General features: G+C 39.9%; 3 protein-coding genes across 3 annotated transcripts; 1 reads left to right on the plus strand and 2 right to left on the minus strand.

Moving 5' to 3' along the window:
• Window positions 1–12,888: 12,888 nt before the first annotated feature.
• On the minus strand, window positions 12,889–72,225 carry LOC119746057 (NADH dehydrogenase [ubiquinone] flavoprotein 2, mitochondrial-like). Its single transcript, XM_038222829.1, has 7 exons — window positions 72,056–72,225; window positions 68,512–68,574; window positions 66,937–66,999; window positions 65,712–65,899; window positions 64,013–64,110; window positions 42,738–42,924; window positions 12,889–13,318 (listed from the first exon to the last, which is right to left on the minus strand). The coding sequence occupies exons 1-7, from the start codon at window positions 72,092–72,094 to the stop codon at window positions 13,225–13,227; spliced, it is 732 nt and encodes a 243-aa protein (XP_038078757.1). The 5' UTR covers window positions 72,095–72,225; the 3' UTR covers window positions 12,889–13,224.
• A 195-nt stretch (window positions 72,226–72,420) lies between these two features.
• On the plus strand, window positions 72,421–84,980 carry LOC119746064. The gene is made up of 7 exons (XM_038222841.1): window positions 72,421–72,562; window positions 76,331–76,495; window positions 78,150–78,228; window positions 79,477–79,601; window positions 81,761–81,926; window positions 82,264–82,810; window positions 83,662–84,980. Exons 2-7 carry the CDS (start codon window positions 76,379–76,381, stop codon window positions 84,029–84,031), a joined length of 1,404 nt encoding a protein of 467 aa, XP_038078769.1. The 5' UTR covers window positions 72,421–72,562; window positions 76,331–76,378; the 3' UTR covers window positions 84,032–84,980.
• A 7,782-nt stretch (window positions 84,981–92,762) lies between these two features.
• On the minus strand, window positions 92,763–112,301 carry LOC119746070 (partitioning defective 6 homolog alpha-like). Its single transcript, XM_038222854.1, has 3 exons — window positions 112,042–112,301; window positions 97,369–97,591; window positions 92,763–95,731 (listed from the first exon to the last, which is right to left on the minus strand). The coding sequence occupies exons 1-3, from the start codon at window positions 112,114–112,116 to the stop codon at window positions 94,899–94,901; spliced, it is 1,131 nt and encodes a 376-aa protein (XP_038078782.1). The 5' UTR covers window positions 112,117–112,301; the 3' UTR covers window positions 92,763–94,898.
• Between the last annotated feature and the right edge of the window lie 31,878 nt (window positions 112,302–144,179).

The raw sequence follows: 144,179 nt of genomic DNA on the forward strand, positions 1-144,179 counted from the left end.
GAGTGGGGGACGGCTGTAATTATATATTCCACGTATGATAACGTCAGATCGTGTTACTCGCCCAGGGTGAATGAAACATGTATAACTTCCTCCGCTCGGCCAAGAAAATGGCATGTTAATTTGCGAGCGAAGGCTGTTTGGCGTAATAGCCCCGAATATTCGCGAAGAGGTAAAAACTCTTGATTTAATATGACAAACTAGCAGCATGATTTCTGCGCCTGGTATACTATTCCCGATTGGTTTTATCAAAACGCGGAGGTGCGTAATTCAGTCCAAGACAATCTTGATGGAAGAGGTATTAACGCAGTGAAAATGTCAAGACGGTTTAACCCCGAGTTAAAAACAAGCCTTCACCTTCAATGGGCCGCTTTTCACGTGGGATTTGGGAGATAAAAAACTACTTCCACGTTTTTTGTTTGTTAATCCATATTCTGTAGTCCATCTTTCATTCATATACCGGGCTGGGATACCTTTATTTCATAGGGATACTAACGCTCCGTTTCTTCTTATCTGAGCTTTACCGTGCGGCGTGGCTTTCCTACCCTAACTTCTGCAAAACCCGTCTGGAATTCTAGCATTCGATTTTTCCAGCGAGAGGCACCGGGGATACAACTTGTGTTCTGTAATTCTATTTCTTGCAGCCAAGTGACATTATTTACCTCGACAGCCGGAAAATCGAGTTCCTTGCCCCATTCGGGATTGCAGGCTTGGGGAAGATCGTGCCGGCTTCCCCGCCGGCGAGGCAGGTGCTAATCCATTGCTCGTCTGTTCCAGGCGCTATCTAGTCACAAGGTCACCTCCTGAATATCCAAACTCCACAAAAACATGGCTCTTTCTTTAAGATCCACAGTGGCATAAATGCAGCATCGATTTCTACGGCTTTGGCAGCTTAGTCTCCCCCTCTATACCACGAGCATTTTGGCGGAAATGCAGACGCCTCGATGCGGATGTGGCCCGAGGCACGGTGTCAAGACGTCTTGAGCACCGTGTAACTCAATCCAAAGGGCTTGAGAACTCGTCAATAATGAAGTCGGTAATAATGCTTAATAAAAATGTGGAACTTTTTTGCAGTCGAAATCGAAATGCATTCCTCTCATTGTGCGTGTCTCGCGCTTAGGCATTTTACAGTTTTAACGAGCACACCGAACTGAAGTCCACGTATGTTGGGGATAAACCACAAATTCCACCGCAGGCTGCAGACACTTGTCAATAGTCGCCGGATGATCAAAACAGTTTCTGGAGTTGAGTTGCAATGGTTGTTGGGCCCATATTTTCAAAGAGCTGCTAATTTGAACCAGGAAAAGAACTGGGAACCGTTTAAAAGCAGTCTTCATCGAGGTATCTATTCTTGTCGCATTTTTTACATACTGGCGAACAGGCAGCACCGCGCCTTTTCCATAACGGCAAACAGATATACAATACATGTTCGCCAGTATGGAAAAAAACGCGACAATAACGGGTTTGTTGCACGACTATTCTGTTCACAGGGGGAAAAACACGACTGTTCTGGCCCTTGAAACACGACTCGAGTTTCCGTGACATTAATTGAGGAGAATACATAGCTCCACTTGAAATAGTATGAGCATTCCCTTTCTATTAAGAAAACGTCGGTATCGGATTGCATGCATTATCTTACCTTCGTGCATCATGACGTAGAATATATAAGATATGCTGGACAGGCAACTATGGTGCTCGTTCGTTTGCTTTGGGCGGAGAGGAACGATACCCTGTGCGAACGGAGATTGTAAACATGAGAAGCCAAGGGTTCTTTGGCTTACTTTCTGTAGTAAGTTCTGGTCTTCACCGACATATTATTTTGTAATCACTGTATTTAGCGGTCCCTGATTGCAAGGCGCATTGAAGTCGTAAAAGCCGGAAGGGAGAGTTCATGCTAAACAATTTGAGGGGCATGTCAAACTGTCAAGCATTATTTCTTAGATTTTTCTTCTCCAAAGGGGTCATTTATCCACCTTGCATCGTCTACTGCACGTTGCATAGACAATATCTCGGCGAAACAAATTAAAATCTAACACCCCAACAAACCACCCAAAAGGACAGAAAACCGAAATATAACCGAACCGAGCCGAGATAAACCGAACATTCACTTTGCAAGTTCACGTGATTTGTTTCATTCATGTATGAAATTTATGATATTGAATTTAATAATCTTTAATATCAAATACCCAAAAGACTTGAGAAAAGGTATACAGTCCCAGCTAACAAAATTACATTAAAATACCTGTGTTGGCATTTCACACACACCAAAACCCAATCGAATGTCTCTCCGATTGTATTGATTACTGTAGTCTTCATCGCCACAACACCTATCGATCGAGCAGGCAGACCTTGAACTAAATAACGACAGTCAGGAGCGTTCTTTTTCTCTTCAATCATTTTCGCTCGTGTGATCGCCGCGCAACGAACAGCTGTACCCGGCAAAGCGGCGACAAGAAAGCAAACTGATGCCTTTATTCGTCATGGTGACATTTTCAACATCAACGGGTGCATATATGCCTTTCATTTATGAGATGAATTGTTCATTTCATTCCGTCGCACTGGGTAACATAATTAGTACCGGGGAAATCAGTTTCTTACGGGAGGGTTCTCGAAGGTTTTTTGTGATTTGACAAGTGAACATAAAATCTGTTGTCGAACCTACAATGGTCCGCCATCAATAGACAAACATTCTTCGTATTGATCAAGAGGAGTGATAGGTTGACAGCCAGCCCTGGTTTCATGGACTTGCTAATATTGGCCGGAAAATGTATGTGCAAAGCAATAGTCGGCCACACTATAAATCGCATAAAACGTGCGTTGTTATAAAGCTTTGGTTTCACATGTATTAATAGAATGCGTATTTCTGACTTTGCTGAATAAACTGAATAAATCGACATTTTAGAAAAATAAGGAGAAAAGCCTGCACTTGTTTTGATTACAAAAATATAATTTTCTTCAACACCATTGATAACTTTCTCATATTTTCCGTTATTATCTGCAAGGATCGTCTTTGAAAGCTATATTAGGAGTTAATTTCGCCATTGGCGTGCCAGCGAAGAAATACACTCGACCAAAAAAGAAAGTCCCCCCCCTTCCAATACTTGTTTGTCGGACTCAAAAACTACAGTGCACATCTTGCTCAAATTACGACTGATCAGTACAGAAATTCCTTAGCAATCCAGCCATACTTTTCATTAGGCCCAAAACGGTAATAATGTATACGAATTTATCCAATTTATGACAAATGATACCAACAAAAGTTGCACTTTTGTATACGTGCATGTTGCGGTTCACACTCACCTTGCATGTGTACAAAAGTGCAACTTTTTTTTCAGTACCACTTGTCATAAATTGCATCATTTTGTACACATTATCACTGTTTTCGGCCAAACAAAAAAGGATTTCTGGGATGGTAAGGAATTTCTGCACTGATCAGTCATTATTTGAACAAGATGTGTCCAGTAATTTTTGAGTTAGACAAACAAGTATTAAGGGGGACTTTCTTTTTTGGTTGAGTGTGTAGGGCCTAATACTTGCTATTTATCAAAATCCGTGACAGATTAGTCCCTATAAAGTTTCTTAACTCGTGGATAATTAAAAAAAACCGCCCTTAATAGCCATGTTGACAATGTCTCCACCGGGTATTCCTGTAGGGGAACGATCCTACATTCGCACTTAAAAACACTTTCCCGAGCAGGCATATCTGAAATAGTGTGGCATTTTCTGACTCATGGGGGCGCTATAGGTCATTCAGACATTTTGTGCTCATTGGATAGTTCAGCAAGAAAGACGAAACAACAAACGAAAATCGATTTCTGCAAAACAGACCGAACTAAATAACAAAACTTTGTTTTGGCGACTTCTCGCACCCATTTTTCAACTTCTTAAAGCGTTCAATTAACGTAAAACCACAGGGATTTCTAAACTTGAGTTTGTTATCTAATAAATTCAAATTTATGCGCGCATGCGCAGAAACACGCATGAAAGGTACGTAAAGAGAGAACAAACGTTTTGATCGTACGTTTCTCAATTTTTTTGTCGGTGTTTGTGCGCATAAATTTGAAATTATTTGCCAACTGGTCGACAGCGAAAGCTTGAAGTAAAACACCTTCAATCTGTGTAGCAGCTTGTACGATCTCGGTTTTCAAATCAACCCAATTTCTAACTTTCAGGCTTAATCAGTCATGCATAGGCTATGCTTGTGCTATTTTGAGTTTACACTATCAATATTATTTTACCGTCACTCGAAATGAAAGCCAAATACCACCCACCCAACACAATAATATTAGCAGGAAACTGACAAAGGAAATTCACCGCATATTTATCTCAAATATGGACCGGAACAAATATTAGGGTAATGTTATTTTTGCCCAAAATAGCATTTTTTTAAAATCCAATCTAATCTGGAAACCACTCAAACGAAGGCAGCGTTGCTCTTCCCTGACCCAGATCATATTTCTGTAATATACAAGTCATTCAACCCCAGGAAGTTCAGCCTTCCCTAGCTGCGCCGTTCGATATAACAAGAGAAAATGAATATGATTTTTTTTTCCTCTTCAATTTGGTAACTAAATTAACGAACGGGCCCTTTTTCTGCTCACGTTCGAGCTGGCAAACAGCCGAGTACTCTGATCCAGGCTGAAGATGGGATTCCTTAGTAACCGGGATATATATTCCCCTGGTAATGGAAGTAAAACTCGGGAGGTTCGCCTTAATGGCACCTTTTTCGAGTCTTACAGGAATGTTGTTGACATGAAGAAGCCGACTTGACTAAAAATGAAACAAAAATTTAAAAAAAAAACTGTAACCAGATTTGAAAAGAAACTACATTAGGATTTTTCACGACTCGGCCATATTAAATTGAAAAGCGAGGTACATCTTCATTTTTGGAACTTGCAAATAGAAATGAAAGTAATAAAATATACTTAATTTAAAACCAACCAGGTTGCATCGTCTTATTAGTTTGGAGAGCAGCACAGCGAAGACCTTCAGTGTGTTTTCAACCGCGCAACAATTAGCAATACGCCCTTGGCTAGTCATCGGGGGAAAACAAAAATAGGTCTCCACACCACTTTTACTCAGATTTGATTTGAAAGTCAAAGTTTACGGGTATTTATATGGTCAGCATTGAGAGCAACTGACAGTCAATATAATATGATCTGTAGTCATGATTATTGATGAGTGGAAATCTCTAGTCGAAAGCTGAAAAATCCTCGTGAGTCTTCCATGGCGACTACACTTATTTTCCAGTCAATTCCATCAAGACTTTAAAACCGATCCGTTTTTGGAGTATATTTTTTCAAGACAAACCAAACACAAGTATCTAACAACAAAGCACTTGACGGTCAGAATAGACTAGGCCAAGCAAACAAAAATCCGTACTGACTAAAATGTCAAGACTTCTTTATCGATCCACAACCGTCGCCGATGACAAGACGACTCGAACGTCTGCTCCAGACCCTATATTTACACGGAAGACTAAACTTGCCTTGCTTTTTTTATCGACAAAATACGATTGCATGGGCGTTTTTGTCTTGTTGACGAGAGATGACGTTGTACTGTGGGTGTGTACTGATCCGAGGAAATTAGTTCCAAGATCACTCTCCACACTTGTTTCATATCCACTAGAAATAACATACTCTGCTCTTCTTTTGAAACATCACTTTTTTATAAAGAAATATTATGTCGAAGCATTGACTGCTCCTGTTGATTACCATAGGCGGTAACAGTGCAATATTGGTAAAAAATAAAATCCTATTGCTCAACCTCGTCCCCAGCCTCGACTCCGTGGGCGCGTACGTGCGCATTCCTTCACTAACGTTGAGATCGCGCAAGGCATGATGGAAAACAACATGGCGCAGCAAGATCTCGTACCCATTGGAACGAGGTTGCCTCGTCCCATCCCAAGGTCTACTGTCAACCTCGTACAAGCAGCTAGTGAAAGTGTACTGCTCCACCCCATGCCCGTGGGGGTGAGGTTACCTATAACTCAAAAGAATCCATCTTGTGGCTTGTGACTTATTTTGTTGTTTGGGTCAGTGCTAAGATTGTTTGGGGAAGCAGAGTTTGTCCCAAAACAACAAAACAAAAATATGAAGGGTTGTTTTCAATTTTTTGAAAGAAAAATACGAAAATCTCAAGGGATATTGTGTTTGCCTGGGAGTTTCTTTAGGAATTTGGAGCTGATCCCTCTTCGTCCCTTCGAAAATCGTATCATTTCCTCAAAATTCATGAATATCAAACAAGCATAATAACTCTCAAAGCTAATTTTATCCATTAAAATAGAAAACTAGACTCCATACTTAGATATAAATCGGTTCCTTATCACCGTTTCTCTTCGCTCAACCCCTCTAGGACTGACAAACCATTCCGGGCACTGTGCAGTCACAACACGGTTCACGCTCAACAGACAAAACTGGATCCGTAAACATGGCGAATCTAGCCGACAAGGTACTGGCAAAATTCCCCAGACTGTGATTAAATTAAATCGTTCCCAAAACGTGCAATTGTAGGACTGAAGGAGACAGTAAAGCTCTTGGATTGACGATAAAGACAAACGGATTTAAACGGAGAGCGAGCAGCCAGATTTGACCTAGGATGATAGGCCTAGGCGACTCATCAAAGAGACGAGTATTATTGAACGTCCACAGCTGTCAGATGGGAGGCAAGGATTTTCTAAAACCTCGGAGACGTTCCGGCTTCGGCTACGTCTTCGGATCCAGAATAATCATTGATCCAAATCATCACAGTCTATCGTTTTGTCTCATATCGCTTTGGTAAGATGCTCAGTAATGGACTGAATATTGGGTCTGTGCCGGGTTCAAGATCATGAAACTGAAATCTACAACCGAGCCGCGGAGGTGAGCCGAGGATGGGAAACCCAAATGACACATTTTTACACACCCTGATGTGAAATAAAATGACAGAAGCCGTCATCAACGTCAACCGAGAATGTCTCCTTAACCCTCCTCTTGCTTAACAGGTCACCAATGGTCAAAATTGTCTTCCCTCACCTCCTGGCCTACTGTGTACAAACCAATGGGGGTCTTGACCAATATTGACCCGAGTAATAACCAGGCTGACAATGCATGTTTCCAGGGGTTTGTAATCATCAACACTAAATAATCTTGGTGTATACTGATTCTATAATGACCTACAAACATCAACTTGACCATTTGGCACAAATTGCGACCGATAAAATGATTTATAAAGACCCACGTTCCAGTTCGATGTGAAGTGGACCATCAACTTAATTGTAAAAACCAAATTCTGTCGTGTTGCCAAATGTCCACTCGTATTTTGTTACATCGTACAAAATGTACAGGTTTCCCGTTTGGTAAGAGGGTTTCAATAATCGACAGAAAAAAACTAAATCCTGTACCCGGACTAACCTTGGAAGCCAAATATGAAGGGAAAAAAACCCGAATAATAATATTTATGAAATGTAATATCACGCAGAATCATGTAATAACAATAACAGAGATCATATGACTAGCCTAGCGCTACACATTGGCTTAAACGTACGGGGGGGGGGGGTGTGTGTAAAAAATCGTATTAAAATTGGAAGATTAAATTTCAGAACTGTTAGGGTTAATATAGTCTTCATCGGTCCGTGTCTTCCTTTATACAGCGCAGAGGCAGTCAGCAGTTGATATACGAGCAGTGCATGATAGGGATAATAAACCACGCGCACCAATCCAGAAATGTCAACAAATAAAGAAAAGCCATCAATTTTTACAGGGCCCTTTACGACTGGTTCAGGGTTAGGATTTTTCCTGGAGGACGAGACAGGAATAAAATTCATATTTCAACTGTTCCACTTTGTCTCAGTAAATGAGACTCAAGTCTCTCGGATTTTCTTCTCTACTTTGTCTAAGGAGTTCGGTGCAAAACATCAGGTAATACGATCTACTTATTCCTCCATGAAAAAAAAACTGGCTTCCCAAAACTCAAGTTTAAAAATGTTGACTACTGCCATTTGATTATCAAATGTGATGTGCAGGCGGAATCACGAGTAAATTGCTATTATCTTTTTGGCTTAAAAAGTACCGCGCGAAAGTATGGGCATTGATAGCTCCATGGGCATAGTAAGCAAACAAGGCCGACGACATGTGATTATTGGCAAGCTGAAGGGTATTGCAAATCAAATTGGCCTTTTTTCTAACTATATGACGTTTCTAATTTCGAATCTAGACAGGCAAATCATAGAGATGTGTAGAACACACAAAACTGTTTCCAAATTTGACTTCAGAATTTCAAGAGAGCATCCGCATTTCTTGTCCATCGGGCTACTTATTGCGATCCAATTGGAATCGCATGTTTACTCGCAGCTTGTGTCTACAGAAAGGTAATTATTCCTGCACGGTCCGACTTAATTGCAGTGAAGAGGTCGCCTCGCTCGACCCGGAGACCATCTGGCCAAGGTGGCAAGTGGAGTTTGGATGGACGGTGCTTGAAGATGCAATACACACCCAGAGCCTTCCTGTATGGTCACTTGTCCATTTCGGCACTTCTCATTCATTCTGTACAGCCATGATATGGTGTCAGTTATGAATTGAGATGGCTGTACAGCATTAATGATTCGACGCGTACCTTGAATGATGCTGTTCATTTAGTGAAACCCATGCACGTATACAAGTGGGTCTCCTTACCCACAAAGCGAGCACACAACGGCAGCAATCATGCATTTACATGTACATGTGTACAGTTCTAATAACATTAGAATCGTAGTGTATATACTTCAACACTCATCCAACCAAACCTATAGCCCATCCCAATCAAATTAAGCCCAGCCATACCGAATACGACTCAACACGTTCCTACCCTGCCCAATCTGATCAAACTCAATTAAAGCCAAGCAAAACCAAGCACAGACAAACCTAACCAAATCAAGCTCAACCAAATTCAATTAATCCCAATCCAAACCCACACCTACCCACCAAACCAAGCCGAGTGCAATCCAATTCAGCAGCACCCAATGCAGTGAAGTCGAACCAAACCCATCCCCAACCCAGCCTTACCCCTTACCCTACCTAATTGAACCCACCTCAACTCAGCCCATTTAGCCCAAGCCAAACCATCTCAACCCAACCCAACCCATTATAACCCAGGTCAACCCAATCCAAACCATCTCAACCCAACCCAACCCATTATAACCCAGGTCAACCCAATCCAAACCATCTCAACCCAACCCAACCCATTATAACCCAGGTCAACCCAATCCAAACCATCTCAACCCAACCCAACATAACCCAACCCAACCCAACCGGCCCACAAAACCCATCACCTTGTGACTACATTAACATCGTCTAGCATTATTCCATCAAGACTTAGACATTCTGGTGTTCATTTCAGTTTAAACCATCATCTTATAATAAACCACAGAGCAAACCGACCAGGTTGAATGAAGAAACTGGGTGAAGTGGGACTTGAACCTGCGACCTCCGGATCAATGGACACGCACAGGCACTCTACCAACTTGCTACCGAGTTAAAAACAATATGCATTTTCATGTAGGCATTGACTTCCAGAGAGCAACTTACTGGTTCCACATCTTTTGAATCACATCTTCCTATGACTCATGTCTGATGTCATCATCATGAGCAGATAGACCAGGTGGTGTTCGATTCAGGATCCACACGATCACTTGCCAAGCCTGTGATTATGTACCTCAACCAAACACCTCTTTAATTTATTGATTAGTAAGGGTGTCTGAAGATGGTCATATCATCCTGTTATCGCTTCCTAGAAAGCCGTGATAATGGGTACCTGTATGTAATTAACATGTAGACAATTAGAGGAAAGACCATTGTCAGGCGGGGTAGTAGCAGACCATAGGACAATTTGTTACTGTGAATAACACGTGGAGTGGAAATTGTATCAAGAAGTACAGGGTAACTAAAAAAAAACACGAAACCCAAATGTCGGGACTATTGTTTTAGTGAAGTTCTGCACAAAAAAGGCGTGCGTTCTTACAGCAAAACGAAAACAATTCACACACATCCCTATGTGATTTGTTTTCGATTTGCTGAAAGAACACTTACCTTTTTGTGATCCGTGGACAGAACTTTAAAACGGTGGTTGTGTTTAAAATTCCATAACTTGAAAATTACACGAGTGATTTCAATGATTCTTGTACTAAAAGAAAGCTTACGAATTGGGCTTTCATATCATAGATTTTGAAAAAGCTAAATGCAGAAATTCACTAAAACAATGGTCCCGACATTAGATTTCTTTCTTTTTTTCACTCACTTTGTATATCAAATTATTGAACACTAAAAATTAGACTGACAAAATTAGACCAACAACATGATGCATCCAAAACATCATTAAGCATTGGTTTATGTTTTTAAAAAATTAATTAGAATTTCACTTAATCACTCAAGAGAAACTGATATTATAATTATCCAAGGATAGTCTTTGTTGAGCAAATACGATTTTCATGCAAGTGTTGCATTAACGATCACAGAAACGGAGGCGTAGAAAAATCATTTCACAGCTCTATAAAGAGCAGGTGTTCATAGCAGATTAAGTGAAGAATATTCCCACAGTGCATTCATTGTTCTATCAACATCTGTTTGATGTGTCATTATACTAGTGTGGATTCATGGTGTTGTACCTTCGAAAAGGGTCAAGGGCTTTCAAAATGTGTTACCGATTCTATATCACGCTAACAGCTAACTGTCCTCATGTGGTTTTTATACAATAAATAACATATGAGAAGAATATAACTATTAAGTCTTGAGTGGACTGGATAACAGAGTTTTAATAAGAAGCAGGCTTAATAAGAAGCACACATTTATTGGTTCGTTCACTTGTTGAAAATTGATTAATATTTGTAGAAACACCATAAAAAATGATTAACTCTTATAAAAGGAGGGGTGGTTCTGAAAAGTTCCAGAGGTGTTTTCTGGATGTTTCTGGTCAGTATACTCCGACCAAGTAAGCTCAAAAACTTCTGAAGAAAGTCAGAGAGCGCTGACCAAAACATCTTCTTTTAAAGACAGCCACTTCACAAGGTGCTTCTACACAGTTCATCTTATCTTTCTCTCCACCAGCTAAGCCTCCAATTATATTCCAAAAAATGTCTAGCAACTCAAACAATAAAGACAAATATTCAAACAAGGGAAACATGCGATTTGGCGGTGAAAAGACCACCGTGACCTAAAATCTTCGTGGAAATTAAGTTAACATCATTTATCTACATTAAGTTCCCTGCAATTTCTTTAAAATTAATGGCATGTCTTCTTCTCTCCAATCGGACATTTAGATCTTGAACGCCACAGCCCTTAATGTACTGACAAGATGAAACTCTCTAAAGAAATGTTTTCCTCCAATAAAAGCAATTAGTGAATGCATTCTGTTGGTTAGATTCGTAAGTATTTATCACAGAGCAACTAGGATGCGGTTAAACATTGTAAGTTGGTTACAAATTGTAAGGCGTTTACCACCGGCAAGAGACTGATGGATCCATTAAAAGTGCTGCTCTGAGCTCTGTTTGCTCTGGTGTCTGAGAAAGAGTCGGTACTCGTTGTAAAAATAAAATCAACTTGCACTGTTTGCCTACGCTAGAAGGGTCTGTGTAGTTTCTCAATTAGGCTTCTCTCTAAAACATTTTGGGTTTCATTTATCATTGAGTGCCGGGATGTATTACGAAAGGGGGCTATTTTAAAAGAATGGGACGGTATGAGTGCAGACAGTGTAACAGAGCGAGGTGGGGGGGGGGGGACTTAAATCAAATTTAGCAGTACAGTGTACATAGTAGGTAACCAAAACCAACACAGACACCTGATTTAAAGGAACCTTACAGGCTTGTTGGACTTATTGAGAAAAGGTATAGTAAATTTATACATTACGAATAAATTTAATGAGGAAACTGCACTTCTATAACAGCAAAAAAAGAAGAAGGTGGTTGGCGATTTAGAGGGAATTATCTTGATATCCGGTTCGTTTGTGACTTTGTCATACAGGCACACGCACCACTGATTACAAGCGACCATTGGCTGAACACTCAAATTGCGTTAACGTCCAGTTCCATTCGTGCTATGCTACACCGTTTGAAGTACGCATGGTTAAGTTGAGTTGACGTCACAGTAACGAACCGGATTGGCCCCGTCATGCCCCTACAGACACTGATAGAACCTACTAATCCAGCTGCTTGTATTTTTTTTCAGATATCTCTTGCTCAGATGAGGTGTTCCCAATCGACTGTAGAGTCAATGCCATATTTCTGTAACTTAATGCGAACCAGCAGTCACGTCTTCATGAATACTGGCTGTACATCTGGGAACAGGTGCTTGGGTGAATTACGGGCAGCCGAGAAAATGGGATGGAGACTGAGCAAATTGACTTCTGATCAAAACAGATTTCCTTAGTGAATAGACACTGGCATTAAAGGAGCACTAGTATCTAACCTGTGTGTTGTTTCCCCACTTCTTTTAAAACTTATTTACAAACCACAAAGGATTCACCCATATAAAAGCTTTAAAGGGACACTGGGTCCTGGAACAGCCCAATTGGGCTACAAAAATGCGCTTTGAACGAGATGATGTTAATCGGAAAGAACATTTAAAAGTAGGATATAAACATCCACACAACTATCCTTTCAAAACTGGGCGTTTTTGTGTTATTCCTGTATTATGCATGCAAGAACGAATTTCGGAGTCCACTTTTGCGACCCCATAAATTCGGGCTGTTTGGGTGCTAGTTGTGATTTCATTCGTAAAGTGTTCGCCCTTTGCGGTCGTTGAAGAAACCACTTTTTTTTGCATTGGTGATTGGTCACTGCTGTTCCCGAGACACACAACGTGTATATCGTACACTAAGAAGACACAAAAAACGTATTCGTACTCCATCGTGTCCGATGTAAACAAGCGGGTATTTTTCGTCTTTTCTCGGAAACGGTAAGACATTAGGTTGGTTTCCTTTCAACCAGATGTTTGAAATAGGCTAAGTAAACAATCCAAAACTTGAAATTTTCAGGGATTTCAGGACCCAGTGACCCTTTAAAGCTGCAGTTTTGGTCTCTCGACAGACATCCTGTAAAAGCACTCAGCATCTTAGAAGCAACTGATGCAGCCCTAGACTCCAATGAGAAGTTGTTGACAGCATCAGGGCATCTTACACTTCACCGCAGAGCCAAAACACCGGCGGGAGGTTAGGGGTTGGGATATGATACAGGTAACCTTGGCAACCACTGGATGGCAAACCTAGTGTTGATTTTGGCAGTTATAGGTCGTCACGAACTCCAAAGCCCGGGCCCGTAGGGGGCTCGGTCAGGCTCGTCAGCCCGGTGAATGGCTCACATGTCTGCCGACCACTCCTGTCAATACAAGGATGCAATAAAATAATATTAGCTGACGTTATCGTAACCATGCCTTAAGCCGGCAAGATTAGACCTTATGCATTGCAGCTATTTACCCTAACTCCCTAGGCCTTTTTGCTAGGATGTAGCCTCAATCCTGCAAAATCCTCCACTTGGCCTCATGGAAAAATAGCATATAGCCTCAATCCTGCAAATTCCTCCGCTATTTCTTGAATATGGTCCATGGAGGGATGACCACTGCCTGAATCCTGCAAAATCCTCCGGCTATGTCTGTCAATAGGCTGAGGCAGAGGCAGTGACATCCTGGAGCAGTGCGGAGGATGTCAAGTATAATCAAGGACTAAATTTATGCACGGCTGAGCATAAACAACACAAGGTCCGGCCCAAGACCTTGAGACAGTGCGTACTCCGAAATCAGCAACGCACTTTTGCCATGTAACCTCAATCCTGCAAATTCCTCCAATTTGCAAAAAGGATTTTGGAGGATTCAGGGCGGTTAGGGTTAACATGTACTTGTTACTGAATCAACAGGCATACCAGATTGTCTGCGGTGTTTTTTTTTTAATTTTTAGTGGCATACAACGGAAGTTAAAAATAGAGGAAATCCGAGGAAAAGTTACGTGCCTGAATCAAATAACAACAACAGTAGCCAAAAAACATGCCCTCAAAGATGGCTACAAAATGCAAATGGTCTATACAATTAATTTGTTCAATTTGTCAATTGTTCCATCATATCGTCAAGCTGACATGGACAACAGATACATTTATGTATTTCAATTGCAATTCATTAACTCAACTTCATAGAACATTGGTTTTGACATCATTTCTACTTGTGTTTTCCTTGCGTTTGTCCCATTCACTTTTAAAAAAGAGTTTTGTGTATATAATTTGTGGGTTTTGTATTGGGTTTTTTTGGCTTGAGAATTTTTTTGGAGCATGCTCTCGCACCTTCCAAAAGGAAGCTTTCATTTTCTCGAAGACTCTTTTCGACTGATCAAATTGAAAGATGAAACCCAATTACCAACAGTTTGACCAATCAACAATGACTAAACATTGCGGCTTACCATGCATACACATTTATGTTTATAATCAAAATGTATTATCCATGTGTGACATCTAAAAACTCTGACAATGCACTCCATTCATTCAAAATACTAAACAGTTTTGACAAACTTGACTAATTCATTTGTTTTTCTTGGCTGAAAATTCTAGAAAGAGGGGAATCAAAATAAACAAAATTTATGAGGAAAAACACTATCTTCGTAAGGAACGTATTTGAATTCACTCCCGACTCAGTTATTAGCTAAACAAATAAAAAGATTGATCGATTAAAAATCCAATCGCCAAAAAATCTGGCTTGACTAGTACCCACTGCAAATGTATCATATAGGCTAAGTACAGTAACAGGGAAGACCACTTTCTGCAGAGACTAGGACTTTATATTTCTTGATAAAAAGATCCTGAGATTAGTCAAATTATTTCTTTGTTACACAAAAACAAACAAAACATGTTTTCGAAATACAAAAAAAAATTCACAATTAAGAAACTACCCAACCTTACAGGTACAGTATACTTCTAGCAGCACTTTTTTGGTCACGGGCAATTCCACACCAAAGTGGACATGACACCAAAAAATTCAAATACATGTGACTTAAACAAATTTGGCATCAAATGAAAGCTAAAAGTCTATATTTTCAAGATTTGAAGTCGGAATTTTATTTTTTATACATTTCGGTACCAAAAAATAGGATTATGTAATAATCCTGTTTTAATCCTACAAATGTGATTAATAGTGATATGAAAGTATTCTACCAATAGACACACAAAAATATGTACTAATGCCATCAGTTTCTGTCATGAGAAAGTATTGGTCTTGAAAAAAATGATTAAAACTTGTTTTTAACATTTTGCGTAATTTGTTTCGCTTCAGTGACTTCTAATATTTCAGCCTTCGAAAATGTCCTTCCGTTACCGAAAAAATACATATTTTTAATTTATTTTTAAAACTTGCAGTATGAATGCAATGAAAGTTATTGTGCAAAGCAAGTTTAGGTAGGCCTTCAATATGACATTATAACTGACACTGTTGTACTTCTCGTTTTTTAATTACAATTAATTAAATCACGTCCTTCCGTTACCAAATTGGTAACGGAAGGACGGTAACGGAAGGACAAATCGTATTTTTATCAAATGTTACGACATTTGCACTCATGTTTGAAAAATGAAAATCACTGCAAATACATGCATGTTTAATGAACATTGAAAGGACATTCATGTGACCCACCTTCACAAAAGCGGGATAAGCAGGGCAAGGTGTTTATTACAAAGGAAGGCACAGGCATGTACAACATGTACAATGTACATGTACATATATGCCGATGTACCAGTACTTGTACATGTATGGAGTTGTTGCAGAAAATCAAATCATTAAGTTGCTGCCATCGGCATTCATGGACAATAGAGTAGGATACAAATTCTGTGAAGCCATTCCAGAAGCAAATTAAGTCAAAAATGAGATGGCAGAAAGTACCGGTACTTTGGGGCACTTTCATTCAATTTACATGTGTAAGGCATGTGAGGTGCAATCTTTGACAAATTATGCCCAAGTTAAAAATTTCAGTTTGGATGTTTATAAATTAATTGTTACTACTCTAAATCATTGTAATTTGATTTCAAACATTGATTTTAGAGTTCAATTAAAAGCAACACCTAACTTAAGCCATCAGTTCTACCGGTAGATGTTTTTACCTTAAATGTACATGTAGGCTGGTCGCCCCCCCCCCCCCCACCCTAAACCTTTGAACCTACCGGTATTATTATTAAAAGTTGTTGGTGAACATGTAACCACTATAATCAAGAGTTCAAATACTGTGTATTTAAACTTTTAAGGATTGAGGTGATGGGTTTGAAGTCTATTTCTGTAGTAGTCCTGTGTTCGTGAATTATGTGTTTTGGGTTGTTTTCGTTTTTCTTTTGTTATCATTAATTAGCAGCTTCTATCTTTATCTCAATAGTTTCTTGGGTATAATTATTTATGCCAGGTCTGCATATTGATGATTTCACATTCAGTTACACATTTCAGCAATTTGTTTCACTTGTATAATTAGTGTAAATTCACATTTTGTTCATGCTATAATTGAGTAAACCTTTTGTCCTTCCGTTACCGTCCTTCCGTTACCAAATTATAATCTGCTTAAAACGTTGTAATTATATTACCGAAACACTTAAAGTCAAATGAAAGGTGGTATAGTATAGATAAAGCTTCAGGGTTTCCATTTCCTACCTTTAAAATAAAATTGCCCCATAAAATTCACAGAGTTTACGCAAAACGCGAGTAAGTTGGAAAACCCTTGTACGTATTAACGTCCTTCCGTTACCGACCTCATTAATATTCATAACTCATAACCGGGAGGCATTCATGCCCCCCAAAAGTGTGGAAATTGAAGGTAGCATTATAGCAATACAATTGTGACATTTGTTTGCTGTAACTATGAACAGTGTCTGTGATACACACATTTGAAATTTTGTTTAATGAGTGAAAACGTCCTTCCGTTACCGTGGAATTGCCCTCACATTAAACTAAAGCCAGCTTTTATTCAAAATATATTTCACCCTTTTTTGAATACATGCATGGTCCTTTTAGAACAGAGGCTATAAAAACAGATGTCATTTCTTACATGTAGTCCAGGTTGTGTACATATGTGAGTCAGAACGCATTGATTTCAATCCTGTTTACATTGGTTTAGTCATTACTTGGTTCACTCTCCATTTCGTGGCTGGGCTACTTTATATAGCTCCATGGCTGGACTTTCCTCCCGCCGATCAATTAAATGGAGGCTAATTAATGCAATGTTTGCAGTTTCCTTGAATTTCCCAAAAGGAAAAACAAAACCTATAGCTTCATGTTTGGATGAGGATTGCTTACAAACGGCTGTGAGCCCATGGCCATCACATAAATGAGAATCCACGAGATCTGCAATGCAAGACCGACAATTGCAGTCTAGATTCACGACATTTACATATGGGTCATTCCACCAGGTTGGGGAACAAAGTGTGACATATGACCATATTAAGAAAAGCATGAATGCCTTGCTAGCAGTTGCTCTACATAATATTTGTTGTTGGGTGTTTCACTACTGCAGAAAGTTTGAAATCATTTCAATGTATTTAGAAAAAAAATATGAGCAAAAAATGTCATTTTGGACGTAACATTGACACCGTGTCAATGTTACGTCCAAATATGACATTTGTACCTTTTAAAAAAAAAATTTCTGCGAAACATTACCCAAATTCACTTTGCGTACTTCTTACTATACATGCAACACAATAAGAAAAGCTTTTGTTACGGTAGTCAGGTATCAAATGGAGCAGAAATGATAGCTTGGTTGTGTGGACGTAACATTTACACGGTGTAAACCCAAATGTCACACTTCCATTGAGTGATTTTTACACCGTTACATCCACACTTGAGGTATTGTTTCTGCTATATTTGAACCCTGACCATACCAAAACAAAAGCTTTTCTTGGTGCTTAGGTGTCCAGTTGTAAATATGCAATGTCAGTTTGAGTAATATTTTACATACGTGTAAAAAATGGCCAAAAAAGAATATTTGGATGTAATTACGTCCGAATTAATACATTTTTGCTCATATTTTTGTCAAAGTACTTTCAAATGATTTCAAACTTTCTCAAATATTGAAACACCCTAAGACAAATATTATGTTAAGCAATTGTTTAGAATGCGTTGATACTTTTAATAATATAACCAAATACATTTGTATATAAACATCATTACATGCACTGCTTCCCAACCCGGTGAAATGAACCATGTACAGTACATAATGACGTAGCATCCAGTGCCATGCACTCCTTTACGACTCCTTCTTATCATCACTACTCATTCTAAATCTCACTAACACTGTGGAACTTTTGTGTGAAAGAATTTTTTTTAAATGCTGTAGGTTTTTTTTTGCTCGGATTTTTCCCAAAATTAATCAATAACTGCAGAACGTGTACAAATAACAAACTGTAAACATTGACAAGGAAATTCAGATTGAGTCTACACTCTACAGGACTCTGTGTACCATAGCTGTATCGGTCCCATATTTACCTGCAACTCAGATTTCAGTGTTTTCATAGTATGCATAGTTCTTCATAAAGTAGTTTCGTTTATGGTCTGTTTAGATGCAAACTTATTGAATGTAATGTATTTTGTATATATATTTTTTGTCGTTATTATTTAGTTTGTTTCCCTGAGTTTTTGTTGTATTTTCCATGGTTGTAACTTGTGTATTGTTGTTGACTTAATGTTCACGGGGGCCCCCACTCGACAAGCAGTGCTTCTTGGGGGCCCCTTCCATCACCTTATATCATATGTATACCATCCTTACCAATGTATTGACATTGACATGGAAAATAAAGTGAGTGAAGTGAAGTGAAAGTGAAGGTCACACACGCCAATTCATGTACATGTACACCATGGTCAGTAATGCCTTGTCAAATTCTCAATAAAACAGCACTATCACTTAATGACTGCATCAGTAGCGCTAACCTAAAAGCTGAAAACGGAAGCCTCAATTTTCCCTCATAAATATAAGTCCACTTTATATTCATACTGAATCCATCTTCACATTAAAGTTGCTTTCCCTGTGCTTTTCAACAAATTAGATTTGTTTCTATAAATAAATTTCAACTTGTATGTTTTATTCCAACCAAGAAAAACTCTTGTTTTTTTTCTTTTTTGGACATCTGCAACCCTCTGAAAATGTTTTGCAAGCAGACTGGCCCCCAGTTCATACATTATTGATACTGATTGTGGGGCGGGAACCAGCCTACACTGTACCCTGCGAGAATGGAAATATTGTCTGGCAGCAAATAATTTTAAAGTGTAAAGTAATAATTCAATATCTAAACATGGGCCAATTTTTTCAGTCAATGTCTCATGCAAAATTGAATAACTTTTGTAGTGCTGCAATTAAGAAAAGAAATTTATATTTCGGAGTGAAACTCGCAAGTCGTGCGGGGAGGGCAACTTTAACCCTAACCACCCCAACTCCATCAAAATCCATCCCCCCATTTTGGTGGATTTGGGGGACTTTGTCCAGGAGGCCTGGCATGACTAAATATTGATGGAGTACGATGGACTTGGGCCTAATGGCCTGAAGCAGTGCTAGGGGTATCCGATTGATTTTGCCTAGCTTCCTGCACTGCTATTGTGATAAAAGCCATGTGTAGCAAGTCCATGAATGTCAACCAGTGCGTCAGTGGTGGATTCCATTATGTCATGTACAGTTTTGTATTGGATGCACAGTGATTGATGGATTTTGATGGACTTGGTCCAGTTTTTAGTAAAAGATGCTAGGGAGTTAGGGTTAATAAATAAAAAAAGTTGAAACTACACTGCCGAACATTCTATGGTCAAAGTTGAAAAAGTCTAGAAGAGTCATACATGTACATGTACATGTACAGTATTATTTTCACCTCCGTTCAAAGAATTGCACATACCCAATTCCTAATAAGGGCCCGTGACCATTCAGCCCCGGTATGAAAAGGGCCCCCCCGTAAGCTCGTCCCCTCCCAAGAAGTCCTCTCGTACCGTCCCAGCTACCGGCCCAGGAGCTGGTCCGGTTGCTAATCAGGAACTCCTCTATCCTAGGGTCTATTGTTTGCAAGTATTGACACATGTAATATATCCCAGAAGAAACCCGCCTGTGGTTTTCATCTCTCAGCGCGAAACAATAGAACACTTTCGTCGGCACAGATCAAAACCCCTGCCATGGGGTTTGGCGCACAATGGGACCGTTAATTACCAAGGCGTTATGGAAGGATTTTATCTTTAATCCGGTAAGTCTGCTATTGTTCTGCTCTGGACGTTCTCTGAAGGGCAATAAATTGATGCGCCTGACGAGACTGGGCTGAAGACCGGACTGGCTTTGGACCGGACGAGGTACCGGGGGCCCTTTTCATACCAGGGCTGAATGGTCACGGTCCCTAATGTTGTTCAAATGCAGCAAGCCATACCCCTGCCATAAAAAGTCATAAGAAGGAGGGTAGAAAAATATTGTCTAAAAATAAGTTATTTGAGGTTCCTTCTGTAGTGCCTGCAGGTGATGCTGTGCAATGCATAAACATTCTTTTATTCCACTTGTCAGTTTTCCACTTGACATTTAGGCCTATACTTTTTCAGTTCAAGTATCGCATACCGGGTCCCCCCCCCCCCCTTTTAATTCCTCCCCCGTTCTTTCCCTTGTTCTCCCCAGTTTCTCCCTATCATACGCCCCCTTTTTTTTTTATAGGATCTGGTTTTCCTGTGGTAGGATGGCTCTGTAGAGGTGCTAGTCACCTGTTCCATCTTGCCACTCACTGGCTTAATCCGTAATCTGGCATAAACCCTTCTTTTTACAATTTATTTCTTAAAGTGTATATTCTCTGTATTTTTTTAATGCTTCTGTAAATCCTGTAATGTTTTATTTATTTGGTCAGTCAGTGTAATGAAATTTAAACAAAATAATGAAAAATTATCTGCGCTTTAAAGGGAATATACATCATTTGCTTTTGCTGTAATTTTCAGAAATGGATGGAATTGGGGGGTTGGAAATATATAGCAAATATAGTTACACTGACTTTTTTGAGGTTTTGGGTTCGAAAAGGCTATACAAACCAAGAAAAACAATCATTTTCCTGTAGTCTGGTTCCCTGACTCCATATAAGAAGAAACAGAGCAGTTTACATACATTGGAGAATTGTAAGGTCAGGGAACCAGTCTCGCTGGCTTGTACCCGTTCATAGGTGTGTAATCTATTGCAAACAAGTGCGATGGTCAATTGGGGCCAGTATTTGAAAAAAAAGCCAGTTTTTTTTCCAACGCTGGTCGGCCGACCAGCGTTGGAAATTGACACAAAAATACCACTTTTCTTGAAAATGACAGTATACCAAGTACCATGATTATACAGGATGCTTTACACTGTCATTCACTAACAGTCCAGCAAGGTATTTCAAAATGATTTGGTAGTTTTATTTTTTGATGTTTGCAAATGTTGTATTTTCCCTTTAACAAAGCATCGGCATCATGTACAGCGAAAACTAAAAATGTACCACTGGGACAAAACTCTCCCGCTGACATATGAAGATGTTGAAAAACACGAATAATTGGTTTTTTTTAAGTCAGAAAATGTAACTCCAGATATCTCCAGGGACTTCTGAATGCAACAGAAAATGCAACAACTGAAGAGCCACAAAGTCGGTCAGCTGGCAACACTGCACTCACTTGACACACTGTGCCATGCCACCAGAGACGAAACCACTTTAAAAAAAAAAATATGGAAACTGCTTCGCCCTGTTACTGTGATGACTGAAATGGGACAAAGAGCCCTCCTTTAAGCTCTTGAAAATCCTAAATGCTCTCAGAGAAAAACCCAAGTAAAACTACTTGACATTTATCCTGTGGTGGCATAGTGGCTCTGGGATTTTTTTAGAGAGGTATACATATCTACTTCGGGATTTTGTCATCAATATCAGATCCAGATTTTGTGGTAGAATCAGATTTCTTGCTATGCCAGATAATTTAAAAGTATTTTTTCATTACATAAATTTTGAGATGGTTTGACAGTCATGTTTGTTAGACTCTTTAAGTGATCTTGGACAGTTTTCTCTAGCAAAACATGACTCATTCATGTTTAGGTACATGTTCCTCTCATGCAAATTAAAAAATACCCAGAAGAAAAAAAAATACAAAGATTCCTTTTTGTTCTCGACCAAAAGAAACATTTTGAAAAAAAAGAAAAAAGTAAGAGTTCCTTTTCCCCCAGCTTGTAATAACCAGTTTCCCACAGATGTTGAGGACTTAAGTGTCAGGGAATAAAAATGTACACATGTGTTTGCTTCAAGCCATTGGTTTTGCCAAAAAGATTACCACATTTCCACAAGCTTTCATATATATTCAAGCTAAGCCTCAGTGTTGGAGGTCTCGAGGCCGGCCTCGGCCTCGAGGCCGGCCTCGAGGCCGATTTTCATGGCCTCGGCCTCGGCCTTGGCCTCGGAGGTGCAAGGCCTTGGCCTCGGCCTCGGCCTCGGAGCCTTCCGGCCTCGGCGAATCGGTCGAGGCCGGCTCGAGGCCGCCCATTTTGATGTGTTTTCTATTCTAATTAATTTTAATTTTTTACCGTAAATCCTCGAGATTCTGCTGCAGTGGGTTCCGTGAAACGAACGCATATACAATGTACGCACGAATGAACTGGAAATGGTTGCATTGAACGTACTCACGTACGTATAGCATCTTCGCCTAGCCTGCGCTTCAGCTTTCCACGTGCGTGCAAGCGTTATAACTGTTACCGCCGGCCGCGTGTCAGACTACATAAGTCTTGCACCAATCCCATTTGCGTACAATAACATGTGGTAGTAGACTAGTCTGGTTGCAGTGTTGTACAAAATTTTCTCGTTTCGCCTCTGTACCCCGACCTTTAAAAATGATTTGCGGCAAGGTGCGGCAAGCTTAATCATTTCTTTTTATAGGCCACTGTTTCAGTAAAAGTCAGAACTTTCTGGGTACGATCGAGTGTACTAGTCCGTACCATTTTTTTCCCTAAAGATATGATAAACACAATTACGATTTATCAAGTAGATTTTATTTTTACACGGTGATTTAAATGAAAGTTCCGGCTCACACGGTAATGTTTGGCGCAAATGGTCGATATGGAAAGCGCAATTTCAGAATTCGTTTTCCCATCCAAATGAATGCAAAGTTCTGAATGAATGTTTTAATAATAGGAGTCAGTATTCCTGGTGGTACCAGGATATTTTTATTTTATTTTTAGAGCCATGTTGATACTTATTACATGTATAAGCACAGTATGAAATTGACTAATTTTGCGTAGTTACAGATATACGGCCAAAACCTCTGGACTCCCTGCCTCTTGCCATGATCTTAAAATACTTCGAAGCCAAGTTGGATTCAAATCGGATGATCCGAGAATTCATGGTCATTTTGATGAACTGAGTGATATCATGCACGCATGTTCCGTGTTGCCGTGTTGTTTGGAGCGGGATTGGCCATTGCCAGACTTTGTCTGGTGCCGCGGTATTAACAGTGATAATGCGTGGATACTTCTTCCGTTGTGTGGAGCTGGATTGGAACTATGCTTTGCCCGTGCGTAACGGCGGGCAGTCTGGCATTGTCTGGTCGCATCGCGGTGTTTGCTCGGCGCGCGCCTGGACAGTGCAAAGGTCGGGGGGGAGTCGTAACTTTTTGGTTATGAGTGGTAAAAACCTGATTCAAAAATCAAGTTGTTGTTTATTTAATGGGGATTCATATGATATTGAGCATTTTGATAGGTTTTGAAAATAAGATTTATAAAACTTTTTGGATTCTAGATGCTCTGTGGTGCGATCTGAGGAAATTTCTGACCACTTTAACCAATTTTTTTTGAGGAAAAGATGGTGGTGTACTCATTGCCTGCCTTTATTGCGATGTCACATAAAAAAAAAAAAAATTGTTTCGTTTTGGGGGGGGGCCATGGCCCCGTTTGGCCCCCCCTGGATCCGCCCTTGTATGAGCCTGATTCAAACGCCATTGATTTTGTTGTGTAATTTGCTTTCAGTGATACAGAACTTGAGATTTCTTTCTTTAAAAAATTAAATTCGCCGGACTCCCTACAAGAGGAAACCCATTGCAAGCTGTAAATTTGTAAGCCAGGCACTCCAAAACTCAGTGAATTCAACTAAAAAGATGTTAAAACTCCAACATAATCTTATCCTTGTTTTAGTGATTTATATTTTATTACGTGTTTTGATAGCTGGCCTCGGCCTCGGCCTTGGCCTCGGAGGTGGTGGCCTCGGCCTTGGCCTTGGCCTCGCGGTTGTGGCCTCGGCCTCGGCCTTGGCCTCGGAGGTTGTGGCCTCGGCCTTGGCCTCGGCCTCGGAGAATGTGGCCTCGACTACAACACTGGGCCCTCTTCTGTTTGTCCATTTCATTCCCAATTTGAAATGGTAGGTAAAATCTGGCTATCATAAATGTTCTTCTGAAGTTTACTTTGGATTTAATGCATGTACATGTACTCTCTTATTTGCACTTGTCACTTGCACTGCAGAGAATGACAAATGTTACTGCCATTACATCTAAAAGCTTTTTTTTTCAGAATTGCAATAAAACATGCTTTCAAAAGTGTGATTTGTCAAAGGCTGGTTCTCCTTACAGGGCTCCAGGCTGCAATATACAGTGTGAGTACAGGTCATGTATCATTATCTACCTGCCTGTTTCGAACAGGTTGCTTGCAGCGATATGCAGGATAATATAAGCTTACTCGGTGCTTTGAAGCCTAATAACTTTTCCCACAAGGCACGTAAAAGTGAAAGGATGTGCCTGGGACACTGAAGCTGTCTTCATCAACGTCTGCAAGGACAAATGCTGCTGAATTATTCTCCCGTCTAGCTAACATTTGCTCAGCTTTGGCTGTGGAATATTTTTTTCCATCGGGATTTCGTGGGAACCAAGAAATTTAAATCCAGCCGTGGGCAGGAAGCCTTGTAATGGCAAGAAATTTATTAGAAGCGTGGGCTTATACAAAGTTACATGTAGATGCGGGAAAAAGCAAGCCACTCAAAATGCCATCAGCTGCATATTTAAGTCATGCAGGGATAGATGTCATCTTTGACAAACAAACAAGCAGGAGAATGATACACAGAGCAATGACAGGGAGGACTGAAGCTCAGGAGCCCATCAAAGTACGACCAAACTCATCCATTAACCCTAACCCACCTCACTCCTCCAAAATCCTCCTGGCGGTTTTGGAGGATTCTAGAGGATTGAGGATGAATGGTGATTGAATCAAATGAGGATTCTGGAGGATTGAGGATGAATGGTGATTGAAGCACATGAGGATCTGGGAGGATTGAGGATGAATGGTGAATGAAGCACAAGAGGATTTTGGAGGATTGAGGATGAATGCATTTTGAGGCAGGACTGTCTGATGATTTTGAAGGATTTGGCGTTGGTTATCCTTCATTTAAACACGAGTGCAAAGTTTTGGGATGAGGAGGATTTTGGAGGATTGAGGATGACTGCATTTTGAGGCAGGACTGTCTGACAATTTTGAAAAATTTAGGCGGAGTTGAAAAATTTTGGAGGCTTTTGGAGGATTGAGGATGGTTGTAAGCAACAAGGGCCTAGGGGGTTAGGGTTAAGACTAGATTTCATCAATTAAAATACAACAGTCCAAATTCATACATCATAATATATTTTTGGTATGCAAATCTGAAAAACAATCTTGGAAGTATTCTAAAAAGCACAGGGCACCTGTTTAGGACATCGATGAGCTTTATAAACAGGGCTTAAGGTATACCCATAATATCAATTTAAATGCAAATATTTGTGGGTTTTGTGTGTTCTTATCTCGCAAGTTTGAGAGGGGCATTTGCGATGTAATCGTCAAGGAACAAAAGAAATCCTTGGAGAACTTGCAGAAATGAAATTACTGATACAAATCTCGGGTTAAAAGTACTGTTAACAAAACGAAATACTGCAAAACAAAAGCAAAACCATACATTTTCATGACTAAGTGTACGAGGTCAATTGATTCATTAATACCAAAGATGAAGTGATTTGTAACCTGTTATTTCTACAATTCATTGGGGGAAGTTGAGTGGTCATTAGTAGGCTAATTCAAGTCACAGGAGAAATCCGCTAAACCCGGCAGGAAAAAGTTGACATTTAAACTTTAATATACACGTACAAGCCGTGCGTAGGCGGGGACAAAGACTCGCCATTAGGCTTCTAGAGGGAATTGGAATATCATGGTTGCACAAATACTCTCTAACAGCTTCATTTACAGCCAGAATTTTCACTTCATCGTTTGAAAATAACATCAAGTCTATGTACAGCATGATTCTAATATAACTTAGTCAAACAAAGTGAAAGAGTGTGTTCTCCTTACAGACTTCCTCAAATGAAGTAAAACTTTCAAAATGTCAGGTATCCAATGGCATGCCATGCATGGAGAAATAACAGTAAAGTAAAGAATAACTGACCAAATCAATTTACCACAAACTGAATGCATCAGTATATCACTTTTAAGTCAGCTCAATTCCAAGATTGATTGTGATAGAAGGGTTACACACCTACAATGTATGTCCCGACACACCTACAATCATGTTCCAACATACCTATGTTCCGACACACCTACATTTGTATGTTCTGACACACTCCTTAACAGGAACATAGGGGTGTCGGAACATACCGAGTAGAGCAGTCACTGATAGAAGCAGGACTGCAGATGTAGCCAGCATCTCTTTAAATGCAGAGTCTAAGTCACGTTTTACGGAAATTAAGAATGCACCAAGTGTGTCACTTCGAACATGGATCTTGTTACAAATGCATTTTGTGCAGACTGTAGACTTTTGTGACACTTGAGATTATTCAGTGCATCTGGTCTGTTGGAGCAGCAAGTTCTTTTGAGCTACATGTAGCGCCATGAGCGCTTTCAAGAGGATATCGGCGCTCTGTAAGACTCTGTTATTATTATTTTCTTAATGATTCAGGAGGGATCCTATCCAAATTACTGACGAACTCAGAAATTTATGTTCTTTGTAGGAAACTTGAAAAAGTGAACCAAAATCAGAAAAGGTTAAATAAACTATTTCCAGTACGGTACATGTATGACTGCCGTACGGTAGATGCATCTTACAAAAAATCTAACACCAACACACAGGAAAACGATCTGAAAATATTTCCTGAAGTATCAGTCCTTACTGTGAAAGACTACGGAAGTACGGATGGTATTTCCATTCAGGGAGTCAAGGTAGAAAGTTTATCCTTAGCAGAGAAAAAAATGCATAACCAACTACTAAGGTACCTCAAGTGTGTACATATACATGTAGTTACTAGGTTTGGCAAGTGTCTATTAGGAACTGAAAATGTATCCTGTTTGACAAGATGAAATTGCCGGCAGCTTATATGTCCCCCGACAGGCTGCCTTCTGTAAAAGAAATGTGCCCGACAGGCTGCTTTCTGTAAAAGAAATGTGCCGCAACTGAGGTGGCGTGATGTGCTTGTGTGTGTGTGTGTGGGTGGGAGGGTGGGTTTAATGGAACTGTGTCTCTTCGGATCCATTGGCTAAGGAATTGACAGGAAATGGATTGAGTGTCCCACTGCCAACGTCTTTAGCATCTGTCAGAGATAACGAAGTTCCTAAGCAACCTGGATTGCCCCAAATCAAAAATCATCAGAATCCTTGTCAGTAAATAGGGCAACATACTGCTGAAATACTGGTAATGAAACTGATGTACTCTTGCAATAATCACAACTGGCAACTGCATTTCGTTTACTTCTTGATGTTGCAGTAACATGTGGTATACATGTACAAGGCCATGGAGCTCATGTACATGTACACGTAGAGGTAGAGCGGAGATTCAAACGCCATGTGCATACACATGTACATGTATTTTTGATATTGGTCTCAAACTGAGCCAATCGTATGACATCAAAGTACCACTTTACCACTGGGCTTCCCTTTAAAGCTATAGTCCATCATTTGCAGCCATCCGAAAAGTAACTGGCGTAATTATTGTTGAAAAATATACTTGGTTGAAAGATAGTAAGGGGACTAAACTCCCTGTGAAATTATTCTTTCTGGCACGCTGTCATTTTGAAGTAATCAACGAAAGAAGGCCTTTCCAACAGTGCGTCTTAAGATGCACCGTAGGAAAATTTAAATTAGTAGTTCGTTTTGTTATGCGGTTGCTATAATTCGTCGGATCAGTGAGCGACATCGCGTGGCTGCAATCGGCTCAGTGAGAACGTGTATCGGACGCTGAATTCAGGCCCAATTCAAAACATGATTCAGCAACTTTTGACTTGAATCGAGATCCTAAAATGTTGCTTTTCTCAAATTATACAGCTAAAGCTCAGCTGAAACTTCATCAGGTTAGTTGTTCAGCAATCTTCTTTAGATCTTGAGCACTTTTGTTGCTTCAAACGAACAAAATGCACAAATTACAAATGATGGACTATACCTTTAAAGCACTACAAATTTTAGCGCTAAGACTTCAGACACCTTATACATTACCGGTACCTCTATCTTGTCAGGCACTATTATTACAGGTGATAGAGTTGAGGAATATTGTTCTATGTGTTGTGACACTGTGAGATCAGACACAATGTACATCGCGTAGCTGCAATCGGCTCAGTGAGAACGTGTATCGGACGCTGAATTCAGGCCCAATTCAAAACATGATTCAGCAACTATTGACTTGAATCGAGATCCTAAAATGTTGCTTTTCTCAAATTATACAGCTAAAGCTCAGCTGAAACTTCATCAGGTTAGTTGTTCAGCAATCTTCTTTAGATCTTGAGCACTTTTGTTGCTTCAAACGAACAAAATGCACAAATTACAAATGATGGACTATACCTTTAAAGCACTACAAATTTTAGCGCGAAGACTTCAGGGACCTTGTACATTACCGGTACCTCTATCTTGTCAGGCACTATTATTACAGGTGATAGAGTTGAGGAATATTGTTCTACGTGTTGTGACACTGTGAGATCAGACACAAGTACGCAGGTGAATTCGGGATCATGTAGTACGAGTTCAGTTACACTGGCTTCAGGCACATTGCTGGCAATACACGAGTTTGGGCACTATGAGTTCAGGTATACACAAGTAACTATTGCAGCACTATTATCTCATCAAGTACCGGTGCATGTACGTGTATAACCCCAGGCACAGTATCACCTGTCTTAGACACGCAATTCACATTCATACTTAGAATAATTGTACTTGTTCAGCATTTAAAGAAATTTAGGAGCAACTACATGTACATGCAAGAGATCAAAGTATTTCAGTCCTTTTAAATGAATCCAGAGTCAATTCAAAGGAACATTAGCAAATGACATTTGCTTGTACAGGGTGAGTAAAAAAAACACGAAACCCAAATGTCGGGATCATTTTTTTAGTACGGTGAAGTTCTGCATATGTACATGTCGCATTTTCAATATATAGGATATGAAAGCCCATTTCATAAGCTTTCTTTTAGTACAAGAATCTTTCAAATCACTCATGTACTTTTCACGTAACAGAATTTTAAACACAAACACCGTTTTCAAGTTCTGTCCACGGATCACAAAAAAGTAAGTACTCTTTCAGCAAAACAAAAACAATTGCCACACATCCCTATGAAAGAACACTTCCCTTTTTTGTGATCAGTGGACAGAACTTGAAAACAGTGTTTGTGTATAAAATTCCGTAACTTGAAAAGTACATGAGCGATTTGAATGATTATTGTACTAAAAGAAAGCTCATGAATTGGGCTTCATATCCTAGATTTTGAAAAGTGCTACATGCAGAACTTCACTAAAACAAATGGTCCTGACATTTGGATTTCGTTTTTTTTTTTTTTTTTTTTTACTCACCCCGTTTATGAAAGCAAATTGTATTTGGGTCAACCTGAGTTGCTCCTGATACTTTCTGGCTTGTACCAACTCCGAAAGGCAAGTGTGAAAATGATGAATTTTGTAGACTATACATTCTACCACGTACATGCTAGGTGAGGGTTCTTCACTGACTCCATTTGTTTTAGTACCCTGTCCCTTAAAGGGAATGTACATCATTGGTTTTTGCTGTAATTTTCTGAAATGAAGTATTTGAGGGGTTACTATGATACAATGTAGATCAAATATTGTTACACTGACATGTTTGAAGTTTTGTGTTCGAAAATGCTGGAAAAACCAAGAAAAACACAAATGGTGGAGTAGTCTGGTTTCCTGACTCCACTAAAGATAAAATGGATCAATTTATAGATGCTGGAAATTTGTAAGGTAAGGGAACCAGTCTAGCTGACCTGCGCCCGTTCATGAACATGTAACCAATAGCAAACAAACTTTTGGACTGAAAAAAAAATGGTGAATTTAGAGCAGTAGTTGAAAAATAGTTAGGTTTTCCAACGGTGGTCGGCCGATCACTGTTGGAAATTTATACAAAAATACAATTTTCTTGAAAATGACTTCACACCAGGTGCCATAATTTTACAGGATGCTTTAGACTGTCATTTACCAACATCCTAGTAAGGTATTTCTTAGAAACTTGGTAGTTTTATTTTTCGATGTTTGCAAATGTTGTATATTCCCTTTAATGTGCTGTACTTATTCTACGCATCTTTAACAGCACATTAGCACTCACTGTCTTGATTGATAACTCTCCACACTGATCCAATATTTGAGCGGGACCTTTCTAGAAAAGGAGACGCTGGAAACGCATGATCCGTCACTAGGGGCAGGACCATCATGGATGGGACTTGGGCAAACATGGCCAACGCTATGAGAGGCAGGGGCATGTTTACTCTGCAAGTTTAGCATCTCTGGAGAAGGGGACCTGATAGGGTTTGGCATGTAATTAAGACTTTCATGATAATGGAAAGGATGGAGACTTTTACAGATACTTAAAGATATAGTCCATCATTTGTAATTTGTACATTTTGTTCGTCTGAAGCAACAAAAGTGTTCAAAATCTAATGAAGGATACTGAACAACTAACCTGATGAAGTTTCAGCTCAGCTTCAGCTGTATATTCCGAGAAAAACAGCATTCTAGGATCTCAATTTCAAATCAAAAGTTGCTGAATCATGTTTTGAATTGGGCCTGAATTCAGCGTCCGAGACACATTCTCACTGAGCTGGTTGCAGCTATACGTGATGTCACGCACTGATCCGATGAATAATAGCAACCGCACGCGCGTGTGCATTGTGCTAATGTTTGCACGCGCTCCGCCGAATAACCAAACGAACTACTAATTTAAAGTTTCTTACGGTGCGTCTTAAGATGCACCGTTGGAAAGGCCTTCTTTTGTTGATTACTTCAAAATGACAGCCTGCCAGAAAGAATAATTTCACAGGGAGTTTAGTCCACTTACTATCTTTCAACCAAGTATGTTTTTCAACAATAATTACTTTTCGGATGGCTGCAAATGATGGACTATAGCTTTAAACATCACTATATTTTAATTGGTCCAAAAAGCAATGATTTTATTTTAAACCCACACTTATAGATTAATTGTAAAGGGCCCTTAGTTTTGGAAGCGGGAGGGGGGGGGGGGGGGCACTGGAGAGGGGGTTTGGTCAAACAAACCTCTTGTTTCCTGGCACCCCAAAGTCATAAAAGGAGGAGGAACTGTCTGACCCCATTCCCTTCATGTCTGTGACCATGACAACCATTGGTGATGCAGACTGCTATTTACAATGAAGGTGGCAAAATCCACTTAGAGTGCAAGTTACATGCATGTAAGTGCCACTCGGCAATGCCTGAAGCATTCCATTTAAATAGAGCGTTGTGTAATCATCCACAAGAGAGCTCTGCCTATGGCTTCATTAATGGAAGGGTAGCTCATTTGTAATTTGTGAATTTTTTTTTTCATTTGAAGCGACACAAGTGCCCAAAATCTTAAGACTGGTGCTTAACAACTAACCTAATAAAGTTTCTCTCCATGAATGCCGTATATTTCGAGAAAACAATATTCTAGGATCTCTATTTCAATTCAAACCTTGTTGAGTCATATTTTAATAATTGCACCAGAGCATCAGCATCCGGAACACATCATGCAGCCGATTGCAGCTACGCAATTTCACACACTATGCGATTTCACACACTGAACCGACAAATAATAACAACCGCGAGTGCGTCGTGTCAACGCTTGCGCACACCCATCCAAGGATTCGCCCAATAACAAACCAACTGTTATTAACAAACCAACTGGAAATTTCCAAAAATGCATCACTTGACTCATCTTTGGAAATGACCTTCTTTCATTGTATTCTTCGAAATGACAACATGCCACAAGCAATAATTTCACAGGGAGATTAGTGCCATAACTACATGCTGTAGCTTTAAACTAAGTAAGCTTTTTAACAATTATTTGGTGAGCTACTTTTTGGATAGCTGCAAATGATCTAATGTACCTTTAAGAATTTAAAAACAAGGCATGCACCGCCGTAGGCCCTAATCGGCCCTTAGTCCGAGTATCATCCGTTGTCCACGGAGCCCTGTCTCCGGTCCAATGTCTGATATACAATGTATCTAAGCATGCAGATTTATGTGACCTCACACGCCAGCCAATCGGAGTCGACTGTACTAAATCGTGACGTCATTTCATTCCGAAATCTGGACTAAGTCATTGATTGGTCAAATCGAATGCAGTGTTTTTGTAATACAACCACAGCCGGGCATAGAGATAGAAGACACGACATTGGCTCTAAGCTTGGCGCATCGCGTAACTTATCATGACATAGCGCGTGACTGCAGCCTTTGTTTGCTCAAGTTACAACACAAAAGAAGTAGATGTCGTGTCTAGGTTTTATTTATAGATCTATGACGCGACAACAGGTATATAACCAAAGACCCGATATAGAAAGCGCACGCTGAATGGTCAGAATCTTGAGGTCGACACTCAGCCTTTTTTGTAGAAGTAATCGCCTTCGCAAGGGTCTATTACATAGACTACTCTGCCCTAGGCACTGGCACCAATTTCATGTTGATGCTAAGAAAGCAAGCCAGGCCAACTTGGTAGCCTGTTGGCACCGTGCTTCAGAACGACAAACTTTACACGTACATTTTATAAGTACAAGCAGCTAACGTCATTGTCAATTGGTGAAATCAAAAATTGTGAGAGAGACGCTAAAACTTTAAAAAACTTTTCTTGTGTGGTGTCTGTGTGTTGTTGTGTACATTATGTGTTTTATGGCATACTGGGGGATTTTCGTAGGCCCTCAAATTTTTGCTAGACCCCAAAATTGTTTGTGGCACAGTGCCTATACTGTGCCTATGGGCTAATCCGGGCCTGCCTGAATCCCTTATCCCCATTCCATATACCGTACCTTGAATCTTATCCCCATAATGAATCCCAAAAACTTTAATATCCCCACGCATGTTTACGTTACATACCAAGTGTGGACATTCCATTGCTTTCGTGTAGTCAAGAAAAACCAGTGAAAAAAACTCATTTTTCTCAAACTGTGAAAACACTCTCAACCCAATTTCTTTTCCATGATTCCCTTAAGTGTTTCTCTTCATTCTGCCACAGATAAACCTAACCCAAAAATGCCTCTAAACCTGTTTTCTAGAAATGGGGAAACACTGTGAGGACTTGCCCACTTGCCCAAGTCCACACAACGTCGCCTCTATAAGTGGACCTCTTTTGTTCGGAAGTCCACACAGTGAAGTAATGCCTACCCACCACAACATGTAAATTCACCTTCTATAATTGTAGACTGGTCACAAACCCAAATCATTAGTACTCCATTTACCATCCATGATCCTGTTTTGTCTGGTTACTTGGTAACACAAGGCTTGGGCGAATCCAGCATTTTTGGAATCGATTTTGATTTCGTCTTGGAATCACGTTTCCATTGGGAATCGATTCCATAATTTTGCAACAACAACAAAAATCAAAAAATCAAAAAAAAAAAAAAAAAATTAAAATAAATAAAAATCGGAAAAAACAACAAATTGTCGAACGTAGACTGGAATCGACGCTCGGGGAACTGGAATCGGCTACATCAGAGAATCGATTCCTCATAAAAGTGGAATCCCGATTCCAATTCCAAATTAGGAGTCGATTCTGTTCGATTCCTGCATGGATTCACCCAAGCCTGGGTAACACCACTGCAGGTACATGTGTAACATGTAAACTACCGGTACATGAACATGTAGGCCTACTGCTGATTTTTAACAATCCTCTTAAGATGTACATGTACATACAAACATCCAAGCCAAACAGTTTGAATGACTTGACAGTGCAGGATGTTTACACCCCTCCCCTCTCCAGATGTCTGCACCTTACGGGGGAATATGGCAATTAACAGCGTCAGAGTAATGAGAATTGATTTGTTTCTAAGCTATGGAGGAGATCTCGTCAAAAGCAAACATGTCACGAGCTCATCTGTAAATACATTCCAGGAAAAAATATGATGAGTCGTGAGAGAGGGTCCTTTCTTAATTACCGGTAACTCTGTCCCAAACACAGAAGCGCTTGGATTCGCAATAATTATCTATGTGTATGCACACCGTATTCAGGATTGCAAATATGTACATGTACGTACCGGTATCAAGAACACAAATTATGCATGTTCACTGTGTGTGTGTGTAAACAGTTTGAATTTCTTTACAAAACTGAGTTGAGGTTTATAATTCTGTGCAACTGCCCATATTGCACCATTAAGTCCATGGTGGAAATTGATCTCCTTTTTCAGCAGGCTTTGACAATTATTTGTCCCAATAACAATGAGCAACAAAATATGTTCACAAACATGCACATACAGTGTAATGAATTCATGTTGTATACCGACAACTGAAACAAACAAGTACATGTACCTGAGGTTAGCCAGAAATAAAAAGAGGAAACTCCACAGAGGGTACACGTAATTTTATTTTATTTATATAGTTTTTTTTAACAGTATTATTACGTTAGTTTCCAAATGTTCAATTGGCACTGAAAGAAGAAAGAGTTGCTGGTACACTGTATGCCACACTGTCATGACTGTATACATGTCACGGTGTAGACCCACCAACCAAACAAGGCTCATGTTTGTATATTTTACATTTCAATTATAATTTTAATGACGTTTTGAATTATTGACGGAAATTGCTTGTTTGCTTTGGTGCTTCATACTGAAAGAAAATTGATCAATGCAGTCCTTCAGTTTTGAGTGCGATCACACCCCCACGCCATCACACGCCTAAAAGCTTCCTGAGAAGTGCGAATAATCGCCCGCCTGAATCCCTCAGTACCGCACACCTCGGCATACATTTACAACATAATTTTACTTCATAATTTGTGAAAAATAAAGTATGTCAGTGAAGAGAAAAAAAGCAGGTATTGTAAACCAAGATGAATATTATGAAATACATCCCAGCTTGGACCATAGAATCACACACCTAGAAAAATAACTCGCCTAAAAAAAATCCAGGTGTGCTTTTTTCCACACACCTGTGATTTTTAAATCAGGACTGCAATGTGCAATGTACAATGATGTACTTGGTGTACAATGCAGAAATGAAGTTATGGCAGCTGTTTGCAATATACTTTGTGTTGCCTGAGTGCTTTAGTTAACATGGGAAATGGATTATTAGCAAATCATACAAACTATAAGACATATTGTACATTTTTCTGGTTTGGTTTGGGTATAGTCAGTTACATGTATACATGTACATGTACATACCAGGTACATGTACCGGGTAGCTTCTGCATACCCCAGCACTACTGGTATTTTATTCCATGTTCAAATGGACACAGGCAAATCTTTCATTTGACATGCTGTCATATGTAGAAGAGTTTGAAAAAAAAGCCTGTTCCAGTCAGACATACGTGTTGGGGGAGTGTGGCCCACTGGTTAAGGTTTGTGATGCATGATCAGAGGGTCAGGGGTTCGAATCCAGCTGCTGGCCATATGTTGTGTCCTTGGGCAAGCCACTTCTACCCTACTTGTGTCTCTCCACCCAGGAGTATAAATGGGTATCGTCATTAGCTGGGGAGTAACCTGCGATGGACTGGCATCCCATCCAGGGGGAGTAGAAATGTTCTCAGTCATTTCATGCCACAGAAACAGGAGATAAACGCCGGCCTGATCGATGGGCCATATTGGCTCGGGACAGACCTTACTTTACTATAGTATAAATGGGTACTGGCATTAGCTGGGGAGTAACCTGCGATGGACTGGCATCCCATCCAGGGGGAGTAGAAATGTTCTCAGTAATTTCATGCCACAGAAACAGGAGATAAACGCCGGCCTGATGGGCCATATTAGCTCGGGACAGACCTTACTTTACTTATAGTATAAATGGGTACCGGCATTAGCTGGGGAGTAACCTGCGATGGACTGGCATCCCATCCAGGGGGAATAGACATCTTCTCAGTCGTATCATGCCACTGAAACCGGAGAAAAACGTCAGCCTGATGGGCCATATTAGCTCGTGACAGACGTGACTCTTGACTTTACTCTGATACATGTACATGTCAAGTATCATGTATGTGCAGGTACATATTCATGACCATCAAAGCAACTGATTTCTGCATTCAGAAGGTTTAAAGCTGAATCTGGACTTTTTTCATGATATTGGTACATGTACAAAATGTACGTAAGCACACACATTTCTGCAAACAGAGCCTCTGACGATCTCTTGGGTAAACACAGCTACCATAATTTCAGGGGCAAAAGTTGCTTAAAAAGGAAATCTTCGAGTATACGCAAGCACTAACATGTCTATCATGCAACATACTCTAGGCTTATATAGGTTTTCCCGGTTATTATAAAGCATTTTTCAAATTCACCAAACATTCAATTTCAACCAAAACAAAGTTCACATGCTCTTGCCAAACCCAATTTAGTAATTTACCATTTAATCCCAAAGTTGTTCACCTTCTTCGAGTCAAGCATATTCATCAGTACAGATCAAATTCATCTACTGTAGGCTGTTGCCAAATGAAAGCATTCTGAGATCAAATGTGTCTTATAGCAATCAATTTAAAACTGTGTGTGCTTGCGCATAATTTTCCTTGTGTCCCCTAGCACAATTTGGTACAATTTGGCACAATTTGGCACATTCGCATGCATGATTTTATCGGACCCAGTAGAGTACTGAACAGTAGCGTATCCAGCTGTAGGTGCCAAGGGGCACAAAACATGTGAACTGTCTTAAAACCATCTTAAATAAAAATACTCTTTCTTCAATATTTTTTTTATGACATCTAATGCCGCCAGGGGGAGGGGGCAAATTAAAAGTGAGTTGGAGGATTTTATAGGATTGAGACTGTGCTCAATCCTCCCTTGACCCACGAACCATTTATTCAAGAAACAACAGATGATTTTGCCGGATTGAGGCAGTATCCACATTTTACATGGAGGCCGTTGCACGATTTTGGGGGATTGAGGATGCACCCCAAGGAGTCCCTTGGGGCCTCGTAGCAGAGCGGTTAGAGCGTGGAGCTACGGAGTGGAAGGTCGGCGGTTCAAATCCCATTCGGACCAAAAACTGGAAAACTATCTCTGACGACCCAACAGTGAAAAAAAAAGGGGTACCTGATTCGTTCAGGGAAGGTAAGACGGCGAGAGGAGAGGACTGGGCCCTGCCACTCATATGCCACGCCCAAGACACAGTGGACCTCTAACATCCCACTGCCCCTACGGCCAGTAATGGCTATGGGTACCTTTACCTTTTTTACCCAAGGAGTCCATAGTGTTCCCCGATCTGCAATGGATTATCTTTTTAAAACGGTCTACTTTTCAAGTGCTGCTGTTGATTGAGTTGAAAACAATTACGAGATGAAGTGTGATAAATGACACTGGGAAACTGTAAACCTTCTCGGGTCATAAACATAAATCATGGCACCGGTAGTATGATGGAAAGGGCAAAACTGAACTGCTATTGTGGTGTCTCGCTTAATGGCAATGTGTCTAATGAAACAGGTCCAATTTGCTAAAGTGCTCATAATTCATGGACATTTCATCAAGTGCTGGGGATAAATACATGTAGACTAATAATTCAAACCAGTCACGAGCCCGATTTCACAAGATGGGTCACACGTCAACTTGAGATGCATGCGTAACATGCTGCAACTCGTTTTATAGAAGCATTTCACAAAACCCAATCAAATGTACCATGTACCATGTAATAATGAGCATATATCGTCACCGACACCACGAAGTAACACCCATCTACAGTACATACCAGTAAAAACTAGCAATCGGAGAAAACGGCAACTAAAGTTGAACGCCTTCTAAAACAACACTTTGCGTCAAAACGACAGAGTATTTTCAGTTGGGTTTCTCGTTGTGGACACTTGATGAATTGAATTTATTAAATCTGCTATTTTTCACTCGTTTGTGAATTAAATAAACAAGAAATAAGAGAAAAAAGATGAGTGTTAGTTCGTGATACCGAAAAAGCTGCGAAACTGTAAATTTTTGTTTTCACGAAGTAACACTCTTCAATGTATTTAACACGAGGAAAGTGTAACTTCAGGTCAGCGCGCGCGCGCTCATACAACTTGTTACAAGAAGAGTGTTACTTCGTGAAAACGTTTTTGTTCACTTATGAGCAGAGTGCGCACCATGCATTGCAATGGAAAATGGAACTTGAGTGTTACTTCGTGAAAACGAAAATTGTCACTTTTGCGCAAAAGTTGCCATGGATACTTAGCGTAATTATTAAAGAAAAGCTCTTGAAGCTTTGAAACTTCGTGCAATAGTAGGCCTTGATGAATAATGTTTCAAAATCAAAAAAACTGAAAATCGAAAAAAAATATGGTTTAACACGGTAGAGTGTTATTTCGTGGTGTCGGTGACAATATATGGTGCAAGCATCCACCAGTATTGGTGCTCAAGGCGCTATGTCATCATTATTACCTTGCTCATTGGGCCAATGAAACACAATCTCAGCCCCCTTGGGAATATACAGCTGGACACAGCCATTTCAGCGCAAAACCAGCTAAAATCAATCACAATAACCATCTCTGCCCTCACCGGTACCCATTTACTCCTACCGGTAGGTGGGGAGAAGCAATGAGTGACTAAAGTGCCTTGCCCAAGGGCACACGCACCATACCCCAGAATTACCCGCAGGTTACAAATTCAATGCTCTAGACCAAGAGGCAAAGGCACTACAAACGTAACCATCTCCTTGACAAGAGTGTAACTTGTATACCTTTGACCCACAGTAACCCAATGAGGGTAGCTTTTCTGGTATAGCAACACTGTAAAAACATAACCGGAAGCAGGTACCGGTAATGTGACAATGCACACAATGTACACGTACACACCTAGACATTCATGTTTTCAGTGTACATTACATGTATACATGTACATGTACATGTAGCTCAAATAAAGTGCACTCTAAGGGTGCTCAGAAGTTACTCATAAGATGGATTTGTGACGGGTGTGTGTCGAAATTAGGTTTTGCCCATTTGAGCTATTGATGCTCAGAATTTCTTGGGTCTGAAAGCCCAATTTTCTAAGACTGAATCTGATCTGTCTTGTTGATACACATGTACATGTAACGCCGTCTACAATTACCACCACGGCAGCTGGACTGTATACATGTAGTTTGCAAGGGATTGGACGGGCTGCATTAGGGAAACAAGATCCTAATCTAGTCTTGGACCACCATTTCATGTATTAAAGCCACCACTGGGAAAGACGGTCCACGGACCATCTCATTTTTGGGAGGAGTTCAGCTAAATGTCCGCATTTAGTAAAAAAAGGCTGCTTACATGTATATTCAAAACCAACAATCATCTCTGCCTATACATGTAAAAGCCCTCCCCCCTCCCACCTCCCACCGAAAAGAAATTACTTCTGCTTACCGCTTGACCCTAAAATTTTTATCGGCAAGTTAAAGATAAAGTACATAAAATGCATTCATGTCTTATCGAAAATGCTTCTCAATGACCTTTTTACGTCAAAACACTTATTATTATCCCCAACTCGATCAGTTTCCTGAGTGGTGGTGAAGGCACATGCATAGGCCATGCAGTAATGGCAGACCTTGCCGTGCGCTATAAAGATGATAGCCAAAATGCCCCACATATGTATGTTGTGTAAATGGTCAAATTTGACATTGTAAAAATGGCAAGCATACATAGATGGAGAAAGATTTCTGTGAGTTAATTCACAGAACTTGATCTCTCATTTATGTGTATTATGTATTGTTCATTTTCAGAGATAATGCATATAACGTGTTTTCAGAAAATAAATGAAACTGAAAAAAATGTTGGGCCGAAAATAAGCATAGAGTAAGAATACTCCATTTAAAAATATCACCCAAAAAAATAGCAAAATCAGAAAACTTCCCGACCTACTGACCCTATTTTTGAAGAAAAAAAAATTGTAAAATTTGGAAGTACATGTACAAGAATAATTTTAGCCTTACATGTATGTGGGTCATTCCACCGGGTTGGGAAGCAGTGCATGTTACATCCATATATTTGGTTATATTATGAAAAGTATCAATGCATTCTAACCAATTGCGTAACATAATATTTGACTTAGGGTGTTTAAATATATGAGAAAGTTTGAAATCATTTGAAAGTACTTTGACAAAAATATGAGCAAAAATGTATTAATTCGGATGTAACATTGACACCGTGTCAATGTTACATCCAAACTTTTTTTTTGGCCATATTTTACACGTATGTAAAATGTTACCCAAACTGACATTGCATATTTACAACTGGACACCTACATGTGTAAGCACTAAGACAAACTTTTGTTTTGGTATAGTCAGGGTTCAAATATGGCAGAAACAATACCTCAAGTGTGGATGTAACGGTGTAAAAATCACTCAATGGAAGTGTGACATTTAGGGTTTACACCGTGTAAATGTTACATCCACACAAACAAGCTATCATTTCTGCTCCATTTGATGTCGGACTACCATAACAAAAGCTTTTCTTATTGTGTTGCATCTATAGTAAGAAGTATGCAAAGTAAATTTGGGTAATATTTCGCAGACATTTTTTAAAAAGATAACAAATGTCATATTTGGACGTAACACTGACACGGTGTCAATGTTTCATCCAAAATGACATTTTTTGCTCATATTTTTGGCAAAATACATTGAAATGATTTCAAACTTTCTGCAGTAGTGAAACACCCAACAACAAATATTATGTAGAGCAACTGCTAGCAAGGCATTCATGCTTTTCTTAAAATGGTCATACATGTATGTCACACTTTGTTCCCCAACCCGGTGGAATGACCTACATGTATGTACCAAATTACACATGCTGGTATATGTATGTTGCAAATCAATGACGTGCCTATGGACATATGCAGTGCAACCCCACAGGTTCGACTGGATTATGTACATATCTACAAATCTTTATTTCCTTGCTCCAGGCTAGAGCAATATCCACCCAATAAAATTACACCTGAGGGTCTTCTTTCTTAGAGCCGAATGCCCCCTTAGGATACATGTGCCGGTATGTGGCAGAAATAATGTGTTATGTATGGGGCTCAGACCATCAAAATCCTGAAAAATTTATATTGTTCGCTGCTTTGATGTGTGATGGCATGTTCCACCTGAGGGAAATATGTATGGGGTAGACTAGCGGTGAGATAATGCTAATCTTGTTAAAAAAAAAAACACGTCATGCATTACTGCAGTCAACAAATTGTCGTTACATTGTGTACATGTACAAGTTAAGACAAAAACAGAGGAGTACATACTTGTATGTAGTAATCTACCCTGCCAGAAATGAAAAAATAAATCACTGGTTTTATCCTTTGGTAATTAAAAGCCTTCTGAGCTTTCTGGAGGACACAAAATGCTGCATAATACATGTAGGACACACCCTACGGGACCGTGACCATTCAGTCCTGGTATGAAAAGGGCCCCCCGGTACCTCGTCCGGTCCAGAGCCAGTCCGGTCTTCAGCCCAGTCTCGTCCGGTACATGGTCCTGTCTGACCAGAAGTTTTGAAGTCAGTCAGGCGCATCAATTTATTGCCCTTCAGAGAACCTCCAGAGCAGAACAATAGCAGACTTACCGGATTAAAGATAAAATCCTTCCATAACGCCTTGGTAATTTACGGTCCCATTGTGCGCGAAACCGCATGGCAGGGGTTTTGATCTGTGCTGACGAAAGTGTTCTATTGTTTCGCGCTGAGAGATGAAAACCACAGGCGGGTTTCTTCTGGGATATTACATGTGTCAATACTTGCAAACAATAGACCCCAGGATAGAGGAGTTCCTGATTAGCAACAGGACCAGCTCCTGGGCCGGTAGCTGGGACGGTGCGAAAAGACTTCTTGGGAGGGGACGAGCTTACCGGGGGGCCCTTTTCATACCGGGGCTGAATGGTCACGGTCCCTAAGCAGGTGCTGCACCACATGCTACCCCTTTGAGATGCAAATTATATGCAAGGCAGTAATTGAGTGACACCCAATTTCATTAACAAATGTTGACCGCTGTGATGCGGGATATGGCGTTTTGAACACCCTCGGGGCGCATAGCACCTTCGGCGAAATTGTTTTGTTATACAATGTACCTCTGTCTTGGATTCTTTGGATTTTGATGTAAAAATCCCGAAAACAAACAGCTGTAAACACAACAATCAAACGCCAACTCACATGCATGTCGCGTGCTCAAAACAGCTGATCGTCTGCTAGTTCACTGCTCCCACTCATGTGTGAAAACATGGTAAAAATAGCATGGGTACCAACGATAAAAGCGTTTCAAACCGTACGTACGTATGTACAAAGTCATAGCACACTCCCTGAGGGATATCACACAGGGAATGTGCCATGACTTTTTATAAACTTAACACGTGACCGTTCTAGGCCAATGAAAATACAGTATTAAAGACAGAGGTATAACAAATTTTTTTTCAGACTACAGTACCCAGGACTAAATACAACAAAGGTCAAGATGAGATTTTGAGACCTACCTGGGTCCTGGTTTGGGTGACCTCCCTGCCTTCAGGTCATCGAGGATCTCGTTGATATCTTTGACTTCTAAGTCTTCATAGTAATGATCATTGATCTGCACCATGGGGGCATTGACGCAGGCACCCAGGCACTCCACCTCATTCAGTGTGAACAGCTTGTCTGGTGTGGTCTCGCCAACTTTGATACCTGAAAAAGACATAGAAATGTGCGAATTCATTATGGCAAACCCAGTAAAATGCAGTTTAATTAATATTAGGTTTTGCCCTTCACCAACAAACACGTACATACATGTACACACACATGTTTATGTTACATACCAAGTGTGGACATTCCATTGGTTTCGTGTAGTTAAGAAAAGCCTCGAAAAAAAAATCATTTTACTCTCACTGTGAAAACACTTTCAACCCAATTTTTTTTCTATGATCCTCTTTAGTGTTTCTCTTCATTTTGCCACAGATAAACTCCTGTCTGACTCCCTAATCCCCATTCCATATACCGTACCTTGAATCTTATCCCCATAATGAATCCCAAAAACTTTAATATCCCTATGCATGTTTACATTACACACCAAGTGTGGACATTCCATTGCTTTCGTGTAGTCAAGAAAAACCAGTGAAAAAAACTCATTTTTCGCAAACTGTGAAAACTCTTTCAACCCAATTTTTTTTCTATGATTCCCTTTAGTGTTTCTCTTCATTCTGCTACACATAAACCTAACCCAAAAATGCCTCTAAACCTGTTTTCCAGAAATGGGGAAACACTGTGTGGACTTGCCCAAGTCCACACAACGTCGCCTCTACCTGGTTTATATGGAGCTCTCTTGTTCGGAAGTCTACACAGTGAATGTAATGCCTACCCACACACACACAATTTACAATATAAATATTCACAATTAATACCTCGTACAAGATAATCATTGTGGTAACTTTTGGTGCTGTAAATCAGATTTGAAACCGGTAAGCTGACCCAAACGAGTGGTCAAGTGGTCAAGACGTCAGTACTAGCAAGCATATGAATTTTTCTTTGAAGCTCTTGGACAGCATTGAGATGCAAGTGCTTATGAAATGACAGGTACTGTACATGTACGTCGGTATGAGGGGCAAAACCAAATATTCAATTTACATCTCTCCGACCTAAATTGTCATCATACAAGGAACATGCAGTTTTGTGGAACAGGGTCTAGCTGCTTCTTTCAAACCTCTTACTGTTTAAGATGCCCTAGTGATGCATCCTTGAGTTTGTGCAGGGGGTACTATCATGGGATGTTCTCAGGCAGGCTTTCACTTTTTTGTTCCACACCTTGTATATTAACCCACTCAACACTATTTCCAGCCTCAGAGTTTTTCACCTGAAATAGATGCAGAGTTTTTCCCTTGAAATGGATGGCATTTTGAATGATAGTGGTTAGAAAAGAGATGGTTACAAATTGACTGATACTTAGTGACTTCACTCTCCTTTTTTTATGGGAGCAAGTCAAAAGAAGTAAGCTTGAATACTGATAAAACAATTGTTTACCTTAAACAATGCGGAAACCCTTTTCAGTCTGCTTATTCTGTAGACCATAAACTATTTATACACAATTACCTTTGTAATGATGAAAGTGAGCTTAAAGAAAATATACATCATTTGCTTTTGCTGTAATTTTCAGAAATGGATGGATTTGGTGGGTTGGTAACCTATAGCAAATATTGTTACACTGACTTTTTTGAAGTTTTGGGTTCATAGATGCTATAAAAACCCAAGAAAAACAATTCTTTTCCTGTAGTCTGGTTCTCTGACTCCATTTAAGATCAAACGGGGCAATTTATAGACATTGGGTAATTGTAAGGTCAGGGAACCAGTCTAGCTGGCTTGTACCCGTTCGTAGGTGTGTAATCGATTGCAAACATATGCGGACTAACTAAATATGTAAATTTGGGCCAGTATTTGAAAAAAGCCAGTTTTTTTCCGACGCTGGTCGGCCGACCAGCGTTGGAAATTGATAAAAAAATACCACTTTTCTTGAAAATGACAGCACACCAGGTGCCATGATTTTACAGGATGCCTTAGACTGTCATTCACTAACAGTCCAGCAAGTTATTTCATAATAATTTGGTAATTTTATTTTGTTGATGTTTGCAGATGTTGTATTTTCTCTTTAAGGATATTTCACCGAAGGACAAGCTACCGGTACGGAGGTTTTAAAAAGCATAAGCTTCCCATCTATCGACTTCTTTTTGATGTATATAGAGAAATGTGATCCCACCCACTCTCATTCTCGGGTAAATATTTGATGGCCGTGATTAACTTTTTATCCATGAGGTTTCTTATTTCACAGACAAACCCCGGGGCAATGCTAAATAAGTAATAACTGAATAATAAGGATGAGGACATTTGCATGCATGATACGACATGTATGTGTGCGACACTAAGAGAGAAACAGTATTAATCCAGGGGCCGGATTAGGGGGAATTCATCAACTTTAAAAGCTTTTTTCTTCCCAAACAAAAGTGGAAACAAAAACGTGATTCATCCTGCCACTGACATCCGGCTCTAAAGCTGTACTTTCTCAGTTTTTCATTGCTGGAAACTTTTCTGAACCCTCCAAAATTATTCCTTTCTGTGCACAGTAAAAATATGCCGGTCTGATTCTTTATTATACATGTAGGCTCTACATGTACATGTACATGTACATGTAATACAGAAAACAGAATCAATCCCATATGTAAAGTAACTGTAGCCTAGCTGAGCTGTACATGTACACTGTGTACAGTCAAAATAACCAGGGTGTCGGATTTTGAAGATTTACAAATGTAGCATGGTTATTAGGATTGCTGACCATCATGTGTTACAATACAGACAAACAAAATCCACCTTCTCAAACCTCAAGACCCCTTCACACAAACCCCTAGTGGTTGTAAGACTGTGAGCAAAGATGTAACAAATCAGGAGAAGTTTTACTTGGAAGGCCGGATACCGTGACAGTTTATTTTGGAGGCCATCACCTATCTTCTACATGTACTTGTACACAGTGCAGTTTTACAAACTTGCATGAATGTGAACTGCACAGATGCATCCGTGTTAAAAATTCATCACATTAACACACAATACTGGAATTTGTATCCCTGTGGAGACATTCCTCTGTTCTCGTGTACTAAAGTTTTCGAGTTTGAAAGTGTAGTTTAAAAATGCTCTTACTTTAACCAGAATTAATTTCCTTGGCTGAAATTTGGACTTAATATCCCTTTTCTGAAACTCTCCCATTTGCGACAGATCAACATAGCTTGGAAATTCCTAGTTTTTGAGTAAAATCCATATATATCTATTTCGTGAAAACCTTGTGGAGACGTATTCATCTATAGAAATTGCCCTGTGGAGACGTACATGTATACAATCTTTAGTTCCCTATTGTACACACGTCTCCAGAGGGCACGGTGTATCAGATCATGTACATGTACATGTACATGTACAATGTTCACAGTATCCAATCATGCATACTTGGACTAGAAAACAGTATCGCTACACTAATGAGACACAGCAAGGTTAAATAGTCGGGAACAGGGGATTTTCATCAGATGCTGCCATTGTCGATAATGGAATTGGTGCTCAAGTTACACCCTCAATGGTTAGAAAGGGAGAGTTGGGGGAGATCACTGGGAGGGACATTTAAACGCATTGCTGATGACTCCAGACGCTGATGACTCCTGACGCTGATGACTCCTGATGCTCACGCGAAGATGCTATGGGTTTGTGCATATTCAGTCATGCGTACACAGCGTGTTTCTCCATCTGGGCCTCTCGAAAGTGGTCAAAAAGCACCATCTACTCTTCATGCAGAGTCCACTAGTGCCACTCTGCCAAACTATCCGCTCTGTTCACAAGTACCCCCTCACCGGCAAAGAAAGTGCAGTTGCAGGGTGACCGACCGACGCCATCTTGCCTGACTGTAATTTTGACGTGACACGCGGCCGCACCACTGCGTGTACATAGTACAAATCCCCTGGTGTACGTGCGTCACACACAAGGAACGGTGCGCGTCAACCAGCTAAATGTCCCGCCCATGGGACGTCATTGCTAGGTAAAAGGGCGCCCTCTTTTGTTGGCGCACGGAGCCCATACATGTTGTAGATAACGGCTCCTCTCATGCTGGATAGCTAAATACAATGTAAAATACGCGTACATGTACATGTGCACATCAATGGACGATTGCAAAACCTCTTTATATGTACATGTTCCCAGCTTTGCAGGAGACAGAACATTTTGAATTTCAAAGCTCTCATAACTTAATTGTCTCCCTTGAGACATTTTCTTATTCCTACTTCCCACAGGTGGTCAAATTTACAGTTAGGCAATGATGCGTTTCCATGGCAAAACCCAGCCACACATGATGCACATGCACATCCATGGATATATTGTGCTCCTGGATCTAATCTCATAAAAGACGTGCCTGAGCAGTGATTTGGCAGGGATAAGGCCGGTCACTGACTGATCCGGTAATGAGATAGCCGGAGGGTGATATATGAGGCACACACTGAAAACATATGAAAACATCACTGCTATACATGTATGTAATATACAGCAGAAAAAGAGTCACTTATACACTGGTATGTACATGTAAATGTTCACAAAGCAGAAAAGGTGTATACGCGTGTTTACTGTGTAGTACATGTACATGTGATTAAAACCCATCCATGCAAACATACATTCTGAGTCAAGTTGTCCTTTCAGGCAAAATCCATCAAGTGACTGTTTTCAACAGTTAAGAGCCCCCAGCCAACATACATGTAAAGAAGGATTGACTGGCTGGGACTATGTACATTGTAAGTTGATACAGCTACATGTACGCTTTGACTGTTGGTGATTGATAAGCCAGCTGTGCCTACCACTTGCCTGTTTGTTTTGTCTGTTGACTGAATTTGACATGTCACAGTGCTTGAATTATGATAGGACTGTTGGTGACTAGCCTGTGTAAAAGGCATGGCAGGGGAAGAGGATTGCCTTTTTTTTTTATTGTCTGTGACTCAGTGTCAGATAGCCGGAGGATATATAAAACTGCACACATAATACACCCAAAAATATATGAACGGACAATATCAGGACAATTTAGCACTGTCAGTTTATGATACACATGGACGCATAATGTTCCATAGTATTGTCATCTCAGTATCATTTAATATTTATTGTGAAAAGTGTTACCATTACTTCCTGAACATTTAAAGGGAAGATACAACATTTGCAAACATCAAAAAACGAAATGATCGAAATATCTTACTGGATTGTGAGGGAATGACAGTCAAAAGCATCCTGTAAAATCGTGGCTCCTGGTGTTCTGACATTTTCAAGAAAACCTGTATTTTTCCAATGCTGCTCAGCCGACCAGCGTTGGAAAAACTGAATTTTCTTTGCAATTGATTACACACCTGTGAAGAGGTATAAGCCTTCTAGACTAATTCTCCGACCTTGCAATCCTCCAAAGTCTATAAATTGGTCCGTTTCATCTTACGTGGGGTCAGGGAACCAGACTACAAAAACATGATTGGTTTTCTTGGATTTTCCAGCATCTCCAAACAGAAAACGTGAAGCAAGTCAGTTTAACAATATTTGCTATAACATACTAATCCTCCAAATCCATTTATTTCTGAAAATTGCAGCAAAAGCAAATGTTGTACATTCCCTTTAAAGCTATAGTCCATCATTTGTAATTTGTGCATTTTGTTCGTTTGAAGCAACAAAAGTGCTCAAAATCTAAAGAAGGGTACTGAACAACTAACCTGATGAAGTTTCAGCTAAGCTTCAGCTGTACATTCCGAGAAAAACAGCATTCTAAGATCTCAATTTCAAATCAAAAGTTACTGAATCATGTTTTGAATTGTTTTGAATTGCAGCTATACGCGACGTCGCGCACTGATCCGACGAATTATAACAACCGCGCGTGCGTGTGCGTCGTTCCAATACTTGTGCGCGCTGCGCTGAATAACAAAACGAACTACTAATTTAAATTTTCCTACGGTGCTTCTTAAGAAGAACCGTTGGAAATGCCTTCTTTCGTTGATTACTTCAAAATGACAGCTTGCCAGAAGGAATAATTTCACAGGGAGTTTAGTTCCCTTACTATCTTTCAACCAAGTTTGTTTTTCAACAATAATTACGCCAGTTACTTTTCGGATGGCTGCAAATGATGGACTATAGCTTTAATATGAAAAATAAACTTCATTTACATATTTGACAATGTAAGTACCGGTAGCTATTGTGATCACTAGTGGAAGTCAGTAGTCACATGGCTGCTTCTTGCATCATTCCAAGCCAGTTGGTCCTAAGGCATGCATACATTTTGTAATAACAACATCATCTACACAGAGTATAGGCCTACGTAACTCATGCCCTGTCACCATGCACGAGACAGAAAAATTATCGCTGGCATTATTGCATTACCATTTTATCTTTGAATTTGCTCCAGTGGAGCGCATCACCGATGTGCGTTAATCAATGCCAGCAATGTCGTGAATGAGTAGTCCGCCGACACTTTAATTGAAGTTGCATCGTGAGCATTGTTCCCAAATTTCATTAAATCTTTACCTCGCCCAGCAACCACGCTTGCTGCATATTTTTTTTGACTAAGATTGTCAAGCCGACAAAGTGTTTGGGAAGGTATGACGATGTTGAGATAATTTCCAAAGGGAAGGAAAAATGTAAAAAGGATTAAGAAGGGAAACAATAACACCTGCACAGCCCAGCAACAAACTGAAACCAATTAAGGGTCACGTGGAAAGCTGAGTAATCTTATTAGTTCTTGCCAACGTCTTACCAAATATTGCAAGCACTTCTTCACATCAATGGCATTGAAGCCTGTCTTGTAATCTTACTTGTATCATAGGGATGCAACCCTGCAAATAAATTCCCATAGACACTAGTGCTAAATGCCCATACTTCAAAATTCTTTTAAAAATACTCAGAACTCTCACAGGTATTCAAGCTGCACAGAAAAATGATGATCAACATGTCATCTTTCATTTTCTTTTCATTTTTTGGTGGGTTGACCATTGACTTTTCGAGATATTCTCACCCAAAGAAGACGACCCCTATTTTCCTCAAAGCGGAAAAGTAGCCATCTTGAAAAACGATCCCTCCACAACATGGCAAAATAGCGCCACTTTCGAGCCCAGTAGCATCCAAAATGCTCAGAATTGGAAGCCCCAAGTCCGGGCCAGAGGTTCATTACCATATCTCTTGAATTCCCCAATTTTGCGGCGCTCAGAACTCTCTAATATAGAATATTTTGAGGCTATAACTTTTATTCATGAGCTCGGCGGATGTATTTACATGTAGGCCTATTTACCGGCGTGCACCCGTAGCTATCCTTAACAGTCCTGAATCCTCCGATTTCAATACGATTTTGCACATACACGTAGCCCCTTGGGAGTTAGGGTTTAAATATCAACATGCACATATGGTAGTACAATGAAATGTGAAAAGTGAATATACATGTACATTGTGCTAGAATATTTTTCCCCACCAGCATTGTGTGCTGTACATGATTCTCTAGCTCACATGACAGTAACGACTTGTTACCAAACCAAACTTTTTTTCAAATATTACAAAGATCTCTAGAGGAATCATAGTTTAAAGGGAATATACATGTACAACATTTGCAAACATCGAAAAATAAAACTACCAAGTTTTTACGAAAAACCTTACATAGTCAGGTGGCATATGGTCGGAATCGTGACCGACTGGTCCAAAGCACCAAACTTGGCAGATAGATTCTGATAGCCCTAGAGAAGATATTTAGAAGGGGTGACACCTGAAAATCTTTTGGGAAGGGTGCCTAATTTGCATAAATCGTTAATCCCTGCCGTGTAATATATTTATTCCCATATTTGGGTATATTTATATTTTTTTATTTTTTTGAAAAGTGTATTTTGGTGATTCTTCTTGCATAATTCTTACTTCAATAACATTTTGTAAAACATATAAGTGACTGAATAAATAGGAGGACATAGTAAAGAACCAAAATTGCTACTATTTTATCCTAAAGTTACGCGCATTTACCTTTTCCTCAGATATCATCAACTAGTCCAAACGTGGGTATTGTTGATGAGCTTCAAATTCACAAAGTTACTTACTGGCATAGTTACCCTAACAAAAATAAGTGGGAAATCAAGTGAAAATTGATAACATCTTGATGTTTAGCCCAAAAGACCAAAACAGGGGAGAAAATGTGGTGTCCGTAAATTGGGCTAGTACGGGAAGGGTAACGTGGGGACTTGAATAAGTTCAACGAAATCCCCCTAAATAAGAGATTATTGTTGTTTACAATAATTTTGTCTACGCCAAAACGTTTTCTCAACAATAATTTTGGGAATTTCCTTGAACTTGTTCCAGTGTTCCATGTTAGGCAACCCTTCACCTACTTGTTAGCCTAATTTATGGACACCTCGTTTTTTCCCAGTTTTTGTTTTCTGGGCTAAATATCACAATGTTATCATTGTTCACATGATTTTGCATAAGGTTTTAATAGGGTAACTGTTCCAGTAAGCTACTTGGTGAATTTAAAGTTCATCAATGCTTATGTTTGGCAAGACTAATTGATGATATCTGGTGACACGGTAAATGCGCGCAATTTTAGGGCATAATAATAGCCATTTTGGATCGTTACTATGTCCTCATAATTATTCAGTCACTTAAATACTTTGGAAAATGTTATTTAAGTAAAGATATGTAAGTAGAATCCCCAAAATACACTTTAAAAAAAAATATAAAAAATAGAAATATACCCAAATATGGGAATAAATATATTACATGACAGGGATTAACGATTTATGCAAATTAGGCACCCTTCCCAAAAGAATTTCAGGTGTCACCCCTTCTAAATATTTTCTCTAGGTCTATAAGCATCTATCTGCCAAGTTTGGTGCTTTGGACCAGTCGGTCACGATCTTGACGAAAATTAGATCTAAGCCACCTGACTAACAAGGATGTTGGTAAAGGACAGTCTAAAGCATCCTGTAAAATTATGGCACCCGGTGTAAAGTCATTTTCAAGAAAATGGTATTTTTGTATACATTTCCAACGGTGGTCGGCCGACCACCGTTGGAAAAACCTAACTATTTTTCAACTACTGCTCCAACTTTACACTTTTTGCAGTCCAAACTTTGTTTGCTATTGGTAACATGTTCATGAACGGGTGCAGGCCAGCTAGACTGGTTTCCTTACCTTACAATTTTCCGGCATCTATAAATTGATCCATTTCATCTTTAGTGGAGTCAAGGAGCCAGACTACATGAACATTCTTGTTTGTCTTGGTTTTTCCAGCATTTTTTGAACACAAAACTTCAAACATGTCAGTGTAACAATATTTGAGCTATTATACTAACCCCTCAAATAGTTCATTTCTGAAAATGACAGCAAAAGCCAATGATGTACATTCCCTTTAATACAAGAATGGTGATTTTTTTTGGAGTAGAGGGATTTTTTTTTGGAAGGGGGGGGGAATTTGTGGGGATTGATGTCCAAAATGTTAGTTTTTAAAACATGTTCAATGTAGTTATTTTGAGTCCCATCAGCCACACATAGGAATGTATGAATACTGTACGTAACGTTGCAAATGATTTTTTGATCAGTCAACAAACATGAGAAAGCTGGTCAATCTCTTAAATACTAAATAGACGCAATATTTATTTGTCTTTGTTAGGAAAATGGTCTGAGCTTTAATTTTCTCTAACTTAAAAACATGAACAAATCTCCTAAAACAAGGAGAATGCACATACTGAAGAATTACGGTACAGAGATTACGCGCTAGCTATGCTGATTGCCGAAATGAAAAGGCAGCCAAAAATATTCCCCATATTTAGTATAAATGTCCGTGGACCTCAAGCAAGTCATATTCAGTGGCTGCAACTCACCAGTTACAACTCACAAGTACTCTAAATTAAATTAACCCTAACCGCCCTGAATCCTTCAAAATCCTCTTCGCCAAAGTGGAGGAATTTGGAGGATTGAGGTTACATGGCAAAAGTGCGTTACTGATTTCATAGGATGCACTTTGTCAAGGTCTTGGGCCGGACCTTGTGTTGTTTTTGCTCAGCCATGCATAAATAAAGGCCTGGATGATGCTTGAAATCATCCAGGTACTGCTCCAGGATATCACTTGCCAAGCCTCAACATACATGTATTGACAGTCACTGCCACAGGATTTTGCAGGATTCAGGCAGAGGTCACCCCTCCACAAACCATATTCAAGAAATAATAAAGGAATTTGCAGGATTGAGGCTATATGTTATTTTTCAATGAGGCCAATTGGAGGATTTTGCAGGATTGAGGCTACATCCTAGCAAAAAGGCCAAGGGAGTTAGGGAACTTAAAGAAAATAAAAACGATATTGAGTTTCATCTAAAAAATAAATTCCTTTCCTAAACTGCCATTTTTATAGCAATACAAAAGTTATGCACCCTCGATTGAGACAATGATGAAAAGAAAGGCCCATGTTTAGTTATTGAATTATTACTTTACAGTTTCAAATTATTGGCTGCCAGACAACTTTCCGTTCTCGGGGGGTAGGCTGGTTGCCACCCCCAATCAGTATCGATAATGTATGGACCGGGAGCCAGTCTGCTGGCAAAGCAGATCTGTTTGTGTCAGAGGGTTGCAGATGCCCAAAAAAGGAAAAATGGAGGTTCTTTGATTGAAATTTACAACATACCGGTATCAAATTTGTTGAAGAAATCAAATTTGTTGAAGAACACGGCAAACGCTACATTAATGTACCCCCCGGTAGCTGCACGTTTGTATTTCCATCATATATAAATCTCTATTCCCTCTGTCTATTTGGCAATCACGTTCGGCTGCAGACATACACATTGTAGACGCCACAATTCCAAGGGGATGTCTTCCAAGTGGAATGTCATCAAATCAGAGCTGAACATTGAGTATAAAAAGTTACCAGGACATCACTGCACTGTAGCATGTCTATCTGATTGATGACACTGAGATTGCAGATAACCAACGTCATTTGACAAAATTTTTTTTACTTCGAAGCAATTTGAGTGCTTCACAAATACCGGTATGTAACCCCCCCCCCCCCCCCATGAGCAGAGGACCTGCCAAAGGCAATTTATCACACAATATTTCAGCTGGTACATGTAAAGTCCTTAAAACCAATTTTTTTCTTTGCAAATAAAGTGCTGAGTATGAAGGACTCCCGTGTGAATAAGAGAGGGTGTTTTTTGTTCACTTTTGAGAACCCCGTGGACAGCTGGGGCCAATTTCATAGAGCTGCTTAAGCATAAAATTTGCTTAAGCACAAAAAACCCTTGCTTAATATAATCAGGTTACTGGCCAAAACTTCATGCGATGTACCGGTACATTACTTGTGACTGGTATTTGGCTGTTGTTTACTTAATATAATAATCGCATGGAGTTTTGGTGGGTAACCTGATTATATTAAGCAAAGGTTTTTTGTGCTTAAGCAAATTGTATGCTTAAGCAACTCTATGAAATTGGCCCCAGGATACACTGCATGCGCGTACTGGTTTGCACGCATATAGTGCAAAGTAGTGTTCCCCCCCCCCCCCTTGATGGGATGCAAGTCCATTACAGGTTAACTCCCAAGCTAATGCCAGTCTCCTGGGTAGAGAGAGGCAAGTGGGGTGAAGTGGCTTGCCCAAGGACACACATATATGGCCAGCAGCTGGATTCGAACCCCTGACCCTCTGATCACAAGTCACAAACCCTGACCACTAGGCCACACCTCCCTTCACAGAGCAAAAAAATGGACGACTATCATCATATCTTCATTTTTGACGTCCATAGAGCACTGGAATCAACATACCGGTACATGTGTACACAGTGATGCATAGCATGCAATAAGTCAGCTATCTAGCTAGCTACCAGTAAGAATGGTTCAATCCTCCAATGAACGTGTTCATGCCACCATGATTTAGCACTGCAGAGACAATATTTGATAATGCCAATATCCGATGCATCATTCCTAATTATCCCCAACGATAAAAAACACTTTTAGAAAATCGTGGAGCCAAAACGTTTGCCAGTATGAAGCCACAGAAAACACAAAAACCAACCATGTCTCTGACCTCCGGACAATTTCAAAATCAATAACTCATTACCAGATCACTACGTTCCATTATTTTGTAATTTGCCACGCAGAACTACATGTACATGTACATATTATAATGGACAGATGACAAGCGACTTCGTGGCTCCCCCCCCCCCCCCCCCCCCCCCCATTGCTCCCCAGGGCAAGTTGGACTGTTTTTCTTGGCGCAATCTGGGAATCCACTGAGGGTTAATTAGCATCTCCAAGACTTGGAACAGCAGACTATGATGCCGTCAAGGGACCAAATTCAGACAAATAAGCATTCACCAAGCAAATTATAATTTTCTTGCTGCATCGATCATCCAAAACGTGGTGTAGTTCTTTACAATGTGCACATGCACGTGTGTATGCAGTCCCATTCATTCTTAAATTTTGAAGCACGATGCAAGATATAAAACAAAGCACACATAATTTGTATGCTATGTATTGTGTGTGATGTTCCTTCCAGTTTTTTCAAGGCTGTACAATATACAATGGAAAAAATAAATGTCGTTGTAATTTCTTCTTGGTTTAAGTTTGTCGTGATTACTTTTGAATTCAATGGGCACACATTTTGAGATTTTTGCCTCAACTTTTGCATTTAATGGATAAATGCTATTAATTGCTCACGTCTCGTTAAATGTTTGACAATCACGTGTTGTTTGTGTCAAGAATTTGGTTAATAAACCAAAACAGACCTCATAGCTTATTCTTTGACAATATTGCCATATATCCAGTATCAGAAATGGTGTACAGTTTTGACTAAGGTACGGTATTCATAACAAAATCCACACAGCAGCACGATTTTCCCATTTTCTTTTTCCAAATCAGAGAAGCCTACTTTCATTATGCACACAATTTTCATCCATGAAGCTTGCTACTCCAGATAACCTGATTCTGTCAATTCTTGCCCTATCTTAACTTTCAATGCAATCACATCAATATTCCAGATTTTCCATTATTTTATAAGGAAACTAAACTAGGCCTACATCACAGGACGACATTTCGAAGCCAGCCGGGTGGGAATGACACGAGCCTTTCTGACTTCATGCACTGTCCCACGTACTTCTCCCACTCAACTCTCCAAGTTTATTAAAACATGCATCGGGCTTGCCTCTGTCACATTTCCTACTCAATAACTGGGACACATGATTTTCTTCTCGCGAGCAGTCTATTATTAGCGTTGGGGCCTCAGCGTAATAAAGTGACTGAATGGAAAAGAATGATCGGTCATTTGTGGGAAGCGCTTCGCTACATTTATCTCATCAGTGCTTGACGATTGACAAATAGCTAGGAAAAATTCATCTACTGAAGAAAAACCTTAGAGTAGGCTTGGGTGGCTCTGCACCAAGAAGTATTTCAAAACTTGGAATCAGAATCATTATTTTACTTGTGTCCTGAAAATAATGGTGCATGTAAACCCCGCCATTTTCGCCAATTTACAACCAGAATTTACTGCAAATGTTTTACACGATCTTCAAGGTTACAGATTTAGCTTGAGAACACCGTTTGTTTAATTAAGATTGCTTTTGTAAATCCAGAGATATGTTTGAATAACCGCAGAGCCAAAAAATATTTCTGCGCCACTTTTAGGAAGCGAGCGCTTCGAAGTTCAGACAATGCCAGTATGGCTCTTTTGATAAGATTATCCCTATGGGTGCAAGACAAACATTCCATTCACACGACGATATAGGGTTTTGTGCTTATGTTGAAACAATTTAATAGTACAGACAGGTTCACTTCTTTAAAACTTCAATGAAAGAGTTCAATTAAATATAAATAAATATTGCACACTCTGCTTAAAAATGTTAAAATCACTAACAGTAAAGTGATTTGGTTTTAGACTACCGATAGGACTACATGTATACTGATTTTAACTTCTTCACAGAAAGTGGCTAAAAAATGGGGTTCTTGGCTTTGCCGTTATTCAAACATATCTTTGGATTTATGAAAGCAATTTAAAACAAACGGTATTCTCAAGCTAAATCTATTACCCTGAAGATGGTGTAAACATCCACAGAAAATTTTGGTTGTAAATCAGCAAAAATGGAGGGGTTTACATGCACCATTTTTTCAGGACGCCCTGTATACCAGGAATCATTCCAGTACCATAGATCCAACATGAAACTGCTCATGTATGTGTACATGTACATGTATGTACTGTATGACTAGAGGATATTTTTCTTTGAAGGGGGGAAAAAATTACAGAATTTCACTGCCTACTGACTTCAGGTTGTTGACTGTTAATTTCACCATCAATTTGGTGCGATCAATGATGTTGTCACTTCATTAGTGAGAGTGACCCTCCATAGAGTGCACTGTCCTTGGGGTAGAGGGGGTTGGGTGCTGTTAGTATCCATGGAGTGTAATAATTTATACAATCTAATTACATGTGTTCTGGCTTGAAACCTGCCTGTCATCGTGGGTTGCATTAAAAGCCTCAGGACCGAGAGACCCATCAACAATCATAATCAGATGCGTAAATGTGTACATGTAGAAGAGGGCATGTAGTTGAAAAGTATGCATTTCCAAGAAAGAAGAAACTAAATCAAGATTATGTACATGTACATTGCATAGGGACATGTATAGTTGCACATTTTACATACATATTCCTGTGTCTGAATACTACTGACTGAAATCATAATCTTGATGTGAAATTGGGATATTTTCCACAGGTTAATGAGGTTGGTTTTTAGGGTTGTCCACTTTAAAATAAAATAGCATTCGATTATTCAAAACTACGTTTGACCGAATATTTGAATATTCGAAACTCGGCGGTCGTGTTTACATATGGCAGCTGCAGCAGGCCAGCTGCAATTGCATGCCGCACCTGTCAAAGTTGCACGCAAAGCGCAGCGGTTAAATTTGCGCACGGCGATCGATGTTAGGTCCGCAGGAGTGTTTTGCAGGAAGTATTTTATAACTGTCAATTGTCAATTGCTTTATGCTGCTAAAACATGTAAAAGGATGGGAACAATGAACTGCCATACAGCCTGTCTAAAAAAAAATGGTACAATCGAAAACGATTTTTTTTTCAATATTAAATCTCAACATAAGTAAGTCGTTTTGAGCATCACATTAAAGAAAAAAGACCAGGCTTTCCAATACTTTTTGTTTCATCTCATTTGCTTTTGTCAATCCAGAGATAACTCCAGTTTACTACGGAACACAAACATCGAGTTTGTTTCTTTTGCCAAGTTGCAATCTATTGTGAGCTTCAAGACAGCATGGCACAGTACTCGAAACAACTCTGCCCATGCATAAAAGTGGCACAAAATCGATTTTGGTGTATCGCACTAAATTGATTGTATCTCTGAATTGACAAAAGCAAATAAGATCAAACAAACACTATTGGAAAGCCCAGTCTTTGTTCTTTAATATTATGCTAAGTAAGAATGACTTATTTTGAAATTTCATATTTAACCAAAATTGGCATCTGACAGTCGGTGTGTGCATGCATAGTTTTTCTCATCTTTCGAATATTCAAACCAGCAAAAAGCTATTTGAATATTCAGTGATGATCAAATACTTGAATATTTGGTATATATGGGACAGCCCTATGCTGGTTTTTGAAGGAATTGATGGACGGAACTAAGAATTCTTGTCTTTTTTGGGGAGGCTTTTCTGAAGTGATGACCACTGCACCATGAGTCAAACCCGAAATATAGGCAAGATCTCATTCCGACTCTTGGGTTTGTGATGAAATTTCTTCGAACAAGACAAAATAATGCCACTTTGTGCTCTGGTGTTACACAAAACAAAGTCTGTGTTTAACATCCCTTTACAAGTGTACTTTATGGCCGTGTCCCTGCAGCACTAATGATCCTCTTCGGTGAAATCAACGAGGCTTGCCGAGTACCGTCCATTTGCATGCTCGGCTGCTTACACTCAGACATTCTATTCTCCTTGCGCGCTGGCATCTTGTAAGCAACGGAAGGATGTAATTCAGGCATTCGTTGTCCTGTTTATTGTGGGTAGTGGCAGGGGGGCCGAAACTAACACTGTCTGGGATCGATAGACAATTCTCCAACATCAATCGAATAGGCTGCTTGAAAGTACAGTTCACTACCTGAAGGTGCACTTTAGAAAGGGCATCATGTATACATTTCTTTTGTAATGAACTTGTTAAAGATATAGTCCATCACTTGTAATTTGTGCATTTTGTTCGTTTGAAGCAACAAAAGTGTTCAAAATCTAATGAAGGATACTGAACAACTAACCTGATAAAGTTTCAGCTCAGCTTCAGCTGTATATTCCGAGAAAAAAACAGCATTCTAGGATCTCAATTTCAAATCAAAAGTTGCTGAATCATGTTTCGAATTGTTTTGAATTGCAGCTATACGCGATGTCGCGCACTGATCCGACGAATTATAGCAACCGCGCGCGCCTGTGCGTCGTGCCAATGCTTGCGCGCGCTGCGCTGAATAACAAAACGAACTACTAATTTAAATTTTCCTACAGTGCGTCTTAAGACGCACCATTGGAAAGGCCTTCTTTCGTTGATTACTTCAAAATGATAGCTTGCCAGAAAGATTAATTTCACAGGGAGTTTAGTCCACTTACTATCTTTCAACCAAGTATGTTTTTCAACAATAAGGCAAAGTAAAAAAAAAAAAGAAGTTTCTCGTCCCCGCCCGCTTCCTTTTTGGAGGCCGCCTGGATTTTTTTATTATTTTTTATTTTTGAAAAATGTAGTAGAAACACACCGAAAAAGTCTACAAATTCATCGGAAAATAAATACCAATACCAATACAACTCTAAATGACACTGTAAATATGTTCAGTTCTCTTGTCCAACTTGTCTTTCATCTTTAAAAGTGTCTTTGAACAGTGGAACACCAACGGTTGCAGGAATTTTGAAAAGGCGGTCATCTTGAAAAAAATTAAAAAATAAAAAATAAAAAACGCCGCTTCCTCCCTTTTTTCAAAAACCCCGGACGAGAAACTATTTTTTTTTTTTTACTCGGCCTAATACGCCAGTTACTTTTTCGGATGGCTGCAAATGATGGACTATAGCTTTAAGATCCTGCAAGTCAGTCTTCTATGAATAGGTACACATGCATGTTTGATGCCATGCACGGAGGCATAATGCTCTTGACATGAGCGAGTGCGTCTGTCATCACATCTATTATTAAAGTGCATTCACATAGAACATTTGGCATGAGGTGCACATATGTGATGTACACTATTGATAAAACAGCTATGATGAGTCTACATGTACCCCCAGTTAATCCTAATTAGAGAACCAGCACCCGATTTTATCAAACTCTTCGTAACGTACGATGCATCGCAGCGATGCGACGCGTCGTACAGTAAATAGTCGTCTGATATTCAACAAAGAGTTGTCGGATCTCAGCTCGAAATTTGTTAAAACGTAAAACAAAATGGCGGCCGTGTGATGCAATTTTGAAGGAAAACAAGCTCTCATTGGACTGTATAGCTACTTTGAAATTCCAACTCTAATATTCCAGTCTAATTCATAATTATTCAATGAATTTTCTATTTACAACTTTACACACATTGCCTCGGTATTATAATCTCATTTATGTAATGTTTATGGCATAAAATGTGGCTTAGAAAATTACTCTTCTTATTTTGCGATGACCACTAGACAGTTTGTCAAGGAACTTACGAGGCGTTTAACACATCGCAACTTTCGTGAAATGGATGATATGCTGCGTCGCGAGTTGCGATGTGTTACACGTCGTATTAACTCGAGTTGCGACACGTCCCAGCGCTTCGTGAAATCGGGTGCATGAAAACTTATCTGAAAGAAATCCAATTTATCTCCAAATTACAGGGACAGATAACGCTTTTAAGCACCAACAACTGCACATTGCTAACTTGAGTTCATAACTCACATCTAACAACTGCGCAGTTGTAAAAACCTTTCTTGTCGTAAAATATATTTTTCAAAAAAGAGCAGCGACGTGACATGACTTATTATGCAGCATATAGGGAGGTTGTTGGTTACCAACTAAAAAGGCGGCGACGATCATCGTGTTCAAAGGCCGCTGGCATTCACGCTTTGAATGGTCGAGGCTTGCGGTCACAGTGCTGTAGCTATAGACATTCCCGAGGGATTGGTATGTTAATGGTCAAAATGTAAATCGCCCAAGAGTTCTGACTCCTTGGGTCCTTGCTCTATGGTCTGAGCAAACTGCTCATGTAACAGACAGGCTCGCATGATGCTCAAATGCACTGAAGTCACAACATACATGTGGGCATGAGTGTAGTGTGTGACTTCCATTTAATGTCGCAATGGAGACAGGTTTTATCATTACGTTTCCAGATGATGCGTCCTATGCACTAGTTAACAGCTAAGGCAAGGCCAAGACATTTGGGTCAGCATCAGGTACAATAAACAACAATTTAGAAGCAGGACAGACGTTTTCAGTCTCATCATTCAGGAACTTGGCAATGTACATGTAATCCACACGCCGGAGTAGGTGGGAATTGAACCAGGATCACCACTAACTAGGACTCTGCAAATTGTATTTTTTAACATTTGGTCACGATCTGGCTATAGTAGGGTCCGAGGCTCTGAGCGAGAACCTTTTCTTTTGAGAGCCTTAAATCATCATGCAACTATTAAATGTTAATTCATAAATACCTCAGACAGTTTAACTATTCTATTGGTCGAGAGCCCGTCACGTGGCCGGTCTTAAACAGATGATAAAGACATGGCTAGCTGGTGTCACAATAAAAGGTGGACTCCTAAAAATCCAGTGCCTCTTATCGTTTCATTGGTTGAACGTTCACAATCCTCACGTAGGCATGCGCAACACTACAAGCGAGTCAGAATTTTATAGTTCTAAATTCAAAACGCAACGCGCCAGGTGCGTTCTGCGCGACATCGCGCAGAACATGCTACGCGTGCGTCAATCTCCATAAAAGGGTTGTTTACATCTTACTCGCCAGCTGAACACTCCATTATTTTGCTAGAGGGATGTTTCAAAAAGCATGAAGTGAACTTGTTGAACAAAATCGGGATATTTTGAACGAATTATTTGATTTTTTTTTACCGAAAAAGGTATTTATGAATGGGAATAAACATGTGCTCGGTCAGTATTTATCGCTCTGTTTAAGACCGCTTAGAGTCTGGGTGCTGATAATTACCCTCGCCTCCGGCTCGGGTAATTATCAGCACCAGACTCTAAGCGGTCTTAAACAGAGTGATAAAAACCTCCGGAGCACACATTTATTCCCCTAATAAAAAGGTGATTTGTATAGTCCTGGTTACTTGGACTAGGTCACCAAAGTAGGGGAATGCGAGGAAAGAACCACCTGACCTTACTACAGGGTGTGAACGCTCAATACAAAAGTTGCGTATCGGAACAGATACATGTGTACGCATACGTTTAGCTATCTGCAGCCGTTATCAAGTGTTTCGCTATTTTGCATTGTACATGTATACATGTACATGCACAAGTTCGCATACACTTAGTTACAATGTATCAGAATGCAGCATTAATCCAAACTGGCAGCCTCCGATAGAAGCTTCTTGTCTTAAGCTTCTAATCCTTTTTGGAAAAACAAATATTCATCCTCTTTGTTTATCAGCAAAGAGGGATAAAATCAGCACTTTACTAAGTGTGTTTTACATTGATGTACCGGTATAGCGTGCAAAATACCTATGCCATGCATACCCAAACGTGTTCTACATAACACCCGAGGACCGACACACAAAGGGAGAACAACAGATCCTTTCAGTCTTCGGGCGTTGGGTCTTTTGTTGGAAACGGTCCTCTGTAGTAGGTTTGTGTGCTTAGTCTTCGGGTGAGTGTTATATTACAGGGACAAAGGGAAACACAAAGCAATGTCCTCGGGATTAAAGTAAAACAAGAGTGCGTGTAGCAGCTAGCGTTTGTGTGTGACATCAATTGACCACACAAACCGATGATCTATCCAGCATACAATGTACTAACTGTACCCGTTCGCTTGCGAACCTCTTTGTTGTGTCTTGGCCACTGAACAAGCACAGGCTGGCGAACAAGCACGAATTAATTAGTCTGAAAACATCACTGCGTTGCAGTTACATGATCAATGTATGCCCTCCCAGACTGCAGTACTTATCACAAGAATCCATCATCGACACGAGCAGACAACACACCCATGAAATTAAACCCAAGCTCATTAATATAAGATTGCTATGTACACATGTCCAACACTCATTTCCACTGACCCAAGTGCTGTGCAGCCAAATTGCTTTGAGCTGGCTAGAGTTGAACAATCGATGGCGCTATTACACATTAATGGTGAGGGTTATACATCACAGGACTTGGAACGCAGGAGATTTTGTTTGGGCACTTGGCAATTCATTGCACATAGACAATAAATGTAACATTACTCTTATTTGTGTAAACTGGTCATTTTAAATAAATTCATAAAATGCTATCCAATTAGATATGCCATGCAAGTAGAATGCCATGGTCCAGTGTGTACAGTGTTTGACTTATGTACGATGGCCCGCGGGTTCGAATCCAGCCAGGAACATGGTGTTTGTGCCCTTGGACAAGACACTTAAGCTACAATTGCCTCTCTCCACCCAGGAGTATGAATGGGCACCTGTGAGGGTAGAGGACTGAATGTGCGCTGATATCGGCTATCGCATGGTCTCCTGGTAAGATGAACGGGGAATAACTGTTAAGCGCTTTGAGATTGCTGACACGATGGAAAGCGCTATATAAGCAAAGGAAATGTATTTGTGAGCTCACTTAACAAATGATTCATTTCTGTCCTTTGGAAATCATCAGTTTGAAATGGTCCTTGAAGTAAAAAAAATGTGTGCTCAGTCTATGGGCTTTGTGCCATCTTTGTTGCTGAAGTTCTTCATCTACTTCTTCATGCCCAACGAGTGGAGAGTGCAAATCCAGTTCGCCAACATCATTCTCACCATTCTCGAGTGTTGGTTCTCGCCATTCTCGAGAGCTAATGTTAAGCACTATTTCATTGCGTGGATGCGCGTGCGCATGGAGATTTCTATTGTTACGTCACAACGCACGTAAAATAAGCAACTTTTTCCTCTGGGGTTAAGCATGCTGTTGCTGTGTTTACTGCTTGGGGCCTGTGTTTACTGCTTGAAATAGACGGAGGCTCTGTTAGCAGAAAATCATTTGCTTAGCAGCGCCATGAAATTGGCCTCAGAAGCTGAGATTCGGAAACCCCAAAGAATACACTTTTTATAGTAACCTCAGATACCTACCTAATTTGGCTGTGATTGCATTGAGGATGGAGTCAGAATCCCTGAGCATACATGGGGTAGTGGTGCAAATCTGGATGTGGTATTTGCCAACAGGATTCCTGTCAACGATAAGGAACAAATGAAATGAGCTATTGAGTTGAGAAGAAAATGTGCAAACAGCTTCAAAATTGCGAAACAAAAACAAACTGGGCATTAACCCTATCCCTCCACGGTATTTTGGTTGAAACCCTGCTAAACGTAACCAACATGCAACACTTGTCAAGATGACAAGCCTGCCCAGTGCAGCAAGATCCATCAGGTCAAATATACCTAAGGTCAAACTGCCACAGAGTCTGTGGTCACCCGTTGCAGCAGGATACAACCGTAGCATCGTTCAATGGGAACTCTCATTGTTTCAGAGAGCCACGAAGCTCCTATGGGCTCCATGCGCCAACGAAAGAGGGCGCCCTTTTACCTAGCAATGATGTCCCATGGGCAGGACATTTCACTGGTTTGACGCGCACCATTCTTTGTGTGTGACGCACGTACACCAGTGGATTTGTACTATGCACACGCAGTGGCTGCGCTTTGCGGCAAATGAATTGCAGTCAGGCAAGATGGCGTCGGTCGGTCACCCCCAACTATACTTTCCTTGCCGGTGAGGGGGTACTTGTGAATGGAGCGGATAAGAAAGTGCACAAGTAAACAAAGCTTGACATCATTATGTCCCTGGTCTATTGGTGGATAGTACCAAGGAAGTAAGTACCCAGAGATTAGCTCCTAAATTCCCAGCAATGCAATAGTTATGATTGCAAGTACGATCACTGATACTGTGGTACCATTCTTTAGAACATTCACGTCATACGTACAATCCCGTGGGACAAATTTCCCAAAGAATTGTTCTTCTTTTTGGGTCTCTATAAGACCTGCTCCCATGAAACCAGGACAAAGTTGCGGATGTGATTTTGCACAGAGGGCATGTGGAGTCATTCTGGGGTGGAACTGATCATTTTGAGGTTTTGATAGTTTCTGAATCAGCAAATATAAATCTACAACCGCTCAAAGTATGAATAATTCCATTTTTCAGTTGATTTATTTAGTGAGAATACATTTCGTTACGCATGTTTATCTCATAATTTGGTTGTAAGAAATGTATCACTTAATCCTTTCTCCCGGGCGTGATAGGATCTCAGTCAGGAATTTCAAAATGCTAAAACCTAAAAAGCAACATTTGTTAAATCTGTCCAGGTTTTTAGGGAGCAGGTCTTGTATGTGTATATGGGCAATTCCACGGTTACTAACGCTACATTTTTGATGTACCTTTGAGTTTCCTTGGGCTGTAATTACCGCACTGAAAAGGTTTAATAACTGTTATCCCCATGGTAGATAGAGTAGACCTAGACCTACGTAAGCACCAAAGATGACATCCAGAAAAATTTGTTATGTATGATAAACAAGACGCACAAAATCGGTTACTCACGTTACATTTTCGTAACGTGAGTAACCATGGAATTGCGCATAAGATGTAATCAAGCAGATTTTATATAACATTGTTTCTTCCAGGGCAGGGAGTGCAACCTACTTGTCCCTCTGTTCTGGTGGAAGCTGAAGGAGGTAGCCAAAACAACCCCAAACCTTGAGATTTTGCACCTACTTCCCCTCAAACCAAGTTGTATTTGTATACTACCTTAAGACTCAGGGTCTTTTACGTAGGTCCTACCTGTTAAACATTGTGTAGAATGTGGCTACTTCATACACCCTCATACGAGGCATGCCTAAGATGTCGGCTACTTTATTCATGGCTGATAGGGGTACCCATCCATGCTGTCGCTGGGCTAGATCAAGTACTGGGATGACTGCCGCTGCTGTGTGCCCCTTGGGGTAGTTGGCTACAATGTCATCCACTCTCTGTAGGGTCAGACATTTGGAAGATTAATAAAAAAAAAACCAGAATTTAAAATTCTTGTAGTCTGATAGGCCTACTTCTTTTGCTTGCTTTCTTATCAGGAAAAAAACACAGCACCTTATTGTATGGCAATGGATAGTTCAATTTATATGACCCTGTCTCCTATATATCAAAGTTCTATAGGCTATCGACGTTCTGGCTGGAATCAGACTCTAAATCTGCCTTAAGAGATTTTGAGGCTGAAATTCAGAATATATTGGATTAGGCCACACAAAAAAGTCTCCAGTTTCTGGTATGGAGCTTGCCCCAAAAGTGCTGCAGCGACGCGTTTTTTTTTTTCCTTCCTTTTTTTCTTCTTCAAATGTCGGCTGATGTTGCGGATGACGGTTCGATCCCTTTAAAACCCTCAAAAATATCCTTCAGAGTGGAGCTTGAGGTGACCTCAGTAAGGCCATAAGGCTTGAGAATTCTGCACCCACTTACGATCTCATCCTACACAAACATTCTTCGGGAAATTTGGATAGTCAAGACAAATCAGAGAAAACGGTAACGTCAGACCGACCATACAGCGACATCGACATCGTGCATGTGCTGCCAGGCTGGTCATAAGTCTGCTCCCTTACATATTGCGCTAATTAGAAAGCGTTTACAGGTTCCTGTTACACGACCATCGCTCCCTCAGTCTGGCTTCCAGACGCACAATTACAAAATTACAACACCGTCTGCAAATGGTGCCCGACTAGACTAAATTCAGTGCGAAATACATGGGAGCCCAGAGAGGCTACATAAAGCTTATACTCGATCATAACCCCATCTAACAACACGTTAAAATTGTGCAGCAGCAGGATTCCAGTCAAACCAGTGAGTTTTGCGGTTTTGAGACATCATCTTACATTGAAAAAAAAACGTTTAAATTTTGTTGACGCGCATGGCTACGGCAACACGCGCAGACCAGAAACCGCAGCCTTTTTTGGGGGGGGGGGGCGCCTTACTGCAAGGTTGCATACTCATCAACCATTAACTACCAGATAACTTGTACCTTGAGGTTCTCTTGGGTGAATTCAAACGGAGTGTCTGGGTTGTTCTCTGTTGAGTCTCGATGCTGCAGAGAAAATAAATGTAAAAGGAAAATGCTTTTTAGCTGAAATTATTCTGCACACACACCTTTATCAACAAAGAATTGACTGCAATCTGAAGCTCATTTGAGAATTTGTTCTAGAGAAATATGCTTGGTAGATTTTTTTTGTCATGTTACACAAAAATATCAAATTTGTGACTCGTTTGTGGCTCATTTGCTGTGGTTGTTCTGTGAATGGCGTATTGCGTGTTGCAAGAAAGGAGTTGGCAGTAACTCAATCTTCTGCTCCAGTTGTAACTATTGGGTCCACAAGCGCTGCTCCGTTATCCGTGGTAAGCTAAAACAAGATCCACCTTCAAATGTAAAGCGTGTTCTGGTAACGTCAGCCCTCAGACACCTGGCATTGCTAATCTAGTGGCGGGTAATGACACTCTTCAGGTGGTGGATTCCTTCCCTTATGTTATGGATGTAAAAAGTCAGTCAGGTTGCTTTGACGCTACAACTGCAAGGGTACGCTCTGCCTCGAAGCACTTTCACAATCTGCTGCCAGTTCTGACCAACAAGGGGATCTCCCTGCATGTCAGGGGTTATGCCTATAATGCTTGCGTGCGTAGTGTTCTTCTGTATACATGCGAGTGAAACCTGGCCAGTAAACGACATCCACCGCCATACCCGCAGAGATAATGCCATGAACAGATGGATTTGTTCAGCAAAGCTGTCGGGCAGGAAATCTATGGCTGAGCTTAGGTGCCAAACCTAGTCCGTCTGCTGTTGAAGAGGTAGTTCGTCGGGGACGCCTTCGCTGGTTTGGTCACCTCCAGTGTTGAACGAGGACAGCTGGCAAAGGAAGATCCTCGACTACCAGATCCCTAGCAACTACCCACGTGGCCGTCCAAAGAAAGTTCACAGGCACGGACATAATAACCTTTAATATATTTGAGTTAGAATTCACTTCACGCAGAGCTCAGAACAGTATACAAATATCTAATGCTTCGAGTGGTGTAGAAAAACTAGCCTCCCGATGTGATTGCCGAGGGAAAAAAGAATGCTCCATGGATCACCGAGGGAGGCTAGTTTTACTTCACCACGAGATAAAGCATTCAATAATTGTTTTATAACACTTCACCCACAGATTCTGCTTGGTTTTAATATTTTAAATTATTTAAATCTGAACAGTTGAAATAAACTTCAATTTCAATAGAAAATTGGTGGAAAATGTATTTCTCTCTTCCAAACTACCCCTTCACGAAATGTTTGAACCCAACTCTGTGGCGCGCTCTCTTTGGAACAAAATGCCCTACGTGCAACGGGCACACCAGCATGCATTTGCACACAAATACCGCGCCGTGGATATAGTACTTTGGTTGCTAATGGTATAGTACTTTGGTTATAGTACTTTTGGCCGTGCACAGAAAGATAGCAAAAATAGAAAGTATCATGTGACTCGCCCTCGGCCAATCAAGACACAGAATCTGTGGGTGAGGTGTTATAATACTTATTATGAGTGACTTTGAGTTCAATGATGTAGAAACTTACAACAACTAGGCCATGACCCCCAGCCACTGGTGTTGCTCTGTGTAGCGCCCTCACTTGACATGCCTGCAAAACAGAACATAAAAACCTGTTATCATCAATGTACATTTTTAAGTTCAAACAGATTTAAAACAACTGAAATTTGTCAAATGATTCTTCTCTAGCACCTTACTACAGTTTAGCAATTAGGAGTATAATTCGGCAATTCAACCAAATTTTGTAAATAAGGAAATTTGTCCATATTTTTCAGGAGGATTTTGATTTGATTAGAGACGTAAACATCAGTTACACCATAAATCAACCACTAGTCGACTAATGGTCCTCGCCAGAAGTTACTCAAGGATGTAGTCAAACCATCTTACATGTTGACCAACCCTGACCCAGACCATCTTAGATGTAGACCAACTTGGACCCAGACAAATCTTGGATGTAGACCAATTCAGACCAAGACAATATTGGATGTAGACCTACTCAGACCAAGACAATCTCAGATGTAGACTAACTCAGACCAAGAAAATCTTGGATTTACACCAACTAGGACCCAGACAATCTTGGGTGTAGACCAATTCGGACCCAAACCATCTTGGATGTAGACCAACTACATGTAGGACTCAGACAATTTGGATGTTTACCAACTCGGATGTAGACCAACAAGGACCCAGACAATCTTGGATGAACTAGGAACCCATGTAGACCAACTTGGACCCAGACAATCTTAAAGGTAGACCAATTCAGACCCAGACAATCTTGGATGTAGACCAATTCAGACCCAGACAATCTCAGATGTAGACCAACTCAGACCAAGACAATCTTGGATGTACACCAACTAGGACACAGACAATCTTGGGTGTAGACCAATTCAGACCCAAACCATCTTGGATGTAGGACCAACTACATGTAGGACTCAGACAATTTTGGATGTTTACCAACTCGGATGTAGACCAACAAGGACCCAGACAATCTTGGATGAACTAGGAACCCATGTAGACCAACTTGGACCCAAACAATCTTGGAGGTAGACCAATTCAGACCCAGACAATCTCGGATGTAGACCAACTCAGACCAAGACAATCTCCGATGAAGACCAAATCAGACCAAGAAAATCTTGGATGTACACCAACAAGGACCCAGACAATCTTGGATGAACTAGGAACCCATGTAGACCAACTAGGAACCCAGACAATCTTCGATGTTGACTAACTACATGTAGGACCCAATCCCATACAATCTTGGATGTAGACCAACTAGGACCCAGGCAATCTTGGATGAACTAGGAACCCATGTAGATCTACTAGGCACCCAGACAATCTTGGATGCAGACCAACTAGTAACCAACTTGGTCCGAGTCAACTCGGTCTTAAGTCAATTCGGGTCTCAAGTCAACTCGGTCTGAGGTCAACTCGGTCCGAGGAAACCCTCGGTCCCAGGTCAACTCGGACCCAGGTCAACTCAGTCCCAAGTCAACTCGGTCCAAAGTCAACTTGGTCCCTATGGGAAAATGTACACAAAAAGTCTTGTAAGTTTCTTGTAGCATGAGGGTAAACCAACATGAGGATCGATCTCACATCTCGAGTGTTGAGGGTGTGTTGGGAATGTAACGGTGTTTTACAATACTTGGGGTGAAACTATGGAGTATAAAATTTCACCGCGATAAACGTAACCAGGATAGTCATTTATTAATTGGAAGAAAAACATTTATTGTAATTGTTAGGCCCACATTATGGCCACAACAAACATTCCATACAAGAGTTCCTACAACTGTAGAGTACGAACAAAATATTTGAAATCACACGGTCCGAGTGATGTACCGAGGAGGAAATGGAAAAAATGTTGCAACCTGACGCCACTTTTTTCTTCATATATTATCTCAATGAAGGTTAGTCATTGCAAAAATGATGATAAGACATGAATCTGGGACTGAGAAACATAAATTAGGAAATACCTCGAAAATTTTCTTGACTCTCCATAGCCTTTGTACACAACCGCTGAAGTGGCGTCAGGTTGCAACATTTTTTCCAAGAAAATTTATCGTCGATTTGTGGCTCCCATGATTTTTACAAACTGTCAAAACATGTCAAAATGCGAGTCTGAAATCTCCAAAATTCCTTTCCTAAATTCGTAAACTAAGAATTTTTAAAATAAGATCATTTTCCTTTTCAAAACACACTTCGTCAGAAACATTAGTAATAGTACTATTGGGGACAAATTCAAAAGAGGTAGGTTTTTATTTGAAGCGATCTGGAACTAGGAAAAAGCTGGAACTAGGAAAACGACCGTAGGCCTAGGTCTAGCCCCCCCCCCCCCCCCCCCCCCGGCCCCCCACCAGGCCTCCCCTCTTCAGAGGGTTTCGATCCAACTCGGACCCAAACCAAGTCGGACCCAAGCCAACTCGGACCCATGCCAACTCGGACCCACTACCAACTCGGACCCACGCCAACTCGGACCCACTACTAACTCGGATCCACAACCAACTCGGACCCACTACCAACTCGGACCCATGCATGACCAACTCGGACCCTTCGTTTACAATCATTTGACAGCGTTTTCAATCATTCGACAATTTAATAAAGTTTGTCTTCATAGAAAATTAAAATTGGAAAGTATGACATTGAAACATAAACACTTTCAAACATGACATTATTAATTCAATAAATATAAGTAAACATTATAAGTCATTAAATAAAATAAATAAGGTATAAAAACGAAGTCTATTCTAATCTCTACATGTACATGTATTTTAAAAAAATAACCACATAAACACCATTGCATACACTGCAAGAAAAACGAAGGTTCCATATTGAACAAAAAAGGTTGATCAAAAAGTGTAAAAAGTTACACAGATTCGTAAAAAAAAACAATTAAAAAAACTAACAATTACATGAAATGAAAGGCCTATTTCAAATTAATAACTTCCTCACTGAACAAAATTTTTGTGACATATTGAAATCCTTCATTGAGTGTGATTTAATTTGGTTTATATTATTTGGCACACACACACAAAAAGCAGATGAAAAAGGAAAACATTGCACATAGATATCCATTTCTTCACGTGAATGAGTAATAAGAGAGCAAAATCAATGTAGTATAATCAAACAACAAAACTAAAAGCCCCATTCTGACCAATATAATTACAAAATATCTTCACTATATAAGCACTGTAACATTAAGATGACCTATAAATATAATCTCTGAAACTAATGATTAAGCCATTGTTTGGTCCGAGTTGGTCGTGCTTGGGTCCGAGTTGGTAGTGGGTCCGAGTTGGTCTTGGGTCCGAGTTGGTAGTGGGTCCGAGATGGTAGTGGGTCCGAGTTGGCGTGGGTCCGAGTTGGCGTGGGTCCGACTTGGCATGGGTCCGACTTGGTTTGGGTCCGACATGTCCGAGTTGACCTGATGCCCTTCAGAGACGTTGGACCAGGCAGAGACAGGGCTCCGTGGCGCGCGTGGACAACGGGCGAGTCTCATCAGACTACGTTTGGGTCCGACTTGACAAAAACTACACTAAGGAAATTGAGCTATCCATTCAATATAATATAATATGTCTTACCACACTCTTCCTGAGCAATCGTAAAGGTATTTGAAACATATTTGCCTCGGTGTTTTGGACTTCTTCGGGTTGCAATCAGCTCCGCAAAGTTTTCTACATCGGTGCGGTCGTGTCACGCTTTCTATGAGCCAGAGTAGCATGAAAAAGTGGAAACGTCACCAGACTATTCCCTCTTGAAGAATTGACCTATGACCTGGAATATTTTACATAATATTTTCCTACCAAAATGCAAAACAGTTCAAGCATTCAAGCAAACAGTGGATATCATATAATACAATATTGGGGGTTTTAACGCAAAATAACAACACCATTTTCAAATTATACGTCATTCTGCAAGTCGCTCTACATTTTAAAAGTTTTTTTGCTACATGCAATAGTCACGTACGTATATCTATGCATCAAGCAGGCAACAGCCGTCGTAATTAAATTGTTGCTACACCACCGGGCACAACAACTGCAGGGAACCTGATCGTTACAGGTCTTGATTTTAATTGATATTTCTGGATTGTAAGTATGTCAGATTTGTCGTTGATGACCGTGTGTATGTTCTGTCTTTGGTGAAACGGTCGAAATCATTTCTGCTTCGTTAACAATAAGATTAGTAAGTGAAAAATACAAATAAAGATAGAAGTGATACTCCGATTTACTCGACATGCGAGTCGATATCTGCCCCGTACGTGTGGGCGCGGGGCAAGCATTATTTCCACATCCATGAGCACGAATATTATAATCAGTAAAATCATGGAAGTAGGATTTGCCACATGTACTGTTTGGTTTGATGTATCTTTATTTCGCATTTAAATGTGTTTTTACTATTGAAGTAGATATTGGTCAGGCCATGATAATGTTTGGGTTTTTTTTAGATTTGTGTCTGAAAAAATGTGCATGTTTGGAAAGGACTCAGGAGGCTGTTTTTTTTTTTATAGTGGATATTTTGCCGAAAGTAATGCCGGCAAGCTAACGTTTACTAAAGGTTTGCCGGCGGCAATCCATATCAACAGACGCTGTAATCTCTAAGATAGGGCTGAATTATAAGATATATTTAATTATCGATAACGGTTGTGACGTGTAGCACGCTTGGTCTAGTGGATAAGCAATGGATCTCATGAGCGGGAAGACCCGGGTTTGATACCGATCCCCGCTGGCGACATTTCTGAGTTTTTTTTTACCCATCCCAAAAAAATAAGAATATTCTTCTTTTATTATTTTAACATGTCTCAAACATTTTATTGCAGAGTATTACATTTTCTTTTTCAGATTTGTGGCTCTGGAGGATTTTTTTTTAAAGGGAAATAAAGGCCGAAATTGTAAAATGGTCTGATTCCCATCTTGTGCATACGAAGTTACAACGATAATGTTGGCATGTCTAAGTACAAAAAAAAACACTAACTGCGCATGTTCAGTTCATATCCAGCAAGCTAACGTTTACTAAAGGTTTGCCGTCTCCAGGCTAAATATCCACTGCCTTTTTTTTTTCATTTTTCATTTGTCATTTATTTTTCATTTTTAATTAAAAAAAAAAAATTCTTCAAATAAGTTTTTGGATGAATTTTATTGTTACATTTCTAGTATAGATCGACGAATCGCCGTTTCAGCATCGTGTCATAATCTGAGGATTAATTTTAACCATAAATATTGATGATTGTGCAACCGTTAATCATACTAGTTGATTTTGTGTGACCTGGTAAATTTGTGTGAAGTAAAAAAAAATCAATATAATGATTATTTTTTTAAATAATGAAATTTTTACTGGGAGCTTCAAGTTCAAGGGCATGCAGGTGGTTAGCCCGACTGCGTCTGGCCGTACAGTACTATCGCAAGCTCTGTAGTACGGCCAGACGCTGAATGCTTCCAAAAAGACTGAATTTTTTTGGCCGCTGATGTAGCGATTTTGCTACATCTTTTGATCGAGTTTATCTTTTCATCCAGGACAACAATTTCCACAGTTAAGGTTCTTAGTCGTAGAGCAACTCATACCTTTTCGAAAAAACGTTCTCTGGTCTCAATATTTTCATCCATCTGGCCAAAAGACGACTTTCAGTCATCATATTCCACAAATATCGTCCCGAAAATGCTCCCCCATGCGATTTCAAAATGGCGGCCGCGCCGTAACTCATGAATATGCATGAAAAGTCTGTGACGTATGACCTCGTGTTTTTGGACGCGCGTGCGGCGGCGCCGTACGTACATGTACGTACATGTACATTACTTGTAGACAACAGCCCAGTACGTGCATGCACACGTACGTCCGCGCGGCGGTGTGCATGCACGTACTGGGCTGTTGTCTACAAGTAATGTACATGTACATGACTGTACATATGTACGTACGGCGCCGCCGCACGCACGTCCAAAAATACGAGGTCATACGTCACAGACTTTTCATGCATATTCATGAGTTACAGCGCGGCCGCCATTTTGAAATCGCATGGGGGAGCATTTTCGGGACGATATTTGTGGAAGATGATGACTGAAAGTCGTCTTTTGGCCAGATGGATGAAAATATTGAGACCAAAGAACGTTTTTTCGAAAAGGTATGAGTTGCTCTACGACTAAGAACCTTAACTGTGGAAATTTTTGTCCTGGATGAAAAGATAATCTCGATCAAAAGATGTAGCAAAATCGCTACATCAGCGGCCAAAAAAATTCAGTCTTTTTGGAAGCATTCAGCGTCTGGCCGTACTACAGAGCTTGCGATAGTACTGTACGGCCAGACGCAGTCGGGCTAGCAGGTGGTGGACGCAAAAGTAAAAATTGCATTCTCAAAACCTTATGAGTGTTATTTGAAAGTGTGATTTACATGTAGACTTACAAACTGTATTCGGCAATTTATCTTCCAAGTGAAAGTAGGCCTACATGTACAGCAAAATGCAAATTTTTTTTTTAAGATGAAATACTAAACAAAATAATAGCAATTTTGTTTAGATGGAACTGATACATTATGAAATTCTACTAAAGTAAGAAACATGTAAATTGAATTTTGTGTCCTAAGATACATGTATGCATTTGTAGAACTGTAGAACAATAAGCTGACCTCTGATTTTAAAAATCATAATATCTTTATGATTAGTGACGCCAGCACAGGGGCATGAAGAAACACATTTTGTGCACACAGTTGATGGATAATAGTTGTAGGAAGTGAGTAAATTGTGTTAATGACTTGGATGCATGGTGAGAGAAAAATACTGAAAATTTCCGGATTTTCAGTCAAAATGGGTGTGTGTGCGGTTTTTTTTTGGGGGGGGGGAATGGGATGGGTAAGGGCCTCTAGGGACGTTGCCTACACAATTTACATGTGTATAGTCAAATACCAGATCACATAAGAAGCAGTAGATATGACATGTTTGAATTGAAGGCATTTCAAGACAACTTTTAACAACATTTTTGTAGCATGAAGCATATGTATTTATGCTAGCTAAAAGAGGCTTATATTATCAGGCGTGTGAAATTTCAGCTTTTAAGCTGATTTCAGCTTTTTTTTGTTTTGGATTTCAGCTTTTTTCAGCTTTTTCCCTCACTTGCTGTGTACAAAAGTATAGGAGATATCCAAAGTTCAGCTTCTTTACACCTTTTTTCAGCTTTTTTTATAAGTGGTCACTCACACCCCTGATTATATTATGTGCTTTTCTTTCCTCTGCTAAGGCCACAAAAAAAGTGTCCGGTTTCTGGTATGCACGCGCATCGCCGTAGCCATGCGCGCCGGCAAAATTTAAAAAAAAAAAAAATTCAATGTAAGATGATGTCTCAAAACCGCCAAACTCACTCTGGTTTGACCGGAATCCTGCTGCTGCACAATTTTAACATGTTTTTAGATGGGTTACGATCAAGTATAAGCTTTATGTGGCCTCTCTGGGCTCCAATACATTTTGCACTAAATTTAGTCGGGCACCATTTGCAGTCTTCAGCCGACATTTGAAGGAAAAGAAATTTAAAAAAAAAGCCGCCTTGCTGCACCACTTTTAGGGCAAGCTCCATACCAGAAACAGTAGACTTTTTGGGGGGGGGGGCTTAATCTTTTTTACACCTACTTTTACTTTTTATGCGAGGTCTGGTTGTCATGCTCACCAGGATGATATCATGACACTTGACAGCTTTTTTCTAGGCAAACAAATCAGTGGGGAGGTGAAGGATCTTATGGCTAATCCTTCCTTGAAAAAAAAATGGAGATTTGGGGATCTCTTCCTCCCCCTTTACTCCAAACCTTTGGACCTTTAGGACGTAGTCCGAGTAAAAAATCAAACAGCGTTACAACAACCACCTTTTATTTTCCTTTTGAAGGGATGAGCGGTTTAATAAGGTGAAGCAGTCCTAGTAACATCAACAGCAATGGGAGAGAGAAGCGGAGGCCATCTGTCCAGCCATAAAGGCAAATACTTTGACCTCAAGGTCAAACTATTTACCGGTGAGACGTTTCCTGTTAGAGATGTCTACAATGAGATGAAGGTATAACTTATCATTCGAATAAGAACAAACACACGGATAATTTTATCTTAAAGGGAATGTACAACATTTGCTTTTGCTGCAAATTTCAGAAATAATTGGATTTGGGGGATTAGTATGTTACAGCAAATATTGTTTAAATGACTTGTTTCACGTTTTGGGCTTGTAGATGCTGGAGAAACTAAGAAAACCAATCTTATTCTTGTAGTCTGTTTCCCTGACCCCACTTAAGATGGAACGGAGCAATTTATTGACTTTGGGGAATTGTAAGGTCAGAGAATCAGTCTAGCAGGCTTGTACCCCCCTCACAGGTGTGTGATCAATTGCAAAGAAAATGCGGAATAACTAATTATGAAAAATTAGGAGCACTTTTTGAAAAAAGCCAGTTTTCTCCAACGCTGGAGAAAATGTCAGCACACCAGGAGCCACGATTTTACAGGATGCTTTAAACTGTCATTCCCTAACAATCCAGTAAGGTATTACATGATAATTTGATCATTTCCTTTTGTGATGTTTGCAAATGTTGTATCTTATCTTTAATTGAAGTTGAGTTTCCTTAAAAAAAATGTTTTGTTTGAATTGCAATTTGTTAGCTTTGTTCAAAGACTTTTGTAGCAAACATGAAACAACAAATCTTCTCACATTTAGTCATGAAATAATTTCCAAATTTTGAACACTACCGAATAAAATCGGAGAAATTGCTTTTTTCAAGAAACATTTTATTGTCTCACTTCCAAGAGACTAGACAAGAAACATCTATTTTGAGCAAGAATTACTTGTAGTTTTCGATTTCAATTGAGGGGCATGAAGAAACACATTTTGTGCAGACTGTTGATGGAAAATTCCCAAACATGTACTTCCAACATGAAGTTGGCCCTGTTACAGAGATCTGCTTTGCAAGCAGACTGGTTCGGAGTGGCTCCTGGTCTGTACATTATTGGCACTGATTGTGAGAATGGAATTATTGTCTCTCAATTTTTTTCAGTCGATGCCTAATTCAAAGGGAATAACTTTTGTATTGCTAGAAAAAAAAGAAATTTAGAAAAGGAATCTATTTTCTGGATGAAAAAAGCATGGGGAATACATCTTTAAAACAAAACAAAACTTACAAATTGAAAATTTGTTAACAAAAAATTTGATTTGTTGAAGAGCAAATACAAATATACCAGTGTACTCTTTGCACTGTAATGATACAAATTTGACCCTAACCTTCCCAAATCCTCCAAAATCCTTTTTGATGGCAAAAGTGTGTTGCTGACTTCGGCGGATGCACCGTGTCAAGGTCTTGGGCGGGACCTTGTGTTGTTTATGCTCGGCATAAATTAATGCCTACAATATACTTGAAATCCTCCGCACTGCTCCAGAATGTCACAGGCTCTGCCTCAACACATTGACAGTGATTGCTGGAGGATTTTGCAGAATTGAGGCAGTGGTCACCCCTCCAAGGACCACATTCAAGAAATACAGGAGGATTAAGCAGGATTGAGGATGTTATTTTTCCATGAGGCCAATTGGAGGATTTTGCAGGATTGAGGTTACATCCTAGCAAACATGTCTAGGGAGTTCGGTTAAGGCAAAAAAATGTGCTTATTACAGATTATACAGAAGGCGCCCAAACCATTTGCTACATTGTGTTTTCTTTTGTCGATATAAACAGGTGAGGGCTCTGAAAGCCAGGATGGAGTTTGTGACAGGCATTCCCAGCCATCTACAGAGACTGACCTACTTAGATGGAGGTGAGGTCTTAGGATTAACATCTCATCTTGATGGACAGATCTGCCCAGCCACACCCACTGTGCACACATTGGCAACAACGCATGCACCTCAGCACTCCAATGACACATTGTATTCATATGGAATTGCGTTATGCATCATATCGTCAGCATTTTCACAAAGGGCTGAAATATCAAGTACCTTAAACGTGATCCGTGGAAACATTTTTAAAACTGTGTTTGTGTTCAAAATTCCATAACTGGAAAAGTACATGAGCGATTTGAAGCTTATTAATTGGGCTTTCATATCCTAGATCTGGAAAGCGCTACATGCAGAACTTCCTAAAAAAATAGGGGGCACACTTTGGGTTTCCTTTTTTTTTTTTTACTCACCCTGTACAATCATGTCACCTAGCCAGAGATGTAGTCACGTCTAGCACAAGTCAATCATGAGCAAAGTCACAAATCAATACGAATTAAATCATTAGTCAGTCACAAGTAAGGTGACTATTATTTGGGGATGAATGAAGACAAAGCAATGCCTTTGTCACAGCTCATTTGAATAGCTTGTGACTTGACTTGGGACTCGAGGACTTGTGATGGACTTGTGAGGACTTACATGTATGAGGACTTGAAAATGGGGCAGTATCATAAGTCCGAAGCCTCATAGGTCCGACGCCGAAAGTCCGAAATTTCGGACTTATGAGGCGTAGGACTTATGAGGCATAACATTTATTTATTCCGCCTCATAGGTCCGACGCCTTATAAGTCCAACGCCTCATAAGTCCGACAACGGAAAAATGAGGCGTATAATTTGTTGGACTTACCAGGCGTCGGAGCTTTGAGGCGTCGGACCTATGAGGCGTCGGACTTATGAGGCGTCGGACTTATGAGCGGACCCCTTGAAAACAACTGTGATAAAGCCTTTCGTTAATAACTTGCTCAGTACTTTTGCTCTAAATGTGCTTCAGTGAAAAAGTGCTTCACATGTATAACAAAAGCTCATCAAGTTAAAATCTTTATGATATTAAAAATAAAATTGAAGGCATACAAGACAAATTTGTTTTTTGAAGGCATGCAAGGAACATCAGAAAATTACATCTAATTGAAACCTAGATTTAATATAAACATTTTACAAAATACAGAGTAAAAGTATGATATGAATTTCAAACTCACTTGCAAAGTGAGTGTGTACAAAACATCAACACCGTTTATCAAATTACCGTAGGAGATCATCATTTATTGAGATTTTTACCTTTTTGTTGGTTTCAGCTGACATGATGGATGATAGTGACATCAAGCATCATGACATTGTTCCTGGGGCAACTATTAACCTGGATGTGTGGTATACATGGAAGACGCTCATACAAGCAGCTGCAGATGGCGACACTAGCAGAGTCAGTAGCAACACTTTTCTTTATATCATTCACCTCATAAAATATAGTGGAGTGTCATGGCCTAGCGGTTAAGAGCACCGGACTCATGCTCTGGTGTTTCAGAGGCAACAGTGGCGTGGGTTCGAGCCCGGGCCCGGACACTTGTGCCCTTAAGCAAGGCACTTAACCATTATTGCTTCGTCCTTCGGATGGGACGTTAAGCCGGAGGTCCAGTGTGTTGTATAAGGCCTAAGGCACGTAAAAGAACCCAGTAACACTTATCGCTCAGAGAAGGGGTTTGCCCCGGTGTTTCTGGCCTGCTAGTGATACTCCCTTGTGGAAGTCCTTAGGAGAAGAACCAACCAAGTACCAAGTATATACTTTAGGTTGCTGGTATTCAAATAATCAACATATTAACAAAATTGTTCACTGCCCTGATGGGGAGGTGGTGCTTTTGAACACCGAGGGAGGCATGATGTTTTAAGTGTGTCCTGAAGTGTGTTGACAGACACCGTGTCTCACATCACAGAATCGGTCACTTTTCTAAACCTTCAAATAACCCACAAAGGGAAATTGACTGGGCACATAATAATTGTTTTTTTCAAAGTTGAACAAAGAAATTGACGTGAGCAGGGTTTTAAACCTGCGACCTCCGGATTGCCGTTCCAGTGCTCAACCAACAGAGCTATCCAGCCCTAAGTTGGTGGTTTCTCAATTCGTCAATGTCTTTGTTCAAGGGGCGCTAGTCAGAAGCCAAGAACCTGTTACCATGTAGCCAGGGATCACGCCCGAGGGAACAATGCTAGCAACGTGCATTAACAATGTTGCAAACCCGGGAAATAGCAAACGGGGATCACTCAAAGAGAATGCAGCTTCTGAATAGCATCCCTTGAACAAAGACATTGACAAATTGGGGAACTTTTTGAATAAATGCAAAGGATTCTATGAGGGTTCATGCATCAACAGAGAGCAGGGGCTTTTCGACCACTTTCGATAGCTTTCGCAGGGACACACCGCATGCGCGTACCGGTTCGCATGCGCGTACCGGTTCGCATGCGCGTACCGGTTCGCATGCGCGTACCGGTTCGCATGCGCGTACCGGTTCGCATGCGCGTACCGGTTCGCATGGACATAGCGTATAGTTCACACAAATCATTTTGTTTCGATGTGGGTCAAGCCATGGTGTCTTCACATGAGTGTCAGGTGTCATCGGCAATGCGTTCCAATATCTCTCAGTGGTCTCCCCCAATTAACTCTGCCTTTCTTGCCGTTGTGTGGATACTTGTGCATACTTGAGAGACCATAAGCCTTGAAATCAAGTGTCAGTCACAAGTCAAATCACAACTTATTCACAAATTGTCACTGTTTTCACGAAGAGCCACATATGTCACAATTTTTTAGATTTTGATTTTTTCAATATTTCGCATTAAAACAATGTACTTAACCATTTTGACATGTTTCTGTAAGCAAAACATCATTAATTTCTAATTTACATTAATGTTGTAAGGGGCAGAAATCTCGATAAATGCATTTTCCGTTTTCGCGAAGAGCCACATACATTTTGGCCCTTTGAACGCATACAAAACTCATTGCACGGAAAAACGTAAAAGTAGGTCAAATGAGATTTGAGTTTTCACGAAGAGCCACGTATCTTTGTTACATTTTCAGCTGCGCACGCGTACTCACGCGCGCCTACAGAAATACACGTTGAACAGAAAGGGCCAATATCTCGCAAACCTGAATTTGCGTTTTCACGAAGAGCCACATATCTTTACTAATTAATTTTTACTAATTAACTGCTGTATTAAGTCTTACTTAATTTACTGTATTACCGGGTTCATGTAAAACTTCAGCTCTCGTAGAATCGTGTGATGGTTTCCTTGCTGCACAAAGTTGTTGCAAAGTAGTATTTTTTGAAGTTTTAAAATATGAGAAACTTCTTTTGCGAATATCTCGAAAACACTTTTCTTCAAAATCAACATAATATATATAGTACGTGGCTGTTCGTGAAAACGGTGACGAAATAACAGGGAATTTATGGAACAATGATAAAGCAAGACTTTGTGTAGTGAATTTGACTTGTGATTGACATGTTGTACAACCGCAGTGCCATAATACTCCTGTAATCACTGGTTTTCATTTAGTAACATACAGTTTGTTTGTGTTTTATCCTGTAACAGCTCCTGAAGCTCGGTGTAAGCAAAGACAGCAACTACACCACTCCCAGCTCCCAAGAGATGAATGAACGGTCCAAGGCAGTATGGCTTGCAGAGAGGGCGTTTGTTGCCCTCAGTATCGCTGCACACAGAGGCCATGTGGCTCTTGTACAAAAACTCATTGATGGAGGTAAACATACGTGTACAAAAAAAATGTGTTTTTTCTAGCCAAAGCCATGCGATTCGGATAAGGCCTGACTGTCATTTGGGAATAAGACTTGCTTTAAGTCCCTCGTTTACTGACTGTCACTTGTGAATTGGACCAGAAAACTATTTAGCACAACTATCAGGATTTTCTGTGAAAATTATATCTCCAAAATATAGAACTTTTAATGTTTGTGCTGAAGTTTGCTCATTAATGGCTGTACTAAATCAAAGAAACACACAAACATTGAGAAACCTTAGTCTGTACAAGCAGGCATCAAAGCACTCATCCATTTATTACAAATGTTCTGTTGAAATTCCAGGGGCCAGTGTGTATGACAAAACTCCCAAGGGCCGGACAGCCCTCCACATCACAGCAGCACAGGGCAAGAACAACGCCGTGGAGGTGCTGCTGAATAATGGCGCCACCATCGAAGACCCGGACAACGATGGCAAGAACCCGCTTGTCCTGGCCGGCCTGTGGGGCCACAAGTCCTGCGAGCGGCAAATCTTCCTCTTCCAGTGGCAGCAGAGAGCCGCCAAGCAGAGACCCATCAACAACGACGGCCAGCTGCTGGCCCATCAGATGTACGACTCCAAGCTAAAGACCTGGCTGACGGGAGAGCAGGCTCAGGTCTACTACGCCCAGATCCTACCCCCAGGGGAGTACTCCGGGACCGGGATAGATGCCCCGAGGAGAACCAAGAGACCCAGCTCAGCCCCGCCCTCAGAACGCACAGAGGCATCCCAGAGAGACAAGAAAACATTGGAAGGAAACAAAGCAACTCAGGTATCCATTGGGACTGAGTCGCTACGAGCTTTGAGATCGCCAGAAGCTAGGAAGCCGTCGGCCAAAGGAAGATACTCTAGGTAATTTACTGTACACTCTTATTTAATGGAGCAAGCAAATCGTAAGTGAGAGTTTGTTTGAGCTTGAACAGTAGTTACCACAGTGCTATGCCCCGAACTGCGGGTGTCATTTGAGAATGCTTGTTCACAGGCTGAAATTAATGACAGAAATTATTTATGATGGCAGCAGTGCCTTGTCAAACTTGAGGGTCTATTTGACACAGCTTAGACCCAGATGTTTTACTTGCGTGTATATCATTATTCTTAAATACCTGAGACAGTTTACCCATTCCTATTGGTCGAGAGCCTGTCACATGAGTGGGTTTAAACTGCTGTTGGAACCACGGCCAGCTATGGCTAAAACCGATCAGGAGACGTTGCACTCCACTCCACATGCGCACTGTACGTGCCGTGCTCACCTACTCCAATTGGGTGCTTGAGAACCACTAATATGATCTATGTATTGGAGATGTTGAGCAAACCATGCGCGTAACGTGCACCATAGAAGGCTTGAACATGGAGTAAAATAATGCTGAACTTTGTCAGAATTTTTGATCGAAAAGGTATTTATGAATTGGAATAATAGTGTGGTGGAGCAACTTTGAACCTGTGGTTTAAAACCGGTAAGGGCCTGGTCGGGCCATTATTGGCAACCAGGCCCCTGTCTGGTTTTAAAACAGACGTTTTAAACTGCTCTTCCACACTACAATTATTCCCTTATCAGATATTCATAGATTATGAATATGAATGGGTAGACTAATCACTTGAAATGGCTGAGTCATGATTTGATATTGAGTGAAGTTGAACTTTTTTTATGTCATTTTAAATGGAAACTCAGAGTGATGTGATTTATGACACATTCTATTCAACAGCCCTCTCCAAGAAGCCAAATCCAAGGCCTCAGGGGACAAGAAGTCCTACGACGATTGGCTTGCCCAGAAGAAGGCCAAAGAGCGCCATCAGGCAGAGAACAAGCGCAAAGTCATCCAACAACAGAAGATCAAAGTGGAGGACGAACAACGGGCCGTCCAGGAGAAAGAAAAGTCCTACGAGACATGGCTCAAGGAGCAGAAAGCCGAGCAGAAGGCCGCTGCCAAGGGCCGGGCAAAAACGGTGGCAGCTGCGGGATCACAGAGCAAGTCTCCCGAGAGGGGCCTGGCCACTCCGGATGAGAAGGCGTTTGACTTGATGAAGATCAGGAAAGAGATGGATATCTTACACCCTGTGGAGGTGCAGCACTGAAGTGAAAGTCAAGTTTCAGAGCAGGAGGCTCTGCCATGGTAGAGAAACCAGTTGTGCAGTATTGCAAAGTATGTCTCCCAGTAAAGGTCAAAGCTGGTCACACTGGACGGGGGGGTTTATGAAGAGAAGGAGGAGATGGTCTGGGAAAGAGATTTGATAAACAGTACTAACAAGCAAAACTTGTACCCTTGCCCCATCCAGGATACTTCAGTATTTGCAGTGAGAAAACGTCCCATACTTTAACCTTATGGACGTTGCAACAAGGGTGAGCCTCGATCCATGCACTCAAAGAAATGCCAATAAGCAAATGAGCGGTTCTCTTTTTTAGTGCACACTCCATTTGGAGGCTTTGCTAATCAACTTTTGTACAATGTGTTTTCCATTGCATTCCATGTGTCTGACCGACTAGCCAAAAATTTCACTCAGGGAAAAAGGGTTAGTGTAGCACCATGTGTAGCTCCATGGTAGCAGCATGGGAAGTCTTTGTTGCATGATGTTTCCAATAAGTGTTTAAACTTTCAGAAAATCCAATGTGAACTGAATACATGTAAAATGTGGTTGTTTGTAATAGGTCTCGTTCACATGACGTCATTTCCTACAGACCTGCCACGTGCGTCGGCATTTTGAGCGTCAACTTGCATAACGCGCATCGGCTGCATTGTATTTCGAGCAACAAGCGCGCGTGTTTGGAACATTTACAACACTGCGCAGTGCGTGCTTGATTGCGTAAAATACGCAGTTGCAGTTCTCCTACAGAGATGGCCGTCATTGAACAAGCCCTATACATGTAGGCACTGAATGTTTTTCTGTGTTAGCTTAGGCACAATGGCACTTTTTCTGTAAACATGTTGTAAAGGCTCTTGATTAAAAACGCTTGGGTTTAACCCAGTTTATGGTTTAGTCAAAAGATACCAAAGCAGCATTAAACTGAAAGAAATCTGTTTCACGACCATAAAATTCTTACTGATATTTACTGATGTCCATGATGGACACCCAGTTTCTTAATCACACAGATTGAATGCTGTTCTGTGATTTGGATTCTGGGGTTCTATCCACATAATGTGTGTGATTTAATTGTGACTTCTTGAAACACAATGATGTAATTTTGTCATCCAGGATTTTTAATGGTGTCTGTGTGTGATTTTTAGATGTAACACCATTGGCACAGTATGAAATTGTATATATATTGTGAATTTGTGTATAGAAATATCTGTATTTATTTTGGGAGTGTTTCAAGTTAATGAAGGGCTGGCATTTCAATCCACAAACAGAATCTCTGTCAAAGTAGGACTGTCCTGAATATACAAAATATTTGAATATTCGATCATTATTTGAATATTTGATCATTAACTGAATATTCGATCATTAACTGAATATTCGATCATTAACTGAATATTCGATCATTAACTGAATATTCGATCATTAACTGAATATTTGATCATTAACTGAATATTCGATAATTAACTGAATATTCGATAATTAACTGAATATTCGATAATTAACTGAATATTCGATTATTAACTGAATATTCAATCATTAACTGAATATTCAATCATTAACTGAATATTCAAATGGCTGTTTGCCGGTTTGAATATTCCAAAACGAAAAAAACTACGCAGGTACACACATAACTGTGATGTTGCTTTAATCATAAACTTGTGGTGCTTCATTGTCACATGCCACTGTTTTGTCGACGGTAACATTTTTTCTTGACGGCAGATCACTGATCCCACAGTTATGAAATACTTACTGCAAAAGACTCCATATCCATCGTCGCACTCAAATTTTAACCAGCATGCTACTTTTTGCAGCTGGAGCATGTAAAACTTGATTGGAGGGTTTGAATATTCCAATATTTGAATATTCGATAAAACACAGGTTTGAGTAATCGGATACTGAATTATTCGAAAATGGACAGCCCTAGTTCAAACCAGAATCTTGGTGGAGGACTGTGTGCAGAAACAGCAGAAGGTTTTCTGTGACCACTCATTAGAGCTTGTGATTTGAAGGCAAGGATCATTTGCTGTTCATGCATTTTATTTGTTTCCAATAACAACACCAATCAAAATCCAAAGAAGAATGTTCAAAGCTGACCTGTTGAAATTTAAGCTTTAGAGGAAATTACACTTTTTGATAAAACATTGTAAAACCATGCACAACCCTTTGATCACGGAACACGGTTTAAAATGAGTCAATTGACTGATCCTTGGAAATCACCCCCATTTTTAAAATTTCTTCTAAGGGCCGGTCTCAATTCATAATCCGGGACGAGTTCCGGTCAAGTTGCGGGCAGAATCATTCACTTTGTCCAGAAGGAGCTCTGCATTTGTCCCGGACATGTTACGGGGAAATTTTCATTAGCAACTGCTTGACTCACCAATACTGATAACTTCATTGCGGGAAGATTGCGGGGAAGTTGTTCAGAATCCTGCAACTTATACCCGATACAATGTCTGGAACTCGTCCCGGACTTTACGAATTGAGACAGGCCCCAAATGACAGCAAGCCAGACGCAATAATTTCACAGGGTGTTTAGTACCAGTGCGATCTTTAAAGAGGTTGTGGAATGCTCGAAAACATTTCCGTCATTTTTTGGGTATATGTAGCCTAAGGTGTGATGAAATAAAAACGACTATTGTGTCTGTCATGAAATGAGTACAAAAGGTACTTTGGAGAGCTGTTTTTCAAGTCCTGTCATGCCTGTTTCGACCCGAACGTGCAATTTGTGTAAAAGTCGTCGTTGCGGGCAGCAAACAAAACACAGTAAATCGTGACGTAATAAACAGGACTCCCAATGCAGAGTAGCATACACGAGTCCTGTTTATTACGTCACGATTTACTGTGTTTTGTTTGCTGCCCGCAACGACGACTTTTACACAAATTGCGCGTTCGGGTCGAAACAGGACCTGAAAAATAGCTCTCAAAAGTACCTTTTGTACTCATTTCATGACAGACACAATAGTCGTTTTCATTTCAGCACACCTTAGGCTACATATACCCCAAAAATGACGGAAATGTCTTCGAGCATTCCACAACCTCTTTAATCCAAGTAAGCTGTTTGATTATAATTTGGTAGGCTACTTTTGGGATAAATGCAAATGATCCTATGTCTTTAAAAACCATGGTGCATGCTCCTTAAGCAACCACGAAATTTCTCCTCAGTGTGCATGAACCCGAAACGTCTTCGTAGAGAAGCATACTCTAGTGCATAATACAGCACCAATGACACTCGAGTGTCTCTCGTCTCTCTCTCTGTTTCACTGTTGAGGCCTTGAGGGGGTACTTGTGCTTGGACCAAGTCCATAGAATACCGAAGTGAATACATCACGCGCATAAAATGTGTATAAAAGACATCAGCGTGTGATTCAGGCCGTGAACCAACACGGACGTGTACTCCATTCGTTTGCACTCACACGTCCTTGTTCAAAATAGCATCACACTTCGGTACTCTATTTGCACAAGCCAAGTGTGGTTCTGTTCAAGAGAGGTTTTGCTTGAAAATGCCGGTCCTCCTAAAACTTTTAACATTTATTTATTCAGGTCACTCCAGTTCCAATTGCTAAGCGGTTTGAAGCTGTCTATTTTTTCTGTGGTTTACATTGTATTTTTGGAGGATAGAAATATTGCCTATCATCGACAAACTTCCCTTTCATGATTTTTAACAAATAATGAGTTTGGGTTTTTACATGCGATACTGTTTAGATTTTTACAAGTTTGTAATGATCATTTGATGTACATGTACACATGTACATGTATTTTCCTCTGTGTAAAGGTAAGGTTATATAGTAATAGGAATATGGAAACTTGAGCACCTATGATAAAGAATATGGCTTTCCCAATGGACTTTGAATCAGAGACATTTTACACAAATACTTGGGACAACTTTTAGCAAATGGTTTCAATCGAATGCTCACATTTCTACCAATAAGTGTTTCAGGTTTAAATTTTGACACCACCGTCAGGCCTGTTAGCAAGATTGTGTGAGTTTGTTTCTGCATTCAGTAGGGGGATGTTGAACAATAGAGGACGACAGGGTCCCCAATTCTGGAAGGTCCCCAATTTGGCGATCGTCTACAAAACATATGGGAGGTCTTCCTAAAATGTTCAGTACAAACAAAAAAGGGACAATAGTGGGTAGGCATTACATTCACTGTGTGGACTTCCGAACAGAAGAGGTCCACATAAACCATGGTACAGGAGACGTTGTGTGGACTTGGGCAAGTCCACACAGTGTTCCCCATTTCTGGAAAACAGGTTAAGAGGCATTTTTGGGTTAGGTTTGTGTGTAGCAGAATGAAGAGAAACACTAAAGGGATTCATAGAAAAAAAATTGGGTTGAAAGAGTTTTCACAGTTAGAGAAAAATGATTTTTTTTTTCACTGGTTTTTCTTAACTACATGAAAGCAATGGAATGTCCACACTAGGTATGTAACGTAAACATGCGTGGGTCCCCGATGGCAGGCAAATACACACTTGTGTGCATTTTGTTTATGGTGTAAATTGAGGACACACACCTGCAACATCATCGATGAATTGAGGACAGAAACCAAATTGAGGACTCCCTGGGTTAGAAAATGTGTACAAAACCAATGAGAGCTTTTGTGAAAAAGTCAAGTATAAACAAAGCTCTATGCACACAAACAGTTTTTGCAGATTATTGTGTCATGAGAAAAAGATCAGCTAGTCATTGTGTTTGTTAAAGTGGTTCTCATTGTAGACAATGTCCAATGGTATGCACAAATAATTCAGTTAAATGCACGCAATAAAAAGAAATAACACCGTCAATGAGAAGTCTTTGTTTCTTCTTCCCCACGTTACCCCTTCTATTTTTATTCCATATGCATAGACAAGAACAGACAACAGGTATCAATGTTAGGACGTTAGTATGTAAATCTGGCAAAGTTTGTACATTCCACTCCAGAAAGCTCCCTTTCCAGAAACACTGGAACTTGTGGCCCGATATTTGAGTTTCATAAAATTATGTGTCTGAAAATAAACTATAATGGAATTACTCAATAATACTTCATATCAATTGTACATACACTGGCTTATTAAAATGTGCAAAACTTTAGGCCCTACCCAATATTTTTTTTTTCTTTTATAATTTTACGAACTTTCTGAAAATGAAACTTGCTACACATTTTTAACCAGTAAACATGTAAAATGTTACAGCAAAAGTGAGATTACTTTTAATAAGAGCTTTTCTTAGTCTTACCCAGAGACAGCATTCAGAACAGTATTTTATGAAAAAGATATAATACAGTGGAACATCGCTATACCGAATATTCGGCTATACCGAACATCGTCCTTGGCTCCCGCTTTTTGTGTACAAAACCAACTGAATATTGGTGTTGAAAACCGTCAACAGAAGAGCGAAAGTGGCTATTATTTCCCCAAGGTATATAATTAGAAGGGGAAAGCCACCCATCGATGTAGGTACATGTAGTAAGCTCAAAACTGTGTAATTACATTATTCAATAGTCGGCACGTGTTCGAAGTCGTCTTTCAGTAACTACCAGGGCGTGCAGGGTGAAGTTATGAAGGGCGCCATTTATTAAAAAGTGAGTACCGGAGCACCGGTAGCTTAACATCACTATACCGAACGATCACTATTACGAACATTTTCTGTGGATCCTGCGATGTTCGTTATAGCGGCGTTCCACTGTAGTAACCAAAATACACAAATGCTGCATGTCATCTGCAACAATCTTCAATACGTACATGTTACTAAGCACTTTATAGAGTGTTTACTCTGAAGAAAAGCAGCCGCAGTACTCTGGTTAATACCAGTCCCTCCATTAGTTGTACAATATCTGGAGACATAGCCGTGTCTGAATTATATGGCTATGGCTTACAATTATGCACAAGTCTATGCGAAGTGGCTGCAGCCGCTTCCCATAGACTTGTGTGTAATTTCAAGCCACAGCAGATTTCCAACACGGCCAGAGCTAGAAATGAGAATAGGAGGGCACAGACAAAAATTACACCTCCAGAAGTTATGCACGTTTCTGACGTTAAAATGCAATCCAAAAATCTAGCAGCTCGCATACACTTTTTTTGCCTACAGATCAGAAAAAAACATTTTATAGTTCATTCAAAGAAAATATAAAGCCAAAATAAAAATCATAACAAAGAAAGCACTTGCATGTTCTGAATAGAGTCCGTGACAAATATGGGCACATTTGCCAAAGCGTACACATTTCTTTCTTACAAAAAAGGACACTCTTGTATATATGTCCTGTCATACCCCCATTAAAACAATACAAAATAACAGAAATTTGAATATTTCATCTTAACGTGTGAGTTCAAATTAATGCAATATAAATCTAAAATCTAGCCTCTATATGTGCCCCAAAATAACAGCAGTAAATGTTTTTTTTAAAAGCAAATGATACAATAGAAAATTTTTACAAAGAAAAACTAATGTGCATGCTACATGTACATGTTGGTTGATAAATACAATGTACAGACAACATTCCACAGTGATAATGCAAAAGTAAAACGGATAAAACCAAAGTAGCACTTAAAATAAACACTGATAAACATAGGCATATGTATGCATTCACTTTAAACGAAGAAATATCCCATCCCAACATAATTACTGTATGCAGAATTATCTTCAAGCAAACTTGTATCCTCGATCCTGATTGGTCAATCCATGGCAACAACAGTATGATATTATGCCGTATTGCACGGTCCATATCGCACCCTGCGTATTGCGCTATTCCAAGATGTGAGCGATATTCAAACTGCATGCGCTAAACCGCTAAAAGGTTCGCGTAAAGCATGGAGGTCCATGCCTAAAGCGCGCTAGTTCCCTCTTTTCTGTGCGTCAAGTTTGCTTGAAGATGAATTCGTTATCGCGCTCGTGGAACACGGAAAATGTAGTGCGTCTGTGTCCCACATTTCGGCCTCGTGGTATGTGGGACACAGATGCACTACATTATTCCGTGTTCCACTCGCGCTCGCGGGATAACTTATAATACCTACACGTATACAATTTTATATTTCGAGTCACAAGACGGGTATACATGTACATGTATGTTCATGAAGTCTCTTTCACACTTTTGAATTGCAATAAAGTTCATGTAAATTGCCAGCTTTTTTGGATGGCTCAAAGTATATTTTTTTTCATTTAAATAGCTTGAACACTGTTGGTTTTGTATTCTATAACACAGCTGAGCATACCAATTTGGTAACTGCATTTTACAAATTTGTTTACATGTAAATTTATGCTGTAAAATAAATATTCAAACAGGAGTACTGAACAGATCAAAAAACTATAGTAATAACATAAGCAACAAAACATGAAAGAATTTTCTTGTAATGTAATGTTTTGATGATGATAACTTTTTCCAAACCAATCAATTGTTCCTTTCACAATAATTATACGGATGACTTCAGTTTTGTGTCAATTGGTAAACTAATGACAAAAGTAGATGTTCTGATTACCCATCATGCACTTGCTTTTCAATATTTTTCTTGGTATTATTGTCACCAGATGCATTGTCTTTGTTCTCATATCACCTTTTCTTTTTGAAAGAGTTTTGTGAATTTTTGTAAGCTCTGACAGCTTCTACATGTCACTTGGTGGTCGGTCGGTCTGTCTGTCCCGAAAATTGACCAAAAGTATGATGTTCCATACAAGTACATGTATGTGCCATTGGCTTTGTATTTTTCGGTGTCGCATTTTTAAACTCTGGAACAGATCATTCCGATCGATTTCATGCAAGACTCTCATGAAAGACTTCTTGCAACACAGCCAGAGCTTATTGTGCACTCACACTTGTTTATTTTAACGTGAGAATTTCTGCAATGCATTTGGTGCTTGCTTTCGGAAACGAAGCTTTCATTATAACTAAGTGATTTTTTTCACAAGTTGAACAGAGTATGTAACCAGATAACGTTTTTGAAGAGTTTTATTGATTTTTTTTAGTATTAAATATTTTTTTTTTTTGCTTGAGAGTTTCTGCAAGTGGTAATAAGCGCTTTCGGAAAGGAAGCATTCATTATTAAAAAGTGGTTTTTGACAAGCTGAACAGAACATTTTACCAAATAACCCACAATCTGATCGGTAAATTGAAGTACCTGGTGCCCCAACCCTCCATTCTACAGGGGATTGCTTCCCATGCCAATTTCAACAAGGATTCAAAACGTTGCATGCTCATATGTATGTGTTGGTTATTATGTTGTGTATGTTATTTACTTCCCATGCCAATTTCAACAAGGATTCAAAACGTTGCATGCTCATATGTATGTGTTGATTATTATGTTGTGTATGTTATTTGCTTCCCATGCCAATTTCAACAAGGATTCAAAACGTTGCATGCTCATACATGTATATATGTATGTGTTGGTTATTATGTTGTGTATGTTATTTGCTTCCCATGCCAATTTCAACAAGGATTCAAAACATTGCAAGCTCACATGTACATGCATGTGTTGGTTATTATGTTATGTACATGTATGTTATTTGCTTCCCATGCCAATTTCAACAAGGATTCAAAACGTTGCATGCTCATATGTATGTGTTGATTATTATGTTGTGTATGTTATTTGCTTCCCATGCCAATTTCAACAAGGATTCAAAACGTTCCATGCTCATACATGTATATGTATGTGTTGGTTATTATGTTGTGTATGTTATTTGCTTCCCATGCCAATTTCAACAAGGATTCAAAACGTTGCAAGCTCACATGTACATGCATGTGTTGGTTATTATGTTATGTACATGTATGTTATTTGCTTCCCATGCCAATTTCAACAAGGATTCAAAACGTTGCATGCTCATATGTATGTGTTGGTTATAACATGTACATGTATGTTATGAATGTTATTTGCTTCCCATGCCAATTTCAACAAGAATTCAAAACGTTGCATGCTCATGTAATGTGTTGGCACAGAGAAAACAATCATGTAGAAAAATTGTTAACACTTTGCCTCAATGAAACTTTAACCCACTTTTTTATTTTTAAGGCCGCATAATGCTTTCAGGGTCACTGCTTCAACATTAAACATTTAGTACACAGCTGAACAGGTGCAGATTGATATTGGTGTCATTCATGACTTATAAAATTTCAGCTGATTGATGAATACAAGTACATGTACATGTACAATACAAAACGGTTGGTGGGTTTGAATTTGTTCACACTATACAAATGGACAGAGGATTAGTTTTTTTTTTACACAGTTTACAAATACAAAGTTATACATTTTTGTGTCGCTGTGTACACACACATTTCAATTGCGGTTCAATGCCCAAATTACGAAAATTTTGTTTACGACATTCTTTCAAAAAGTCAACTACTTTTTATGAGGCCAACACTATTTGTACAATTTACAGGTGAATTTTCAATAATTTCAAATAGCGGCACAGGAGATCGGGTCAGAAACTTGACAATGGCAGTTGTACTTCTATCCCTAATTACTTTTTTACAGTATCAAGCAGAAAGTGTCAAACGTAACCACCACAGACCTGTAAAATAAAGTCGCCCCATTCATCTACATGTACACAATATGGTACAAGTTATCAAAAATACAATTTTTTAGATGATTTTGTGCAAATATTTACATGAATTGGGCACACGTGAATTGTGCCACAGGCAGAACTAGTACCCACTAATACAAACAACCATTACATGTATTTAAAGAAAGGAATGAGTATTTACTGTAAAATTTGGTAAGTTTGCGAGTTAGCCACGCCCCTTTGACAACCCTATGCAACTTTGGGACATTGAGTTTTGTTTGTCTCAGATTTTGCGCATTCCACGTCCATTTGTATTTCACGTAATCGGACAATATTTCATAAGCTGCATGGACGCGATTCTACTGTGATAGGTCAATTTGGCGTACATGTGAGTCATTGATTAAATCAAATTAGAATTCAAGGCGTTATGATGCGATACACGTAGTGTACACAGTGATTCCTATAGCCCACCATGGCAACAGACAGCCATGTTATTTTTTCAGTTTGTGTTTATGGTGCTCACTTTCAGGGACCAATTTATACCATAATCTCTGTTACATGTACCTTTTTCTTTGAAAACAAGAAGAAAATATGCAAAAACCTTTCAATGTTTTGCAATAAAAAAAATGACTTTCTTAAAAGCTGCCCTACCCCCATATATACCAATATGTACACTTAATTTACTCAATAAGACTTGTACAATTGTAGAATATGCAAACAGTGATAATGACTGAAGGCACTCATGGCATAAACACTGTACAGGATGCATCCTCCCGCAAGATGTGACTTTAAAGGTTTTGGGCCGAGCTGATTATCATAATTAGATGAAAACATGTGCCGATACATGTACATACATGTGGTGATTTGTGGTCCACAACGATAGTGAAAGATCCAATTCCAATCTCCTTACATTAATTTTCCCAGCAACACAACCCTTACACCAGTAGCACATGAGGATTTACATGGCGGTGAGTACTTGACATCGAAAGATCCACACGTACAATGTTTGTTCATGTCTACCTGGGCCGAATTTTACGGTGTGCCTTAGAAAAAAGTCGTTCGCTAACCGAGCATCTGTCCACTTCATGAAGACTGTAGGCAGCTAGGATAACAGAAAAGCATGCCTGTGTTGTTGTCGAGTCATCACAAGTCTGCTCACAAGTAACAGGTGATGAACAATAACAAAGTCCTGCCTCTGTCACAAGCAGAGCCACCACCATATTGGTCCCAGGTCAACGGAGGTCACAACCTCAACTGGCATCTGTGCAATTGAAGGCCAGGTACACATACCTAGTGAATCACAGGACTGACTGGAGTTATAAGACCACATCAGTATACTGGTCCTTGAGAGGGCACCACTGCATCAACTCTTGTGGTTATCCTCATGTTTCACAATGCTCTTCAAAGAGTACATATGTCGCCATCATCGTCATCATTAACCATTGCTTCCGACGGAGACATAGCACCATTTTCTTGCACATGATCTTCCGAGTGTTGGTCTGAGTCCGGTGCTGTAGCTCCTCCATGTGAGGCTTGGTGGTCACTCCCCGGAGATCCTTCACGCAATGAAGGTGGCTCTCCCCTCTGTTGCTGTTGTTCTTCTTGTCGCTCGTCTGTGTTCAAATTATTGGTTTGCTTTGTCAAGTCCTTGACTTCATCTTCATCACTGTCGTCGTCAATGTCATTCAGCGAAGCGATGGATTTCCTGGATAGTGATGAGGAGGCAGGCACATAGACACGATTCCTGCCTCCTGATAGCGTGTTCCTCTGATTGGCCGGCTTGACAGTGATGATCAAGTTGGAGCTGTTGGCCACCATCATGTCCGTCACCTGATCCAGAGTCTTACCGCTGACCTCAATGCCGTTGACTTCTAGGACCTCGTCGTTGACCGCCAAGAGTCCTGTGCTTTCCGCCAGGCCGCCGGGCACGAGCCGCGAGACGAAGATCCCCGGCACTTTCTCCAAACCATGGGGAGTGACCCGAACGCTAGTCCCGTCCCGGATGTAGAAACCGAGGGGTTTCTCTGAGCCGTGCTTGTGGAGTTTGACTCGGCGGTGGGTCTCGGGGACTATGTCTACGTCGATAATGGCGGAGACGCGGCGGAAGTCATGGGGCAGGCTGATGGGTAGTACTAGTTTCATGGGTTTTGGGGTGCTGCCGCCCACCAGACTGAACTTGCTCTTCTTCTTGGAGCTGCCATACATGTTGAAGGGTTGCGTCTCGGAAGTTTCATCTGAAAGAAAATGGCACAACCATCAAAACTTCAGTTATTCTTCCTAAATGCAAGAACAACATGCTAGAGACAACCAATACAAAATATTAACACCAAAGCAATACAATTTACAGCTTCAAAGAACAGTTTCAAAAATGGCCTTAAAAAACTTGCAAAATTTATAAACCACTGCAATCAGCTTCTGACTGGTTTGACCTGATGTGTACAAATATATTAGAGGGCCTGATGTTTCGACACTGGCACTAGTGGCAGGATCTTTCTCAAAGACGATCCGACAGTAACTAAAAGTTGTCTTTCCTTTGTTTTGACAATCCCAGTCATCCATACTTTTCCAACCATCTGTTGGCAGAAGAACCACAATGACATTGCAAAAGAACATTCTCTATTGGGACATTAGGCCCAAAGTCAAAACTGGCTTGGCTTTACCCAGTCCCGAATCCACCAAATTACTGTCTAACCTCGGTGTGCATTTTGATGGATTCAGAGAACAGGGTGATAGGCCTGTTCTAGGCCATTTTGGGGTACAAATATAGGCGCTGCAATGACACCATTTTGGGTTTAAACAATTAAAGGTGAATTCCAGGTTAGTGAATTCCATTTACCATCTTTACATGTTGTAATTTTTGTCAAAAATGTTAACTTTTACAAACTTTTATTTGAGAGTGACATAACTAATACCAAATCTGATTTACTGGTATAATCAATTTGACATTGGGTTTTGCCCTTCACATATGTATTTTATAAGCACCGTATACTCAGTGTTATCCCAAAATTCACAAACTGCACGGGTAGGACTCGAACCCTTGATTTCCTGCTTACCGTAATTTTCGGAATATAAGCCGCGCGGCGTATAAGCCGCAGCACTTTTTTTCTGTTTTTAAACAGGGGAAATATTGGTAATTATTGTTCCCAAGAAAGTACACCCCTTCATTACCACCAAAAGGTGTGGTCCATGGGGAATATGCAGCATGCATGCAGCCCTAGAATCGCGTACGGCCGGTTGTCGATGTCGAAGAGACACCTAGCTTTCACTAGCCGTACTTTTTACCGCTCAGTACCTTTTCGTGGGACGTGCTTTCGGTTTGTTAATGACTTTCTTAATTGATGATTCATTTCGGCAATTTGCAACAAATCTTTTCTTATACCAGTACATTAAATATACATCTGAATATCATTTCTATTCTTCTAGTCTCGGTGTAAAAGCCCCCCTCTGTATAAGCCGCAGTAAACATTTTCATGGGCAAATTCAACGTATAAGCCGCGGCTTATATTCTGAAAATTACGGTACTAGTGCAGACGTCTCACCATATACACCGTGCTGGAAACTATTCACAAAATGGACTCTGCGTCGGGTGATGTAAGGTCAATATTGGGTTCTGCCATTCGCCGACGTATTTTCTAAACACCGTATACTCAGGGTTGTAAAGTTTGTGAATTCTTTTCTCACAATCGCTTGGAATAACACCGAGTATACACTGTACAGTGTTTATAAAAATACGTTGATTATACAAAAATACGTTGGTGAAGGGCAAAGTATACCCAGTATTGAAATTTACATCACCTCGACACAAAGTCCATCTTGCATTGTTACAGCGAAATCACTTGCTCAAAATACGACCTACTGTGGTTTAACTAACCTTTCCTCTGCACGACCAAGCGCAGTAATGGCTTGGCCATAGTGAGTGCTTTGTGGTAGTTGTCGTCATTGTTGATTGGTAGTAGCTCCCCCTGGGGATCTGTGTAGCCAATCAGGAAGGGGATCTTGCTCAGTTGGTGGATCTTCTCTAGGAATGTGTAGAAGTCTTCAAAGGTGGCTTGGGCCGTGTGCGAGACGGAGAAGCGACGAAACTCAGCATCGAGCTGTGGTGAACAATGAAAAAGGAAGAGGTCTGTTATTGTAATGCTATTTTTTTCTTCAATTGGTTTAAAGGGAAAATACAACATTTGCAAACATCAAAAAATAAAACTACCAAATCATTTTGAAATACCTTGCTGGACTGTTAGTGAATGACAGTGTAAAGCATCCTGTAAAATCATGGCACCTGGTATACTGTCATTTTCAAGAAAAGTGGTATTTTTGTATCAATTTCCAACGCTGGTCGGCCGACCAGCATTGGAAAAAAACTGGCTTTTTTTCAAATACTGGCCCCAATTGACCACCGCACTTGTTTGCAATCGATTACACACCTATGAACGGGTACAAGCCAGCTAGACTGGTTCCCTGACCTTACAATTTCCCAATGTATGTAAACTGCTCTGTTTCTTCTTATATGGTGTCAGGGAACCAGACTACAGGAAAATGATTGTTTTTCTTGGTTTTTATAGCATTTTCGAACCCAAAACCTCATAAAAGTCAGTGTAACTATATTTGCTATATATTTCCAACCCCCCAATTCCATCCATTTCTGAAAATTACAGCAAAAGCAAATGATGTATATTCCCTTTAACTAAAAATAAAGAATAAATGTTTATGCAGAAAGATTACTGCCTGGGCCTGGAATTTCGAGTAGGCTTTGGACATGAACTCTTATATTACTTTTTGTGTACTGCCATTTGTTGATCAACATGCCTACTATATGTATTTGGGTTTAACACTTTGATGTGTATTTTTGTATGAAATTTTTTTTTGTTATTGGTACCGGTATCTATAGGTGTGGTGTATTTAGTGTTTATGACAGTGATATTACACGTAAACAAATTAATTTTCAGTTTGAAAATACATGTATGGTTGGTTACGTACACGATGTTTCTTTGTTCACCACACAATATTACATCGTCCCCCATCACACACTATTGTTGTCTGGCAGTGTAATGGATATATTTTATTTTGTTTGTGCTTTTTTTTTTTTATCGTCAAGTTGGCTATTGTTATGATTACCTTCTTTTTAAAAATAGTTTTAATGTAAAGCACATTGAGGAACATATATGCTTCATGATGCACTATACAAATGCTGCTTTATTATCTTTAACAAAAGCACTTTACAATGGAATAATTTCCTTAATGAACGTTAATGAAAGGACAAATCCAGCATTACGTTATGTCTGCGACAGCGCTTTTTGAATAACAATGTATTTTTCAAATCGTATACATCCATCATCTAGTGATGGTCCAGGAGAATACAGAAAAGCAGTTTTGGATATTTCTCTGAATCATTAAAGATATCATAATTAATTGGCTCTGTCTTGACATTACATTTTCTTTTCATAATGCTGAAATGACCGGACAGCTACCGGGTAAAGCCCAGGCCAAAACAAAATAATAAATGTAGTTCTGCTTCCGGTTTCCCTACCTACATACATGTATGTACCCTATTCTGACAGCCCGTACCCTAATTTTTTTATTGGAAAATGAGAAAAAAAACACCTAAACCATCACTTTATACCTTTTAGCCTTGACTACGCAAAGACGCCTCCATATAATCGTACACACAAAAATGGCCCCCCCCCCAAAAAAAAAGATTCCCTACCTACCTACCCTATTTTCGAATGCCATGTAATCGGAAGCAGAATTATTTTTTTTTTTTTGCCCCATCACCGGCTTTGATGAGGAACACAACATTGAGAGCAGATTCCAACGGCCTGAAATTGCCACAAAATTCACTTAACCAAGGAGTCTTTGTGGACCCATTGTGTTCATTATTGCAATGTCCTCCTGGAAAGATGTATAAGACAGGAATTTCAAATGTTCAACTTTTGTTGCTGTTTTTTGGGGGTCAACGCAAATCAGAAACAAATCATTAACACAAAATATTCTTTTGATGACTCTTAATACCTGCATCTTCTTTGCGCACCAGATAACAATTTCGTTATTAACTGAGCTGAGAGAGGCGGCAAATTGTATATGCATACAGGACATTCAGATAAGGAACCAACAACTTGGATTTAGAGTCAAGTACACAGAACCTCTGGAATGTTAATGTTCAGAGTTCAACACTGATCTCAGAGTCTAGATTGTGAGCATAGTACATGTTAGTAGGCCTGTATGGTATGATTAATGAGTGTCTGGTCAGTGGTCACACTGTTCAGTACTTGTACTTGGCAACATAAACAATGGGCTTCAGCCTGAATTTCAATCCTTCACCCACATCATGACAGGGAAAACAAAATTGGGGGGGGGGGGGTTTCAGCTCTGTTATCCTGCTGAGCCAACAAGATCTGGATTTTGCCGAATGTTGGGCCATGGAATTGGAAGGGTAAAAAAAACAATCTCTTTTTATCCAGGATTTGTTGGATTTCATGCACAGGTACATGTACAATGTAGTGAACAAACACCCTTTGAGTTCTAGATTTTGGATTTTGTTGATTTCTTTCAGAAGCTTCAAACATAGACCTTTATGAAAGAGATGCATTCGAAGAACCACAAAATGGACATTTTCAGCATATTGCTGCATGTACCAGTACCTATAATCAAAAGCTCAAAGGGTCGGACTACATGAATCTTTCATTACAAAAAAAACAGTAGAGCCACACATTGCTCTCCCTTTCTCAGGTTTTGTCTGTGGCTGACACATATTACTTGTTGAACTCTAAAAAGAAGTCAACTAGAACACTGCCTCCAACTGTTTCTGCCAGAATTTAATAATTAAAAGGCCCTCCAAATTCAATTTTTTATTTTTTTTAATGTACATTTGTGTTCCATTTAAGATTACTTTCAATTTTTTGTTTTGCCATTTTAAAGGGTATTAGTGCCTTTTTTTTGTTTTTTTTATGCTAATGCAACTTTCCATATTCATGAGCAAAACTGTGATGTCATTCCAGGCAGAAACCTCAATGTTATTTCAGCACAAGAAGTTGCTAGAATTTTGGCTATTTTGCTGTCGTAAATTTTTTTGATTTGTTGATTTGATTCGTTGTTGTGTAAGTACATGGCAATAAGCCAATGAGCAACCAACAAATGTTTCGAATGAGCACATTTTGGTTTCACAATTTGAACACAAAAACCCTGAACTGAACAGTGTCTTCCTGAAAAGATGTCACAGCAACAGCGCCCTCAGTTGTCCGGAAAACCATGGGCAATTTTAAATGTTTAAAGAAGTGCAATTTTGAATGACAATAACCCCAAAAAATGTGTTCCTAAGAAAAATTCATCACATGAACCCTTTAAACAGCACACTCTGAACACTGCTCAACAGAAACACAGGGCTAAATTCCATGCTTCATAAATCATTATAAATGCACACACTGCAAGGTCCTTCAACCCACATAAAAAAGCCACCAGGCAAGTTATTTTACCCCGGATGGTTCATTATTTCCAGAGCTTGAATTTCCTACCTACCCTGTTTATCCAAAACAATTCCCACTTTCACTTTTTACCGGCATTGCTAAGAATTCGGTTTGAAATAGTATCCCCAAAAACTTGAGGCTGAGTGTAATATAGCAGGGTGAAAAGGTTGCATGCCATGGGGAGTGGAGTGTGGTGTAATCAGGGGCTTGTGAGCAAGGTTAGATGGGGTTGGTTTTGAGGTAATGGGGCGCCCCACTGAGATTCCAGTCATATTGGGTGTCTGCAACTGCGAAGGGTGATAGGCTCAAATCTCTGATCATAGAGCAAGGTGGAATGGTGTTTCCAGTAAACAAGCATATTGGCCCAACTCTCTTATCCTTATAAAAGGCATACATGTAGATCATTTGCTGTTCATGCATTTTATTTGTTTACATCACTCAACATCCAACGAAGAATGTTCCAAACCTAACCTGTTGAAGTTTCAGTTGTGTCACGAAAAAAATTACTGAATCCTTAATTAACCCTAACCCACCTCACTCCTCCAAAATCCTCCTGGCGGTTTTGGAGGATTCTAGAGGATTGAGGATGAATGGTGATTGAATCAAATGAGGATTCTGGAGGATTGAGGATGAATGGTGATTGAAGCACATGAGGATTTTGGAGGATTGAGGATGAATGGTGATTGAAGCACAAGAGGATTTTGGAGGATTGAGGATGAATGCATTTTGAGGCAGGACTGTCTGATGATTTTGAAGGATTTGGCGTTGGTTATCCTTCATTTAAACACGAGTGCAAAGTTTTGGGATGAGGAGGATTTTGGAGGATTGAGGATGAATGCATTTTGAGGCAGGACTGTCTGACAATTTTGAAAAATTTAGGCGGAGTTGCAAAATTTTGGAAACTTTTCGAGGATTTTGGAGGATTGAGGATGGTTGTAGGCAACAAGGGCCTAGGGGGTTAGGGTTAAGCTCTATTAATTCAACCATTGTGCAGAAACCCAATGCCAAATTCCTTGTACACAGTACATGTACTTAAAGGGAATGTACAACATTTGCTTTTGCTGCAATTTTCAGAAATAAATGGATTTGGAGGATTAGTATGTTATAGCAAATATTGTTAAACTGACTTGTTTCACGTTTTGGGCTTGTTTATGCTGGAAAAACCAAGAAAACCAATCAGTTTCTTGTAGTCTGGTTCCCCGACCCCACTCAAGATGCAACGGAGAAACGTAAAGACTTTGGGGAATTGTAAGGTCAAAGAATCACTCTAGCAGGTTTGTACCCCTTCACAGGTGTGTAATCTATTGCAAACAAAATGCGGATAACTAAATATGAAAAAGTAGGAATTGTTTTTGAAAAAAAGCCAGTTTTTTTTTCCAACGCTGGTCGGCCGACCAGCGTTGGAAAAATACAGTTGTTCTTGAAAATGTCAGCACACCAGGAGCCACGATTTTACAGGATGATTTAGACTGTCAATCCCTAACAATTCAGCAAGGTATTTTGTGATAATTTGATCATTTCGTTTTTTGATGTTTGCAAATGTTGTATCTTCCCTTTAAACCTTTCAAAAGGGACACCAAGTCTGGTGTGCCTGTGACAGAAGCTGGGTTGTTCCTTCCTCAGACCTACAAAAACTTCAAACCTGGTCAAATTGGTAGAAATCTAGGATATTTGGGGTTAACATGCCACGCATCATTCATGATTCAATGTACATGTAGAATGTGCAACCTAGCGGAATGATACACTCAAAGGAAAGAGAGTACCCTCAACAACTTGAGGGTTGTTCTACAACCCCCTTGACCCCCTCGCTCATATCCCAAATCAGAACCTTTATTTACGGCCCTACATGTACAGGTAGTTTAAATATGGCAACAGATCGAATGGTTCAGTCCGCATCGTGAAAGTTGTTCCCATATTCGAGCTGTAGCCAAGTAATTAGGCGCGGTCCGACATGAAGCACATAACGCACACCGCGCACACCGAACCATTCCAACTGGGGCCATATTCGAACTAGGGCCTTAAATACTTTCCTTTGAGTGTACCATTCCACCATGATTACACAACTACATCCTACCAAATTGACCAAATTCATTTTCAAGATTGGAAACTTTTCGATTTGGGAGATTTTGAATATAGAGGCAAGAACAAATTAAAAAGTCTGGGCCCCGAACATAAGTCGAGGGGGTTGAGGAGGTCGGGGGTCGGGGGTTGAGAGGGTTCTAGAACAACCCAAAAGTTGATGATCAGTCACAAAGCACCTGCTTATTTTTGTGTATCATCATCCCCACATTAAATGGACACCTGCTGTCTACATGTATTACACTGAAAACAAGACGGATGCATCACAACAGGATGCGGGCCATTTCACTATGGAAACAGTGGGGAAAGAATGCTCAAAGGTGTACATTTTTTGGTAACCTGTTTTGGATGATGCTATTGACATTATCATCGACATGTACATGTATGGTACAACTACAAGTACCTTGTCCTAATTAAATGCATACACTTATTTATGTAACTACATGCTCAAATGTACTGGTATTGTATGTGTAGAGCATACATGTCATGTGTGTGGGTATTTATTTATTTATAAAACCGAGGGTCAGACAGCCATTGGATAATGCAAATAGTTCTTGGTACCGGTATTTGTAGCCTAGTTCAGAGCACAGTCCCTTCGAGTACTGTGTCTAAGTGTTTGAGGGTGTGTCTGAATTCCACAGTATAAGACAAGGAAGAATGTGCTACTGACAGCATGACAAGCCTGCAAGTCCTAATACCCTGGGGATATTATACACACCGCGCAGTATTGCAACTGACAAGTATATTATGAACTTAATCATTACATGTCCAAAATGTCTGGCCTTTTATAGTTTGTATCGTACTTCATCATACTAAGTCAAGTCAAAGAAGATACGAGCCAGATAGTATTTTGCTACTGTGCACTGTGAGCATATTGATCAAGACTTCTATATAATCAATCTAATAATAGGACTTCAAAGGGGCACTGAATTCAACAAATAGTAGTTCTGACTCTAGCTGATTTCCAATTGTTCCAAATTTACTTGAAAGGCACTTGGAGGGTTAGAGAATACCTGCTGAATCCATCCAGTACCAACAAGTGGGCTATTAGTATTAACTTGGTTCTGAGTAGTGAAAAAAGTACAGTATGTACATGTACATTGTACATATATATGCTTTTGGCGCTTGTTGGATCATTGAGCACAGATGCTGTGTGACTTACATGTATAGAACACTGTGAGATTCAACACTTACGCCCTCTTCACACCATCTAAAATCTCCGTGTTGGACAGAGGTGTCACGTCAAAAACCCATTTCACACTCAGGCATGCAACTGGGAAGTCACAAAAAAGGGGAAATTCAAATCTTTCCCAGACTTTGTACAGTGTTTTTCTATTTTCAATGGCACACATGGGAAGTAAAAAAAGAGGAAATCAGCTGATCCGAGGAAAAGTTGCATGCCTGCACACTTGCAAAAGTCCAAAATGGCTTCTACAAAAGTACATGTGGCGTTCTACAAAGGCAACATCCAAACCTGGTTGAAACAAATGTTGAGACTCTACCTACAATGTAAGTACAATGTACAGGTAAAAAATCCAAAATTTAGGCCTACAGGCTACTGCCCACCATTGTACACACTAGTACAAAATGTAAATCGTATACATGTACGCCTTGCCTACTGTATATGATTCAATGGGGCCCGCTTCCACTAGTTTACGTTTGCCCAATGAGGATTCCAACATGGGCAGGCAAGAAGACAATGGTGTAAAAAGGTCTTTACACAATATGGGGACCTTGAGAAATTATTGATGCACAGTTCAGGTAAGACATTCCTACTTGAGGGTGAACTACACATTTATCCCACGTGTTTAGCCTTCGTCATGTCAATATAGAATTGGGAAATATACGGTTCAGGCTGGCCAGAATAAATTGAATTTGTTTATGATGAGTCAGCATTGACAATGCAATACTTTTGGGGTCAGTGGTCACAGTGGTTGATTGTTGACAAAAGTGGTGAGAATCTAGGCTGGATTGCTGAGTGGGCTTTGTTCACATACAGTCATTGTGAAACTACTGCATGTATTTACATTAAAATACATGTATTATGGTACATGTATGCTACATGCAATTTTCAAATTTCTGTATAACATTCCAGGAAATGAGGCACTCTCCAACCATGAACATTATTTTACAATGGCCATGCCAATAAATTGTGTGAAGTACATGTAGCTTGAATACCAATACATGTACATGTAGGTCTCTCTTAAATGACGTCATTTCATACAGACCAGCCACGTGCATTGGCATTTTGAGCGTCAACTTGCATTTAACGCGCACAGCCTGCGTCGTACATTTCGAACACATTTCGAGCAACAATCGCGCATTTTTGGAACATTTTCAACACTGCGCAATGCGTGCTTGATTGCGTAAAATACGCAGTTGCAGTTCTCCTACAGAAATGGCCGTTTTTTGAGAGAGACCTACATGTACATGTATCACACCAAATTATTGTTTAACCCTAACCCCTTGGGCTCTTTTATCCTAAAACCGCCAAAATCCAACAATTTTGTCATGCAAAAAATGTTGGTGTCCAGTGAGTCCATCAAAATCCACCAGTTAGGCAGGAGTAATTCCGTTGAGATCCTGACTCCGCCAAAGTCTCCCAACAGCTCAATATAGAGGTAACCTGAATCCATCAAAATCCTGCAGTTCCGCTAGGCTAACGATCCTGAATCCATCAAAATCCCCCAGTTTGTGCAGTGTGGAGGTATCCTGAATCCGCCCAAATCCCCCAAAACAGGGGTGTGGATTTTGATTGATTCAGGTACATGTACGTTAGGCCGGTTAAGGTTAATGACATGTGCAAGAACATACTATCATAATGTAAAAAAATCTCACTAGTAAACACTGCATAAATGTATTCTATGGCAACTGCACACGACTGTTAATTACATGTACATCATAGAGCAAGGAATTACATCCACATTTGTTGTACATTTTGTACATATCCTTTCAATTCATCTGACAGGGAGTTTAGCTGTGCATGTGACATTTCTGCCAGAAATTTAGCTACACATGTTTAAAGGGAATGTACAACATTTGCTTTTGCTGCAATTTTCAGAAATAAATGGATTTGGAGGATTAGTATGTTATAGAAAATATTGTTACACTGACTTGTTTCACGTTTTGGGTTCGTAGATGCTGAAAAAATGTGTGTGTAATCAATTGCAAAGAAAATGCAGACAAACCGAATATAAAAAAGTAGGAGCACTTTTTGAAAAAGGCCAGTTTTCTCCAACACTGGTCGGCCGACCAGCGTTGGAAAAATACAGTTTTTCTTGAAAACATCAGCACACCAGGAGCCACAACTTTACAGGATGCTTTAGACTGTCATTCCCTAACAATCCAGTAAGATATTTCGTTATAATTTGATCATTTCGTTTTTTGATGTTTGCAAATGTTGTATCTTCCCTTTAAAGGGAAAATACAACATTTGCACACATCAAAAAATAAAACTACCAAATCATTTTGAAATACCTTGCTGGACTGTTAGTGAATGACAGTGTAAAGCATCCTATAAAACCATGGCACCTGGTATACTGTCATTTTCAAGAAAAGTGGTATTTTTGTATCAATTTCCAACGCTGATCGGCCGATCAGCGTTGGAAAAAACTGGCTTTTTTTTTTAAATACTGGCCCCAGTTGACCATCGCACTTGTTTGCAATCGATTACAAACCTATGAACGGGTACAAGCCAGCTAGACTGGTTCCCTGACCTTACAATTCCCCAATATATGTAAACTGCTCTGTTTCTTCTTAAATGGAGTCGGGGAACCAGACTACAGGAAAATGATTGTTTTTCTTGGTTTTTATAGCATTTTCGAACCCAAAACCTCAAAAAAGTCAGTGTAACTATATTTGCTATATATTTCCAACCCCCAATTCCATCCATTTCTGAAAATTACAGCAAAAGCAAATGATGTATATTCCCTTTAAAGGAAAAGTACATGTACATACACAGGTACATTGTACATGTACATGTATACGTATGTATGGTGCCAATATGTCATGTACTTGTAGAATTTAAAAAAAAAAAACCTGAAATCAGGCAACTGCAGGACTTATGAACATCCCATGTAGGTGTTCCCAAGTCTAGTCTTGGCCATCTGACTGGAGTTCAATAACCTAAATCAGTAATACAGCATGCATGGAAACAATATTTAGGGATAAGCATTGGTTGAATTTGGTTCCCACTGAATTCAAGCCCAGTACAGGTACGTATGTGTATTGTGTTTTGTACCGAGAGGTCAATAGATGGTTAATGAGGTAAGAGAGGTTTTAAACACAGGGTGCCATTGTTGGCCAGAAGCACTCACTGGTCAGGTACATGTATTGTTATGTGGCTCTATTGTGTACCTCTGACATACTGTGATAATATTTGTTCCTGGATGAACGCTGCCAAACTGTTTGCGAATACATGTACATTGTAGCTACCCATTACTGTATAAACGAATTCAGCAAAACACATGTGGTATAGAATCTGAATTTGTGAGAAAAGGTGCAATAAGGCCACAAAAAAAAGTCTCCGGTTTCTGGTATGGAGCTTGCCCCAAAAGTGGTGCGGCGACGCGGCTTTTTTTTTTTTTTTACCTGTTTTTTTTTTTTTTTTTGGCTTCAAATGTCGGCTGATGACTGCAAATGGTGCCCGACTAAACTTAGTGCAAATATATGGGAGTCCAGAGAGGCCACATAAATCTTATTCTCGATCATAACTCCTTCTAAAAACACGTTAAAATTGTGCAGCAGCAGATTTCCAGTCAAACCAGTGAGTTTGGCGGTTTTGAAACATCATCTTGTATTGAAAAAAAAACTTTTTCATTTTGCCGACGCGCATGGCTACGGCGACGCGCGCATACCAGAAACTGGAGACTTTTGGGGGGGGCCTAAGTGTTCATTCTTTTATTTGAACCCAACCTCGTTCCCCGTGGGTACGATCTTGCTGCGCCATGTTGTTTCCCATCATGCCTTGCGTGATCTTAACCCCTGGATTAGAATTTAAATGTGTCAAAATGTGACACATTTAAATTAGGACTACAGTCGATGTATCTGACGCGTAACGCCATGTTTACAATGTTCTCATTTTTTTTCCCCAAATCATACAAATATTCTTGTCTTTTTCACTCTAATATCCAAATTTTATTATAATTAAGAGTTAAAAAATGCAGTCAATACACTTTTGACCTCTTGTGCCATTACATTGACAAAATTGAACAGTTACTCTTCATGCTCTAGCTTTCACCTGCTACTTAAATGAGAAAAAAAAATAAGTAAAATGGCTAGGCATATTGCATGGAAAAGATCATCGCGGATCTTGTTGGTGAACTGGGATATTTATCAATTAAGTTCACCACAAAGACAATCCATGGACAAAAAGGATGCGGGATCTGGGATGCGACATGAAACAGCCGTCAATCTGTCCAAGCGACAACCATAATCGTGTGTGTCACATGAAACCAGATGGGTAGCTCAGAGGGCTCCAATATTTCTGCTGGAAAGAATGTTGCAACCTGACGCTGCTTTGTTCTTCATATATCATCTCAGTCATTGGAAAAATGATGATAAGACATGAATCTGAGACTGAGAAACATTTTCGGTTTAACTAACTGTACTTCGCAATTCAATGTCACGGTGACTATAATCACGTGCGTAAACCTAGCTCAATGCAGCAACGACTGGTTCCCGCCGCGCCGCACAGGGGTGCAGACCAGTAAATCGGTCCGAAATTGCCTGCGCCGGCCAAATCACGATTTGCATGCCCTCAAAATCTTCGGTATTTGAGCATTCTGTGGGCCATGAACTTGAGGGTTTGTAAAAAATATGGGTGGAAGCCGTGCACAGGACTGGGAGCTTGCAGTTCTGTGTAATTCTGATGTAATTTGGACCCTAAAAGCGCTCTATTTTGCAATGGAGTGTAGGCATTGTTTTTCAAAATGGCGATGGGCTTCAGGACTATTTTCAGGGGTGATCATCTTCAGATGGAAATTTCTCCTAAAAGTCATCAGTTGACCCCCCGAAAATTGAAAAGAAAATGAAAGATGATGAAATAAGCTTTAATTTGATGTGTGTCTCGAACACCTTGGAGAGTTGTGAGTATTTTTCCCGAATTTTTGAAGTGGGAGCATTTACCATTTACCTATGGAAGTTTATTTACTGGTCTGCTACCACAGGGGCCAAGTTAGAAGACATGATGAAAATGCAGTAACCAGTCTGTGCATGGCTATGCGATCAATAGCGCTAGCATGGCTATGCATTGCAGGCCGGTGCACTGTCAACTGGTCGGATTCGACATCGTAAAAACATGAAAAATGCCAAGAAAACACCGATGGAGAAAAGGAATAACAGTTTTGCAAGTTAATTCACAGAATTGATCTAGCTTGTCTGTGTACAATGTATGTATTTTCCGTGTTAAAGAGTCCATTTTGAGATCGCACTAACATGACTACTCGTATTTGGAGTGTATGCTATGTGTTTCCCGAATTTTCGACCTTTATATTATAACGTGCTCTGTCGGCCGCGCGCCACACATGCACAGTGCATCACACACTTCGGAGTTTTGGCCAGCTTCCTGTTTTGACTAGCATTGTGCATATGGTGCAAACGACCTGAATTTTCCATTATTTTTTTAAGAATTATCGAACGCAAATATATTGTCATAGGCCTATATTGACATAGGGGGCTAGCTGGAGTTACCCAGCCCTGAGTTTTATCATTGGGTTGTCATCTAGGGCTGGAGCGAGTTTTTCTCGTAACTTGTAGTATAGGCAAAAAATTTTGGAAAATGTTCAATTTTGTCCCCGTTACACACTAGTTGCAACTGCAACTCACCCAAAACTTGCCTGGAATAACCATTACACAGGTCCTTGAAGTAAAAAACGATCCACGATGAAGATTCAGCCTACAATTGCAGTGAAAACAGGAGGAATAACCGCTAACCTGACAACCTTGCTGGCATGGCCAGGACCGCAATTGGTTTGTGCACACAAAAAATTGTGTACAATGAATGGCGGTCGATTAACAGGCACAGAGAGCGATCGCTGTCAACTACTCATTTTCGCCGGCTGCGCTGGCTGTTGGCGCATGACGTCACGCGGAAGCGTAACACCCGATGACGGTTTCATGCACTATTGGTTGCGGTTCCAGTACCAAAGCTGTGATGCGAGTGGTAAACCTTATATTAGTGCATGAAACAGTCATCGGGTGTTACGCTTCCACGTGACGTCATGCGCCAACAGCCAGCACAGCCGGCGAAAACGAGTAGTTGACAGCGATCGCTCTCTGTGCCTGTTAATCGACCGCCATTCATTGTACACAATTTTTTTTGTGCACAAACCAATTGCGGTCCTGGCAATGCCAGCAAGGTTGTCAGGTTAGCGGTTATTCCTCCTGTTTTCACTGCAATTGTAGGCTGAATCTTCATCGTGGATCGTTTTTTACTTCAAGGACCTGTGTAATGGTTATTCCAGGCAAGTTTTGGGTGAGTTGCAGTTGCAACTAGTGTGTAACCGGGACAAAATTGAACATTTTCCAAAATTTTTTGCCTATACTACAAGAGAAAAACTCGCTCCAGCCCTAGATGACAACCCAATGATAAAACTCAGGGCTGGGTAACTCCAGCTAATAGGGGGCCTAGTTTGTATTACTACCGTAGTTTTAATTCACTTTTTGTGGCCATTTTGTGTATAGTTTTCGTAGTGCAATGGAAATAGTTCAGTAAAACTTCGCATAATTGAATACCCCATTCAATTATTTTTGAAAAGCATGTAGGCCTATTCGGAAGCAGAACAGAAGTACATTTTTGTATTTTTTTTCTTCGGCCTTATCACATAATCATGTCATGATCATGACATTTTTGCAATGACTGACCTTAAGTTCATTGAGATGATATGTGAAGCAAAAAGCAGCGCCAGATTGCAACATTTTTTCCCCTTAATTCTGTGGAAAGAGGGCATGGCTTATATTTTGAATGGTATAGTCGGACTCCCTATTATCGCGGCATCCCTATTATCGCGGCATGGGAAATTTCTCTTTTTACAGTGTCAAAACTCCTTCGAGTGGCGATTTTTATCCAGTTCACCAGTCATCAAGGATTTTCTACCGAGTTGTATAAAAAGGACGATTAAAAAATGTTGTGTCTTTCGGGACTTTTAACGATTTTAATAAATATTAACGTTTTCCAAAACTTGCAAAATTTTCCCTCACCGTGTCTGCTAAAAGGTACCGTTTGTATTTTAACATAAATCTTTAATTGCGCTCTGTCCATGAAACTTAAGTTCCATTGTCTGGTTCCCATTCTTCAGCTGCAAATGTAAAATGAAGTCGAACGACGATATTTGCAGCGCGAAATCGTAACAACTTTTACGGGATCAAAATAAGCACCGCGCGTTAGCGAAAATAAAACGGCACACCGTGTAAAGTGAATGGCGCCCTCAATCGCCGATCAGTAGACTTGCCTCAGGGATTTGTGTTCTCCTTTCGGGGGAAGGGCAGGGTCTTAAGAAATCATCCTGCAGACATTTTGTATTTAATTAACTTGAATGTTACAGGGAAAATATCAGACTTTATTCAGGGGGTGTTTTGGTCAAACATAAACTATGAACAAAAAAGTTGGGATCATTATAAAAACCACTTCCCGCATACCGCGATAATAGGGAGTCCACTCCGTTCGCACACGCCGCGCATGTCTATTTTCACAGGCATCGTACACGGAATAAACCACACCACCCGTCAGATTTTTGTATATTAATTTAAAAAGGAAGAGTTATACTACACATAAGACAGGACAATTCTGGAAGGTTAGTGGGCAATCTCTATTCCAAACGAGAAACGTGATAAGTACCGCGATAATACGGCGTTCCATCCTACTTGCAAAACGTACGAAAGAGGACAAGCATGACAAGAAGTGTGGGTGCTAGTTTAGCACCCACACGAAACTTTACAACTTGAACAAGCACCATGCACCATGCATGGCAAGCACAAACCGTCGGAACGTGGTTTGTGCGGTTACGTACCTTACTTTTCACCTCCGTGATACCGTTCAGAATGCCGGTGTTTCCGTTGCTCATGCCTGAAGTGTTATTGGCCATATTGCCAACCGATCATCTGGCACATCGAGCTTCGGAAACGTTTGTTTTTGGAGGTAGACTTCAGATCGCTTATTTCCTTCCTGAATTGCACGACATCAAACTTCAATTCAGCAGCCAAAATGTATCGTTGGTTTCTCTCTCATGCTACGCCGTTTAACCAACATGTTCTCAGATTGAAATGCGTGGTGAAAGCAGCAGGTAGGCGAGTACCAGTGACTCACCGTACCAAAAACATGTAGAATGCGTGACGTCACATTAAAATATGTAGGAAAAGTGCGAATTGTACAACATGTAGATTATGCCACGGCACGAGTTTTACTAAATTCCGTAAAAGATAGTTTTGACATCTTTTTTGCGATTTCTGTTGACAATGGTATGCTTCAGATGGGGAAATAGTATTTCCCATTTCTCAAGTCTGGTACATTGTTCAATTTGTCTGGGTATATTGTTTAACATGAAATACACGTTCTAAAAGCAGGGTTAACTCGAAGTTTTGGCCACACCTTTTGGCACCCTCATCATCATGACAGGTCATGCCTGAACGATGTATCATTGCATCTACGGCAAACATCATGAACGAATTAATTAATATTCATCTTGAATTCAAGACTAAGATGACAAGTCAGTATTCTTGGAAATCCCAAAAAAGGCAAAAGAATGAAAACACTGAGTACATTTGTTTGACTAAGGTTTGATACAAAGAAGAATAGTGATTGCAGATCGATCCTCTGGGAAATTAATCAAACTTATTGACAGGGGTATGAAATCGAATCGAGGGAACTATAAAACAAAACGAAAAAGTGGCAAGATTTTTAACAAGCAAGTTGTGTAATATCCAAGTCAGTGTCTCCAGTAAAAAAAAACTACTGAAATGGTTTGCTCACCAATTAAATATTCCATTTAATAGTATTTCCTACAGGAAATTAAATTTATAAAGCTCTCAAAAGATCATGAACAAATATTAAAACTATTTTTAAGTAATTTTAATTTAAGGGCCAATTAAGGCCAACTATCGATCTTTTCTTGTTTCTTTAAAGCAATTAAACTCCATCTTCGGCGAAAACGGCTTTAGACTGAGGAGGCCTAAGTGCACCTGCACACTCACATGATGTTGAGTGTTGTGAGTTGTTCGATTCAGTCACCTGCTGTCCTGCCGTATGGTGGCGCTATATCCAATCTACGGCTTGCTCTTCCCAAATAGATCATCAGGGGCGGATCCAGGAATTTTCTCGGGGGGGGGGGTGTTTCATGGGCGAAAAAGTCTGAAATGTAGAGAGGGGTTTTTCTACGGACACTTGGCCCACGAAAATCAATGGGGGGGAGGGGGCTCGTACTGCACTTTCAATATGGGCGCTGTTTCATAATAGTGTACATAAAAGTACATATACCCCCTAACCAAGCTAGGACATTTTTTATTGACAATAAAACAATTTGGGGTGACAGAGCTGGGGGGAGGGGTTATCTCCCCCCCCCCCCCCCGATCCGCGCCTGGTCATAGACCAAACCTGCTAGTGTAGTTAGCGAGATGAGCGCTTTCATCCTTTAAAACACAGAAAATCTTACGAGGCAAACGCTTTGTTTTCATGCAATTAAGAAGAAAGTATATTTGTCAAAAGCACGCCAAACTGTGAAACAGCAATATTTTGAAAAAGCGTATTTTGTGATTTTCTTTTTACCGACGAATCCGGGATCGCAGCCCGGCAACGGCACTGTCGGTGGAGAAATATCAAACCACTTTACTAGCGCACCCCCAACTTTAGGGTTTAATTAACCATGTTTTCCACATCAATAATGCCACACAAGATAGTTACTGATAAAAAGCATCTTGAACCTGGATACAGTAAAATCAGCGTCACAAACATTTCAAAAAACAGAAAACAGCAGTACATGTAATTACATTGTCCAATATTTGGGAATGAAAAAGAGGAGGGATTGTTAAATTGAAAATTAACGCGCATGGAAGATGAGACAGCCACTCTATCCATCCAGCAAGTATGGTTTATCAAAGCACATTGCTCTTTAATCCAGGGCAGCCGTGAATGAGGGCGTGGCAGCACGCTGAATCCAGGGCATAGTTTTTTCATGACAAAGAACATGTATGGATCATGATCTAAACATCTCCCAAAACATAATCAGATGCAACATAACGAACTCTAAATAAATTTGAGATGCGAGTGATATCATGTGTGCGAGGGAGGGTGCCAACAACATACATGACTGTCATTTTGTCTTTCGCCCATTAAACATATATTTTTTTTGAAAAAAAAAAATTGTGAGCACCCCCCCCCCAAAAAAAAAAAACCCAAGCCAAATTCTGGGTGCGCTACTGGGTAAAATAGGCGTTAACAATATCGGAAAAGGAGGAACAAAAATATTCAGCTAGTTTGCAGGCCTTTACACAGTTCTAAAAGTTGGTTTTAAATTGCGCACTCCAGTTCTGAAATTGCGCACACTATTCAAAACGAAATAGGATCGGAGCGTCCCGCTCTTCATTCGAAAATTCAATTTAATGAATTGAAAAAAAACTCAGCTCATTTCGATGTCAAGCATTTAAAAAAACAAAAAACTTTTTTTCTGCGGCAGAATTTTTTTGGAATATATTTTAACTTATACAAAATTTGAAAACATATTGTGAGCCCCCCCCCCCCTGCCAAATCCTGTTTGCGCCACTGATCCAGGGGAGGGGGAGGGGGTTCAACTCAACCGCCCCCTGTTCTGTCAAAAACATTGTAATATAATATGCATCTTTATTTTGTTTGCGGTATAATATTGTACATGGCGTTTCTTACATCAATTGGAAATTGCGCCAATAATAATTTATTATTGGTGCACTTTGCAATTGACATAAAATTAATGGTAGTCGTATTGATCATACGAAACGTAATTTTGATTATAATCAATTATTTAATATTCATTGAATCACGACATAGACCTTTGATTCGTTTTAATATTACCGGAGAGCTGCCGAGCAGATGTAAATATCCATTTAAACCAAAGTAAAAAAAAATTTAAAAAAATAGAGGATTAAAAAAAATCAAAAAGTTATGTGCTAGCCCCATCACGATCCCTTAGGACTCTTCTGGGATTTCGGCGTTCCCGGCCAATACACACTTCCTTCCCTGTTTATCCATGTAACCCCGGAGGGCCAGGCACCATATAAAAGCAAAGAGCTAAGGGAGGAACAGGGCGGCACCCTAAGCCCTGATCCTCCGAGTGGACCACATGCCCTGAACCTGTACGAAGGCGCCAACCTGGAACTCGCGGACAGTACCAGCCGCAGTGCTTACCGATTAAGCTAAGGTACCGTTGGTATTTTACCACGGGAAATTAAACATCTTATAATGACTGAATGCGTGCGTTAAAAAGCAAAAAGACACCAACGGGATTCGAACCCGGGCTCCACGATTCGTGGACTACGATCGAGTCTACCCACTAGGTCATTCGGCTTCCCTAGAATTCCCTTCAAAAAGAGTTTGTCTTAATAGGCGGTGAAACCTGGAGCATTGCTGTGTGCATCTGTTTTGGCTCCATGGACGAACAGAAGTCGATATTTCGGGCGATAATGAGCCAACTGTTTTCATTTGCTTGGAAAATACGCCAGGCTCGTTAGTCGTAGGCCTATACGTGTGCTGAATACACTTCGAGTTACGCAACAATGAACACTATTATTATGAAGGCTTTTTTTTTTTTTTTTTTTTTTTAAAGCTATCGGCTGCGTTCAGGGGCGGATGCAGGATTTTTTGCGGGGGGGGGGTCCGGGCACATCAGGTATTTATATCCGATTATTGAGGACAGGCGGACCGTGTCATTATTATATTTAATTAATAATTATTCAGTTTTCGTGTGTGTCTGGCCGGTGGGGGGGGGGGGTGTTTCGTCCCCTCTGGATCCGCACCTGAATTCTACTCTTTGTATTTGGACAGATACAGATTCTCTGTATTTGGACACAGATTCTCAACTCCGTCATTACTATTTCAACATTATCACGTCTTTAAAAAACGGGAAACGATCATTTGTTTTACGGATTTGCTTCCTCAAAAATAATGTGAACAGTACGTTCTCATCCTTAATTCTATAAACAACCAAAAACAAACATTTAAACGTAGATGAAAACAACATTAACCAGGACACCACATTGCATTGGGGGCGCTGTTCAAGATGTCCATTTTTTATATTACGTACAATAACGCTTCGCTCGTAACCCCCGCCCTGCAAACAGGGCCTAGGGCGCTGGGCTGGGAATTAAGGGGCTGATGACATTCACAGCAACCTCGTCCCCTATGGCGTGTCAAACGTTGCAATATTCAATATTTTGCAATATATATGTTGGATGTTCAATATGTGTTTGTTATCTTTTACATTTACGTGCGATGTTCAATATAAGTGTGCGATGTTTTTCATTATTTGCGCGATGTTTAATATATTTGTGCGATGTTTTACAATATATGTGCGATGTTCAATATATGTGTGCGATGTTTCACATTTATATGCGATTTTCAATTTATATGTGCGATGTTTTTGACGATATATATGTGCGATGATTTCAATATTATGTTCGATTTTTTGCATTAAATGTGCGATGTTTTTCGATACAATTGTGTGTGTTGTTTTACAATATATTTGCGATATTCTCAAATAATGTGAGCAATGTTTTGCACCTGTCCCGTTTAATGATCCAGTTACCTGATAATTTGTTTGAAAAATTCCAGATGTAAAATTGGTCAAAAAAATGTAAAAAAAAATCAAATTGTAAGGGGATAACCTTGCATTTTTTTAGCAAAATCGGGAAACTTGAAATCAGATGTTTCTGGAAAATTGCAGATTGTATGGGGTTAGATGTTTATGAAACATTTCAAATTGTAAGGGGTTTGTCAATTTGCATATTTTAGCACAATTGGGCAAAATGAGATGTTTCCGAAAAATTTCAGATGTAAGGGATTATCCTTGCTTTTTTATTGAAATTTGGCAAAGTTAGATGTTTATGAAAAATTTCAAATTATAAGGGTTTAACCTTGCATTTTTTAAGCGAAATTGGGGAAAAAATCTGATGTTTCTGGAAAATTGCAGATTGTAAGGGGTTAACCTTGCTTTTTAAATACGATTGGGAAAAATTAGATGTTCATGAAAAAATTCAAATTGTAAGGGGTTAACCTTGCATTTTTTTTTTAAAGCAAAATAGGACACAATCAGATGATTCTGGAAAATTGCAGATTGTTAGGGCTTAACCCTGTATTTCTAGCAAAATTGGGCAAAAAGAAATGTTTATGAAAAATTTTAAATTGTAAGAGGTGTACCTTGTATATTTAGTAAAATTTGGCAAAATCAGATTTGTACGAAAAATCTAAAATGGTAAGGGGTTAACCTTGCTTTTTTAGCAAAATTTGGAGCATATTTTACTAAAATTGGGCAAAATCAGATGCTTCTAACAAATCCAGATGTAAAGTTTCCACAAAAACAGCTGTTGAAAAAGAGCCCAATGTTGAACTTTACTGAGTCTAAGGTCTATCGAGGGGACGATCCTAATTATTTCAACTCCCGGATATTCGCTGACAGTCTCTATTTTTCTTTTTGAGAAAGTCGAGATAGCTGAAGAGGGAGGTGAGAATCTATAGGCCTATGTGCCCAGATACAAAGAGTAGAAATCTACGCGTCTGCCTTTTGAAAATACACAATTGCGGTGTTCATTGTTGCGTAATGATCCGCCTAGCACGACTGTTTTGCACATTAGGCTGTGTTATGCAGCTTCCTAACAAACCAAACACACTGGGCTCATTATATCGACTTGTTTTTACCCATTAAGGTAAAGCAAATGGACCCAGTAATCTTCCTGGCGCGTTTGCTCACCTATAAAGACAACTTTTCTCAGTTTAAGGAAAATTCTAAGGTAACGAAATGGCCGAGTGGTTACGATTCGTCGTCCACGGTTAGCGGGGTCCCGGGTTCGAATCCCGCTGGTGTCTTTTTAGTTTTTAACGAATGAGTTCAATTGTTCACTATAAGAGATTTAATTTCCCGTCGTAAAGTAGTACCTTAGCTTAATCGGTAAGCACTGCTGCTGGTACTGTCCGCGAGTTCCAGGTTGGCGCCTTCGTACAGGTTCAGGGCATGTGGTCCACTCGGAGGATCAGGGCTTAGGGGCCGCCCTGTTCCTCCCTTAGCTCTTTGCTTTTACATGGTGCCTGGCCCTCCGGGGTTATATGGATGGATAGGGAAGGAAGTGTGTATTGGTCGGGGACGCCGAGACCCCGGAAGAGAACTAAGGGATCGGCTGGGGCATTGTTATGGCTCAGACCGATCCCTGAAAGCTTGACTAGCACATAACTTTTTGATTTTTTTTACCCTCTATCTTTTATACTTTGGTTTAGTTTGATATCTACAGCTGCTCGGCAGGTCTACGGGTAGTATCAAAATTGAAACAAAGGTGTATGTCATTAATCAATGAATATTTCATAATTGACTATAATCAAAACGGAGTTTCGTTTGATCAATTTGACTATCATTATATAATGACGCGATTGCCAATTGACGTAAATTATACCGGGAAAGAATAAAGATGTACATTGTAATATAAATATCATTTATACATCTTTCAAATAACGTGTCTTTAATTGTGAGCATTCCAAACAATACAGTAATTCGCAATAGTAATAGAATGGTATATGATAGCACGATCAATAAGTCTCTATTAAATTTAAAAAAATATAATTTAGGCCCCTATGTGTTAAATATTCTTTGATTGACTATGATCATTCCATACGAATGAGTTAATTCGCAAAATATAGCAATAACAAAAGAGAAAGGAAAAAGAAAAAATTCCTTTACCCTAAAAACTGGAAAAATAATTTGTTTTAAAAAAGTCAAATGGGACACTTCATGTATTGATTTAACAGTTTGCAAGGGGTTAACCTTGCATTTTTAGTAAAATTTAGATGTTTATGAAACATTTCAAATTGTAAGGAGTGAACCTTGCATTTTTTAGCGAAATTGGGCAAAATCAGATCTTTCTGGAAAATTTCAGATTGTAAGGGGTTAACCTTGCTTTTGTAGTAAAATTTGGCAAAATAAGATGTGTATGAAAAATTTCAAATTGTAAGGTGTTAACCTTGCTTTTTTAGTAAAATTGGGAAAATTTAAATGTTTATGAAAAATTTCAAATTGTCAGTGGTTAACCTTGCATGTTTTAGCAAAATAGGGCAAAATCAGGTGTTTATGGAAAATTTCAGATTGTAAGGGGTTAACTTTGCAGTTTTAGCAAAATTGGGCAAAATCAGATTTGTATGAAAAATCAAAAATTGTAAGGGGTTAACCTTGCCAAATTAGGGCAAAATCAGATGTTTCTGGAAAATTGCAGATTGAAAGGGGTTAACCTTGCTTTTGTTAAGCGAATTTGGGAAAAATCAGATGTTTCTTGAAAATTGCACATTGTAAGGGGTTAACTTGGCATTTTTAGCATAACTGGGCAATATCAGATTTATATGAGAAATCTCAAATTGTCAGGGGTGAACCTTGTATTTTTAGCGAAATTTGGCATAATCAGATCTTTCTGGGAAATTTCAGATTGTAAGGGGTTAACCTTGCTTTTTTAGTAAAATTGGGCAAAATCAGGTGTTTATGAAAAATGTCAGATTGTAAGTGGTTCACCTTGCATTTTTAGCAAAATTGGGAAAAATCAGATTTGTATGAAAAATCAAAAATTGTAAGGGGTTAACCTTTGCCAAATTAGGGCACTAAAAAAGCAAGGTTAACCCCCTTACATCTGAAAATTTCAAATTGTTAGGGGTTAACCTTGCATTTTTTAGCAAAATACGGCAAAACCAGGTGTTCATGAAGAATTTCAGATTGCAAAGGGTTCACCTTTCACTTTTAGCAAAATTGGGAAAAATCAGATTTGTATGAAAAATCAAAAATTGTAAGTGGTTAACCTTTCCCAAATTAGGGCAAAATCAGATGTTTCTGGAAAATTGCAGATTGAAAGGGGTTAACCTTGCATTTTAAGCAAAATTGGGCAAAATCAGATGTTTCTGAAAAAAAATTTGGATGTAAGGAATTATCCTTACTTTTTTTTTTTAGTGAAATTTGGTAAAAATTAAATGTTTATGGAAAATTTCAAATTGTAAGGGGTTCAGATTCTTTTTTTTTAGCAAAATAGTGCAAAATCAGATGTTTATGGAAAATTTCAAATTGTAAGGTGTTAACCTTGCTTTTTTAGTAAAATTGGGAAAATTTAAATGTTTATGAAAAATTTCAAATTGTCAGTGGTTAACCTTGCATTTTTTAGCAAAATAGGGCAAAATCAGGTGTTTATGGAAAATTTCAGATTGTAAGGGGTTAACTTTGCAGTTTTAGCAAAATTGGGCAAAATCAGATTTGTATGAAAAATCAAAAATTGTAAGGGGTTAACCTTGCCAAATTAGGGCAAAATCAGATGTTTCTGGAAAATTGCAGATTGAAAGGGGTTAACCTTGCTTTTTTAAGCGAAATTGGGAAAAATCAGATGTTTCTTAAAAATTGAAGATTGTAAGGGGTTAACTTGGCATTTTTAGCATAACTGGGCAATATCAGATTTATATGAAAAATCTCAAATTGTAAGGGGTGAACCTTGTATTTTTAGCGGAAACTTTACATCTGGATTTAAAGAAGCATCTGATTCTGCCCAATGTTAGTAAAATATGCTCCAAATTTTGCTAAAAAAGCAAGGTTAACCCCTTACCATTTTAGATTTTTCATACAAATCTGATTTTGCCAAATTTTATTAAGTATACAAGGTACACCTCTTACAGTTTAAAATTTTTCATAAACATTTTTTTTTGCCCAATTTTGCTAGAAATACAAGGTTAAGCCCTAACAATCTGCAATTTTCCAGAATCATCTGATTGTGTCATATTTTGCTAAAAAAATGCAAGGTTAACCCCTTACAATTTGAATTTTTTCCATGAACACCTAATTTTTCCCAATCGTATTCAAAAAGCAAGGTTAACCCCTTACAATCTGCAATTTTCCAGAAACATCAGATTTTTTCCCCAACTTCGCTTAAAAAATGCAAGGTTAACCCTTTATAATTTGAAATTTTTCATAAACATCTAACTTTGCCAAATTTCACTAAAAAAGCAAGGATAATCCCTTACATCTGAAATTTTCCAGAAACATCTGATTTTGCCCAATTGTGCTAAAATGCAAGGTTAACCCCTTACAATTTGAAATTTTCCATAAACATCTGATTTTGCCCTGTTTTTCTAAAAGAAATGCAAGCTGAACCCCTTACAATTTTTAAATTTTTCATAAACATCAAATTTTTACCAAATTTCACTAAAAAAAAAAGTAAGGTTAATTCCTTGCTAAAAATGCAAGGTGAACCCCTTACAATCTGACATTTTTCATAAACACCTGATTTTGCCCTATTTTGCTAAAAAATGCAAGGTTCACCCCTTACAATTTGAGATTTTTCATAAACATGTAAATTTGCCCAATTTTACTAAAAAAAGCAAGGTTAACCCCTTACAATTTGAAATTTTTCATTCACATCTTGTTTCTGGAAAATTGCAGACTGTAAAGGGTTAACTTTCTTTTTGAATAAGATTGGGAAAAATTAGATGTTTATGAAAAATTCACATTGTAAGGTGTTAACCTTGCATTTTCCTCTTTAGCAAAATAGGGCGCAATCAGATGTTTCTGGAAAATTGCAGATTGTGAGGGTGAACCTTCTATATTCTAAAAATGCAAGTTAGCCCCATTCAATTCTGCAATTTTCCAGAAACATCTGATATTTCCCAATTTCGCTTTAAACAAATGCAGGGTTAACCCCTTACAATTTGAATTTTTCATAAACATCCAACTTTGCCAAATTTCACTAAAAAAATAAACATTTCATAAACATTTCTTTTTGCCCAATTTTGCTAAAAATGTGAGGTTAAGCCCTTACAATCTGCAATTTTTGAGAAACATCTGATTTTGCCCTAGTTTGGCAAGGTTAATCCATTACAATTTTTGATTTTTTATTTAAATTTGATTTGGTCCAATATTGCTTAAAATGCAAGGTTATCCCCTTACGATCTGAAATTTTCCATAAACACCTGATTTTGCCCTATTTTGCTAAAAAATCAATAGTTAATCCCTTACAATTTGAAATTTTTCATAAACATTAAAAATTTTCCCAATTTTGCTAAAAATGCAAGGTGAACCCCTTACAATTTGACATTTTCATCAGCATCTAATTTTGCCAAATTTCACTAAAAAAAGTAAGGTTAATTCCTTACATCGGATTTTTTTTCAGAAACATCTGATTTTGCCGAATTTTGCTAAAAACGCAAGGTTAACCCCTTTCAATCTGCAATTTACTAGAAACTTCTGATTTTGCCCTAATTTGGCAAAGGTTAACCCCTTACAATTTTTGATTTTTCATACAAATCTGATTTAGCCCAATTTTGCTAAAAATGCAAGGTAAACCCATTACAATCTGAATTTTTTTCATAAACACCTCATTTTGCCCTATTTTGCTAAAAAAATGCAAGGTGAACCCCTTACAATTCGAAAAGCAAGGTTAACCCCTTACATCTGAAATTTTTCAGAAACATCTCCTTTGCCCAATTTTGCTAAAAATGCAAGGTTCACCCCTTACAATTCGAGATTTCTCATAAAAATCTGATATTGCCCAGTTTTGCTAAAAATGCCAAGTTAACCCCATACAATTCTGCAATTTTCCAGAAAGATCTGATTTTTCCCAATTTCGTTTAAAAATATGCAGGGTTAATAACCCCTTACAATTTGAAATTTTTCATAAACATCCAACTTTCCCAAATTTCACTAAAAAGGCAAAGTTAACCCCTTTCAATCTGCAATTTTCCAGAAACATCTGATTTTGCCCTAATTTGGCAAGGTTAACCCCTTACAATTTTTGATTTTTTATACAAATCTGACTTCGCCCGATTTTGCTAAAAATGCAAAGTTAACCCCTTTCAATCTTCAATTTTCCAGAAACATCTGATTTTGCCCTAATTTGGCAAGGTTAACCTCTTACAATTTTTGATTTTTTTATACAAATCTGACTTTGCCCAATTTTGCTAAAAATGCAAAGTTAACCCCTTAAATTTTGAAATTTTCCATAAACATCTGATTTTGCCCTATTTTGCTAAAAAAAAAATGCAAGGTTAACCCCTGACAATTTGAAATGTTTCATACACATCTTATTTTTTGCCAAATTTCACTAAAAAAGCAAGGTTAACCGCTTACAATCTGAAATTTTCCAGAAAGATCTGATTTTGCCCAATTTCGCTAAAAATACAAGGTTTACCCCTTACAATTTGAGATTTTTCATAAACATCTAACTTTTCCAAATTTCACTAAAAAAGCAAGGATTATCCCTTACATCTGAAATTTTCCAGAAACATCTGATTTTGCCCTATTTTGCTGAAAAAAAATGCAATCTTAACCCCTTACAATTTGAAATTTTTCATAAACACCAAATTTTACCAAATTTCACTTAAGAAAAAAGTAAGGTTAATTCCTTACATCGGATTTTTTTTTCAAAAACATCTCATTTTGCCCAATTTTGCTAATATATCCAAGGTTCACCCCTTACAATTTGAGATTTTTCAAATAAATCTCATTTTGCCCAATTTTGCTTAAAATGCAAGGTTAACTCCTTTCAATCTGCAATTTTCCAGAAACATCTGATTTTTCCCTAATTGGGCAAAGGTTAACCCCTTACAATTTTTGATTTTTCATACAAATCTGATTTTTCCCAATTTTGCTAAAAATGCAGGGTGAACCCTTTACAATCTGAAATGTTTCATGAACAACTGGTTTTGCCGTATTTTGCTACAAAATGCAAGGTTAACCCCCTAACAATTTGAAATTTTTCATGCACATTAAAATTTGCCCAATTTTACTAAAAAAGCAAGGTTAACCCCCTTACATCTGAAATTTTTCAGAAACATCTGATTTTGCCCAATTTTGCTAAAAATGCAAGGTTCACTCCTAACAATTTGAGATTTTTCATAAAAATCTGATATTGCCCAGTTTTGCTAAAAATGCAAGGTTAACCCCTTTCAATCTGCAACTTTCCAGAAACATCTGATTTTGCTCTAATTGGGCAAAGGTTAACCTCTTACAATTTTTGATTTTTCATACAAATCTGGTTTTTCCCAATTTTGCTAAAATCTAACTTACAATCTAACATTTTTCATAAACACCTGATTTTGCCCTATTTTGCTAAAAAAAAGCAAGGTTCACCCCTTACAAATTGAGATTTTTCATAAACATTTAAATTTGCCCAATTTTACTACACAAAGCAAGGTTAACCCCTTACAATTTGAAATTTTTCATTCACATCTTATTTTGCCAAATATCACTAAAAAAGCAAGGTTAACCCCTACAATCTGAAATTGTCCAGAAAGATCTGATTTTGCCCAATTTCGCTAAAAATACAAGGTTCACCCCTGACAGTTTGAGATTTTTCATATAAATCTGATATTGCCCAGTTATGCTAAAAATGCCAAGTTAACCCCTTACAATCTGCAATTTTCAAGAAACATCTGATTTTTCCCATTTCGCTTAAAAAAGCAAGGTTAACCCCTTTCAATCTGCAATTTTCCAGAAACATCTGATTTTGCCCTAATTTGCTAAAAAATGCAAGGTTAACCACTGACAATTTGAAATTTTTCATAAACATTTAAATTTTCCCAATTTTACTAAAAAAGAAAGGTTAACCCCTTACAATTTGAAATTGTTCATACACATCTTATTTTGCCAAATTTTACTACAAAAGCAAGGTTAACCCCTTACAATCTGAAATTTTCCAGAAAGATCTGATTGTGCCCAATTTTGCTAAAAAATGCAAGGTTTCCCCCTTACTATTTGAAATGTTTCATAAACATCTAAATTTTACCAAAAATGCAAGGCTAACCCTTTACAAGCTGCAATTTTCCAGAAACATCTGATTTTTCCCAATTTTGCTAAAATGTAAGGCTAACTCCTTGCAAACTGTTAAATCAATACATGATGTGTCCCATTTGACTTTTTTAAAACAAATCTTTTGTTGTTGCTATATTTTGCGAATTAACTCATTCGTATGGAATGCTCATAGTCAATCAAAAAATATTTCACACATAGGGGCCTAAATTATATATTTTTAAATTTAATAGAGACGCATTGATCGTGCTATCATATACCATTCTAATACCATTGCGAATTACTGTATTGTTTGGAATGCTCACAATTAAAGACACGTTATTTGAAAGATGTATAAATAATATTTATATTACAATGTACATCTTTATTCTTTCCCGGTATAATTTATGGCGTTTCTTACGTCAATTGGCAATCGCGTCATTATATAATGATAGTCAAATTGATCAAACGAAACTCCGTTTTGATTATAGTCAATTATGAAATATTCATTGATTAATGACATACACCTTTGTTTCAATTTTGATACTACCCGTAGACCTGCCGAGCAGCTGTAGATATCAAACTTAACCAAAGTATAAAAGATAGAGGGTAAAAAAAATCAAAAAGTTATGTGCTAGTCAAGCTTTCAGGGATCGGTCTGAGCCATAACAATGCCCCAGCCGATCCCTTAGTTCTCTTCCGGGGTCTCGGCGTCCCCGACCAATACACACTTCCTTCCCTATCCATCCATATAACCCCGGAGGGCCAGGCACCATGTAAAAGCAAAGAGCTAAGGGAGGAACAGGGCGGCCCCTAAGCCCTGATCCTCCGAGTGGACCACATGCCCTGAACCTGTACGAAGGCGCCAACCTGGAACTCGCGGACAGTACCAGCAGCAGTGCTTACCGATTAAGCTAAGGTACTGTTGGTACTTTACGACGGGAAATTAAATCTCTTATAGTGAATAATTGAACTCATACGTTAAAAACCAAAAAGACACCAGCGGGATTCGAACCCGGGACCCCGCTAACCGTGGACGACGAATCGTTACCACTCGGCCATTTCGTTGCCTTAGAATTTTCCTTAAACTGAGAAAAGTTGTCTTTATAGATGAGCAAACGCGCCAGGAAGATTACTGGGTCCATTTGCTTTACCTAAATGGGTAAAAACAAGTCGATATAATGAGCCCAGTGTGTTTGGTTTGTTAGGAAGCTGCATAACACAGCCTAATGTGCAAAACAGTCGTGTGCTAGGCGGATCATTACGCAACAATGAACACCGCAATTGTGTATTTTCAAAAGGCAGACGCGTAGATTTCTACTCTTTGTATCTGGGCACATGTAGATTCTCACCTCCCTCTTCAGCTATTTAAAATAGAGACTGTCAGCGAATCTCCGGGAGTTGAAATAAGGATCGTCCCCTCGAAAGACCTCAGACTCAGTAAAGTTCAACATTGGGCTCTTTTTCAACAGCTGTTTTTGCGGAAACTTTACATCTGGATTTTTTAGAAGCATCTGATTTTGCCCAATTTTAGTAAAATATGCTCCAAATTTTGCTAAAAAAGCAAGGTTAACCGCTTACCATTTTAGATTTTTCATACAAATCTGATTTTGCCAAATTTTACTAAATATACAAGGTACACCTCTTACAATTTAAAATTTTTCATAAACATTTCTTTTTGCCCAATTTTGCTAGAAATACAAGGTTAAGCCCTAACAATCTGCAATTTTCCAGAATCATCTGATTGTGTCCTATTTTGCAAAAAAAAAATGCAAGGTTAACCCCTTACAATTTGAATTTTTTTTCAGGAACATCTAATTTTCCCCAATCTTATTTAAAAAGCAAGGTTAACCCCTTACAATCTGTAATTTTCCAGAAACATTTGATTTTTTCCCATTTTCCGCTTTAAAAAAACTGCGAGGTTAACCCCTTTCAATTTGAAATTTTTCGTAACATCTAACTTTGCAAAATTTCACTAAAAAAGCAAGGTTTTTAAATAATCCCTTACATCTGAAATTTTTCGGAAACATCTGATTTTGCCCAATTTCGCTAAAATATGCAATGTTCACCCCTTACAATTTGAAATGTTTCATAAACATCTAACCCCATACAATCTGCAATTTTCCAGAAACATCTGATTTTTCCCGATTTTGCTTTAAAAAATGCAAGGTTAACCCCTTACAATTTGATTTTTTTTCATAAACATCTAATTTTGCCCAATTTTACATCAGCTTATGCTAACAAATTATCAGGTAACTGGATCATTAAACGGGACAGGTGCACATCGGCCTAGGAGCTCAGACCATGTGTCATGCACTCCTCAATGCATAGATGATGCACATAACACTATGGGTAGTACAGGCACAGCTGGGGGTACTGCCCAAACAATGATGAACGCATTGCATATGCTTAAAGAATTAACCACAATTCCGGTTTTTACCGTTTAGGTCTGGCTCTAATCACTTTACGCGATCCCCTGACGTTTCATACGCTGACTTCAGGCAAAATAGTCAGACTTTCGCGGTCTAGTAACCAGACTTTGACTCTTAAAAAACATCGAATGAAAAGGGAAATATCAAATGCATATTGCAAAAGATCGAATGCAAACATACCGATGAAACATCGAATACAAATAGCTCGAAATGTCAAACATATGTGTGAAACATTGCTCACATAAATTTTGAGAATATCGCAATATATTGTAAAACAACACACACAATTGTATCGAAAAACATCGCACATTTAATGCAAAAAATCGAACATTATTGAAAACATCGCACATATATATCGTCAAAAACATCGCACATATTGAAAATCGCATATAAATGTGAAACATCGCACACATATATTGAACATCGCACATATATTGTAAAACATCGCACAAATATATTAAACATCGCGCAAATAATGAAAAACATCGCACACTTATATTGAACTTCGCACATAAATGTAAAAGATAACAAACACATATTGAACATCCAACATATATATTGCAAATATTGAATATTGCAACGTTTGACACGCCATAGTCCCCAGGGTGTCGAGCAGTACGCGCCCACCACTACCTGCTCTCTCACCCTGGTATTGGATCATTTGCATGTGCAAGATTTTTGCACACGTATGCAAATGAGGAACAGTCTGGTGCCTGGATATGCGTTACACATTAGCGTTTTTTTTGTATGCGGTGTCTGGGGTAAAAACAGAGTCAATTCGTAGCAAGCGCGAGCACGGCGTGAGTTACGAAAACACGATTTTTCGAAATCAAACTGTTACGATCTTATCGAGACAACATGCAGTATCACATTTCATATTAATATGAGCAAATTGGAAAGGAAATTAGTATTTTCGAGAAGGCGTGGACGCAGTGGCGTCGCCAAGGGGGGCCAGGGGGGGCACGTGCCCCCCCCCCCCCTGGAAAACCTAGTGCCCCCCCCCCCCCGAGTGCCCCCATCTGAGATTTGGGTTGGTAAAAAAAATATATATATTTTGTTATATTCAACTCCATCATCTGAGTTGGTTTTCAGATCGAATTTAGCATCAAATGTGGCACCATTTTGCATCTAGCCCATCCTCCGTATGAGAAAATTTTCCAAAGGGGAGGGGGCCCCTCCCCTTTGACCCCGACCCCTCCCCCAGGACGGCGATCCGTATCCACCTAAGTGCCCTCCCCCCATCAAATGCTGGTGGCCCCCCCCCTGTGCCCCCCAGACTGAAAAGTCTGGTGACGCCACTGCGTGGACGAATGATCGCGAAAACACGTACTGCACGTTGTGAATATATAGCACCAAGTACACGATAAAAATCCATTACTAGCCAATTGCGGTATCCAATCAGGATACAGGAAGAAAGTTTCCTATCCAGGGTTTACTATTGGAAACGCGGTTGGAAATAAAGTAAGCACTGGGGACGAGGTTGCATTCACAGAATCTTGTGGAGGAAGTGGGGATGGCACTCTGGGTAACATATCATGCATGACCTATACGAAAAGACATAATTATAGCTGCGGCTGTTTAAAGGGTTCAGGCAGTAAATGTTCCGAAGTAGCCGTATACGCCGGCCAAATCACGATTTGCATGCCCTCAAATTCTTCCGCACTTGAGCATATTGTGGGCCATGTATTTGAGGGTTCTTAAACAATAAGGGTGGAAGCCGTGCACAGGAACGTGAGCTTTTGTTGTGCAATTTGCGTGAAATTGGGGCTCTAAAAGCGCTCTATTTTGCAATGGAGTGTAGGCACCATTTCTCAAAATGACGACGGGTGATCGCTGATTCGGATGGAAATTTCTCCCAACTTAGAATTACCACCAAAAACTTGAGGAAAAATAGAAAGATGATCAAAATAAGCTTTAATTTTAAACGTATGTCTCGAACACCTTGGAGAGCAAATTGTGAGTATTTTACTGAATTTCTAAAGTGGGGGCATTTATCATCGGAGTCTATGGCAATTCATTGCACCTATAGGGGCATTGTTGAAAGCGGACACTCATGGACACTCTTTGGCAGTAGGTGGCGCTCTTCATCCATGCCGATCGACTGACATGACACGCTTTTTACGACCGGCCGATGTCGCCGGCACGATTTTTCTTCGCAAGTCCCCGCCTGGCTCGCTCTTGAAATCTGTGTAGCTAGCGGGTTGCAATTTGCCACTCTGCAACACCCCTCTACCGCTATGCCACTGGCCTGAGGTGGATGAAATCAGTGGCGCACCCAGGGGGGGGGGGTAACCCCTCCCCCTCGTAGAGGTTGTTAATTTTTAATATTTTGTTGGGGGGGGTTCATTTGTTTGGTCCACGATTAGACCTTGGTGATATGTATGTGGCATATTTTTGAGTAGTATAATAGGGTGTAAGTGGCGCCACCAACGTCAAAATATTCCGCCGCCCCCCCCCCCCCCCAAAAAAACACTGAGGACTAAAACTCAAGAGGATTGGCCCAAAAAAATTTCCATCAGTAAATGAAGTTCATTCTTCACTACAATTTCACACTGACTGCCGGGTTTCAGAATCTTCATTGAAGGGCCTCCATGGATTAATGACTCATCATCTCTCCACATAGGAGGTGCAACCATTCCCATGGGTGAGCGATCCAATTACCGAATCGCCACCTGTCGTATACGTACATATACGTACATCGCGTTCCGTATCCTACTTTCATAAGCCAGGGTTTAGACCCTCGTCGCTCTGGGGATGAGGATTCGTTAAAGGTTGACCTTGGCATTGGCTCTGTCTCGAATGTGCCTGGGGATGCAAGTGCTCTGCATCACATCACATCTAGGTACTGCTCTAGATACGCCCGTCGGATTTTGCTGGCCAAGCCCAGTTTATCTCTTCATAACTATAAGCAAATACTAAACAACAATTGGAAATTATGCATCGGTATGCAGTTTTGTTAGTGGTAGGGCTCGCCGCATCAGTGACATCGGTCCGTGTGGCTTTCCTAAATACCGATGGAGCCACGGCGACAAAATTCAACGAGGGTGACACGGCCATTATAAGATGCCGTGCCGACTACACCGATGCCCCCTACGCCTCGGCCAAGCTCGAGTGGAAGTCGTATGGCAGCGATACTCGTGTGACCATCGCCGAAGGGGAGCAGATCATCAAACAGCCGGGGGATCGAGACCGTTTCTCCGGGGCCAACATCACCGATATCGGGGATAACACCACGGAGTACCGGGTGACCATCAAGGGCGTGGACCGCTACGATAACGGCTTCGGGTTCTACTGCCAGTTCATCAAGGAGTCTGGCAAGTCGACCGGGGCTGGGGGCGTGGCAACCAGATTGGTCGTTAACTGGCAACCTCCTACGACTCAGTGCTCAGATATCGCGGACAAGGTCAAGACAGGTCAAGACGTCTCCTACAGTTGCTCCACCACCGATGCAGATGCAAAGTCCAACGGTTCGCTGTCCTTGTGGAAAAACGACGAGCAGCAAGGAGCAGCCACGGCCGCTGGTTCCCCCGCCGATCCGGTAGGGACTCGGTACAGTGTGAGCTACACCATCAAGATCACGGACGACGGTGCCAAGGACAAGTACATGTGTCGTTATCGTGGCATCGGGGGCTTTGAGGAGTATAACTCCAACTGCACCTTCCAGGGGCCGAGCTGCGTGGTGCAGGATTTGTCCACCCCGTGCCCCGGTAGCGGTGTAGTGTCTGCGCACGAGCGCATCCAAATCATGGCAACAGTGGGCATACCCGTGCTGATGATGTTCTGGACTGTATAAATAATGTACTTTCGCTGTTACATTTCACAAGTATGTAGTCAAGAAAATACAGGGTGAGTCAAAAAAAAAGCGGACCCAAACCCCAAACAATATATTTCATGTTTAACAAAATATGTAGCACCAAAATAACAATGACTGGAAAGCCAATTTCAAAAGCTACTTTTAGATGAAAAAATTACTGAAATTGCTCAATCTGTTCAAAGAATATCACCATTTAAACCCAATGACCCTAAAATCTGTCTCGTCCAAAAAAGCAATTTATTGTGTGTTTTGACTGTTTGGAACAACAAAGAAAATGACACAGAATACGTGTTTCAACAAATGTCACCAACTGTAGTACACAATATTTTGATTAACAACCCTGGTTAGGCAAACAATATGATTTATAAAATCTACTTTTTTAAAAGACGGGCCTTCAAAAGGACTTTGTTGCATATTGTTAACGTTTAAACTAAGATTTCATCACTGGTGAATGTTTGAAGACAATTGTGACGACCGATTGTTGAAATCGCATTTTTGGACGAGACAGGTTTTAGGGTCATTGTGTTTAAATGGTGATATTCTTTGAACGGATTGACCAATTTCAGTAATTTTTTTATCTAAAAGTAGCTTATGAAATTGGCTTTCCAGTCGTTATTGTTCTTGGTGCTACCTTTTTTTTAAATATGAAATATACTATTTGGGGTTTGGGTTCCGCTTTTGTTTTACTCACCCTGTAGGAGAAATGGATTGCGCTTAAAGGAAGTTGTCTTCATCGAATTGTTTAAAAGGTGAAACCTGTCAGAAAACGGACAGTTCACGTTTAGGGCGTAACGTAACAATGTTTGTACTGTAGAAAAAGAGTTACGTGTTATCACTGTTTAATGTTTTCAGCTATAAATCTAGAGGGAAAAGTACAATTTTTGTTCTATGGTAAACGTAGTTTGTACACATGTGCGATGTGACTTGCGAAGGTAAAGAAGACGTAAACACAGTATAACTGTCACAGTATATTAACTACAACTAATTTTGGTATTTAAATATACTATGTTAATGTAATATCTATGTGCAAACTATTTCTTAATATTAAAAAACAAATTGAACTAATAGGAATATTGACCCAAACGTTGAGACCGTTCCAAAATGATTTATTCGGCATAATACACATCTTAAGTGCCATAAGTTGAATTTATTGGGTCTAGTATATAGACCATCAGTACTTCGTCATTTTTGAATTCCTTAAGCAGCTGATATACTATTTTAATTTAAAGCTATAGTCCATCATTTGCAGCCATCCGAAAAGTAATCGGCGTAATTATTGTTGAAAAACAAACTTGATTGAAAGATAGTAAGGGAACTAAACTCCCTGTGAAATTATTCTTTCTGGGAAGCTGTCATTTTAAAGTACTCAACGAAAGAAGGCCTTTCCAACGGTGCGTCTTAAGACGCACCGTAGGAAAATTTAAATAAGTAGTTCGTTTTGTTATTCGGCGAAGCGCGCGCAAGCATTGGCACGACGCACACGCGCGTGCGGTTGCTATAATTCGTCTGATCAGTGCGCGACGTCGCGAAAATAACTAGATCGGACGCGCGTTCGAACGCGCCATTCACTGTGCACAAAACTTCTGGGTTCTTCATGGACGCGCTGCAAAGTCACGTGAATCGGGCCACGCGCAAAGGGCAGCTGGTGAATGCTGGACGGAAAATATCGCCAACACCCCCACCTGAATTCAGCTATGCGTTGAATTTCTTAACAACAGGTTGACATTTTTAACTACAATTTTTGACAATGTGACATTTCACATTCCTTTGAAAAGTTACACATGAGTTTGCCTCTGTGTCTTATTTGGGGCCAAATTGGCGACTGTGTTGAAGGTAATTGATTTTCAGCCAAGAATACTAATTTGTACCGAAAAGTAGCCACATTGTGTTCTTATATCTTTAACAAAGGCAAATGTCAAAAGCGTAGTTAAATGTCAACCTGTTTCATGAGATTTTCCCCTCTTTTTTAAAATGTGCAATAAAAATCAACCGTTACTTGCCTATCAGACAAAACATAAACCTTTAATTTTACCAACATCAAAATGAAATAACAGAAAATCATTTTGTAAATGAGCAACGATAAAAACGTTCACTCGAAATATTGTGTTGCTTTAATAATAATAATAGCTTTATTTACAGATGGTAGCCATGTCACCTGACAGATTATTTTCAATGGGCCATCAATTAATACTGCTAACCTCAATAGGAACATTACATTTGAAATGAATGGATGACTACAAAAACAAGTCTCTGGCCATCTGTTGTGAGTACTGAACAAACTAATACTTCAATAACTTTTAGGTAATAAACAATTTATATACAATGAAAACTTACTCGTTAGCTAATAAATAATCTGATGAAATGGCAGTTCCATATCCATATCATCCATTAATCAAGATGTCAAGAATATCATTGCTCATGAAAAAAATACATTTGGTTGTCACCATCCGAATATTTATGTGAAGGTCTAGCCTATGCAACTACCAGCAGGTGAGTATTGCTTCTCATAAATTTATGAACCAGAATAAGTAATCCAATATATCTTCTTCATATGCATGAACGCAAACAGAGGGCTATTCAATCTTTCAATTTCTGAGGAGCAACAATAAGACGATAACGAAATACTAAGCGAAACTTGTTAAATTTTAGCTATGGTCCACGCACGAGGCCCAGTTATGCATGCGTGGCCAGCTATCTCCTCACTGTACGCACAGTCGGCAGTGCAATCTTCTTTCTGACGAAGACGTACGCTTTTGTCGAGCAGTGCAAACTTCTTCATCTGTTCACTATGATTGTGATTCGTTGAGCAAGGCGCAGTTTTCCCAGCTCCAGCAAAGTGACTTCCAATTGCAGAATAGGAAACTGTGTTTCCATCTGGTCGGCCATCTCTGGAGTAACAAGTTGCTCCTCTTACAGGCCTTTTACTATGATGTGGTTATCATCTTTGATCTAGAATGATGAATATGCAAAATTTTGCAAATTGTCAGGTAGTTGTCATGTACGAGTTATGATTTGTTTAAAGTTGTGGTAGTGCACCTGTTAGATACATGGCAGGTATACTCAGTGGCGTAATAGAGCGTCTTACGAAGGACCCATTTATTGACCTTGTTTGGATGGACCCAGTCAGGACACAAAATAAATGCAAAAGAAAACCTTGTAAATCTTAGTATACATGGTGCCCAGATGTCCCAGTTACGCCACTGCGTATATAGATAGAAATACGGGCCAGGATCGTATAGTAAATGGCTCGTATAGTACATGTATTTCTCTTAGGTATCTGAAACGTGGCCTTAAGTCTTTTACAGAGGAGAACATTGGTTATTTTGAGCAACAGGATGATAAACGATGGGTGTGTCCTTCAATATTATCATAATTGTATCCACAATAGTTTGTAAAATATCTGATGTGAAACCTTCAAATTCGGACTGATTTTAAAAACAACTGCCTTTGTAAAGACTGTAATACACAAATTGTAGTAAAGCTTTAATTGAGAAAATGGAAATGTCCTCCTCTTAGGTATCTGAAACGTTGCCTTTGCGGACGAGAGCATTAGTTATTTTGAGCTACATGATGATAAACGATGGGTGTGTCCTTCAATTTAATCATCTTTGTATGCACAATAGTTTGTTAAATATCTGATGTGAAACCTTCAAAATCGGCCTCATTTCAAAAACAACTGCCTTTGTAAAGACTGTAATACACCAAATTGTAGTGGACTTTAATTGAAAAATGGCCTTGTTTGTACATGGGACCGAAATTATATAGAATTGAACTAAAACATACATAAGCAATCGTGTCTCCGTAGATTATGTTGACCATGACTCATACTTTGCCAATTTGTGTTCATTTGTCTTATAAACAGTCTAGCACACGCGCAGGACTGGCGATGACTCACTATAATAAAATCAAAATATAAAGATGTCTTCGGTAGAAGAAAACGTCAGAAAAATATTCACGAATAATTATTCTGCATATAACATATAAAAATATCCAATGGTATCACTCGATTTATGAGGATTTAAATGTTGTACCATGAAATTCCTTGAATACACGCAAACAAGGTTTCATGAATAATTAACTGTACGGGATGTCGTTCCACTTGAACTGACATTTCCAACTATTCCTCAGCGAAATGCAAACTATCCTTTGAAAACCGCCTGTCAGCCTGTTATGATTTTAAAAGCAATGTTTTTTTCCAATGGTCCATAGGTCAAAATGTCCACACACAGTCATATGATTGACTTTATCCAATATGTTAACACATTCAATCGCAGTGATTCCGCTTTTTGGAAATGTCCTTATTTTAAAGGACATTTTTAAGGGAATGCAAAATCTGAAGGACATTTCAAAGAAACTTCAAAATATGAGAACAATTCAAGAAATCATTGAAAAGATTATGAATTTGTGTTCAAACAAAAACGTGGGCCATTTTTATTTGGGGGGGGGCGTATCTTAAGTCCGATGACTCATAGGTCCGACGCCTCATATGTCCGAAATTTCGGAGTATGAGGCGTCGGACCTATGAGGCGTAAAATTAATATATTCCGCCTCATAAGACCGACGTCGGAAAAATGAGGAGTTTAATTTGTAGGACCTACGAGGCGTCGGAGCTATGAGGCGTCAGACCTATGAAGTGTCGGACCTATGAGGCGTCGAACGTATGGGCCTTTATTTGGTTGGGGATGCGATTTTGCGCTTCGATTTGTTGTGAGAAGCGGTGGCGCTTCTCAAAGCATTGTGCTTATGGGTATGGATATCCGTAGTCCCTTGGGACCCGTTATGCGACTGCGCATTTCTTGTTCTCTTGATTGATGTACCTTGATGTAATGATTTAAACATTAGTTACAAGCTGTATAAGTGATTGTTAGTTAATGCTTGTTGAATTTGACTATCTCAAGCGAAAAAATTGGTACTGTATTGACCACAGTGCTGTTTGTCCTGTGTGACTCTTCCCACAATCAATAGGTGGGCGTGGAGGCTCACACTATACTTTCAATGGGGGCGCTGCTCAAATCTGGCGATTATTAACACTAGATGTGGCCTGTTTTCGAGTAGTATAATAGGGGTGTAAGTGGGGCCCTCCCCCCCCCCAAAAAAAAAAACCAAATTTTTTCTGCCGAGAGAAATTTTGGGGAAAAAAATTGAACAAAATTCAACTTTAAACAAATAAGAAAAAAACAATTAAAAAAAATGAAGGCCCCCCACCCAACCGAAATCCTGGGTGCGCCACAGTACTGAGCTGGCTCTGTCCGTATTTTGTGCAAAGGCGGACATGTATTACCAGTAAAAAAAATTGGAGTGTCAGAGCAGGGGGGGGGGGGGACTTTCACATGTTTTATCATAATTTCTATGTATTTTTTTTTTTTTTTGACGGCGCAGAGGGGACCCCTCCGAATCCGCGCCTGACAGTCGCAAATTGCAACCGGCTACAGGCGGGCACGCGCGAAGCAAAATGGGGCCGGCAACACGGCTGACGAAAAAGCGTGTCATCATGCACGTCAGTCGGCAGCGATGAAGAGCGCCACCTGCTGTCCGTGAATGACCATAAGTGTCCGCTTTCAACAGTGTCCCTTTATCGATGCAATAGACTGCCATATAATAGATCCCAATGATGAATGCCCCCACTTCAGAAAGTCAGGAAAAATACGCACAATTTACCATCCAAGGTGTTCAAGACACACATCAAAATTAAACCTTATTTTTATCATCTACAAATGTTCGTCATTTCAATTTTTGGGGGTAATCTAATGACTTTTGGGAGAAATTTCCATCCAAATATGATCACCCCTTAAAATATAGTTCTGAAGCCCATCGCCATTTTGAAAAACGTTGCCTACACTCCATTGCTAAATAGAGCGTTTTTAAGGCTCCAATTTCATACAAATTGTACAGAAATACAAGCTCACGTTTCAGTGCACGGCTTCCACCTTTTTTTGTACGAACCCTCAAGTTCATGGCCCACAATATGCTCAAATACCGAAGAATTTGAGGGCATGCAAATCGTGATTTGGCCGGCGTAGGCAATTTCGGACCGATTTATCGGCCTGCACCTAGACTGTTTCCCGGCCCCATCTAAAGATATTTTTGAAGACCACCTGAGGAAAATGGGGTCTGGGAAACAGACTAGCCCGCACCCTTTAAACAGCTGCAGCAGCACGTCTTTATATATAGGCCGTGATAAGTTACCCAGAATGCCATCCTCATTTCCTTCGCAAGATTCTGTGAAGCTCATCATAACCCTTCCCGGCCCAGCGCCCTATACATAGGTCCGGTTTGCAGGGCGGGGGTATACGAGCGACGCGCTATCGTAAAGGATGTACATCGGTATCGTGAACAGCGCCGCGCCTCTAGTGTAATTTTGTGTCCTGGTGTAATGTTGTTTTCGTCTACATTTAAATATTCGGGGTTTTTAATTGAAGGATGCAACTTGCTGAACATTCTAGAGATTATTTTTCATGAAAATAATGTTTGATAACAGGCTGATGAAAGGCTGTTGGGAACAGCGAACGGAATAGGCCTGATTTACAGTATTAACAAACAAATCAGTAAAAACAATCATCGTTTCCTTTTTTAAAGACGTACGTACCATGTTAAAAGGGTAGTGACGGAGTTGAGAATCTGTATCTGTCCAATTTCCAAATACAGAGAGTAGTAGTCAGGCGCGGATCCAGAGGGGGTCGAACCCCCCACCCAGCCGCTCTGATACACACAGAATTTGTATAGGCTAACAATTATAATAATGATAAGATCGGATATAAACATCTTACCGGACTGACACCCCCCCCCCGCCAAAATTCCTGGATTCGCCCCTGATCGCACCTGATGCATGTTTAAAAAAAAGCCTACATAATAATAGTGTTTATTGTTGCGTAACGATAAGTGTGTTTATCATACGTACAGACCTACGACTAACAAGCCTGCCTTATACAATTTTCCAAACAAATGAAAACATTTGACTCATTATTGCCCGATATAGCGACGTCTGTTCGTCCATGGAGCCGGCTAAAACAGATGCACACAGCAATGTTTTACGTTTCTTCGCCTATAGTTAAAACAAATTGTTTTGAGAAAATCCTAAGGAAGCATGATGGCCGAGTGGTTAGATCCGTCGTCCACGAATCGCGGAGTCCGGGATCGAAACCCGTCGGTGTCTCTTTTGCTTTTCAACGCACGCATTCTATTCAGTCATTATAAGATGTTTAATTTCCCGTGTAATTTACCAACGGTACCTTAGCTTAATCGGTAAGCTCTGCGGCTGGTACTGTCCGTGAGTTCCAGGTTGGCGCCTTCGTACAGGTTCAGGGCATGTGGTCCACTCGGAGGATCAGGGCTTAGGGGCCGCCCTGTTCCTCCCTTAGCTCTTTGCTTTTACATGGTGCCTGGCCCTCCGGGGTTACATGGATGGACAGGGAAGGAAGTGTGTATTGGCCGGGACACCCGAGAGCCCAGAAGAGAACTAAGGGGCGGGCTGGGGCATTGTTATGGCTCAGACCGACCCCTGAATGCTTGGCTAGCACATAACTTTTTGATTTTTTTAATCCTCTATCTTTTATACTTTGGTTTAGTTTGATATCTACAGCTGCTCATCAGGTCTACGGGTAGTATTAAAATTGAAAGAAAGGTCTACGTCATAAATCAACGAATATTTAATAATTGATTATATTATCAAAACGAAGTTTCGTTCGATCAATATGACGTTACCATTAATAATGGCGCAATTTATGAAGTTGACGTAAGAAACACCGTATACGATATTATAACGGGGAAAATAAAGATGTACATTGTTATCACAATAATTATGAACATTGATATGGCGCCAAAATCCGCCTAAAAAGACGCTGAAGGCGCTGTACAAGTTGAAAGTATTAACAATTATTACAACATTAAATTAAAGAAAAATAACTGTAATTGTAACGTGGAAAGGTGTGAAAAATATCAATACAAAGAATTAAAATGTCAAAGATAAAAATAGTCAAACAAGAAAAGCCGACTAAACAAAAAAACCAAGAAACGCAACAAAACATGAAAAATAAACAAGAACAAATAAAAATACACCCCCTTTAAAAAATAGCAAAACTCCAATTTTTATAGACAGGAATCATATATGAAAAAAAATATTAAAGAATCTAGTGGCGTATCCAGCGGGGGGGGGGTCACTTTGCTCCCCCTGGCGGATTGTTTTTGACAATTTTTTTGTGTCAGCAATGATTTAAATAAATGTTTATAGAGTTCTTCTGACAGCAATCCCACCAAAGAAAACCCGCTCAAAAACCAGTACAATGCGCCGTGAAAATGTCCATATAATATGTAGTATGCATAATAATGGTCAGTTTTGAAGAGCGCCCCCATTTGGAAGATGGGAACCAGCCAACAGCCCCCCCCCCCCCTCCAATTTAGATTTTGCAGGGGGCAAGTGTCCGGAGAAAAAAAACATGTCTACATTTCGGCGCGGATGTGCGGTTGCACCCCCCCCCCCCCCGACATCCAAATTAAATACACAGATTATATACACATACCCAACTGTCGGAGCAGGGAGGGGGGGGTTGCATTATTTTTAGGTAAATTCTACAAAAAGTGTTTGAGAGATCTGGGGGTTGACCCCCCCCCCCCCTCCCCTGCTGGATCCGCGCCTGGGTTACTCTTGTACGTGTACAGTGCTGGTGTGCCGGCGCGACGTCAGACCATATTATACCTCCTGTCAAAAAAGGGGGGGGGGTTGCACAGTCAGGGGCGGATCCAGGAATTTTTGCAGGGGAAAGGGGGGGGGGTTCATCGCCCAAAAAATCTGAAATGTAGACAGGATTTTTTTCTCCGGACTAGTCTTCAACTCCAAAAAGCAATAGGTGGGGTGGAGGCTCATACTATACTTTCAATGGGGGCGCTGCTCAAATCTGGCGATTATTAACACTAGATGTGGCCTGTTTTCGAGTAGTATAATAGAGGTGTAAGTGGGCCCCCCCCCCCCCCCAAAAAAAACCCCAATTTTTTTCTGCCGAGAGAAATTTTGGAAAAAAAATTTGAACAAAATTCAACTTTTAACAAATAAAAAAAAATGAAGGCCCCGCCAACCGAAATCCTGGGTGCGCCACAGTACTGAGCTGGCTCTGTCCGTATTTTGTGCAAAGGCGGACATGTATTACCAGTAAAAAAATTGGGGTGTCAGAGCAGGGGGGGGGGGACTTTCACATGTTTTATCATAATTTCTATGTATTTTTTATTTTTTTTGACGGCGCAGAGGGGACCCCCTCCGAATCCGCGCCTGACAGTCGCAAATTGCAACCGGCTACAGGCGGGCACGCGCGAAGCAAAATGGGGCCGGCAACATCGGCTGACGGAAAAAGCGTGTCATCATGCACGTCAGTCGGCAGCGATGAAGAGCGCCACCTGCTGTCCGTGAATGACCATAAGTGTTCGCTTTGTACAGTGTCCTTTTATGGGTGCAATAGACTGCCATATAATAGATCCCAATGATAAATGCCCCCACTTCAGAAAGTCAGGGAAAATACGCACAATTTACCATCCAAGGTGTTCAAGACACACATCAAAATTAAACCTTATTTTTATCATTTTCAAATTTTCGTCATTTCAATTTTTGGGGGTAATCTAATGACTTTTGGGAGAAATTTCCATCCAAATATGATCACCCCTTAAAATATAGTTCTGAAGCCCATCGCCATTTTGAAAAACGTTGCCTACACTCCATTGCTAAATAGAGCGCTTTTAAGGCTCCAATTTCATACAAATTGTACAGAAATACAAGCTCACGTTTCAGTGCACGGCTTCCACCTTTTTTTTGTACGAACCCTCAAGTTCATGGCCCACAATATGCTCAAATACCGAAGAATTTGAGGGCATCCAATTTGGCCGGCGTAGGCAATTTTGGACCGATTTACCGGCCTGCACCTAGACTGTTTCCCGGCCCCATCTAAAGATATTTTTGAAGACCACCTGAGGACAATGGGGTCTGGGAACACACTAGCCCGCACCCTTTAAACAGCTGCAGCAGCACGTCTTTATATATAGGCCATGATAAGTTACCCAGAATGCCATCCTCATTTCCTTCGCAAGATTCTGTGAAGCTCATCATAACCCTTCCCGGCCCAGCGCCCTATACATAGGTCCGGTTTGCAGGGCGGGGTATACGAGCGACGCGCTATCGTAAAGGATGTACATCGGTATCGTGAACAGCGCCGCGCCTCTAGTGTAATTTTTTTGTCCTGGTGTAATGTTGTTTTCGTCTACATTTAAATATTCGGGGTTTTTTAATTGAAGGATGCAACTTGCTGAACATTCAGATTATTTTTCACGAAAATAATGTTTGATAACAGGCTGATGAAAGGCTGTTGGGAACAGCGAACGGAATATAGACCTGATTTACAGTATTAACAAACAAATCAGTAAAAACAATTTCGTTTCCTTTTTTAAAGACGTACGTACCATGTTAAAAGGGTAGTGACGGAGTTGAGAATCTGTATCTGTCCAATTTCCAAATACAGAGAATAGTAGTCAGGCGCGGATCCAGAGGGGGTCGAACCCCCCACCCACCCCGCTCTGATACACACAGAATTTGTATAGGCTAACAATTATAATAATGATAAGATCGGATATAAACATCTTACGGGACTGACACCCCCCCCCCCCCGCCAAAATTCCTGGATTCGCCCCTGATCGCACCTGATGCATGTTTCAAAAAAGCCTACATAATAATAGTGTTTATTGTTGCGTAACGATAAGTGTGTTTATCATACGTACAGACCTACGACTAACAAGCCTGCCTTATACAATTTTCCAAACAAATGAAAACATTTGACTCATTATTGCCCGATATAGCGACGTCTGTTCGTCCATGGAGCCGGCTAAAACAGATGCACACAGCAATGTTTTACGTTTCTTCGCCTATAGTTAAAACAAATTGTTTTTGAGAAAATCCTAAGGAAGCATGATGGCCGAGTGGTTAGATCCGTCGTCCACGAATCGCGGAGTCCGGGATCGAAACCCGTCGGTGTCTCTTTTGCTTTTCAACGCACGCATTCTATTCAGTCATTATAAGATGTTTAATTTCCCGTCGTAATTTACCAACGGTACCTTAGCTTAATCGGTAAGCTCTGCGGCTGGTACTGTCCGTGAGTTCCAGGTTGGCGCCTTCGTACAGGTTCAGGGCATGTGGTCCACTCGGAGGATCAGGGCTTAGGGGCCGCCCTGTTCCTGCCCTTAGCTCTTTGCTTTTACATGGTGCCTGGCCCTCCGGGGTTACATGGATGAACAGGGAAGGAAGTGTGTATTGGCCGGACACCCGAGAGCCCAGAAGAGAACTAAGGGCGGCTGGGGCATTGTTATGGCTCAGACCGACCCCTGAATGCTTGGCTAGCACATAACTTTTTGATTTTTTTAATCCTCTATCTTTTATACTTTGGTTTAGTTTGATATCTACAGCTGCTCATCAGGTCTACGGGTAGTATTAAAATTGAAAGAAAGGTCTACGTCATAAATCAACGAATATTTAATAATTGATTATATTATCAAAACGAAGTTTCGTTCGATCAATATGACGTTACCATTAATAATGGCGCAATTTATGAAGTTGACGTAAGAAACACCGTATACGATATTATAACGGGGAAAAATAAAGATGTACATTGTTATCACAATAATTATGAACATTGATATGGCGCCAAAATCCGCCTAAAAAGACGCTGAAGGCGCTGTACAAGTTGAAAGTATTAACAATTATTACAACATTAAATTAAAGAAAAATAACTGTAATTGTAACGTGGAAAGGTGTGAAAAATATCAATACAAAGAATTAAAATGTCAAAGATAAAATAGTCAAACAAGAAAAGCCGACTAAACAAAAAACCAAGAAACGCAACAAAACATGAAAAATAAACAAGAACAAATAAAAATACACCCCCCTTAAAAAATAGCAAAACTCCATTTTTATAGACAGGAATCATATATGAAAAAAAATATTAAAGAATCTAGTGGCGTATCCAGCGGGGGGGGGGGGGGGCACTTTGCTCCCCCTGGCGGATTGTTTTTGACAATTTTTTTGTGTCAGCAATGATTTAAATAAATGTTTATAGAGTTCTTCTGACAGCAATCCCACCAAAGAAAACCCGCTCAAAAACCAGTACAATGCGCCGTGAAAATGTCCATATAATATGAAGTATGCATAATAATGGTCAGTTTTGAAGAGCGCCCCCATTTGGAAGATGGGAACCAGCCAACAGCCCCCCCCCCCCCCCCCCCTCCAATTTAGATTTTGCAGGGGGCAAGTGTCCGGAGAAAAAAACATGTCTACATTTCGGCGCGGATGTGCGGTTGCACCCCCCCCCCCCCCCCCCCCCGACATCCAAATTAAATACACAGATTATATACACATACCCAACTGTCGGAGCAGGGAGGGGGGGGTTGCATTATTTTTAGGTAAATTCTACAAAAAGTGTTTGAGAGATCTGGGGGTTGACCCCCCCCCCCCCCCTCCCCTGCTGGATCCGCGCCTGGGTTACTCTTGTACGTGTACAGTGCTGGTGTGCCGGCGCGACGTCAGACCATATTATACCTCCTGTCAAAAAAGGGGGGGGGGGTGGTTGCACAGTCAGGGGCGGATCCAGGAATTTTTGCAGGGGAGAGGGGGGGGTTCATCGCCCAAAAAATCTGAAATGTAGACAGGATTTTTTTCTACGGACTAGTCTTCAACTCCAAAAAGCAATAGGTGGGGTGGAGGCTCATACTATACTTTCAATGGGGGCGCTGCTCAAATCTGGCGATTATTAACACTAGATGTGGCCTGTTTTCGAGTAGTATAATAGAGGTGTAAGTGGCCCCCCCCCAAAAAAAAAACCCAATTTTTTCTGCCGAGAGAAATTTTGGAAAAAAAATTTTGAACAAAATTCAACTTTTAACAAATAAAAAAAAATGAAGGCCCCGCC

This window comes from Patiria miniata, unplaced genomic scaffold, assembly GCF_015706575.1.
Source record: "Patiria miniata isolate m_02_andy unplaced genomic scaffold, ASM1570657v1 HiC_scaffold_12, whole genome shotgun sequence".
Taxonomy (NCBI): Eukaryota; Metazoa; Echinodermata; class Asteroidea; order Valvatida; family Asterinidae; genus Patiria; species Patiria miniata.

Coding starts and splice junctions, on each gene's coding strand:
- LOC119746070 (XM_038222854.1), bottom strand. CDS start 112,116: ATGGCCAATAACACTTCAGGCATGAGCAACGGAAACACCGGCATTCTG. Junction 97,592..112,041: donor TCACGGAGGTGAAAAGTAAG/GTACGTAACCGC, acceptor TGTTCACCACAG/CTCGATGCTGAGTTTCGTCG. Junction 95,732..97,368: donor CTTGGTCGTGCAGAGGAAAG/GTTAGTTAAACC, acceptor ATTTTCTTTCAG/ATGAAACTTCCGAGACGCAA.
- LOC119746057 (XM_038222829.1), bottom strand. CDS start 72,094: ATGTTTCAAATACCTTTACGATTGCTCAGGAAGAGTGTG. Junction 67,000..68,511: donor GGGGTCATGGCCTAGTTGTT/GTAAGTTTCTAC, acceptor TTTTCTCTGCAG/CATCGAGACTCAACAGAGAA. Junction 64,111..65,711: donor TTCTACACAATGTTTAACAG/GTAGGACCTACG, acceptor TATCGTTGACAG/GAATCCTGTTGGCAAATACC.
- LOC119746064 (XM_038222841.1), top strand. CDS start 76,379: ATGGGAGAGAGAAGCGGAGGCCATCTGTCCAGCCATAAAGGCAAATAC. Junction 76,496..78,149: donor ATGTCTACAATGAGATGAAG/GTATAACTTATC, acceptor CGATATAAACAG/GTGAGGGCTCTGAAAGCCAG. Junction 79,602..81,760: donor CAGATGGCGACACTAGCAGA/GTCAGTAGCAAC, acceptor ATCCTGTAACAG/CTCCTGAAGCTCGGTGTAAG.